The sequence below is a fragment of the Onychomys torridus genome, chromosome 21 (genome assembly GCF_903995425.1).
Source record: "Onychomys torridus chromosome 21, mOncTor1.1, whole genome shotgun sequence".
Lineage (NCBI taxonomy): Eukaryota > Metazoa > Chordata > Mammalia > Rodentia > Cricetidae > Onychomys > Onychomys torridus.
Genome location: NC_050463.1, coordinates 30,069,644 through 30,213,822, shown reverse-complemented (window position 1 = coordinate 30,213,822; position 144,179 = coordinate 30,069,644). Strand labels below are relative to the sequence as shown.

Genomic DNA, 144,179 nt, shown 5'->3' with positions numbered 1-144,179 from the left:
AGAATCAGGTGCCTAGAAAGAAGCGCACACTGGAAGACATCGCAGAATTCCAGTTACTGACTATGATGAAGATAAGGAGGATGAGGGAAGGGCAGAAGGTAGATGCTTCAGGGCAGAAGGAAGAACTGTTCAGGGAGACGGGGGGGGGGGGGCACAGAGGGCAGATCTGGGGGCTCAGAGAGAATTGGGGGGTGCTATGCCCAGCTCTGTGTTTGAGGTACTTGGGCAGGTACAACTCCTGATAAATGCTCGGGTGTGCTAGCCCAGGCCCAGGCTTTGGTATGCTAGAGAACCAGTCACAGGTCTGGGATTCCCTGACTGTGTGTAATCAGTGAGGATTCTGCTTAAGATGGAGCCGAGCTTCTTCCCTGCTCCCTGCAGACTCAGCTCCCGACCTCAGAAGCCAACTGTGGCTTTTATTGGGAGGATCTCTGATGTGGACTAAAGGTTTGTGCCACCCTCAAGTCCATATGTTAAAATTCTAACCCCCTCATGGGATGCTATCTATAGTAAGGGGAGGCTTTGAGGAGGTGGTTAGGCCATGAGGGAGTGAGCCTTTATGAATAAGATTAGTGCCTTTATAAATGAAATGACAGGGCTTGGAAAGATGGCTGACCCAGTAAATGCACCCACTGCCAAGCCTGATGATCTGAGTCCAACCCCAGAACTCACGGGGAAAGAAGAAAAACAACTCTTGCAAGTTGTCCACTGCCATCCACACGTACACCATGTTGTACATGCACATGCCTCCCCGACACTCCTTCCCAGTTTCCACTGCCAAATAAATATGTGTAACAAAAAAATTTTAAAGAAGCAAAAATTATTTGAAAATAAGTGAATAAAAGAAACACTATAAAACTGGGCATGGCGGCACACACTTGTGATCTCAGCATCCGAGAGGCTGAGGCAGGAAGATGGTGAGTTTGAGGTCAGCTAGGACTACAAAGCCAGACCTTATCTCAGGAATACAAATATAACAAGAGATACCAACCTCTACTGTTGGGGACATAGCAAAAAAATGTTGACTACACTCTCCATCTGCCTTGAATACACCTGCTCTTCGACCTGTGGGGAATAGTGATGCTGTTTAAGTCCCCAGTCTGTGGTATTTTTGTTTTAGCATCTCAGACTGACTAAGCTTTCTGCTGACTCATCTATCACCTGAAGACTATGTTCCTGAAAAGCCAGAGAAAACTCTACCACATCTCAGGCATGGAGAGGCAGGAGGTGTGGGTCAGCCAGGCTGGGCTGTGTCTTTCTGCCTGAGTCACATGGAATGTATTTTGTGTCTTGTTACTCTGAAGCGGCTCCAAGGGACAGGCAGAGTGGGTGGAGGCTGAGTCATGTGAGCCACTTCCGCAGATGGTGGAGGATCATGAGTCACACCACAGCTCCAATGCTTAATCAGAAGCAGCTTAGAAACCTGTAGAGACCATGTCCACAGACAGGTCTGGGGTGTCAAGCCTGCTGACAGCTGGCCCTTAAACAATGACAGATGTGACTGTCATTGGATGGGGTATTTACAGTTCAGACATTCACCTGTATTTTCTACCCAGGTCTTAGATTATCGTATCTTTTATGTGTGTGGTTATCAGTGATTGACTGCATCTGCCCCTGGGCTGGGGATGCAGGCACTGGGCTAGTCTTCGCTCATCAATCTTTCCGTGGTGTTAAGTCTGTTTGAAATGAACAACTGAATGAGAAAGTGAATGAATCTCTCCACTTGGGGTTGAAGTTTAATATACAATCTGCAAGTGTGTATGTATGTGTGTGTGTGTGTGTGTGTGTGTGTGTGTGTGTGTGTGTGTTTGTCTATGTGTAATCTCAATATACATCAATGTATACACATTCTATTTTGTATGCACAGTAACTGGAAAAATAAGGATATGTAGTACATAAATAATAGAGCTTGCTTCCCAAAGATGGAGACTGAGGACAGTGGTCTGGAATGATAGTCCTTATCATCCTTCTTGCCCCCGCACCCCCGTTCCCCTCACCCATATATAATTTTCATTTTCTAAGTAGCCCGTGCTGTCTTCAAACTCACGATGTAGCTGAGGATGACCTTGAACTTCTGATTCTCCCATCTCTTCCGCCCGAGTGCTGGAGTTACAGGTATGCACCAGCATGCCCACTTGATGCAGTGTTGGGGATTGAATCCAGGACTTCCTACTTGCTAGCCATGTGCTCTACCACTGAGTGACGCTTCTGGCTCCCATCCTGTTCTCTCTCCACCCAGGAAAATAGAGAGCACAGTTTGTGCCTATCTGTACAGGCTTGATTTTGCATCCCATGTGCCAATTCTCTGTTGAGTAGATCCACACTTAGGTTTGGAGGTGTTGCTTGGCCTGTCTCCTGGGTGCCACATCAGAGGTATTTGCAGTATAGCCAGGTGGGATCTGCACTTAGAAGCAGACAAGACTGGGGTGGTGGTGGCAGAATTGAGTGTGTGCTGAAAGAACTGCAATGATTGGGAACCGCAGTGAAGCCTATGATAGGGGACAGATCAGAGTTTATTAGAGCCAGGACTGTGGGTGCGTGCCAGACAGTCCTGGTCAACAGGTTAGGATCTCCATAGTGAGGAGACTCTTGTCATCCTTGGCTCCAATGACAGCTGTTTGATCTCACTGATGGCATACATCCAGAACCTTGCTATCCTACCCTCTCCCTTCCTGAAGACCTAAGCAAACCTTTAACTTCCCAACCCTTTGGCCAAGGAGGCTTCAGGCAGGACACTAGGTATGTTGGAAGAGTTTTGACCTGGAGGTCAGAAAACCACGGTGTGGGCTTGCCTTTACAAGTTCATCTCTTGAATTTTGCAGCCCCTGAACTCTGAGTCCCTACACAGCAAACTGTAGCCAAACATAGGATGTAAAAAACCGCAACCTAATTTAAAAGTAAAAATTTGTAATAAATAACTGAGTCTCAGCCAGTCTAAAGAGCTAAGCATCAGCCAATCACAGGATGCTGACTAGATGGTCTGCAGCACAGAGGGGAACCTGTCCTCAGCTACAGGTTGCATATTGCTCATTACTTAGTGTGAGGCTACATAATAGGAGGTGGGGTTCTTAGAATATCTGGTCAATCTATGCATTACAGAGGTCCATCTCTGTCCCTGGCCCTCATTATGCCTGCTCTTCTTTTTCATGGCTTCCACATCTTGAATCATGCCTGTGGAACTTCTTGAGTTGGGAAGATCTTTCTACCTCACCTTCTGTCCATCCTCAGAGATAAAGGACGTTTGCTTTGTATCATCAAAGACTTAGCCTGAGTGGGTTCCTTGCCGATCACTTGTGGCAGGCAGTAAGCAAAACTATCTCCATCCTTCTCCACTATCAAATGACTGCAGGGCTAATCGTTGCTGTGATTGGTTTAATAAACAAGCCATTTGGCCAATATCCAGGCAGGATAAAGTTGGGTGAAAAAAGCAAACTGAGGCTGGGAAGGAGAAAGGGGGAATCAGGAGTCACCAGCCAGACACAGAGGAAGCAAGATAAGGATGTCATACTGAGAAAAGGTATCAAGCCATGTGGCTAAACATAGATAAGAATTAGGGTTAATTTAAGTGTAAGACCTAGTTGGTAATAAGCCTGAGCTACTGGCTGAGCATTTATAATTAATATAAGCCTCTGTGTGGTGATTTGGGAAACAGCTGCTGGGTATTTGGGAGTTGCTGGCAGGATAGAAACTTCCACCTACACAGGGTACTGAAATTTTGCCCAAACCTTTAGTTTCCAGTCCTTCAGTATTTTAATTCAGTATTTCTTGCATGACAGAAGGGTCTGGAAAGTAGTGTTTTGCATCTGTTCTCAAGTGGCTGTGGAATACTTCTCTTTTAAGCCTCCTGGCCCATGTAGGATGCCACCATCTGCCTTTCCCAGTCTTTCTCAGAAGCTTCTGAGGGAAGGTAATGGGGAAGGGCTTACAAATGAGTCCTTCAAGATTTGGCAAGAGAAACTCTCCAGAAGGAAATAGAGCAAGTTCTCTACTTTTCAATCATACTTGCACATGCTCGTGCATTAAATAAATGTCAACCCATGCCTCACACCACAGTTGAAGTTGACTCACAGATATTAAAATGATCAAACATCTAGAAGAAAACACAGGCAGGAGGAAATCCTAGGCAAAGACTTTAAAATATACACTACTGAAAGCACAGTGCATAAAATTAATCACTGGTAAATTTGACATTAAAATGAAAACCTCTGCCTTTTAAGAGACACCATTTGTGAATGAGAGGACATGCCATAGGATGAGACAGAATGTGTACAAAGTAGAGATTGGATAAAGGACTGGTATAATAGAATTGTAAACAGAATACAGACATTATTCAAAACACAACAACAAGAAAACACACATCAGTAATAACAACAAAAACTGTAAGTGCAAAATGATCAAGAAACTTGAATAGACACCTTATGAACTGGGAGGCGAGCACAAGAAGAGAAGTCCAGCCAGGTAGTGGTAGCACACGCCTTTAATCCCAGCACTCAGGAGGCAGAGGCAGGAGGATCTCTGTGAGATGGAGGCCAGCCTGGTCTACAGAGTGAGTTCCAGGACAGCTAGAGTTGTTACCCAGAGAAACCCTGTCTCTAAAAGACCCCCCCCAAAAAAAGAAAAAGTTAATCACTAGGTACCTGCTTGCACAGACCAGTGCTTGTACATGCTAGGCAAGAGAGACTCTGACACCACACTGGCTGCTCAGCCCCCAAGTTAGAAATTTCCTAACTAAACTAGTGAAAATATTTTAATTAGTCTACAGATCACTAGGCTTCATCCTGACATTTCCACACACATGTCAGGTGCTCAGCTCGTTGTGAGAACATTTTAAAAAATGTGGAATATTGTATTGGTAATATTTTATTTGTGCTGAAATGTGATTTTTATTTGTATGTTAATAAATAAAGTTACCTGGGGGTCAGAGCGAATCGCAAGCCATAGCAGAAGTCTGTCAGTGGTAGCGCATGCCCTGAATCCCAATCACATGACAGGCAGAGTCTCTGTGTGTTCGAGGACACCACCAGCATGGAGACACATGCCTTTAATCTCAATACCAACCACAGAAGACCTGGAGGTCTGCATAGACAGACAGTGATGAGGAGGTCACGTGGTTGGGTTTACAACCAATGAGAAGGCAGAACAGAAAGTCAATAAAAAGACAGATACACAGGAAGTAGGCCTCTTTTTCTCAGTGGAAGGACGGCAGTGGCAACAGGTGGTAAGAAGGTGGTTTTAGTCTCAGCTCTTAGCTACTGCTCTGACCTCTTGGGCTTTTAACTCTGCAGTTGGCTCTGTGTTTCTTATTTAGTAAGACCGTTACACCTACAATATTGTGAAGGCAGGAATTTAATATTGGGATTAGAGAACTGGGGAGAATAAAAATTAATGAACTAATGTCTAACTTACAAAAGAGAAAAGGGGGGTTAGAGCACACCCCACTATGGACAGAGAACAGGAGTGAAACCAGTAACACACACACCGGGAGACACAGCTGGTCCTATCAGTTGATGAGTGAAATGGCAGAATCTCTACCAAGATTTGTCAAGGAAGAAAAGAGTGGCCACAAATAATATGAGAAAAAAACACAGACTTTAAGAAGTACTGACAAATTTATGTGACTAGATTAAATAAATTAAGATAAAATAGACAACAGCTCAGAGATAATGGAAATAAGATATTGTTCAAGGATAAACATAAAACTCATATATATTTGAATATATTAATCACCTAATAAATTAGAAAAAAATCATCATCCGGTAGCTTAATAAGTTAGTCAAACTCCATCCTTCCCCTGAGAAATTCCATAACCAGATATGCCTTTTAAAAGTATGAATACTCATCTGGTGTGATGGTGCATACCTTTAATCCAGCACCTGGGAAGTAGAATGAGGTGGATCTCTGTCTCAACAATATGAAAATAAAAATAAATAATATCAAAATTAAATAAAAACAAAGAGTACAAAAGTCTTAAACAAAATATTAGATAAAGAAATGTATTCATGTGTAAAAGAAAACTCTCACAACTGAGTTCAGACCACGATTGTAGAGGTGAATTGCTATTGGAGAATTAATGTGACTCACTGCATGAGCAAATGAAAAAGTTATTTCAGTTAGATGTAGAAAATGAACTTGCTATGATCCAGCCCCATTCACAATAAAAATTATTGGCTCCCTAGACGTAGAAGGAAACGCCCTTAGACTAACAAATGGCATTCATGCCTAGCTCTAGCCAACTTCAGACTTTATGAAGAAATAGTAGACACATTCCTATTACAATCAGAGGAGAGATGAGAACTGCAGGTCCTGGCCAGGGCAGCAAGACAAGAAAAATAAGGACCAAGAGTGGATGGAAGGAGAATGGGGTCCTTACTTTTGTGGATAAAACAACTCCATGATAGAATCTGACAATACAAGTTACCAGACAGTAAAGGGGTTTTCTTAGCTCAAGAACAACATATGGATACATACACACACACACACACACACACACACACACACACACACACACACACACACAGAGAGAGAGAGTATTTACATATTGTTTTATTCACCACCAGCACTGAGTAGAAGAGATATTGTTCAGGAGGAGCTACACCTTACCAACTAGTCTATTACTCACGTCACGACAATTGCTGCATCAAACCTCAGCCAGTGAAATTCCTTTCTTATTAACATGGTTCTGGCTGTTGGAAATTCAGAAATTCAGTTCCTTTCCTCCCATCTTATGGCTCTACCTTCTCCTAAGCACCTTGGAGTCGCCTACATTCAGCTGGCAGACAGGGAGGGGTCTCGGAGTGTCATGTTTATTTCTCTGTTCACCTAGACACCAGGAAAGCTGAGATCTCTACCCCTACCTGAGCGGTCATTTGTAGTACACTTCGCACGGTCGAAAAGACTTGTAGACTTGTGCTGGATAGTGAACCACTGTCCCTTACAAACTGCATACACAGTGGGATTGTTTCTTTAGGGGTAAGGGAAACAGGATCTTGCTCTGCCTAAACAGGTATGACTACATAGCCCAAGCTGGTCTAGAACTTCAAGCAATCTCTCTGCCTCACCTCCTGAGTGCTGTATCAGCACATATGTCAAAACAGAAAATACTTAATTTTATTGATTAATTTAATTTAATAGGTAATACATCTAGCAAAGATAATACAAAGCATACATGTATAATTGATTTTCTTGGTGGGCTGAGCATGGTGGTGCAAGCCTGTAGTTCAGTACTAGGGTGGTGGATACATGTGGATCAGGAGTTGAAGGTCATCTTTGGCTGCATGATGAGTTTGCGGCCAGCCTGTGCTGTCTGTAGTGGGTGGCTGTTTGAGCCATGCTCTGAAGCCCCACCCCTAGTGAAGTGGCAGGTGGCTGTTACTCCTGCCTATGACCTTGAGGCACATGCCCCTGGGGCATGGCCTCTGGGGGACCCTTAAGACCTGGGATGCACGTATGCTTTCTCGCTCTGTAGACCAGGCTGGCCTCGAACTCACAAAGGTCCACATGGTTCTGCCTCCTGAGTGCTGGGATTAAAGGCGTGCGCCGCCATCACCCGGCAGAAAGAATGTTTTTAAGCAAGGCACAGAGAGCCCAAATTTTAGAGAACATGGATGTTGGTATGGACCAGGACAGAGCTTGCCAGAGAACCTCGTTGGACCGTGCCTCACCCTTCCAGGATCCTGCAACAAATTCCTTTATTCTGATTTGTGAGTTAACTCCTCTGCCCCCCCCCCAATAAATTCCTTTGATCATTAAATTGACTTCATGGATTAATCCCAAGAGAGTCCCTTTCTAAAAAAAAAAAAACAAACAAAACCAACCAACCAAAAACAAAAACAAAAACAAAAAACCAGTTCACATCAAACCAAGCCAAACAGCAGCAACAATAAAACTGTTTTTATGAGCTAGCAACATACGGTAACTGCCTGGCTTACACGAGGCCCAGGGTGTGATCTCCCACTATCACATTCAAATATATAAGTCATTGAAAGGCATAGAAGTTAAGAGATACATCACAGGTGGAGAAAATAAAACAATCGACAGTGTAAATGATCTCCTAACTGGTCCGCATGGCCTATGACATTCTAACTAAAACCACCTTCTATTTTATGGAACCTGAGAAACCAGTGGTAGGGTCAAGCTGGATGAACCCAGGAGGGATGACTGTGCAGGTGCTTGGAAGAGGGATGGGGGTGGTGGCCAAACCAAGACTTGCAGAAGCAATTACAGAAGTGTTGTGGAGGCTCGGGGACAGGTATGTAGTCATGTGGGCATGACGTATTTAGAAGTGTCATTGCAAGTCAGCGTGAAAGGACATATTTGGTTATTTGAATGGAGAAAATTAAAACTCATTTTCTGCCCCACTAAAAGGTAATTTCTAGATGAATTAAAAACCCAAATGTAAAAAAAAAAAAAAATAGGAGCTAGAAATGTGTCAGATTATTTATATCACATTGAGACAGGAGATAATTTTAAAACCTTTTTAGATTTATTTACTTTTTATTTTATGTGTATAAGTGTCTTCTTGCATGTGTGTATGTGTACCATGTGCATGTCTGGTGCCCAAGGAGGCTATGGAAGGCTTTAGATTCCCCGACACTGTGATTACAGAGGTTTTTTAATTACCATGTTGCTGGGAACCAAACCTGAGTCTTCTGCAAGAGCAGCCAGTGCTCTCAACTGCTGAGCCATCTCTCCAGCCCAGGAAAGAAAATTTTTAAGCAAGACACAGAGAGCCCAAATTTCAGAGAACAAATGAGGATTTTGACTGTATTGAAACTTAGCATTTATTTTTTTCCTGAAAAACTCAAAATCAAAGCAAAACACATACCACATATTGAGAAAAAAAATACTTAACCCATAAACCCTGCCTAAAAGAACTAATATCCAGAATACATGGGAAAGAATAGCACAACTAAACAAAAGATGAACAGAAGAGGCACCCAATTGGAGAAATGTCTCTTTTTGTTTACCTGAATGCAAAATAAGACCACTGGGAAAGGCTCTTCATGCAATAATGTCTAATTTCTGAGCCTACCAAGTATGGGTACGGATTTTAAAGGTCAGCTCGGGGTGGTGGTGGAGGTCAATTATTTTTATAATGTTCCACAACGCTGGAGCTATATACATTTCTTGTACCAATTCCACTTTCAGGGAAGGAGCCCAAAGGAACTCTACCTGGGCCCAAAGAGGAACAAAGAAGTTCCCAGATAAACCTGGAACCACCCCCGTGTTCATGAGCAGGGAAATGGATGAATTAACTGCAACTCATTTGTGATATCTGCATTCGTGAGAGTTAAAGCCAATTGTCTATACTTCTTATCAACATGGAGGAGTCCGATAAACACGATGCTGAATGCAAGAAACTCACGGCTTTTCCTTTTTCCCCACAGCTGTGTCTTCCCCAGCAACTGGGCTGTAAATGGTGTTGGCAAACTTTCCCAACAAAGGCCAGATGGTTAATATACCAGGTGTTTCAGGCCACACACAACCTCTAGCTGCCTCTTTCTTCCTCCCTTCTTTTCTCCCCCTCTTTTAACATATAAAAACCTTTCCATGGTGCCTCTCCATGTTGACCGGTTGTCATTATTTTCTGCCCCCCCCTTCTATTCTCTGTTTAGATTCAATTCTGTTCTTGTCAAGCTTCCCACCAAGGCTGAATTCCAAGCTCATCTCCTTTCCCTTTATAGGCCAGGCTGTGATGAGGCTTGTTGAAGAGGTGGGGCGGAATCTGCTTAGACACATCCCATCTCTTTGCATATCAATTCTTGCTCCCCTCTTCCGGGCTCTAAATGCGCATAGCTTATTCTCTGCCCTACTCACCAAGACCTTGGGAGGGTAAGCAACTTCTGAGCTTAGCCCCTTCCGGGTGGGGATAAAAGGTTGTCCCTGGCTTCATGCTGGGTCTGAGTGGTTTTGGCCAGTGTTGGTGGTACTGGTGATATGGTATCAGCCTTTCATGGCTACTCTGCAGCTGAGTCCAAGCTCCGCTGAATGGCTCTCTCTCTCTCACTCTCTCTCTCTCTCTCTCTCTCTCTCTCTCTCTCTCTGTGTGTGTGTGTGTGTGTGTATGTATGTATGTATGTATGTATGTATGTGCTAGCGCGCATGTCCTCAGCCCCATCAGAGCTGAGCATACCAACACTTGTCACGTGACTCCTGTTCTCTGCTGGCCTCAGTGCTTCTTCCATTGCATAGATCCTGGACCTTCTTAGAGTGTTTATGGATTCTCTGAGGACAGGGTTGGGCTCTTCACCTTCCTCCAAGAAACATTCCCTCCATCTCTGTTGCCTGAGGTCTGTGGCACAAAAGACCATGTCACCAGGCCTCTATGAGAGGTAGACACTGATTTCCAAGGCAAAGTGAACAACCGCCTCACCCAACACACACACACACACACACACACACACACACACACACACACACACCAAGGGAACTTGTCACGTGTCCTTTCCCTTCCTGTCCTGGGGAAAGATCTGCATCACACTTCCGTTCTGAGGTCCCATGCCTGGGGTTCCTCTCCACCCTCTCCAGCAACAGCTTCAATAGTATTTTGTGTCTGTGGCTCAGTGAACATTGGCATATCCTAACCCAGAGTCACTAGCTTCCCATAGACCCTCCAGGAAGAAAGGAATCCTGGATAGTTCCCTGATTAGACTGTAAGAGTGCCCCACACTGTAGAGCAAGTTTCTCTGGTCCCACCTGGCCCTGAGGTCCAGACAAATCTCTCCCACCCATAGTCTAGCTGGTCTTACGTGCCGGCTTCTAAACCCCCTTTAACAGATTCTCAATGCCTTTTGCTCAGCTTTGGCCAATGACTATAATCCTGGGACACAAGGAAAAAATCCCACGGGGCATCCTGTTTCACTCTCTCATCCCTCACGAACTCATCCTTGTGTGTCTGACCTTGGCTCCGGCACTGTTAGGTAGCTCAGCAAGTCTAGGGAGTCACCGCAGTGCAGCAGAAAAGGAACTCCCAGATTCAGCTCTGACCTTGACGCCTGGTCTCTTGACAGACAGCATGTGAAGATGACAGGAATCAACACTTGAAAGAGCTGGCGTGTTGTCTTTTCTAAGTGTTTCAGATTCTTATTAATGTCGGAAAAGTGGCATCCCCACCTCAGTTCTTCAACTGGAGGATGAGAGATCCTATTCCACAGACAGAATCTGAAGCTTGATGGAGATGGCTTGCAATACACCGGTAGTGTATAGCCTGGCACATAGCAAAGCTATTCCTTTCCGTCTTCACAGCATCTTGACGTGAGTGGCCACATCTTAGGATTGCAGAGTCTATCAACAGTGGGTGGGAGCTACCATCTCTGGAAAGAATTGTCCAAGGCAGAGCAGAGCTAGGGAAGGAGCTAGAGGAGCAAAGACCACTTAATCCCAGAGAAGGCATCAGTGGTCTATGGTGCCTTCCCTTCTAGTAGGGCAAGTCCTGGGCAGGGAGGCCCAGGGCTTGGATTCTGTGATGAACCTTTGAATGAGATCAGTAAGGGACTGAGGTGCTCAGCTACTGCTACATCATAAGAGAGTTGGGCTGGGTGATACCAGCTGGCCAGGGACCCCTGCTGGATCCCCTCTGATGTCTGCTCCCCTCTTCCTCATGGCAGTTTTTCATCCACCTTTCACACTGATGATAAGTTTTTTCTTCATGCCCACAAAGATGACAAGGTTTTTGTCATTCTGTGACACAGCTTGGCTTATTCATTTCTTCCTATGTATTTCTCCGCCCTGCCTGGCCAATGGTGATGATGTGACATCTCCATGGAAACAGATGTTGATCTCACAGTTGCTTAGAGATACGCTGCAGGATGATGTAATCCAAGCTCTGGTTTCCTGGTGGGGGGGGGGGGGGGGCGGGAGGGTTGGCATTGGTTGCTATGTCTGTACTACTGGGGCCAGGATGAGTAGGAGGATTCATCCCTTCCTTGCCTCGGCCCTTTTTATATAAGAGTGAAAAGCAAAAGGAAGAACCGGAATTTACTTACTTGGGAAGCATGGCATGAGAGAGAGAGAGAGAGAGAGAGAGAGAGAGAGAGAGAGAGAGAGAGAGAGAGGTTAGGAATCAGAGAACTGGGTTTGAAGCAGGAACAAGATGGGGAAGGTGACATGTTTCTCTATAGGACCACAAGGGTGGAGATGTCATGGAAACGGTCCAGTGGGGGAGCTGCAGCCAAACATGAAGACTCTGCTCCTTCCTCCTCCATCTGCAACCATCAGGACAACCACTATGGGGCAAACGCTGCTCCCCACAGAGCCCCCATCATGTTTGGGAGGCCTAGGGTAAGGGTTCAGATACAATATCCAAGGGTACCCGACATTCTAAACCAGGTCACCAGACTGTTAAGACTGTGAATTGCAGCAGCTTTAGTAATACTCGCCTGAAACAGGTCTAAACCACAATCCTCCATGCATATTTCTTTCTTAAATTGGTCTGCCACCTGACTGCCTTTCACATGAGGAGTTTGTATTCCAGATGATTTTGGTAGGGTGATCCAATGGAAATCACAAGAGTTCTGCTATGGTTTGAATGTGGTGTGTCCCCTAGCATGCTTTATGAGTTGAAAGCTTGAGGCCATCTTGGGGAATGGCATGGAAACATTATAGAAGAGGCAGGACCTGGTGGAAGGCTCTTTTGTCACTGAGGGGTGCTATCCTCAGGGGAATGTGGGAGTCCTGGAGTGAATTCTCACTAGAGCCAGCTGTTATGGAGACCTGCATCTGATCTCTAAGTTGTCAGTGTTGCTGTTTGGTGGTGTCATTGTTTTCCCTTACGTACATGTTCTTGTCACCTACCACGACATTCCCACCATGGCCAAGGAATCATGATGTCATGCCCTAAGACCTCCAGAACCGTGAGCTCAACCAACCTCTTTGCTTATAAAGATAGACCGTTCGTTACAGGAACAGAAAGAAACTTACGTAGAACCTTTCAAGTGGAAATAGATGTTGAAGAAAAAGTTGTAGCAATGAGATTTGAGGGAGACTAGATTTTTCACTAGCTTTGAAGATGGAAGGAGATATTTGAGAAGGAACATGGGATGCCACTAGAAGATGGAGGAGGTGAGAAAATGGACTCTACCCTAGGGTGTCCAGATGAAAACGTACCCTGTAGGACATCCAGGCTGGCTTCTGATCAAGGACTTCTAAGGCAATAAATAGATTTGTGTTATTTTATTCTAATAAGAGATTATAGTGTCTTGTTAAGACTGGAGTGAGACAGTAATATAACAGATACTACATGCCTGTGGGAAGCTCATGGCCATGCTGCCCAATGGCTGGCCAGGGGAGGGGTCTTTCTGCCTGCCTCAGGCAGATCTGGCCCCACCACCAAAGAAAACAAGAAGTGGTCCTTCCCCCTTTCCTCCTGTACTTCATTCTTCAAAGTAAAGCAAAGCCCAGCCCTCCCCCTATGCAGAGAAGCCTGGCATTCCCATTAGCAGAAATGATGGGGGAGCTTTTCTGTGTCCCACAAGATGGTAGGTGGAGCCATCTTGGACTTTGAAATACTCTTGCTTGTTGACCATGCCCCCAACCAACAGGGTGACCTTGGTCAACTCCCAGAACTCTGTAGTACCTAGGGAGTAGGTCTAAGCCCATTCCATCTCCTCTAGGAAGCCTTCCTCAGCCAATGTTGCCCACATTTAGCCCTTCTGGCTACAAAGCTTTTACAGAGTGGCTTTCTGATCAGCTACATGAAGAAGTTGAATGAATACCTCCCTCTTCACAGACTGTTTCATGGCTCTAGGCCCCAAATAGGAGGTACACAGAGGCAGGTCCAGTGGTCATCAGCCGGTATGTTCACCAACCAGGGGGGCAGATCTCAATCACAGCCTGACATAGCTTGCTACCCGCAGGCTTCCACTCCCTGCTAAGTGCAATGGCATTTTTGGCTTCATGCTTTTAAGTTGCCTTAGACTTCTTTCCTGGGATTGTTGGAGCACCTGCTGCAGTCTCTGTCAACTTAAGAAATTTAAAGTCCAACGACTTGGGCTGGAGAGATGGTTTAGCCTTAAGAGCATCTGATGCTCTTCCAGAGGACCCGGGTTCCATTCCCACCACCCATGTTGGGTGGGTGGCTCGTAGCTGCCAGTAACTCCAGCTCTAGGGCACTCGATGTTACTTTCTGGCCTTCGCTGGCACTGCATGCATGTGTGCACACCTGCTCCCCATATACATAATTAAAAATAAAAATTTAAAGTGTGTGCATGCATTCCCATACATGTAATTTTTTTTATCATAAAAATAAATCTTTAAAGTCCAGTGACTCAGGGGATTTGACCTTGAGTAGGCCTATCTGGACCCTTCTCTGATCTCAGTCTGGAGATCTATTAAAAGCTTTATTCTAGTGGGTATACCTGGCTTCCAGCTGCTGGTCTAGTGACCATGCAAATCCTCTGGACTTTGATAGCCTGCTGAGCTCACTGCCTTCCTGGACTCTCTCTGATTAGCGAGTCCTATGTGACTGACATCTCCTTTATAGACATCTATTGACCTGCCTGCTTTTGGTCAAGATGTCCACTCAACATGCCTTAAAAAGGATCCCTCTGTACCTTTTGTATTTCTTCCTGGACAGATATCTCATCCAAGTTAAAAACATGTTTATTCTCTAGCTGCATCTTCACACTGGTTCTCAGCCTCCCTCTGAATCATCCTTATTGATCAAGTACTGAGATCTCAAATTGAGCCAGCCATGAAATTGTACATTTCCTTGAGGAAATGGTGTCTGAGAGGCTGGATGGATCTGTTTCTTCTGGAACCATGTTCCAGTCTTCTCTGGCCTTCCAAACAAAGAGAAAGACCACCATGTTTGTCCTCGTGCAGAGAAACCCACAGTCTCTTCTACTCTGCTCCCTGCTCTGGGCAGAGTTTTGAAGAGTATTGAGATGGCATCTGCAATATGCAAAAAGAGAACAGCAGAGCAGTACGGTGGCCTGCAGGGATGGCAAGTGCCTGCCGACCGAAAGATGCACATATCCCAAGAAGACTATGACCAGCAAGCGGTCTCCATTTTCAAGCCACTCTGGGTGTCACAGGTTGGGGACCACTTGCTAATTCATTTATGACATCCCTGGGGACCAAGCGATGCCTCCATCTGGGGATTGGAAAAGATGGATAGCTGGAAGGGCCATTTCTCTGTGTCCAGAGACAGGTCTTCATGCTGGCTGGGCTGTTGCTGAAGCATTGTCCATGTAGTAGGTCATGATGCCATTGGTGAAGTTTGCTCCAGTCTGGAACCTTCTAGGTAATTTGGCACAAGACCATGCGTACATGCATCAGGCATCATTTTTTTTTTTAAATATAAATTCTACCCTGTCACATTCTAAAGAGATTTTCTGTTTGTTGGCCCAAAGAGCGGCATTACTTATAGATTATAAATAATTTCTTTCTGAAGTATTGAGACTTTCTGTTTTCCTTAGGAATATATTTTCTAATTTTAATGCTATTTTCTGGGAGGCAGGTCTTAAGCAGGAATATTTATTTTGGTCCCTCAAAGCTGTTCTGGTTTGCCTTAATGGCTTTCCTTCCAAACTTGTCATATTTCAATGACCCCTATTCTTTTTTTTAATTGATGAATATTTTTTCATTTATTTTACATCCCAACTGCAGTTTCCCTTCCTTCCTCTCCTCTCATTCCCTCCACACCCCACCACTCCTTTGCCCCCTTCCCCACCCATCTACTCTTCCTCCATCTCCATTCAGAACAGGGCAGGCCTCTCATGGAGGTCAACAAAGCATGGCACATCAATTTGAGGCAGGACCAAGCTCCTCCCCCTACATCAAGGATGGCCCAGAAAATCCAGCATGGGGAATAGGTTCTGCAAAGCCAGGTCAAGCACCAGGGACAGGCTCTGATCCCACTGCTAAGAGCCCCACAAACAGACCATGCTACACAACTGAATGACCCCTATTCTTAAAGAATGTTTTTCCATGATTTCTTGGGCTTAAGTTCTTAGGTGTTTCACCTTTCAGGATAACTAGGAGAGGTCATAGAACACACTTTCTCTAAGTTAAATCTCAACTGTGACAGTGTCTACCTCAGTGCCCTTTCTAACATGCAGACTGCTGATTCTGCTGGAAACCTCCTGGATGAATATTCTAGTGAGGCAGGGGACCTGGAATCCATGTTTTCCATAAGGTAACCAGTGATGCTTGTACACTGTGGCATCTAAGAACCACCACACAGGAAGAGGAGCAAGGAACACAGCCTTTTCCCATTCCCCACATGGCTGCCTTTTCTTATACATCTCAATTCACAGGTCGGTACTGCAAGAATGGATCCTAGCATTGGGTCTCTACCCTGCCCTTGTGGCTGTGTATGGGTTTCAGTCACTTTCATGCCACATGGAATTCTGATGGCCCTTCTGAAAGTGAGCTGCACTATACATCTATATATGTGCATAGATAGACAGACAGACAGATAGATAGACAGGTAAACATAAAAAATGATGACATTTTAATTGCATACTGGAAACATCAAATAAAGCCTCCAAAGGCTACAAAATGCTAGTCTGCAAGATCCAGATTTCCCAGGCCTTGTCTGGCTGCCCCGGGATAGAGTGAGGAAATGCTTCTCTAGCATACCCATAGCCTGTTGGTTGGAATCCCCTAGATCCTGCTACAGCACCAGCCAGAAAGAGGCAGTTTGTAGGCACACAGAGGAGGAGAAGCACCAGGTACTGAGAATGGATGGTTTTTGACCTAACAACTGATTTATGGTAGGGAAAACAGAGGTCTCTGGGAGTCCAGCCTAACTGGGGGTGTGGGTCAGGGGCTGTAAGAGACTTGTATCTCTCGCTCACTCCTTTCATCCCAGTCTTGACCAAACACATGCTATCGCCCATGTATCGCTCTATACCCAAAGGTCTGTGGCTATAGTATTTGCCCTCGGACATGCAGGATGGCAACTGCTTTTTTCCCACATTGCCCATGCTCTTCTTAGTGATGACTATGGAGCAGTCTGTGTTTCCCACCTCACGAGGTGGGGACATCAGCTGTGTGGCTTGTTCCAGGTGTGACTGGGCAGGAAACAGGGTTGAGTTCATCTCAGGCTATTTCACCCCATGCCTAACTCAGTGTTTTGTGTGTTCTACAGCGCACCAGCCCACGGCTCATCTGTTCCGTTCACACTCAATTGAAGAGGGTAGGGCAGGCTTCTCCACTGCAGTTTAATCGAGATGATGTGGCTGCATGTGAGTCTTCCAGACACTAGCTGGCAGAGAAGAACATGCTGATTCCTTGACAGGCTCTGGTTTTGTTCTAGTCCAACAAATGGCTTAGCTCCCTAGAACTTGTACCCCACAATCCACCTGCAAGTAAGTCTTTAAAGGCAATAATGCGATAGAGCCAAGAGATGTTCTTGCTCTAAACACAAGTGGATTAGGTTTTGTGATTATTCAATTTTAGAGGGCCTCTTTAGAGTGGAGGAAAAGGAAGGAAGGAAGGAAGGAAGGAAGGAAGGAAGGAAGGAAGGAAGGAAGGAAGGAAGGAGGAAGGAAGGAGGAAGGAAGAAGGAAGGAAGGGAGAAGGAAGGAAAGGAAGGTAGGAAGGAAGGAAAGAAAGAAGGAAGGAAGGTAGGAAGGAAGGAAGAAAACTACTTCTGCAAATTTTATGGAAAACACAGGACTATGCAATTAAGGGACCCTGAAGATTGTATCTCAGCACTGTGCTCTCAATGTGCCTCTGCTTGCAACATGTTAGGGATGATGGAGGATATGCCAAACATGGGTCACGGGTCCCTTCTGTTTGCAGCTTGTCTGGCACATACATAGGCAAAACTAGAGCACCCTCTCCTCGAATCTGAAGACAGCAGTCATCCTGTGGCCCTTGAAGCCCTTTATAAATGTCAAGCTAATTATCAGATGATTAGATAATAGTCACCATGTGGACCATCTGGGAGAGACATGCCTCTGCTACCAAGATACGCTGAAGATGCCAAGTGTCATGTTTGAAAAGATGGAGAAGTGCATACTTCAAGCCTGGAAGGTGAAAAGCTGCTGGTGGGTGGGAGCTAGATTACTAAGAGGGGAGGGATGGAGGGTGTGTGTGGGGGGAGGCAAGGCTCTTTCCCAGAGAGCAGCAGTTGGACACACCACAAACACACTTTTTAGTTCTTTAATTTAGCACTCAAAACAACTTTGTGGGGACCAATTAGTAATCAGCAGATAAACAGTGAGGCTGACATGCCTTGCTAATGGGAGGTGCTAGTGCCTGCTTATGAACCTAGACCCTATTGGCTCCTGTTTCCTACTCCTAACTGCCAGGAAGCCCTGTTTTTCCAGGGATTTTTTTTCTTTTTCTTTTTTTTAACAATACATGAGAGGGCTCATAAAAGAGTCATGGATGAGATCTCACTCAACCTCACCTCACATCTCCAGACCTGGGCCAAAAGCATCCTAGTCTTTCCATGAGTATGGGAAATCCCGTATGGGACTTTGCACCACTAACTGTCCATTCCTAGAGAGGGGCTGCGTAGGTCTGTGGTTTGCTAGTGTGCTCTGTGCAACCCTAGGAAGTACATGGAGCATTCTCAGAAAGAAGTGAGGAAGAAAGGCACCTTGTGGCCAGGTGGTGGAAGGCGTACAGCTCCCAGCCACACCCCCACACCCAAATTCAACCAGAGAAGCTCCCCCCACCTTTAGACAGCACCACACTGGGGCTTCCTGATAAACATTTTGTTTGAATGCAGGGACTAGCATCGGTATAATGTCCACAGGTCTACCCAGGTCCTTCTAGCACTGCCTTAGCGCACTGGCGAGTTGGGAGGATTATGCAAAGTGACACTCAAGAGCCCACAGGCCCTTCTCCACTGCTGAGCAATCTCTCCAACCTCTGATACTTAGCACAGCTGGATCAAACTTAGGAACCCCTCCTCAGAGCAACAGGGTGACATGCTTAAGATGGAATGCATGAGGTTATACAGGAAACCAAATAGATTGAAATACACAAGACACACACACACACACACACACACACACACACACACACACACACACACACAATTTTATAACTCCAAATCCGAGATGCTGCAATACAAGTGTGTGTGAACACACAAGGTGTAACAACTTCCCTCATTCCAGAGAAGAGAGCTGAAACAGGAGTGTGAAGTGTTTTCAACAAGTCCACTAGGCTATGAAAGAGGACTTTCATTTCTATGGGTGACAAATCACAGGTGCTCCTGGAACATCTGAGCTCCATTCCATATATCCATAAATGCAGCTGACGTTCGGAGCAAGATCAGTGAAACAAAGGATGCAACTTCTTCCCATCCAAGTTCCCAGACCCCATGAATTCCATCCACCAGCACCCCCCCCCCCCAAATCTATCAGCACAGAGTATGTTAGCCATTTGAACCGTTGTCAATCACTGTCATTGCTAGGATCTTCTGCAGGCACAATGTTGGTGATCTGACTCCCCACTCCACACTTTCAGCCCCAGGTCCTGGGAACTAGTGGGATAGGACAAGTCTCCATCTCTGTTCTCACAGGATTTTGGCCAACGTGCCTCTGGCCTGTATCCTAACTCTCTACTAAGGAAAGTTGTAGAAGGAAGCCTGCATGTTTCCCTCCCAGGCCTGTGGAGACTGTCCATCACTCCAGAACCAGACCTTGGTCCTGATGTGGTCTGTTCTCCTGATGCCCTTCATCCTCCAAGAGAGACCGTCCAGATGCATGAGGGGCCCTCCATGTCAGAACAGCCAATGGATATGTGACACAGGCACTGGATGAGGTAGCAGGCAGAGCTTCTGAGGGCCATTGGGAGAGGAGTGGTTATGGCTTCCTGTCTCTAATGTTGTACTTCAGATTGGTTCACAGAATGCCACAGAGGCTACCAGACAGAGTGGTACTTTCTCCAGTGCTTAAAGTAGGGTAGGGTGGGGAAGAGCAAGGCTTAGTGTGCCTTCCCTACCTCTCAGCAAGTAAATGTAGTCCTTTTTTCACGTCTCAGAGTCCCACTAGTAGTGCCGAATCACCTCTAGGTGCCATGCTGCTTACTAGGCTCTTGACTCAGGCTAAAAGACAGGTAGGGATCAGATGACCCCCCCCCCCCACCACCACCACAAACACAAAAGCCAAGAATGTCCAGTTGGGACATCAGAGGATATGCAGCCCATCATTTCTGTGCCCAAATAAGGAGAACAAAGCTGGCTGCTAGGGTTCAAGTCAGAACACATTCCTGAAGCCCTTGTACCTTGTTCTCTGGCCAGACCTGAGGTGAGCCTTGGATTCTCTGGTGGGATGGTTCTACCTATGAGTGCTCCCCTACTCCTTTTCCCTCTTCATAGTATGGTGGATCTGGTGGCCCTTCCCATGCAGAGTGACAAGCCTTTCTGACCTGGTGCTGGAGGCGTCAAGGACTCTGACCTTGCTTGACTTCATCCCTGATCCAGCACCATCCAATGCCGTGTATGGAAATGGACCACCATCAAGGTAGGCTTTGCTTTTGTACTGTGTGGGTTGTGGTGTAACCATGTGACCAGTGCGAGCTTCCTGCTGTACCAAGCTCTTTGATCTTGCTTTACATTTCTTAGACTCAAGACACCCCACATAAGCCTCTGCTTTGGGTCTTCTCTCTCCAAGTCTATTCTCAGAATGACTTTAAGGTACTGACCAGGTGTTGCATTTGACCCTGTCCTGCACCAATCAGGTGTTGCATTTGAACCAGCCCTGCACCAAGCAGATATTGCATTTGACCCTATCCTGAAGGAAGCCTACAAGACTTTTTATTGCCACTCCATGAGCCCTCCTCAGGCAAAATACTTGGCCAAAGACTCTGGAAATGGGCAGTGAACAGTTTGTCCACAACCCTGTCCCAGCCTCTGGGTAAGGTTGACGCTGAAGTACAAGCCTCTAGCTGTAAAAGCATTTGAAGCTTCTTCCATCTGAGAACAGACATGACCCTCTCAGCTTGGAGCAGCCCCAGGCTCCAGGCTTACCCAGAGATCTAGACCCGAAGTTAGAAGAACAACACCCCACACTTCAGGGACTGGGCAAGGGATCTCCAGCCACACTGTTCTGACATGTGTGGTACTAGGGAGAAGCAAGGCAGGGTGTGACTTAATCCTCTGGGACTCTGAGGTACAGGAAATGTGGGTACTCAGTCTTGTTCTTTGAGGGGCCTTCTATAAAGCTGACTTCCAAGGTGTTCAGAAACTGTTTCCTGATTTTATTAGGCACCAGCTGTGTGCAGTGTACTTTCTACTGTCTGAGTATCAATGTTCTTAAGACACTTCTAACATGGTGAACTGGCGGGGCGGTGGGGAAGGGATAAGGCCAGAGGTCTTTCCAAGGGTGTGCCTCGACTTAACACTTGTGGCTCAGTTCCTGACACTGTGATCTGTCACTGTCCTCAGCCCAGACAGTGGTACAGCAACAGCTCCTACAGGAACATAGACTAATAGATTCAGGGCTTCTGCAGGAACACTGGTCTCAGGCTTCTGTGCTCACTTGTAGAGGGATTCACTTCTGCCTCATGGAGGTTTGGAGGCTAGGATGGGTCTCCACCGAGATGGCTGGGAGAGAGTAGTTCCAATATGGGGGAGGTAGATGGAATGAGTTTGTGTTCAGCGTTCCTGACAAAAACCACATGGCATCTGTGTCTCTGCAGAGTGCCCCACAGTCCACTCACAGTCCTTCTGCTGCTGCCTAGAGGCCTTCAGATGGGCAAGCAGAGTCTAACAGCAACACCTGAGAGTCAGAGCCATCAATCACCACCAGGCATGCTACTTCAGCCCGGTATCTTGAGTCACTACTTGGAAGCAGGCATGGAATTGGGCCTCAGTGACCCCAGATGCACTCAACACATAGAAGGGCAGGAACTACCTGTCCATGCATCCAAATAACCTCTGTGTCAGGTATGGTGCTGAGCACTTGGCAACATTCTAAGACCTCCCCTACAGAGCTCCGTCACCCTCATTTTATAAGTGGGAAACTGAGGCACGGTAAAACATGTGACTGGCTCACTTTACGTGGATAAAAGAATGTTGCAGAGACAGTGAGGGGAAGGATCTGGAGAGGAGAAAAGTTGTATGGTGGCTGGAGTTTAGAATTGGGCCATGGCAACTGTTGTATAAATGATACAGGACTTGAGGGTGAGGAGCATGAACAGCTTCTAGATGCTGGAGAAGGCAAGCAGACAGAGTCTGGGAGCCATGAGGCTTATGGTTTTAGCTTAGTGAGACTGAGTTTGGCTTCTGACTTCAGAACTACCAAGTATTGCTTGCGTTGTTTTAAACCAGGGGCCATGTATGTCAGTACCAGCATCCTGGAATCTAATACTCAAGGCACAATGTCCCCCCCAAGGCCACAGAGTTGGAGGGACTGAAATGGAAAGAGAACCCGTGACCTTCTGTTTCTAAAAAATGTTTCTGAGTGATGCTTCTATTTCTTTAAAATTCCTAACTCCCCGTGTAGCCATATCTGGAAATAGGCTTTTTAGGAAGAATTCGTGTTAAGTGAGGCCCTAAGGCGAGGGCTAGATCTCATATGACTAGTGCCCACAGAATTAAAGTTACCCGAGAGCCTTTTCCTTCCTATACTGTGTGGACACTAGCACAAGGGCAGCAATCTGCAGGCGAGGAAAGGGATTTACTCTAGAAAGTGCTGGCATTTGACCCGGGATTCCCAGCTTTCAGAACCATGAGGCCGAAATTCTTACTGTTCAAACCATTCAGTCTACGGTGTTTTATTACAGCAGCCTGAGTGAATGGAAACAGATGTTAAGAAACATCTCATGAGAGTTCAGAACCTGAAACCAAAGTGACATTGCCTGGTGGGGTAGGAAAGATGCCCCCCCCCCAATTCCAGCACACAGGAGAGGAAGTACGCACAACGTTCCAGCCACGGCCAAGAGATGATTTACAACTGGTAGCTGCTAGGAAAAGGAAAATCAGGCTTCTTCAATGTTGTGATCCCGGGTATACCAACCACATTTCAGGGCAGGCTCCAGGCTCAGGAGTTGACCCTCTGCATTTTTTTAAGTGCTTTTCCCCTTTCCTTCCTTTTTTTGGGGGTGGGTGGGTGGGTGGGTGGGTGGGTATGGAGAGAAAGAACATGAAGTTGGGTGGGTGGGGATCTGGAAGGAGTTGGGAGGTGGGAAAGAATGATAAAAATAGATTGAAATTCTCAAAGAATGAATAAAGAGAAAAATAATAACAAAAAAGAAGGAAGGAAGCAGACAGAGGGGGAAGGAGGGAAGGAAGGAAGGGAGGAAATAAATAATGAAAGAAAGAAAGAAGGAAGGAAAGAAGAGTCCCAGCCCCAGCCAGCTAGAGGGGCAGATGCTGAGCATCACTGTGAGGCCCGGGAGGGCTGCTCTACCCAAGTCCCAGCTGTGCTGCTCACAACTGCCAGCGTCCCCACTGCTTCCTCCCGGAGGAACCACACCTACTTCGAAGCTCCTGTTCCCACGGGAACTAGGACCAGTGTGGACCCCTGTGACCGAAGCTGGCTCAGACTCTAGCTGACAGCAGGCTAGACTGTCATGCCGCTCCTGGGAGTAACTGGGGAGAAGGGGACCTTCTTTGACACCTGCAAGAGGTAAGGCCTTCCCTCTGCTGTCACCGACCAGATTGTGTGCTCATGAGTAACTTAGTCACCCTTACCCTCAGTCTCTCCATTCATAAAAATGGGATGACAACATCTATTTCCTAGGGATCTGTCCAGCGCCAGAAAGAGAATGGCTCATTCTGACTCCATCTCCCAGCCCCCGGCCCTGGCAGATGTTTCCTGAGACCCACCTCTTCTACTCTGGGTCAGTTTCCCCCACACTAAAACAGCGGATGGACGCTGTTGCTCAGTTAGCTCCACCCCCTACTCCTATTAAAACAGCCAGGGACCCTGTGGGATGCTACGCCCACATTCAGGTCTGTCCTCTTAGTGCAGTGGTTCTCAACCTTCCTAATGCTGTGACCCCTTGAATACAGTTCCTCACGTTGGGCTGACCCCTCAACCATAAAATTATTTCATTGCTACTTCATAACTGTTATTTTGCTACTGCTATGAACTGTAATGTAAATAGCTGATATGCAACATATCTGATATGCGACTCCCTGTGAAAGGGTCATTCAATTCCCAAGAGGGTCGTGACCCATAGGTTGAGAACTGCTGTCCTAGTTCCATTTCTCTAGAAATATCCTCACAGACAAACCTAGGAGGCATATGCAAATGCAGTCAGGTTGACAATGAAAACTATACATTCTGTATATACACACATATGTGTACATACAAACAGACAGATGTATGTGTGCGTGTATGTACATCCTTCCCTTCCCTCTTTTTTTATTTTCCTCAAGACAGGGTTTCTCTTTGGAGTTTTGGTGCCTGTCCTGGATCTCACTCTTTTGCCCAGGCTGGCCTCGAATTCCTAGAGATCCATCTGCCTGCCTCTGCCTTTCAAGTGCTGGGACTAAAGGTGTGCGCCAACACTGCCCTGCTCACCCTTTCCTCTTTATTACTGTAGTTACATACCCTGACACAAGTTTCTGCTGTTGAGTGGAATATTCTGGAGCATCATTTAGGTTCATTTGTTGCGAAGTCTTCAAGCCTAATAAGCCTTGAAATCAAGCCATGTGATTCCTCCAACTTTGTTCTGTTTTTGAAGACAGTTATGGCTCTTCAAATTTCTTTGCTTTTCTGCATAAAAGTTCAGCACCATCTTGTCAATATTTATAAAAAATTTGCAGAGAATTTTGCAAACACTCCAAATTTATTGGAACTATATCAAATCCACATGTCAGTTTGGGGTGAACTGACATCTTAACATTGGATCTTTTGACTCCATTTTTTAAAATGTCTTTCAGAAGTATTTTTAATTTTCACCATATGTATATTGTATATATTGCAAAAGTTATGCTAATTATGTGAAGTGTTGAGTGTTTGGTCTCCCTTCTCAGTCTGGCTGGGGTGGTGGTGGTGGTCTGTCAACTCTATTTCTTTTTACCTCCCTCCCTCCCTCCCTCCCTCCCTCCCTCCCTTCCTCCCTCCCTCCCTTTTTCCTTCTTTCCTTCCTTCCTTCCCTTCTCTTTTCATGTTTTTGAGACCATGTCTCACCGTAAGTCCAAGCTTGCCTCAAGCTTTTCACAATCCTTCTGGCTCAGTCTCCTGAGTACTGGGATTACAGATGTGTTCCACCATGCCCAGCTTCACTCTGTTTTTAGTCTATTGTTTTTGTTGACTTTTGCCCTTTCCTTTCCGACTTCTGCCCTTCTTCCTGTCTGGAGTTGGGTTTGTTCTTCTAGTTCAGTCCTCTAAGGTGGAAAATGAGTCATTTATTTTACATATGTCTTCTTTGTACCATATTTAAAGTTACCCATGCCCCTCAGAGCACTGTCTTAAATGTCTCACACAAAGCTAAATCCTTTGTGGGCTTTGTTTTCACCCACTTTAAATTATTTTCCAGTTTCCTGTTACCTCCTCTTTGACCCATTGGTTATTTAGAAGTGTCGTTTTAAACTTCCCAAATATTTGGGGATTTTTCAGATACTTTCTGGCTTTGGTTCCTAGTTTAATTCTGCTGTGGTCAGAGAACATATTTGGTGTTATTTAAATTCCTTTAAATGTGTTACTTTTTTCTTTTTTTAAGCCCCGGATATGGTCTATTTTGGTGATTGTTTCCATGTGCTCTTAAAAATATGGGTATCCCACTGCTGCTGTTTGTGGAATGTTTTAGAAGCATCCCTCAGATTAAGCTGGTCTCTAGACCTTCAGTGTCTCTGGAGAGTCTTTTTGACCAATTGTTGAATTTGTTATTTCCAGAGAACCATGGTGGCTGTTAAGCCCAATGTGGAGTTTCTAGTCCCTTTTAGCTATATCAGACTTTGCTTCTGATAGTTTGAAGCTCTGGCTTTAGTATACACATGGGCAGGATTGCTATCCTATTTGGAGAATGACCCTACCATCCCTGTCATCCTCTGTCACCAGCAATATACTTTCTCCTGCAGTTTATTTTGCTTGACATTAATGTGAGTGCTCCAACTTACTTTCGAATGGTTTCACACCATATTTTTTTTATCAATTTAGTTTGATCTCTGCCTTTAGATTAAGAGACAGAATTTAATTTTGTCTCTTAAAAGAACCCAATCTGCGGTTTGGTGGGGTAAAATGCTTGCTGCTGTTTACATGCCCAGCATCCAAGTAAAGAGCCAAGTATGGCTGCATACCTCTGCAACCCTGGCATTGGGGTGGTGTGGAGCAGAGACAGGTAGATTCCAGGAACTTCCTGACTGGCCACTCTAGCCAATGAGTAAGTTCCAGGTTCCGTGAAGAGACCATGTTTCAAAAGGGGTGGGCTGGGGGGGGGGCTACCTAACAAAATCCCCAAAGCTAGGCACAGGAAGAGAGAGTCCTTTCCAGTTCTTGGTCATGGGGGGTCAAAGCAACTTCTAGAATTAGAATATCATCTGCTGCAGTTGCCCGTGGTTGGGTCAGAACTTGAAAGTAAGACTGCGTCGCTGAAGACGCCACACACTTCAGACATTGGACTTGGAGGGATCCATCTGGAAATGTCCCAGAAGCCTCCTCCTTGAGGACTGCTTCTCATAGTTCTAGAAGGAGCTGCTTAAGATTCCAAGAGGGAAAAGCAACCAGTCCAGCTGTAATGCAATGAACCACAACAGCTAGAATGGCAAGCTATCCTCAAAGGTGTGTTAGTGGCACTTATATCTTGGGGTAACCAACAGCTGTCTAATTGGACTTAAGGTCCAACTCAGTAGGAGGGGATTTATGCCTGGTACTATAAATCTAGCCAATTACTCATGGATGTTAAGGCCGTGAGCCCTAAGGAAGTATTTATTACTGCCATTTTCCTTAAGCCAATATTCTTTCTAACTGTATTCTAAATACTTATCCTTAAACCCACAGAGAAGTAGCTCTCACCTCTCAACAAAGAAAGTTCTTTTGGCCACACCACAGATGGATTCCCTTACAGAAAGCCACAACTGGTCAAAATTCAGATAAAAACTTGCTGTGGGGTCACCAACCTCAATGCATCTACGACACAAACCCTCTTCCCAAGGCTTCATGAACATTTCAGAAGGAGGGTCAGGCTGAAAGATCTTAAGGGCCAGAGAACCAGATGTCTGCTGTGAGACAGTGTCTTTTGTATATGTCAGGGAAGCTGTACCTATGAAATCTCACAATACGGTTGCTTAAACAAGAGCTGCACATTGACAACACCACTTTGACATGCCAAAGTAGGTGGGGGAATCTCACGAGATCTTACCCCTAGAAGAAGAGCTGTAGGCAGTTAATGACTGCCAAGAGAAGGAGAATCAGCGCGCGCACACACACACACACACACACACACACACACACACACACACACACTCGCTTTGGAGACCAGGCTGGCCTCGAACTCAGAGATCTGCCCGGCTCTGCACCACCACCGCCCGGCTGATCCATTTCTTAAATTCACTTTTTTTTTTTTCAGATTGAGTGTTTGTTATTATTCTCCTTTATCCCCACTATTGGGTTATTTAATTTAGACTTTACTTTCATTTGTTGCCCTAAGTTTTAGAATATCTTCAGTAGCCATACTTGTGCTTCACGTAAACTATGGGGCTCTCATCACAACACTGTCCTGACTTCTACATCCTTTGGACCAGTACTCTCTTAGGTTTTCCTCCTGTGTGCGCCGTAAGACCCAAGACACAGACACTCTCTCAACCTTTACAGCAGTTTAAGACTTGCCTCCCCGTTGGCCATGTCTGTGTTCCTTACCTCCTTTTGCTATTCTTGGCTTCTGCTTGTTATCATAAATTTTGTCCTCAAGAACTTTTTATTATTTCTTAGAGTATCAGTCTGCTGGCACCAGGTCCCTCAGTTTTAATTTTTAACAGAAACAGCTTCTGCTGGACATTTGTGATGGAAAAGTCTCATCACACGGAGTGGGAATCTGGGTGGGCAGTCCCCACCCCCTCCCACATCCTCTTTTGGAATTTTATAGATGTCATTCTGCGGTCTTCTGGCTTAGACTTTGCAGACAAGTTGGTGTGCTCTGTCTTGTCTTTTTTTTTTTCTGTGTTCTTTGTCACTTTTCTATTTTCAAAATTTTATTTTTTATATTGATTTCAATTCTTTAAATATAATGTGGTCGATTTTTCTCCCTCTTCTTTCCCTTGCTCCTTTTCCTCTTTATCCTTCAATACCTTGTTTTTTTCTATCATTTTTTACAGTTCTTAGATTGATAGATCTGTAAGGTTTGGTATCTGTTAGTAATTTTTTAATTATTCATATAGAAATACATATATAAGTTATTAATGTGGGGTGTGTGTGTGAGAGAGAGAGAGAAAGAGAGAGAGAGAGAGAGAGAGAGAGAGAGAGAGAGAGAGAGAAAGAAAGAACACAACTTTGTGGAGTCTGTTCTCTCCTGTCACCTTTACAGATGTATCAAGCTCAGGGCATCAGGCTTGGGCAGCAAGCTCTTGGCCCCCAGTCAACATTTTTTTTTCCAAGACAGGGTTTCTCTGTGTAGCTTTGGCACCTTTCCTGGAACTCACTCTGTAGCCCAGGCTGGCCTCGAACTCACAGAGATCCGCCTGCCTCTGCCTCCCGAGTGCTGGGATTAAAGGCCTGTGCCACCACCACCTCGCTGTCAACATGTTTTAGAATGCTAGCACTGCTTACTCTTGCTCTTCACCTTGTCATTCTACGTTTGGCTTTTGGACATTGTCTCCACTAGTCGTCAATGCTGTTCTGTTTTCCTCTTTGCTTTTCAGTTTGAGTAATTTCTATTGCTCTGTCTTGGTTCACCGTTTCCTCTGCTGTATCAAGGCTGCTGATGAGACTTTGGATGTCATTCTCTTTGTTTTCCATTTCTAGTCTCTCTACCTGCCAGCCACCCGACCTCCACTCCTTGCAGTTTGTATCTCCTTTCTAGAATTACCACCTGGAACACATATTTTACCACTTTTTTATGCTAAAAGTTTTAACTCATTAGCCACAGTTAAATTTCTTATCTGACAGTTTAAACATCTGTTTCATATTTAAGTTTAGTTCTATTGATGGGTCTGTCTATTTTTCTGTCATCTATCATCTCTCTTTTAATCTACCTATCTATCTATATATCTATCTGTCATCTATCTCTTTCTATCATTATCTTTCTGCCTACCTACTAGCTATCTATCTATCCATCCATCCATCCATTTATCTATCATGTTTTTTTTTTCTTGCTTTATAACTGTGTTGCTGCTGCTGCTGCTGCTGAGAGCTGAACATCTTATGTAGGACACTGTGGATTGAAGTAAATACTGGGATTGGCCAGGCCTCCTTATCTTTCACTGGACCTTCTTTATGGAGGATTGAACAGTCTCATCAGGAGTCAAGATGTATTTGGACTTTGTTGTTTCTATGGTTACCCCCTGTGCACCATGGATTTAATTTTTCTCACATTGCCTTATTGGTCAGAAGGCTTTTCTTAATGTCAGTTTTATCTTACCTTTAGGGCTTTTCTTTGGCTCATAGACCAAGAAAATTATTCTTGTTTTTGTTTGTTTGTTTGTTTGTTTTGGTCTTTTTTCAATCCTCTTTCTAAATAGATTGCTATTGCTCGTTACTCAATGGATTTTAGATGGGTGTTAGTGCTTGGGAAAAGAGGGACAGCCTGGCTGCTGTGTTTTGGCTTCAGTCTCGAACAGAGATCTGGCCCTCTGTGGAGATATTTCTCTCCTTCATGTGCAGATCTCTATCTTCATGTGCTTTCAATTCTCAGCCAGGGATGGAGGATTTTTCTTGTTCTCTCCCTCCAGCTGCAGCAGGTGTTCAACCATGCTTTCAAGATTTAGTATATAGAGAGGAGATAGATGGCTCAGCAGTTAAGAGCACTGACTGATGTTCCAGAGGACCCAGGTTCAATTCCCAGGCCTTCCGGTGCCTGATCACTTCAGGATTATTAAAAAAAAAAAAAAAGATTTAGGGTATATTACCTTTCCCCAGTGGCTTTTTTCCCCAAAGGGTCTTTTTAGAGTTGCTTTAGTGCTCTCTCTCTCTCTCTCTCTCTCTCTCTCTCTCTCTCTCTCTCTCTCTCTCTCCTAGATCTGTACCAGGAGAGAGGCTGGTGTGGGTCTTACCTTCCCTATTAGTTTTTGTGAGCACTTAAGGTGGCTCACGGACAAGAGACAGCTGGGAATCAAGTCTGGGTCCTCTCCAGCCCTTCTTTTCTAATTAAAACAAGGATTTGGGGGCTCGGCAGTTAAGAGCCCTTGCTCAGTTGCCAACCTCCATGGCGGCTCACAACCATCTGCAACTCCAGTTCCAGGGGATCTGATACTCTCTTCTGACATCCATGGATAACCAAGCATGCACATGGTGCACACACATACATGCAGACATGGGAAACACTCACACACATAAAATAATTCCAAAAAAATAAAATAAAATAAAATAAGGGGTTTTCTTTTAATGGCTACAGAATATCCCATTATATGGGCATATTATTTATTTGGAAACATACCACAGCCGCTCCCTCTTGATGGCCATTTAGATTGGTTACTGGCCTCGGCACTGTTTACAAACAGCATTGAGTCTTTTCCCTTATGTATAGAGATTATCTGTGGCATACAAGTCTGCCCACGCAGACCTACGCACATGTGAGTTTGTATTATAGTCATTGCCAAACTAGGGGCTGCCCCCATTTCAATTCTCTTCCACAGCGCAGGAGAAGCGGCCTGTTCTTGCACTTTTGTAAGAGTAGAGTGTCTTCCTCCATGGAACCGATGATAGAGCCGAAATGGTATCTCAGTGTGGATTTCATTGGCATTTCTCTCACTAAGAGTTAAACCAGGAGTCCTGACACAGGTTAAAGAAACACTTGCATTTACCTTTTGCTTCTGCAGAAGATAGAGGGGCCTAGGATGTATTTACAGAGTTTAGGGAAGACCCTCCCCAGCATCAAGCCTTCTCCAACCTTCTGCCTTCTCTAGATTCAGACAAGAAGGTTGGGGTTACTGTGTGAAGCTTTCATGTCTGTCAAATATTTCTGTTACATTTATTTATTTGCAGAGTTGGATTTTTATCAAGTAATTTTGAAAATTTGAATGTAAATTTAAGCATAGGCATTAAGGGAGAGAGATGGTTGGAAAAGGGAGATCACATCTCTAAGATATGGGTATGGGCAGAGAGAGAGATATAGAGATATAAAGATAGACAGACAGACAGATAGATGGATAGAGAGATTCACCACTATTACATTTTTTTTTTTTTTTTTTTATAAAAAGGCCCAGACAAATTACTGATTGGAGCAATGTCATTTTGAATCACTTTGAAGGCTGATCAGGGATGAAGTCCTCTGTTATGTTGCTTCCCTCTGTAGGGGGTCCGTCCCTTAGTGACCAGAGGGGTGCGCATTTCTGATTGAGATGGGTGAGGTTTCAGGGACTGAGTTGAGAGACTTTTCAGGGGAAGATGAAACATGGGCTTCCTCACGGTTCAGTCTGAGCTTCCTGGACATTCCAGTTCAAGGTACATCTCCAGGGTGTGGTGGAAGCCGAGTTAGTGTTTTCCTGTAAGGGGGCTGCCCCTGGCTGACTAGGGCACACTTCTAGAGGATGGCTCCAGAGAATGCAGAGGACCCTTTGCTTTGAGAAGTGGGAGTTCTGTTTTTATTTTATTTGTTCCACAAGGAAAGTAAGAATCTGTGACTAACGTGGCAGTGGAGGAGATAAGGGACCAGCATCATCTCCTAGAGCAGAGACAGAGTGCCAGGACAGGAAGTCAGGGCATGCACATAAATCTGAAGGGGAGAGTCAAGCTCCCTGCCACACAGGGCTTGAACCAATTGAATTTTATTCTTCAGGGGCAGTTGGAGCCCCATTAATCTGTGGGTTACAAAATAAACGCTAACTGCCCAGTTTGCAGAGCCAACTGACCAGCCTCCCACCTCTCCCTTGTCTGAAAATCTCCCCAGACTGAGGCTGGTGGGAAGGCACGGTGGCCCCAGCTCAGCGTCTGCCTCCCTAGTCCTGGACCCTCACATCTCTCAAGGCATTGAGTTTCAAGCCCAGTGGTGTCTGCCCCTTGATTATCTTTTCTGCTCAAAGATCACATCATAACTGCTGGTTCTGTTCAAACCCCTGCCTGCCTCTGTGTACTCAAGTCACCGATGGCCACAGAACATCCAGAAACTGCCCAGCAACTGCCCATACCATGTGTCTTTCAACTTCTGAGGAGCTGTGGTCCCTCAGGGTTCCACACTTCCAGAGGAAAGAGGGAAGAGGATGGTGGTGGTCCTCGAGGGATGAAAACAGCAGCTTTGGATGCTCTAGGTTAGGCACAGTGAATTAGTCAATGTTCTGTTGCTGCGAAGAGACACCAGGACCATGGCAATTCATTTTTTTTTCCTTCGAGACAGGGTTTCTCTATGTAGTTTTGGTGCCTATCCTGGATCTCACTTTGTTGATGAGCTGGCCTCGAACTCACAGAGATCCGTCTGGCTCTGGCTCTCGAGTACTGGGATTAAAGGCATGCACCACCACTGTCTGGCAAACCATGGCAACTCTTATGAAGGAAAGCATTTAATTGGGGTTTGCTTACAGTTTCAGAGGGTTAGTCCATTATTATCACGGTAGAGAGCGTGGCAGCATGCAGGTAGACATGGTGCTGGAGAAGTATCTGAGAGTTCTACATCCAGATCCAAAGGAAGCACGAAGAGAGAGAGACCCTGGGCCTGGCCTGAGCCATTGAAACCTCATAGCCCACCCCCATTGACACATTCCCTCCAATAAGGCCACACCTACTCCAACAAGGCCATTCCTCCTAATCCTTTCAAATAATGACACTCCCTGGTGAGACCAAGCATTCAAATCTATGAGCCTGTGGGGGCCATTCCTGCTCAAACCACCACACACAGCTAACTAACTCCAGTTGTTTCCCATGACTCCATAAACAATCTTATTCTTCACAGCTTTCCTTTCAAAGCAACACTGTAGCTCTTCCCATTTCAGAGAGGAAGAAACAGAGGACCCAACTTCACACACAAGCATCCCTCTGAGAGGCAATCAGAGCACAGTGGAAAGAGAGTCAGTATGCCTGATCCAGACACACCACACACAGGTCTGAGGCATTGCCCTATGCTGCTTTCATGGGAAGAGAAAGTAAGGCAAGCGTGGGAGAAGCCCCAGTAGGGACCCGTGTTTGTTCATGTGGCTGGCTGAGAGATTCCCCAGGAACATTAACGATGAAGGGATCAGAGGCTGACAGGCTCAGAGAAAGAAGATGCTCAGCAGAGGGCTGCAGAGACTTTCCCACAACCCATTTTGGCTTTTGATCAAAGGTCGCTTTGAGTAGGAAAGTGGTTCTCTTGGGTGATTCCAGGGTTCAGCTTTCCCATACTTGTGCCAAGCCTCTTACTGGTGCCTTGCATAATGGGACATTTCCAGGAGCCTGGGCTCTAGGCTGGTCCATTGTGTCCTTCTGCCTCACTCTCCTCATTAGTGAAGAAGGATGCTACACTCACAGAGAAGATTGGCATGGTGGGCAGGTAGCCAGGCCAGCAGCCTTGGAGATGGGGTTTGCTTGGTTCCTGGTTCTCCTTGTCAGGGGTTCCTTCTGTCAGAGACCCCTTTCATTCCTCGTAAAGCCAAAGCACTTGAACTCTGTTTGTGAGAGATGCTCCCTACATCCCTAGCATAGTAAGAACCCAGCAAACAGGGGTTGGGGATTTAGCTCAGTGGTAGAGTGCTTGCCTAGCAAATGCAAGGTCCTGGGTTTGATCCTCAGCTAAAAAACAAACAAACAAACAAACAAAAAAAACAAAAAACCAGCAAACAGCCTTGTGACTCCGGCCCTGCCAGCATCTGCAGCCTGTGAAGCAATAACCTATAAAGCAAAGCTCTGGTTCTGCGGCCCATGCTGCCATCTGGAGGTCATGGGAAAGGAAATAAAAATAGCTGAAGATGAAGAAAACCAAACTTATTGATCACACTACTAGATGTAGCGTAATCATCTAGGCATGGGCCTGACATGTGACGTGATTTACCCCCACTTAATGATTAGGTTCAGTCTGTCACTAAATAAAGTGACACTGCTATGTACATCATTGGAGGCATCACGGTTGACACTTCGTCTGTGTTACCCTATCAGATGGAGATTTATCCTCTCCACTACTGAGATACAGCACCACAAAGCCAGAGATGCTAAATACCTTCCCAGGACCACATGGACTGATCTAGGATGGGAAGCAAAATTCACACTAGTCTTACTCCATTGTGCCTGCCCCAGAGAAGCTTTGGCGTTCTCTACATCAGTGGTTCTCAACCTGTGGGTTGTGACCCCCTGGGGCTGAATGACCCTTTAACAGGGATCACCTAAGACCATTGGAAAACACTGATATTTACATTACCATTCACACAGCAACAAAATTACAGTGATGAAGTAGACACAAGAATAATTTTAAGGATGGGGGGTCACCACAACATGAGGAATTGTTATTAAAGGGTCACAGCATCAGGGAACCACTGCTCTACAGGCTCTGGGCTTAGGGAGGCATCTGGCAGGAGGGACAGGTATGGTCAAAAAGGGAGACCCAAATGAAATCAAATGTGTGATCCAGAAAGCATCCCTGCCTGTCTGGGCTTCATGCTGCACGGATACCAATAGCAGGATCGTAGCCCGGCAGTCCTTAAAGCTATCCACACATGGTCCAAACAAGCACTGGCATCCACAGCCCCACAACAGTGCAGATTCAAAAGGCAAGTGACGGAATAAACACAGCGGTTCCGGGACAGGTGGTGACGGAAATGTTTGTTTCTGCCCCTTCGTGCATTGTGCCTTTTCTATTTCTCTCCGTGCATCGACCTACCATTTAAAAACATGTACGCTATCACAAGAGGAAGGACCTTTAGATGTTGCCTGGCTCGTAGCTGGCAACTGGAAATGTATTCAGTGACAGAAGGAGAGAAATCCATTCCAGGGAAACTGAGGCGCTGAGAGGAAAGGAGATTATTACAAAGCCACACATTGAAGCATGAAGTTGGCCCTGAAATTCAAGTCTGTGGACACCAGCTTGTTCTCTCTTTGCTTTGCTGAGTGGCACCTGGAGCTACAACAGGGCTGAGCAAGTGAAGGGAAGGCCGTGTGCCAGACGACAACTGGGGAGTAAGCGAGGACTTGCTATTCTCTGGCTGGGTCTACTCCTTGATTTTTATACCTGTCCCCCTCCCATATTCCTCTGGGAGATGATTGTGATGGAACCAGTTATCCCCCTTGCTGTGGGTTTTTTCTAGTCCTGCCTGGGCCTGCAGCTGCTCAGACCCAAGTAAACACACAGAGACTTACATTACTTATAAACTGTATGGCTGTGGCAGGCTTCTTGCTATCTAGTTCTTATATTTTAAATGAACCCATTTCTATTAATCTATACCTTGCCATGTGGCTTGTGGCTTATCAGTACTTTTACAACTTGCTTCTCATGGCGGTGGCTGGGAGCATCTCTTGATTCAGCCTTCCACTTTCCAGAATTCTCTCCTCTCTGCTTATCCTGCCAATACTATACTTCCTGCCTGGCTACTGGCCAATCAGCATTTTATTTATCAATCAATTGGAGCAACACATTCACAGCATACAGAAAGACATCCCCAGCAGTGGGGGACATCTTGGGTTGTAAGAGGGTGACAATCTACTATTCAGCTAGCATGGATCCCACAGTGTTGAAAAGACCAGGTGAGGCTGTTTGATATTGTCTTATGTAGTTCTCATATTAACCTTAAGAGGTAATATCTCCCCAGACATATACTTTAAAGAGTACATTTTCTATAAGAGGCTTTAGGTTCATGATAAAATTAAGCAGAAAGTATAGACTTCCTCCCCATGCCCCCACAGCCTCCCTCAACATCAGCATCTCCCATCAGAATGGTCCTTTTGATGCAACAGATGGACTAACATTGATACCTCATTATCCTCCAAAGCCCATACATTCTGTTGTAGGGCATCCTGGGTATTAGAGTCGCAAGACAAGCAATTGTGTGTTTTAATGTTTACTTACAGAGGAGGGCAGCTGGGTCCAGAAGTTAGGATGATGGTCATACAGTGGGAGGTGGCAGGGATCCCAGCCTGGATCTGCAGGATTTTATTCCCAGCTTTGTGGCTTCCTGATGAAGGTCCACCGTGTGTCAGGCATGGGCTGGCTGCTGGATGGAGCTGCCATCTTGGAGGGCCACAGTCTTGTGGGGTCACCTAATTTGCCTATCTTTTGTAGTAAGTGATCTCCTGTTAGTTAACCCACACTCACTGGGCTTTCTCACATGGAGCATGGGCTGGCAGGCAAACAGAATCAATGGACAGGTTGGTGCTGGAAACATTCCCTCAGTGACTCAGGACTCCTGATCTGATATAATACTATTGGTGGATGTCTATTATCATTGAATAGGGTCCCTGCCCCATAAGAAGGCACATCCCTTGGCTGCCTCACCCTCATCTCCAAATACCTGGAAGACTCAGACCATAGGGTAAGTGTCCTTTCTTGCTCCTCTAGGACATTTCTGGGTTCTTCTGGTCAAGCTCTGCCTCCTAGTGGGCCATCTAGCCATTCAGGTCTGTAAAGCTCAGCCTGTGTATACTGGCCTGCAGGTAGCCAGCCCAGACTTTCCTTTTTTTTTTTTTTTTTTTTTTACATTTGTGCAGACTAGTGGAAAGAGTGTGGCTTTGTAGCAGTTATCCATGCTTCACCCCTTTAGCTCATGGCTTTGGGCACAACCCTGTGTCCTTAGTTGATAATTGTGGTGTAAGTCCATGAAGAGTGCTTAGGGAGTCAGAGAATACAGCATCATTCCTATCACTTCACAGGTGTGTTCAGCAGCTGGAAGCCCTCATTCCCAAGCAAGATGCTCTAACTCTGAAGTACCTCCCATCTAGAAAGTATGCCAGATGGGACTGCCTGACAAAAGCCAGGGTGTCTCAAAGCCCAGTTCTCTTGTTTACCAGCCCGACAAACAGCGATCAGTTTTGTTTCTGTTAGAGGTGTTACAACTCCATCATTCACAAAGCAGATCTCCAGTCCCTACTAGATTTCCACTGCAGACACCAGATGTCACTATCAGTCTTCCCACGAGGTACCTTCATCTTCCCCTCCTATAATCCAGTAGGCAGTACTTCACTTGCTATTTCTAGCCCAGTGGGGAACTATGATCCTCTCCTGGGGTACAGCAGTGCCTTGGGGTAGTGTAACACAAGTTGCTAGTCTTACTAATAATAAAAAAAAAAAAAAAAAAAAAAAACAGAGCCAGATATTGGGGTGAAAGCTGAAAGATCAGAGAAACAGAATAAGTCACGGCCAACCTCACCTTACCCACTCTTGAGCCTCCAGAGTGAGAGTTCCTGTTTCCTCACACCTTATATACCTTTCTGTGTCCTGCCATATAACTTCCTGAGATTAAAGGCATGTGTCACCACTGCCTGGTTCTGTTTCTCTCATGTAGCCCAGTGTGGCCTTGAACTCACAGAGATCCAGATGGATCTCTGGCTCCCGAGTGATAGGATTAAAGGTGTGTGTCCTTCCCAAGCAGACATGGGATCTCAAGTGCTGGGATTAAAGGTGTGTGCCACCACATCTGGTTCTGTTCCCAGTGTGGCCTTGAATTTACAGAGATCCAGAAGATCTCTACCTCCCGAGTGATAGGATTAAAGGTGTGTGCCACCACGCCTGACCTCTATGTCTAATTTGGTGGCTGGCTCTCTTCTCTGATCCCCAGACAAGTTTTATTGGGGTGCACAAATATCAACACAGAGTGGTTAAATGCAAAATTCTGGGCTTCCATCAGCACCCCAGGTCTATCATGAGACTCTGTAGAGCAGGCCCAGGACACTCTTCACAAAACTCTCCAGTGACGTGGTTTGAATGTCACTGTACCTAGAGAATGGCTGCCTCATGGTCTGTCTTTCGAAGGAGAGTCTGAGTCAGGGCTGGGAGAATTGGAAAGGGAAGAATTACTGCCCCAAATTCTTTATAGGCAAAGGCACTGCTGGCTGGGTGTGGAAATGCACACTCCAGATGCACACATATCAGTTTAAAGACCAGCTCAGCAATTACTTGCAAGCTCACCTGGAGTTACTTCTCTGCATTTTTAGTGTTTTTTTCCCCCAATGTTAGAATGGATTGCAATCTCTAGTTCAAATATTTATAAACAAAATATAAATTCATGAGAGACATCCAAAAAACATTGCCTCCCAACTCAAAATCTGCCTTAGATGTCAGACTTGGACACACTAGAGCTGTACCCTGAGTATGTCTTTCTCCACTGTTGCAAAACTCACTTTTATCACTAGAGGGAGCCAGTGAGACAATGCAAAGCTTAGAGTAATACATAACCAGGTCCCATCTCCAGTGAGTGTCCCCAGTACCCAGCAGGGAGCCTCCTGGGCTCCAACTTCAATTCTTTAAAGAAGTTAACTGCTTTTTTACTTTTGGTAATTGTGTGTGCCTATCAATTAGATCCCCCTATTCAAGTTGAAGGTGTGACACTCTGTTCATTCCTAACAGAGACTCTGACAAATTCATAGCAGGTATTTTTGAAATGGCAGAACACTAGCTCTTACCTTTAGAAGGTGTGATGCTAAACATGATTTCATGACAGAAAATGGCCACACATTGCCGGAAGCTATGGCAACTCTAAATTTGTATCATCAACTGGAGCCAATGACCACTTCCTTCTGGGAGGTCTCTGATGAGTTGCCACTATACAAGATCTCTGCAGTGGTCCAGGGATAGGCTAACCCCAATTATGTCTGCTGTTCTGGCATCTGGGGATAAAGGGAAACCTTGACATGCAGTATCTGCAGTCAATAGCCTGGTTCCATTGTTCTGCTCCACAGCCATATGGAGATGGGTATGGACAGATATGAGGACATAGGTGAAACCCAGTGTTACTGTACTGGGCTTCGGGCTACTGCTAACTGCTAAGAACTCTGTTTTATAAGCATGGGAGAGACTTGGGGAACAAGGGTAGGGTTTGGGGGCCACGCCAAACTAATTAAAGAAACTGATTAAAGCCAGACTAAGGCTTACATCAGCTCCGCAGGACTGTGAGTTAAGGCTTTTGGTTTAACCATGGCTGGGACTGGACTCCTAGCTGCCTCCTTGCCTTCAGGGCAGAGCAGGGGGGCTGGACAGTAATTGTAGGTATAGCCACTAGATGTCACTGTCCCACCAGCATCTGTCCAGGGAACTGTGCTGGCTGATGGCCAGCAGCTTCAGGTAGGTGGAAGTGGTTTTTCATTTTCATGCTCATAAATATCCAAGGCAGAGAAGCATCTTCTCCCATACTGTAGGGAGAGAGCACTGTTTGGCTTACTGCCCCAGACAGTATGAGTCTCAGGCTGTTGTGGTGCCAGGGGGTATTTTTTGTGGCTTAATGGCTGCCCTCAATGCTGATTGCTGGTTAGATTATTAGGAACTGGCTCCTTGACACTGTCATTTGGAAGAAATCCTAGAGATCTTTGAGTCGGAGTTTTAATTTTTGGAGAAGAGGCCCATAAGGAGAAAGCCTTTCCCCCAGGACATACAGCTGAATAGAGAAAGAACAGACTTAATCCTTAGGCTGAGAGGTTCAGCAGAAGACTGTCTAGTTCACCATGTTCCCTGTTTTACACCATGCTCCATCAACTACGCTCTTACCATTCATGGAGAAATCATTGTATGCTGTGTTCTTTGTAGCTACACAGAACTGCATACTTGTATAGACCTAGGATACCCCGGCATGTGATAGAACCAGTCAGTGCATGTGTGAGGAGGCAGCTGAGCTGGGGAGCAGATCGTTTCCCTCTCTTTGGTCAAGAATGCTTTGCCAAGAACATATACTCTTTCTGCAGAAAAAGTGACAGAGGATTCACAGATAATGGGCAGTGTCACAGACAGCCCATTATCAAATGGAAGTGGTAGATACACGGTCAGGCCCAAGTAGGTCCTGAGGACACCTGCAAGTTCCATGAAGATGTTGCCAAAATGCCCGTGTTTTCTACTCCTGTTACAATGCCTTGTGCTCTAAAGCATGCACCTATAGCCTCATGGGGGTGTGCCCTATGGCCATTTGACTGAGGAAGAGAAGACTAGGGCTTAGTTTACTGATGGTTCTGTACACTGTGCGTGCACCACCCAGAAGTGGACAGCTGCAGCATTACAACCCCTCTCTGGGACAACCCTGAAAGACGCCATTAAAGGGAAATCTTCACAATGGGCAGAACTCTAGCCAGTACGTATGGTTGTGTATGTTGCTGTGGCAGCTCAGATGATACTGAGTATGGGGTCCTCACAGAGGCTCCTGGACCTTTGCTGGGGCAGGTTCCTTAGGAAGGTAGAACCAGTGGAAGCCGCAACGGTGACCACCAGGGGGCAATATGTCATCACATTCTGTTTGATCAAGGACCCGTCTCCCAACACTGAAGAAAGTTACTTTGGGATCTTTTTAGGGACTAGAGTGTTTGCAATAACGTTCTGGGTGCAGAGAATAAATAGGTATGTCAGTCTGGACTTGAAATCTACCTCTCAAAGGAAATCATTGTATCATCTCCCCTGTCTTCCCTTTCCCTCCGGAGTGGACACTACTGTAAAACCAAGGTGTGCTCACTACCTTGTGTGGGGTCGTTCTGTGGTCCAGAGTTATTCAGGGTTACATTTGGAGAGCACTTCATGGTCTCAGATGGAAGGAGACAAGAGTTCCATGGATGCGGGCCGCACAAGTCTCAGGAGAGCAACTGATGTGCCCAAACACATTTGTAGATGATGGCCGCAGGTCACGGTGTTAAAAGGTAGCCCACTGCTGCTCGTGGTTAGCGTTATTCCAGTCTTCCTTTCCCTTCTCTGCCTTCTACTGGGTTGCAAACCTGAGCTCCATTGCCCATTCTGCATTCTTTTCTGATGTGGCCAGACCCGCAGCCTCGCGCCACTGCCGCATTCATTATTGACCGATCTGCTGGGTTATTAAGCACTTTGGGCTTGACTGGGGGACCATTAATCAACAACCTTGTCAGAGTGATGGATTCTGGTAGGATTATTGCTTAATTAGCTTGTTTAGGGCAAGAAAACCAACCAGGACATTAGTTCTCTGCAAGCCAGAAGGAAAGGGGAAAGTGAGTAGGGGTGATAGGGACCTCGGAGCTCTCTTGGGTAGCAGCCTATGTCTTGAGCAGATTGGGGGTGGGGCCTCTGACCAGAGCAAAACCTTCTGCTGGAATTCACCAGACATTTCTGCCCCCTCTGGCTACCAGAGCTCGGAGAGACACCCCACTGGGTGGCATAGAAGAGCAGTGGTTCCTGGTGTCACTCAAGGACCACATCCATTCCTGGGGAAGCTTTAAAAATTCAGACTCCCAGGCCTGGGTTTGAGTTTTCTCCATTGGAGTCTTTGAAGATTTTTTGTTTTGTTCTGAAGACAAGTTACTCCAGATGGGTTTTGTTCACAACGCTGCCGTGTGGAAGCCTTGGCCTTGAAGGTTTAAGAGTTACTGAAGTCTGGTGAGTGATGAGCAGGTCCACATTTCTTTCCACCAGCCATGCATTTCGGTGGGGGTGGGCTTTACCTGCGGCATCCCTACCAGCTTCCGGGAATGTCAGTCTCCCTCCCCATGCTCCTCTTTGGTTTCCTGTCTCTCTCTGGAGTGGGTAGCCATCCCAGCCTTGGCCTGGAAGTTCCAACCCCCATTGAGGCTTTGGTAATGGTCACGCCCACAAGGCGGGGCTGAGAGAGGAAGCTGAAGACCCAGGTTCGGGAGGAGAGGCTTCTCTTGGTTCCGGACCCTGGACACTGCAGGTAGACCGAGGAGAGTTCTCCAGAGAACACTGCCAGACTGCGCCATACCTTTGCCAGACCCTGCAACCTATCCCTTCATTTGTAAGTTACCCCACAAAACAAACTTCCCTTTGAACTACGCTTGTGCGGGTGACTATCTCCTGGTGCCTGGGACATTTTACACCCCTCTTTATAGTCTTTCCTGGCTGGAAGCCTGAGAATGGCTTTGCAGAGAGAATTCCAGATACATCTGCAGGCCCACCATCAATAAGCCTGTGTGGTGCTTGGAAGGCAGAAGAGGAAGCCTCATTACCCATGGAAGCTGAGTCCCCCAAAGTGGCTGTAATTGCACACTCAGTGTTTTAGTTTGTTTGGTTTTGGGGGGAGTAGGGGAGTGGTGGGGACTCCTTCAGCTTCACTTCTTCCTAAAACAGCAATGAAGCCAAACTATGTTCTCAGCATCTCCAGGTCCATGGAAGATAAAGGCGGTCGTCACGTGAGCACCTGGAGTCCTTAGCGCATCACACTGCCCTTGTGTGGGCTCTTTCTTGACCCTTGCTGAGGGATGCAAAGAACCCTGAGAAGGGACAGCAAGGGAGCATGCTAGCTGGTCTGTCCTGTGCTGAAGGACTGGGGGAAAGGATCTCCAAACCCTAGACAGGAAGAGTCTATGTGTCATGTCATGGCCACTATAGCCCCCACTGAGTCTTCTGGAACTCTCTGTGAGCCAGCATTTCAATCAACTGACCAAATAACCTCTCCTCTTATGTCTTGTTGCTTTAATGAGATTAAAGCCTGGCTCCCGAACAGAGCCTCAGGAGGGAGAAACTTGGTCTGAATTGTTGTGGATACCAGTCTAGTCAATGCCAAAGAGGTCAACCCCAGGGCTGCTCACTGTTGACCCTATGGCTGCCAAACAAACTGCTCTTTCTTGGTTCTTTAAACCCGAGCAGACTCAGAAGGGGCACAGGATAACAGGAGGCCAAGGCAGCCAAGAGCACAGGCATGCTGGATTTCCACATAGATATTCAGAAAAAGTCACCTTTGACCGTCTTCAGGGATGGCTGCTTCCATCTTTTGGGTTTTCCCTTTGCAGCAGAGCTTATGTTGACCCATGGGTCCAATATTTTTGCATGCAAAAAGATCTTATGGAACCGGGCAATCCAGTCCATTAGCTATTTCCTTCTAAATTCCATTCAGGGGACATGAAATGACCAAGAACACCCTTCAGTGTGTGCATTAGTTGGCTAGGCCTGTTTGTTTGTGCACTGGATGTGGTCACTTTCAGATGGTGACCTTGTTCTTGGCACGAACATGTGCGTGACGGAGCCATCCTGCTCATGCCATCTGTTTCCTCATGGGGTCTTCTCACAAGGTCACACTTGGGAAGGCTGTCATCTCCCTGTCCTTTCCAGACACTTGCTGTTCCTATTGTGGTTTTAAACCCAAAATGTCTCCCCAAGGCTCATGTGTGAGCAGGGGGCGCTAGTTTTGGAGGATTGTGGGACCCTCAGGGGGTGGGGATGCAGCTGATAGGTATAGGTCTCCAGACGTGGGTTTTGAAGTCTATATAGCCTGGCTCCTGGTTCTGGTCCGTTTCTACTTCCTAGTCCACTATGGTGTGAGGGACCTGTGCCACATGCTCTCATCACTATGAACATTGCTATCCCGTTCCCACCATAGTAGACTAAAATCTCATGATACAGTATGTCAAGATAAACCTTTCTTCCTGGAAGAAACCAATACAATCCCTCACTGAGAGATGCTTCCAGAGTTGAGCTCTTACACTGCGTATACCACAGAGTAGGGTCTCCCCTGGTAATTTTCTGAAATGGCCATGATTCAATGACCCTTTTGAGATAGCCAAGGACCACACGACGAACGAGGAGGAGGAAGGCGGCTCCTTTGCTGGCTAGACTGTCCTTTCCCTCAGCTGTACTTTTAAGACCAGACCTAAGATTCTTCTTTCACACCCAGAATCCTTTGTGGAAATTTTATTTTATTTTGCCATTCAGCTGTAAAACAACTATGATGCAGATACAAAAGAATGTCATTACCAGTAAATGACACTGAATAGACTGTTCCTGGGTCACCAACGTCACTTGGGGGGTGAATACATTGGGTCAGTCTGGCTTTTCCAAGAGATGGATTCCGAGAGTTGGTAGCGTAGGCTCCTTTCCTCCTTTACCACAGCGGATACTTCCTGCTTTGTTTTCCTGGAAGTGCCTACCGATGTCAGAAAGTGCTCTGATGACCTAAGGGCCTTGGGTTTACTGGAGCCTGACTCAGCTAGCAACTCAGCCGGAGATCTTGAAAGGCATCTTTGACTTCCACTTCCAAGATCAGGTTTAGCTGCAGACCTTCTACAGGAGGTCCGCACAGCGCCATGGAGGAGGAAGCCAGTTCCTTGAGTGACCACCAGGAGCTTGTCCTAGAGAAAGACATAGATGCTCATAGGCAAAAGATCCAAGGGGAATAAAGAATCGGTTCCTTTCTTCAAGTAACTACGGATGCCCAGCCCCATTCTCACTGTGTGGACCAGCAGAGCAAGCCTGGGCATTTCCTACTGTGAGAGTGACTGGCTCCCTCACCGGCTCCCCCCAGTAGATAGGGATGCTCTTTTCCTTAAAACCCTCAGAAGCCGCTTCCCATCTGTTCTACTCTGCCTGCAGCTAGACTCTAAACCACAGCTCCCATGGCTCCTTGCATGCCTGCAATGCTATGACAGAATCTTGGAGTCAGCCCGGATTTGTCCTCCTTGGGGCAGACCGGAAAGGCAGCTCTGCCCTCTGTGTGCTCCAGTCTGCTGGCTGTGGACTTCTGCAGAAGAATGGCTCCTCCCAAGTGGATGTGGCTCAGATTAAGGGACAGCCCTGCACAGATATTTCCCTGCAACTATAATGTGTCCCCCTCCATGGCAGTTAGGAGACCCAGTTTTCCTTCCCAGCTCGTCTCGTCTTTCAAGACCTAAGCGCTTGACTTTCAGGCTTTTCCCGACTTCTTAGATGTATTTTCTAGTAAGAATTTAATTTAGCACGTATAATTTGAAAACTCAATCATTACTACAAGCCACGAAGGAAAAAAGGCAGATGGCGGTGTCTCTTCCTGTCCTCGCTTCTCTTCAGTCTTGCTTTGGAAGCCTTACTCTACGTTTCTAAATCCTCAGCTCAGTCAGTGGCTCCCTCACGGGTCAATTTTAAATGCCCATCGATTTCTGTGATGGAAGATGGAGCTGGGTGTTCCTCGTCCACTTTTATATCTCTATCTCCTCTTCATTCTTCTAATATATTTATATTCCACTTTTTGTTAAATCAATATTTAATTTCTACTTTATTACAATTATATATGGACTGTTCACCTCTGAGTGAAGAAATACTCTTGGATCACATTTCTGTTCTTCTGTAACTTTTTGTTCTTACAGGAGTTATTAATTGCCTCATTATTTTTTTGTCTGTATAGTCTGTCATTATCTTAATAATTCTTCCTAAAGTCTCCAGCAGACTTTCCAAGCTTTCTGCATGATAAAGCCATCCAAGGAACTATTCTGGTTTTCTCTACCCTCAGTTCACCCCTCTGCTCCTCCAGGGACTGCTTGCCCGCCCTCTGTGCTGTGTCTGATTCCCCTAACTGTATTTTTCTACCGATGGAGCTCACGAGTCTGGATTCCCACCCCCACCCTCCAATATGCTCTTTGAGGGTGCATGTTCATGTCTCAGCTGAGTACATTTCTCTTGCAAAGCCAGCTCGGAAAGCTGGATGATGATCTTCTAGGGTAACTGGGAACCACTGTATTTATGTTTTCTTAGTGGGATCTGGAGTTCTCATGTTACCAGTGGCAAATCCAGACTCCCAACTCTTAATATGACCTACATGGGAGAGTTTGGTCCAAGTTTCTGATGGTCCCATCTGTTGTGTTACCAGTTTTCAACCCAAAGTCTCAGAGGTTAGGAGAGATGGATTTATTGGGGTGGAAGCCACTCTGAAGAATAGTTGATAGCAATCAGCAAGATCAAGGTCATTGCTGCCTATTTTTCACTGTCACAGAGATTAAAGATTGCTGTACAGTGCAAACTGGTACAAACACTAACTCTGTTAGAAGGTACTCTCCTGCCGTATTGTCAGGACATCAACATGGATGCAGATGGCATTAGCTAGATGAGCTCTCAGCAAGATGTGATTCACAATGTCCTGACCCTCTAGACTCTTGAAATCAGTTGAGATCAACATGGCCTCGCCTGTCTCAAGGCACTGCTAGCATTTCTGAACTTGATAATTTAACCTAAACACCACCCTCAATGTGGCAGTGGAGACCCATGCCTTCTTCAAAACAAACAGGTTGGAGGGGAGAAGAGAAGAGCTGTTCAGCCTGGCTTGTGCTTACTTAAAACCTAAGCTAAGGCAGAAAAGAGCAGGGGGGCTGAAGATGAGGCAGAAATAGAGGAAAACATGATTCTAACAATGGTAGTACAAGCCAACCCACTCAGCAAGTCTAGGGTACATGAAAGGCTTCCTGTATAGATTATAGAATGTGACCCAGAAACAGAATGGCCTGGCAACAAGGTTCCATTACGTTCTTCTCTGGGAAAGAAACTCCCGTACTAGACATGACAAATCCTTTGCTTATTCCAGCAACAATATGGCTGAATAAACAAGACCTGAACAGTGACAATACCAATAGACATACTAACATTGGGGGGGGAGGATTTTACAGGGTCCCATACCTACACAAAAAAACCTACAGGCTACCAATGACTTCTGGGAAAGGGAGAGTTATTCCCTCCCAGTGATGAGCCCCCTAATTGTTTATCCTTGAAGTCATACACTACACAAGCAACACTCAACAGATTTGGCGGGCTGTAGTTATCTATTGGTACATTTATATATGCATAGATATATGTAATTATAATAAAAGAAGAAGCCATCAATTTGAGAAGGAATGAAGAGGAGGACATGGGAGGGGTTCAAGGGAGGAAAGTGAAGTGGGGGAGTGACGTAATTATATTTTAATTAAAATAAAACTTAAAAATGAAAGCATGACTTCTGTTGCAACCTGGGAAATGGTGACTGAATGATTCCCTTTTCCCACACTTTACTTTGTGCTCAGGTAGCAACAATGAAGACACATGTAGGTTTAGTATCTAGCAGGGGATGTAGTCACCAAGCAAATAACTAAACATGTATTAGCCAACTACAAACAGACTGAAGTTCCTTAACCTGATGGAGGGTATCTATTAAGAACTCAAAGGTAAATGGGACATCCACATCACACTCCCTTCTCCTAAGCTCAGGGATCATCTCGGAAGAGAGGGCAGAAAGAATGCAGAAGCTGGAGAGGGCGGGGGATTGCTATAAAACACTGTTTTCCAGACACGACAGGGGAGGAGCTCACAGAAGTGGTGACGGTATGCTTCAGACCAGCACAAGGTCAAGGTAGATAAAATCCCAGCATGAAGTGGGAGGTGGTCACAAAATCTCACCCCTAGCTAAGGAGCTAGAGGGACTCTCAGATTGCTGAGAGAGGAAGAGTGTGCCTTCTTCAGAGATATGGCCCCTGAGAGGCTACTCGGGTTCCGAAGATGGTCCTACACCCGGGTACATAATATAGATAGCATTAAGTAGACTCAGTGGGTTTTAAAAAAAGAACACATTAACTTAGAAGTGGAAAGTGGCTTGGGGAGGCATGAGAGGAATTATAGGGGAGGCAATGGGGGATAGATTTGATCAAAACACATATATGTTTTCACATATGTATGCATATATGAAATTCTCAAATAATAAAAAGGGAAAACACCATAGGAAAGTAGGAAAATGATAGACCTCGCTTTTAAATCCCCCTTACTATTAACTAGCTTTGGAACCCCGAGTAAACTTCATAATTGTAAAATGGGGACAATATCATACAGTATTTGTTGTAACATTAAAAATACTACATTCCTACTCCCCTTAAAAGAAAAAAAACAAAAAAACAAAACAAAACAAAAAAAACAAAACAAAAAAAACCTTCAAATTTAGCATCATATGGAACAGTCAAAGACTAGGCTTCTTTGCCAAGATCAGGAATATAAGGATGCCTGAGGTTTTGTTTGTTCATTTGTTTGTTTTTAATTTCTGTTCACAATTGTGGTAGAATTCAGGATAATAAATCAACAGGGGCGGGGGGGACCAAGCAACTAAACCAAAACCCAAACCCAAAGTTATAAAGGGATACAATTTGGAACGTAAAACATGAAACTACTTTCAGATATGATTTTATATCTTTAAAATCCAAAGGGATCTCTTTAAAAACAAGGCTAATGAATGGGTTTAGATAGTTGTAATATGTAAGATCAGTATATAAAACTCAACACATTGCTAAATCTAGCAATGGATAGATGAGAAGGGGGGCAAGAAAGCAATTTCATTCACAGTAGCATCAAAAAGAATATAAAAACCCAGGAGACAGTTTACCACAGGCATGCAGACCTTCCATACTGAAAACAGGAAGGCATCTCTAAGAGAAACCAAAGATGGAAAAATTAAGGTGTGTTCTTGCCTCAGTTCAAAAACTTACATTGTGAATACGACATTTCCCAATTAATTTAATACTTAATGTGATCCCTATCACCCCCATACCCCCAGGATAGGACGGGGAATATAGACTAAATCCTTACAGTATGATTAGTTGATATTCAGAGAGAGCAAGAGGCAAGAGGCACTAGTCTTTTTAGCATTGGGTTCAGAGAAAACCAGACATCCACACGTGAAAGAATAAAGCTAGACTCCTGCTATACACAGACAAAAAAATTACCTCAAGATAGTTCAAAAGCCTAAATGACCAAATATAAATTGTAAAAAATAGTTACAAGAGAGTCAGGAGCAAACATTTGTGATTCAAGGCTAGACAGTGACCCTTGAGATCTACCATCCAAAATATAAATGACTAAAGGACAACAGACATGGTAGACCTCATCAAGCCTAGACACTTGTGGACTTCAAATGATACCACCCAAAACTGAAGAGACAAAAACAAAACAAAACCCCGACAAAAATACAAAGCAGGGAGGATCTGGTAGAGGGGAAGTATGATACAATATATTACATGAAAACAATTTTAATTAAAAACTAAATAAAAATTAAAGTCAAACAATTGAAAAGGCAACCTTAAAGAAGAGGGGGGAAATTGACAAAAACATATATGATAAGGGACTAGTAACTAAAATATGAAAATAATGCTTACAACTCGGTGGCAGAAGATATTAATATATAACTCAATTTCAAAATGCAGAAAGGATTTGAATAGAATTCTCTGAAGAAAACATACAATCAGCCCATAATCAATGGGAAAGAGACTCAGCATCATTTGATATCAAGAAAGTGCCGATCAAACCCACAGTGAGGTACCAGTTCAAACCCACGGAGACAGACAACACCAAATGCTGCTTAAACTCCCAGTCACTGCTGGTGGGATGATAGGAAAGGCAAGCCGCTCTTCGGACTGTCACACAGAGTTGTCATGTGATCCTTAAGGCCCATCCCTAGCTATATAGTCAAGTGAAGTGAAAAATACGTCCACCTCAAAGCTCACCTACAAACATTCACCATATGATAACTAATGATAGTCATCACAAAGTCGAAATAACTTCCACATCTACCAGTTGTTGAGTGATGGATCAAATATGGTGTAGCATCAAAGAAATTCTACTTAGAACTAAAATAGAATGAAGACTCAAGGCATACTTCAATGTAGTGGACCTGAAAAGATTACGCTAAGTGAAAGACGCAATTATGAAGGGCTATGAAGGGCTGCTCATTTCATGATTCCACTTATATGAATCACCTGGAATAGGCAAATCTACAGAAACATAATGTGGATTAGTGCTTTCCTAAGACTAAAGGTTGGATGGAACTGGGGAGTGACTGCTGGGGAAGTATTACATTTCTTTATATAGAGTTGAAAACTGCTCTAAAATTACATTATTGGAATGGTCGTGCAGGCCTGCAATTGCACCCAAGACGCACATGCAACATGTTTGGTTTTGGTTTTGTGATAGTGTCTCATCATGTAGCTCTGGAGGTCTGGAACTCACTATGTAGCCTAGGCTGGATAGGAAGTGGGTCCTCTCCCCTCTGCTTCCTGAACTAAAGGTTTCTAGGCGTGTACTGCCATACCCAGCTTGAACTGCGTATTTTAAGTGGGTAAACTTTATACTGTGGGTTGCATTTCAACAAACCTCACTAAAAATAAAGGAAGAAATTGGCAACAAGAAAACTACGTGTTGAGCTTTATAACTGGGGAAATGGTATGTGAGAAATTTTATGGGAGTTGCCTGTTGGGCTATAGCAAGAAAGAGCAGGAGTTGGGTTACTAATAACCAGGGCAGAGCAGACAATAAGGTCTGAGATCCAAGGCTGGGAATAACAGAATAGAAGGCAATGGTATTAACCATGTTTGGTGGACACTGACAAAGGAACATGGTGTGGTCAGACAGATGAGCTGGGGCTGATGGCCCATAAATCCAGGGACTGATGTTAAGGACCCTAGAATTACCTTATTTATCAAAGGGGAGATATATTGAAGGATTTTTAACTTGGGGAACACAGTAAATGGGTTTGAATTTTTAAGAGCATAACTCTGGCTTCAGGAAATTGATTTGAATGATATTAATAGATATACAAAAATAAGATCAAAAGCCAATGCAAAACTCAGGGAGACAGATAATTTCTAAGAAATCCAAATTGAAGTAGCTTGCGGAGAGAGTAGGAAGTGAGGATGTGGAGACAATTAGTTCCTTTTTGAAGTTTGGCTGTAATAGGAGAGGGGTGGTAGTAGTTGGAAGGGATTATGAGGTGGGAGAAATTCAAAAGATACATGTGCTTGAATGAGGCTTAGAAAACCTGAGAGAGAGTGGGCAGGGGAAAGAGTTTAGTATTCAGAAGATAGTGGAGAACACTCATTCAATTAGGCTCCTGCAAAGGTGATGCTAATGAGTTACAGAACACCCCCAGAGGGAGACGCTGTGTGATAGAACACGGGAGGGGGGGGGCGCGGAGGAGGAGGGGCAGGTGGATTTGTACCAAAGCAGGAAGAGCTTCTTCATCTTCCTGCCTCCAATTCCTCAGTGCAACTCATGAGCCATGTGTGAAAGGGTATGTGCAATATTGCGATGTCAGAGTGTGGCTATGAACAAGGAAGAGGGAACACTCTCAGGGTAATAACAGGCATTAATGCAAGAGATAAATACATATGAATCTCACATTACACTCCCTCCTTGTACAATCTTCAGAACAGGAAAGTAGAAAAATTAGTGAAAAGAGAATTGGGACTCCAAAAGAGACAAGACGGAGAGAATTCAGTGGCTTTAAAAGTTCAAGGATGTGGACCCCGTGTGCCAAATTAACTTCAAGATACAATTAAAAAGTCATTCTTTATATTAAATCCATGCAGATTGTGATAGGCACAATAAAATTGGAAATGATCTATTTTTTAAAAGAAGTGAAAGGGGAATTCAATGCATGAGTAAAATTGACTCTTGTCAATTTGTAATCACTAGTAACCATCCGATGTTCATCAGGAAGTATTGATGCTCAAATATTATATCTTTATGCAGAAAACCTCTCTCCCAGTTTCAAGGCACACACATGCTTCATAGATTAGACAAAGACTATTTCCAGAAGTAACAAAATCTCAGAGGGTATGCGGGTGAATTTTGATTATCGACTTGATGGGAGTAAGAAACATCTATGGGATTAGTGGGGTGCACCTTGGGGCGTGTCTGTGAGGGTGTTTCCAGAGAGGACTGACTGAGTGGGTAGGACATGTTCTTAATGTGTTGGGGAGGTACCATCCTACGAACTAGGTCCCATACTGAATAAAAATGGGAAAGAGGAAAGCTAGTTGAGTATGAGAGCTCATCTTTCTCCACTTCCTGACTGTGGATGCAAAGCACAAGTCACCCCAAGTTCCTACTATCATACCTTTCCTACCATGACATACTATGCCCTTTCAAACAGAAATGAAGCCTTTCTTCTGTTAACTGCTGCTGTCCAGAATTTTGTCACAGCCACAGGTAACTAGCAGAAAGGGCCCTGATCACAATATTGTTTCATAGAGAACCACCAATAATAATTAAATAAGAGAGACTTTGGTTCAGGCAACAGAAGTGTCTTCAAGGACATCAAGGTCTGGTATATGTAGTCTTTTTTTCTACAGTGGTCTAGGGAGTAGAGTTTCTATGGATGCATGATAGAAATTTCTAGGGACCTAGATGCTTGTCTCTAAATAAGGAATCTGTAGGCTTGAAGATTCCCAGAAAGTGGGAGCATGAAGTCTCAAAGGTCTTCAGAATTCTAGAACACTCACTCAGCCAGAATTTCTGCTATAGCAGGATTGGGCAATGTGATGATAGACCGTCTATAACTCTAGTTTGTTCCATAAAAGTCAAAGAGGAGGGTTGGGGATTTAGCTCAGTGGTAGAGCGCTCGCCTAGCAACCACAAGGCCCTGGGTTCGATCCTCAGCTTAAAAAAAAAAAAAAAAAAGAAAAAGAAAAAGAAAAGTCAAAGAGGAAATGGCAATGTGCTTGCTGTTGAGCACAGACTAGAAGTATAAATGTTGATGACCACACTATCCACTGCTGTCCAAAGCCAGTGAGGCAATGATAGAGTTGGGGTGGCCAGCTCTCCTCTCCCCCAAGGTCAACTGTTCCTGTTGCTCTGCAGTGTTCTATTTCCACCATTTCTAGTCCCTGTCTGGAATGAGTCATCACCCTTTCTCTTCGGAACATTAATTAAATGTTGTAAATCTCTCATTCACGACTTTCAGGGCTGTTCTCTTTATGAATGGGTTTAGATGAAATCTGAGCGTTTGGCCTTGAAACTCAGGAGCCATGAGCAGCGGGGCCTTGGCTCATAAAATAAGCTATCTGGTGTCTCTGAGAGGCTGTGTCTAGGGAGTCTTCTGTGTCATTCTTAGAGACAGAGGGGCAATGTTCAGAGGAAGAAGAAAGGACTTTAATGCTGCCATGTCTTACCTGGTCCAGAGGGCTCTGCCGGATTCCTCACCTCAGCCATACATGACCAGGTTCATCCACTGAGAGATAAGCATCATCATTAGAATGAATATTCTTTCTCTCCCCTCCCTCATCTCTGGTGTGGGTCTTCACATATGCAGATTCATGTGCATGTAAACTATGTGAGTTTCCTTACTTTTTTGAAATGAGTCTCTCATTGAACCTAGAGTTTACTAACTGGGCTAGGCTAGTTGGCCAGCAAGCTTCTCGGATCCTCCTGCTTCCACTTCTCCAGGGCTCTGGGATGGTAGGCATGGACCACTCTGCCTGGCTTCTTATGTGGGTGCTAGGCTTCTAAACTCAGGTCCTCATGCTTGTGTGGTAAGTACTTAGTGACTGAGACCCAGCCCTGTGTAACCAATTCTTAAAGCTGGTTCATTTAATGTGGAGCTGGGCAAATATATACCCCCTCCATTGGAAAATCTCAGTTCAATATCAAGGCATTTTCCCAGCTAACTCCATCCTCAGTGTTCTGACACATCTTCCCCCATACTGTCTAGGTAGCTCCTCTACAATCCTCCACTCTACCAACTGAGCAATTGAAGGACATATATTATTTTCTAAATAGCCCGGCAGAGAGAAGTGTATGGGGGTTGACCAGCTGGCTGGTTAGATGGCTCTAAAATTCAGGCTTAATGTACAGTGAGCTTGGTGGATTGTTCTTTACTTCTCCCTTGGATTTATGATTCCCACATAATCCTTGGCTTTATTAAGCTATTGGAAAAAAATAAAATCTCTCTGCCAAGATCCTAAAGCAGCCTGGCAGCCTGCAATATATAAAGGCAGTAATTGGAGGCAGCTCTGCCCCCCCCCCCCCCAGCTGGCTGGCCTTTGACAGACTATTCAATACTCTGGGGGAGAAAAATGCCCCTTGGAACTTGATCAGTTGAATGTAGCCTGGGACTGTGCCTGGTTCTGGGAGGGGAAGGTGCCTCACCTCCATTTCTGTCAGGTAGACTCCTCTGCCATCCTTAGAGAGGTTGCGGAATGCCTCTAGGATAGAGGAAGAAAGGTTTTGACTGGCTGAGAGGGCATCGTTTAAGTCTCCACTGTCCCCAGAATGAGCTCTCCTTTTTGGTCCAGCTCTATGCTGTGGGGTGGCTTAGGGTTCTCCCCTTTGGACAGTTGTGATTGTTCCCACCTCTCCTCTTCCAGACACCACATACCTTGTTTCCTTCCACTTTGTCTTGTGGGGGATGTACAGGCTGATTCTTTGTTTGTTTGTTTTTGCTTTTTTCGAGACAAGGTTTCTCTGTAGCTTTGCGCCTTTCCTGGAACTCACTCAGTAGACCAGGCTGGCCTCAAACTCACAGAGATCTGCTTGCCTCTGCCTCCCGAGTGCTGGGATTAAAGGCATGTGCCACCACCGCCCGGTTTGTTTGTTTTTGAAACAAGGTTTCTCTGTGTCCTATAACTCACTTTGTAGACCAGGCTAGCCTTGAACTCAGAGATCCACCTGCCTCTGCCTCCCAGAGTACTGGGATCAAAAGTGTGTTCATTCACAACCAGTGGGCTGATTTTTTTTTTTTTTTTCTTTTAAGACAAAGTTTCTCTGTGTAGCCCTGGCGGTCCTGGAACTCTCTCTGTAGAACAGGCTGGCCTCAAACTCACAGAGATCTACCTGCCTCTGCCTCCCAAGTAGTGGCATTAAAGGCGTGAGTCACCATGCCCAATGGGCTGATTTTTTTTTTTAATGGGCACAGTTAGGGATCTCCCAATCTCTTTCAGGCTTCGCTTTCACCTTTTCAAGGTTCTATTCATTCAGTCTTCATTCAGAGCCTTGGACTTTTCAGAAGTACCCCATGGCTGTGGAGGTAGCAGGATTTAGGGGTATTTCTATACCCCACTCTACCATTCCCTCATTCCCAGCAGCTCTTTTGAGCTACACTGTAGCTTGGGACTTCACACAAGGTTTCACTTAAAACAAAAACTATTCTGCTAAAAACTGTAGAACCCTCTGGCCTCCATCTTTGGAGTTCTATAGCCTGAAGAGAGACCTTCTGTTCCCATGTAGTCACTGGGGTGAAATCCTTTCGCTAGAGACTGAAATCCTTCACTGTATAACTAAAGAGTCGATTTAGTTCTAAACATAGACTGGAGAGGGGACAGGGTGACTTCAATGGACCTTGTTCCTGAGACAGAGCCTGACTAGGGTGAGGAGGCAAAAAGAGATTTGGGATGTAGGGACAGAAAAGAGTGTGGAGGGAGGGATGGGTTCATGGATAATGACACTGTTATTGCTTATCCGAGGCTGGTACCCTCTGGAATTTCTAGATCCTCATGCCTGAGAATTAAAAACAGCAACAACAAAATGGATAGACATGTGGAAAAGAGCAAAGGCAGAGGCACTTTATCAAGAAGGAATATAATAAGCCTGCAATGGTCAGTGTTCATTGACAAACTTGACAAAGTCTGGAGTCAGCAGGAGAAATGGGCCCCTGGGCATGCCTGTGGAGGAGTATCTTGACTGTATTAATTGAGGTAGGAAGGCCACCATGGGTGGCACCATCCCCTGGCTGGGATCCTGGGCTGTGTAAGGAAAGGAAGCTGCACAGCAGCATGCATTCATCGCGTCCTTCCGGGTTGTTGATGTAATATAACCAGTGGCTTCAAATTCTGGCTACCTTGTCTCCCCTGACTGTAACCTTCAACTATGAAGCAGAAAACAAGGAAACAAATGAAACAACCTCTTTTTCCTCAAGTTGCTTCGGTTGGAGTATTTTATCATAGCAACGGTGAAAAAAAGTAAGACAACTTCCAAGAGAGGAAGTAGGCCAGAACTTGAGGAAAGGTTGGAAGCTCAATGGCACGGTGTGAGGAGGGTCATAACCCTTTCTGTATCATCAAGCATAGCACCAGTTACTGCACAACTTTGCATACTGTGGGTTTTTTGTCCTTTTTTCCTGTTGAGAAAGCACTGCCTATCCCATGTTGGCCTTGGCTGGGGGGTTCCAGTCTTCCTCTAAACCAGCTGGTTTCTTTCACATGTTAATCTCACAGCAGCAGTGTGAGGGTTTAGCAGACCTTGTTTCCTGCCCTATCCCTTTCCACAATACTACTTGCAGTCCCACTGGCTGGGTGGGCTCTTAGATCCCATGAGTCTCAGGTAAGACGCCAGCCTGCCTACTCCTAAGTCTTCACCCAGGTCCTGTGGCACCTGTGTTTTTCCGGCCATCTATTGAGTTCATTGGTCACTGTGAAGGTCTACAGAATGCCCCTAGGGTTACTTACTTGCCATGGTTTCCAGTCGGATCAGGAAGCAGACAAGGCTGGGGAAGCTGACGAGGCCAGATTTATCACTGTAGCGGAGTATCATGAGACTCAGCAGCTCATTGCTGATGAAGACTCCTGAAAGGAAGTCTGCAATGGGAAAATTAAGTGGGTGAGCTGAGAGGGGACTGAAGATGGGGTGGGCCTCATGAGGCTCGATGAACCTGTTAAGACAGTCCAGCAGCCTTCTACCCCCACATGCCCTACTCAGTCCTGTGTGTCAGCGAGCTTCCACCTCACTTGGGGTCTTGCCTTTTTCTCTTGATCATTGGCTGTTGGGCCTTAGTGTCACAAGCCTGCAGCTTGGCCAGAGACCAACTCAAGAGACTGACTATTCCTGTGAAGACACACCTTCTCCTCCAATAATTAGATAATCCCCATGTAGTGTGGAGTTGGCAGGACGACCTAAGGGGTGAAGTCCAGCCCCACCTCTGCCAGGTTTCTGTTTGCTAGTGATCCTATTAAACCGTCTTCCAGCTATATATCATGACTCTCTGTAAGCCCTGTGTATGGGTGCTACTAATGTAGGCAGGTGTGGTCTCCCTGCAAGGGGGAGATTCGGTTCTACGGTGCTCATCCAAGAAAAGGCTGGGGCACAGGAGGGAGACCACAGCTCAGCAGGTCACCTCGGCTGGGCAGGAGATAGGCAAGCCTCTTGTCCTCTTTCTTTGACCTTATCACTTTGCCTCTCTAGTGATAAGCTCCAGGGAGACACCAACCACACAGCTGACAAGTGCGGCGTGGTCAACCGTTGTTGCTCTCATGAGCAGGCAGACCCCTGAAAGCTGAGGCACTCATGCAGCGGTGAGTGTGGTGGCCCATGGGCCTGATGTAGTTAGAGACGCATATGATTTCTGCCGGAAAGCTGATAAGAGAGGAACCAAATGCCTTCAGAAGGGGCTTGAGTTGCCCTGATAGCTACCTGCCCAGCCTCTGAGAGCTTCTGAGTTGAACTGCAAGGGCAAGTGGCCTCTATTTCACTCCCTTGTTTTAATCTGTGGTTGAAAGGCTGCTCTGATGACTCCAACTTTAACTGGCTCTCCAGTGGTTCTCCAGCTGTAACCCCATGGGGCCCCATGTGGCCCCATGTCAGCCACAGACGGTAAGCCTTAGAACTTGCTAGAAATGGAGGGAAGGCTCAGTCTTCCTCCTTCTAGCAAGCCTAGCAGGGCGCTGTGGGGCAGCTCAGCTCTGAGCATCTGGGCCTTCTGCTCTGCTGCAGACCTTTGACACCGGGGTGCAGCTGCTGACAGTCATAATGAAGCGCGGGGAGCTATGCTCAAATGGAGGGTTAAAGGGAGGAGCTATGCTCAAATGGAGGGTAAGGGGAGGAGCTATGCTCAAATGGAGGGTTAAGGGGAGGAGCTATGCTCAAAAGGAGAGTAACAGTTTCTACCACTTTTCATACCAGGAGCATGGGAAGAAGAATCACAGAGGCATTCTTTCTGGAGTTCACCCGGGGGGAACATGAGTCTACGGCTTATTAAGGAAGGTGGCCATTTCCTTACATAACCTTTATGTGTTGTGTCTTCCCCACAGGTACAGTGGAAGCAATGACTCCTGCCCTTCCCCGCTCCCAGCCCAGTGGAGACAGTGAAACGAGACGGTGTGAACAGTTCTTGGTGAACTATGAAGCGCTTAGGCACCCTGAAGTATTGTTAGCATTAGCCCAGGACGGAAACTGTGGGCCTGCTTGAAGCCAGTGCACGCCATTTGGCTTAATTTAGCTTTGAACCTTATGTGAAGAGAGAGAAGAAAGATTCCCGGGCTTGCTGTGGGTTATTTAACCCCGACAGCCCAGACAGTGAGTTGGAAGCTTCTGGAAGATGAGCTCCATTCCTTGGAGGCTATCAATCATGTGGGTCCTCCCTGACTCAGTCAGAGCTGTGCTGGAGAGAAAAGGTGGCTGAGGAAATGGATGGGGACAGGACTGTCCGGGCTGCAGTTGGGGCGCTCATATCTGAGTCGGCGTGCTGGAAATGGATCCAGGTCAACATAGATGGGGAGGACACATAAGCTAGAGCTTTCTATTCTCCCAGCTGCCCCACCTCTCCTCACCAGCCTTGCTTATGGCATGCTGGGAATATGGGCTTCCCTCATGCCCCATAGCCTGCAGTCATCCAGGCTCTTGAGCCTCGTGTTTACCTGTACTCTCTATGACCTTCCACAGATCTGAGCTCAGGAGAACTCCAGGGCTCCTCTGGATGTTCTGGAAAACATGCTGATGGGGAGGAAAGAAGCAAGAAGCCAGTGAGGACTCAGAGGATGTAGATGGGAGAGGTTCTGAAAATCTATTCTCCACCCCAGAGGAGGCCATACTAAAGTGTGCAAGGAGCCAGCGTACATAGAGGTGGAGGAGGGGATGGGGCAAATGGGCACAGCCACAACCCTTACATCCATCAGTCTGGTCACAGCTGGGCCTGAAACTCCCCTCCTGCAACCAGCTGTCCTTTCCTCTTCTCACTCCAGACACCCGGGACATTTGGCTATCTCTAGGAAAGCACAAGGTTTCTCTCTAGTCCATTGGTTTTCAACCTTCCTAACGCTGCGGCCCTTTAACACAGTTCTTCATGTGGTAGTGACCCCCAACCATAAAATTATTTTTCACTGCTATTTCATAACTGCAATTTTGCTGTTATGGGTTGTAATGTAAATGCTTTTGGAGACAGAGGGTTGCGACCCACAGGTTGAGAACCAAGAGTTTCTGGCCAGTCATGGCTAAGAGCATAGATGTAACAGATGATCTGCCCGGGCTGAAGTTCCAGCTCAACTATCAAGTTACCTGGTCTTTCTAGGCCTCGGTTTCCTCTTATCCAGTATAGGGCTAGTTACAGTGCCTGCCTGCCTACCTCCAAGGTTTGCTACAAGAAGTCAAGGAGCAAACGTCTCTAAAGTAAAAATCTATAAAGTGATTGTCATTCACTAATACCTAAGTGTGCGTGCTCATGTATGAATCCTCTCCCTTGTACATTAGTGAGTGCTGTCTAGAAGATACCAACAGCGGATTAGACCGGTGTCCTGGCCCAAGCATGGCCGCAGAAAGCAGACTGTAGCTGCCACTGTTAGACCAACTGCTCTTGCATTGACTGGAGATTTTTCTTCTCTACCTAGTTAGTGCTCACTGTAATCCTGCTCCATGGTGTACTTCCTAGATGAGGAAATTGACCCTCATGCAGGTAAAGTCCTGGTCTTGGATTAAGTGGGCAGCTGCCCAGGACTGAGCACAGAGTGCCTGACTGTGGTCAGTACCCTGCTGGCTCATGAGAGCTTTTCCATGTCCAAGTCGCAATACCAAGTATGCAAGTAGGTTTGAAGACAGACTTCATGTGATTTCCATTACATTGTCTCATTCATTTAGTAGCTGATTAGCTAGGTCATCTATTGAGCAATTCTGAACACTGCTGTGTCACACACACTTAGAGGTCTCTGGGGAAAGATGAACATGAGGAAGACCCTGTCCTGGAGGACCCATCATTGTAAGGTAGGAGGAACCTGTTGTTGTGGAATATTAGTTGAAGATGTGTTACATTTGTATATACTTTGGGGCATTTGTTTAATGATGCAAAGATGTGTTGCATTTGTTTACCTCTGTGAGGCTGTGTTACTGTGCCTGTCTAAAACACCTGATGATCTAGTAAAGAGCTGAATGACTAATAGGAAGGCAAGAAAAAGGTGGGGCTGGCAGGCAGAGGGAATAAATAGGAGAAGAGGGAGGTGCGAAAAAGGAGAAGGATAGGAGGATGCTGGGGGGCCAGCCACCCAGCTGAACACAGAAGAAGAAGAAAAGATATACAGAAATAGAGAAAGGTAAAATCCCAGAGGCAAAAGGTAGATGGGATAATTAAAGTTAAGAAAAGTTGGCTAGAAACAAGCCAAGGCCAGACCAGGCATTTATACGTAATATGTCTCTGTGTATTTATTTGGGAGCTGGGTGGCAGGTCTCCAAAGAGCAAAAGAGAAAAGAATAAAAAACAAACAACTACAGCTTGTCAACCATTCTAGTGTCTGGTGAGAAGTCCAATGGCCCCCTGTCAGGGATCAGATGATGCATCTTGGCATAGTCACACAGGGATATTTGATTTAGTCTTTTAAAATGTTCACAGATAGTGACATGATTAGACGTATGATATATTGGTGCCCTCTATTTTTTTTTAAAAAGCAGCTTGTATGCATGTATATGTTTATATGATTGATGTATTGCCTTGTTGATTTATGCACTCATTTGTTTATTTGATGTAGGGCTTCTCTATGTAGTCAAAGCTGGCTTCAAACTCATAATCTTCCTGCCACAGCTTCCTGAGTGCTGGGATTACAGCCTGGCCAGATTATACTTTTATTTAGTGTGTATAAATGTGCCTATTTTGGACACACTCTGGAACATATTAACTGGGTCTTAATACTTTCCCTTTGGCAAGATCATGTTTTCTTATTTGAGTTTGTTTTTTTCTCGTCTATATTTTCTATTGTCAATAGGCACTGGTTTTAAAATAAAGTTCTTTTTAACTACAAAATTTTAATGTAGACAATGTGGTTTGACCTACAGGTATCAGCTAGATGAGGAGTCAAAAAAGACAGTAATCAGGTCATAGGGACTGGCAAGAGAGACTTGACAGGGAAGGCATGTCCGAAGCTGCCTGTATTCTTAGGATGGATGAGCAATGGCCAGCCTTAGGGTATGGAGATGGGAGAGAGGAAGGGCAAGCCAGAGGAACAAAGGCATGGGGCTAATGGGGGAGGGGCAAGCATCTTAGAGTTGGGTTTCAGAGGAAGTAGGATGTGTGAAAAATGACATCTTCTGGATTTAAAGTTAGAGGCTCAACTCAGGAGATCTGTGTGCTACTTATGTTGCATGCAGACTTTGTCCTGAGGACCATGGGAGGCCATAGGCCAACCACATCTCTGTTGGTAGGTCTTCCCACAGAGGCACTGGGATTGGAAGAGATGGGTTCAGACTAACGAATGTTTCCCTATATATCAGGGCTTCTAGGCACTGTCCATGGTAAACTCTTTCTCCAGCCTCCTAGAACATTCCTCATCCTGCCTCTCTGTTAGCACTTCAGCTCTCGGTGGCATGTATGTCTCCCTAAACCAAATGTGAGCTGATGCTTCCCATCCTTTCAGACCCCAGTGCAGGACACCTGATCAATATTTGCTCAGCTAGATTAAATAAGAGCATTGGTCATGTTGTAGAGAGTGTGACCATACCTGGCAGTGGATAAGGCGACTCCATAGTCTGGCAAACTCGTCCTGATCCAGCCGCCCATTCACCTTCAGCTGGAGGAGGAGTTAAATGCCACGCGGTCCAGAGGGCAATGGGGAAGGGGAGTTGCTCGTCCTTCTAACAAAGCCAGAGCAGCTTTGTCCTTCAGCTGTCTAACCCAGCCCCATGTTGGCCCCATGCCAGCTGGCTCCCACTCTATCCAAAGGTGACCTGCTTTAGATTTGTTTTACAAAATAAAAATGTACTGTGACAAGGAAGGCTCCCTGGGAAAGAGGCATCAGTTTTGGTTATAGCCAGCAGAAGAGAGGGACCCCCACCCCTGCCGTGACATGGCCTTCCCCAGTTGGGCTGGGTTCCCTGGCAGGGAAGGGTGGGGAGGAAGGGGCAGGGGCCTTGCAATGCAGAAGTAGTGTGGATAGGTAAATGTGCCATCCCTGGGCCACATGTGTGGCTGGGAGGCTTCCCCGGCTACCCCTTATAGCAGGCAACTAATGCAGGAAAGATAATTGAGCTTTGAGAGCACCCTACCCTAGCACTGAACCCCAGGGGAGGCCCTATTTGGAGTTCCACAGTACAACACAGTGCATGGGTCTTTTCTATCCCTTTCTTTTCTTCCCCTAGCTGGGTGCCCTGGCCATGGGGCTGCAAGGGCCATTTGGATTCCTCTGTGCCTCTGAGTAACTCCAGACCACAGCCGGCTAGGACAGGACTGATTTATGATTCCATCAAGAAGACTTCTTGTTCTACAATGGCTAGCTTCACATTCACAATCGAGCCTTGTTAACAATGTGAGAGGGGTGATCTGTCTCTCTCTCGGGAGACAGCCACAGCCTGGGGAGGAGCTGCCAGGCTTGAGATCCATCCTACATGGCCAGTGTCTCTCCAGCCTGGATAGAGGTTGGATAAAGGAGAAAGGCCCCTTGGAGAGGGTGTTAAGATGAGAGTTAAGAAATTAAAAGTGGATTCCTGGTCCTGTTCCTCATGGCCACGGAACTAGGCTAGCCACCAAATTGCCTCAAGGCCACTGTCTACTCATGCAAAAAACACCATGTGAGCCACAAGGGGGTGCCACTGCTGTGCACTGTAGACGAAGGAGGTTTGAGAGTTTTCAGGGGTTATCTTTTTAAACTGGTGGCCTTCTGAGTAAGGAATCCAAGCAGTGATGATTTCTCCAGTGTTGAAGGAAAGGGCTAAGGGGAAAAGAGTTCCAGTTGGAGGATTGTACAGGCTGAGGTTAGAACACAGACTGTGGAAGCTAAAACTTTCATTTCAAATCCATGCATAGCTTTCAGCTAGCTGTGTAAGCTGGGCAAAAATACTTGACCTCTGTGTCTTTCACTGTTCGAAGGGATAATAGCTGTTGAACCACAGGGGATGTTACAAGTATTACAAATGCACTTCCTTAGGATTCCCAGAAGTTTGGTCAATAGCTACTGCTATGGCTGCTATGATGAGCTAAGTTCTAGAGTAAGTTGGGAGAAAAGGCACAGGATCCATGTGCTGATCTATAGTTAGAACCCCAGGGAAGCCCTCAGGGCAGGTGGGTTCCTAGGGCAGCAGGAGGGGGTGCCTGCAAAGGATACATCCATCAGAGCCACGATGCTTTGGCACTGGTCCAAGGAGAAAGTGTCCCTTGGAGACCCTGTGGAAAGAGAAGGACTGAAGGTCCACTGAGGGTGCCAACATGGGAAACAGGGCCAGAGCCAGCAGACCTCTGAACTGACATACCTATCAGGAACTCCTGGTTGAGAAGTTTCTGAAGTTGGGTGGCATCAATGTCCAGCTCCTGGTCCAAAACACAGGAGAAAGATGGGTGTGAGATGGGTATCAGGAGCCAAAGGATAAATCCCACCCAACTCTGTAGTAGCTCTCTGATATATAAGCCTTTCCTTTCCATAGCATGTCTACTCACTCTTTGCCCTGGGCCTGTCCTGGGTTCTGGCCATGTTGCTAACCCCCTCCTTGATACCCATCATGATGGTTGGTCCTGACACTGGGCTCCTGGTGTGGGCTCTGTCACACTGCTTCCCTCCATTTATTACTGGACAGAAAGCATGCTTCTTCCTCCTCTTCTCACAGTGGGTGGCACAGGCAGATCGCCTTCAGGAGGCCATCTCAGGATGACCAGTGCAGCCCTTTAGGTGTGTTCTCCACTTCCAGAAGGACTGTGAGAAGATGTGATAACATGGTGTATGCCTGCGTGTGGTAATAGGAGCTAAGCATACTCAAAAGCCAGGCTACTAGAAGGTGCTATCATGGAGCACATCAAGTAGTCTTCCAGGTACGGAGGCTTTCCTTAGATTAAAAGCAGAAAGCAGCTTAGGTGGTGGGTAAAGAGGTTGTTTTCTAGGCCTCATCTCAGGAGGAGGTCATGGTACTAACCCTCCTCTGCAGACAGGCACTGGGCAGCCTGGTGGGCAGTGTCTTTGATGATAGTTTTACAGAGAAGCATGGCTGCTGTACTTGGGGGATCTGGCACTGGAGTAAGGTTTCTCAGCAGGTAGACTTGGAGAGGGGCATTCCGTGGCTCACAAGGTGCTTCCTCCGGGTCTCCTGAGACCAGCTCCTTACAGATAACTGGCCTCACGTCCCCCTTCCCCCCCAACACTGTCCCTTTCTCCTCTTAGGGTTCGAAGTATCACCTGCCCTGAAAGCAGGAGCAGCCCCATATCCTGTCATTGTAAGGACCTACAGTGAGAAGCACAGGCCTCTAAGATGCCAGTGTCTCATGCTGGTTCTCAGAATACTCTTCTAACCTCAAATAGTTTGCAAATATCAGGGAAGTTGTCTCTATGTGCTCAACATCAACCGAGTTTTTCTTCCAAAGAATCTTGCTCAGAAGTTGATATGCTAAGGAGGGACTTGCCTTCATGGAATTGCCCACTAACCAACAAGTTGAACAGAACATGGACAATATCTGCTTCTGTTTCCATATTACCCACCAAGGGCACACTTGGAAAAGGACTCCATATTCTGTCAGACACCAGGAGCATTTGAGGAACTGATGGCCAGGATGGCCATGGTGGTTACTCAGACAAGGTCCCTAAGAATTGTATATATGAATTATGGGACCATCAAAGGTTGGGGCTGTGGTACTTCCAAAGCTTAGCGAACTAGGTACTTGAGGGATGTCCTGGGAGTTTGGGAAATACTTGCTGATTGAATTCATTAAGGATGGTGGTTAGATTTGCTCCATCTAATCCTAGGGCCCAAATGCATGATTCCTTTCTGACAAGCCTGGTTATACCACCCCCACTACCATGGCTAACAAAAGCAACTCGTGGCAATGGATGCCGATAAATGACTGTACTAATAGACCTGGTTAAACCGGTGGGAGATATCAGGAGGGAAGAGACAGAGAGCACATGAGAAATGGCTTTGCTTAAAATTTCTTGAGTGGTCACAACCTCTGAGCATAGCTTGCATGTTGTACAGGATGCTGTCCAGAATGCCTTGCTCAAGGATGCCTGCCTAAGAGGTGACCTAGGCACAAAACTGTATTAGTATCTTATTCTAATTCTGACCAATGTCCAGTACCAGCAACAGTCACTGTAGGGAGCCGAACATTTGGCTGTCTCTTGGAAAAGTCCTGATTAGGGAGCCTGTGCCATCCTGTCATATGACAAAATTATATTTTTATTTTAGAAGTACAGGTACATGGACTTGTGTGAAAAATGTGCCACCTGCCCTGGAGAAGCTTGGTCTCAGGCATCCTAATCAGGTCCTGCTGGTCACCTCCAAGCAGCTAATCCAAGTTTGGGTGTCTGCTCCAGGGGATCTAATCTGTCTTAATTCAACCTGACAGAAATGATTGAGCACCTCCTCTGGTCCAAGGACAGTGATCGGTAGTTGGGGACAAGGAATGCATATCAAGTTGTCTCTGCCTTTGGGGATTCAGATGGGACAATGGTCTTCAGGGTCAGTCTTGTTTCAACAAGAGCTGGCCTGAATTTTGGGCTAATGCTGATAGACTTCCTTTTGCAGCACTCACCCCTCACTCCAGCTACTCTTCATCTGTGCCGCCCCCTCTTTTGCCTGTGGGTCCAACCTGCACCTAAGATACCACTATGCCATTAGCCCTCTGAGTACAGAAGCATGGAATGGAATCCTTCCTTTCTCAGCCTCTGCCTGGCCTACAGTACACAAAATCATCTATATCACTTTCTGCTTCCCACACCGACACCGTTATTAATGGTAAAAAGGCCCATCCCACGGAACCATTGGCAGCTCTTTTATCCTGAGGAGTCAAGGAGTTCTTTATAACAGTTTATTAAACCATTAGGAAAGCCCCATGTGCACATAGGTGGCTTTGGCAGGAAGAGAGCTGTTGGGGCTTTCTGAGCTGGCCAGCTCTCGGGAGGAACAATGCCAGGTTTGATGGGGGTGTGGGGTGATGGCTGAGCCAGAGAAAGAAAGATTTCAAGGGTTGCTGCCAACTGCTTGTCTAAAGGCTTAAGCCACAATATATCCCTTACACACAGCCCATAATTATCTTCCTGCTTCTTAATCTCTCTGTTCCAATGGGATTCCACCCACATTGGGATATTACTTGTCTCTAGAGCTTGGCAGCCAGAGCATCTGTGGACGGTACAGGCATAGAAAGTGGCTGATAAGATCAAGTCCTCTTCACCCTGTGCATTCTGACAAGTGACTGGAGAAGTCTCTGTCCCTGAATTCCCTCCTTCCCCCACCTCAAAAGTAAGGTCCATGGGTGTAGATAACATACCTGATCCACATATCTGTAGAAAATGCTTTTTGGGGATCCAGTTTCTGAAAGACTTCCCTGGATCAAAGGGAAAATAGTTATGTCAAATTTCTGAGGAAGAGGCCACTTATGTGGTACAGCTTTGTTTTCGTAAGAGCTGGCCTGGTTGAAGGGTATAATCACCAGAATCTAAGATAGAAGCTTCACCTGGTGGTTATAGAGGTGCGGTGGGGGAAAATCAAACTTTAAGGGGATTTGAAAACTTAAGTTTGTTAGAAGAAAGAAACTTAAATCCAGTCTTGTCTTTTGGGGTTGGCCTTCTCTTACACCCTACTCCTTAGAGCTACCAGAAGGCTGTCATAGCATCTCTGTTTTTCCTGGTCAACAGCAAGGCCAGAGAAAGAGAAAAAAGCTCTTAGGGGAGATGTGATGTAGCTAACAAAGACAGCAAACAGAACTTGCACACCTACCTTAAGGGCTCTGAGGTTGAAACTGCTGTTCGGATTCCTAGAAAACCAGGGGAACAGTGTGACAAAAATGACCCGCACTGTATTCCCAGGAGTCTACCTGTGGAGGGCACCCAAAGGCACCTAACATCTTCAGCAAGGGTGAGTAGAAGGTAGCTATGGCAATAGATACACAATGATCATATGGCCATTTAAGGTGGACATGGTCTGGTTTGCTAGCTACCAACTTGTGCATCCTGAGATGCACATGGGCAGTGACGTCTACTGCCAGGATGCAGAAGACCTTTGACTCATTCTCTGTCTTGAACTGGCAGCGATGGCCACCCTTACACATTCACTGTTAAGATCTCTCTGACTATAGTAACTTCTGCCTCAGGCTCCAAGGGACAGGACTTGTTGATCCCAGTCTTGACCCATGATTTAATATTCAAGACCCTGTAGAATCAGAGTCTTTTTCAGGTCACTCTGGCTTTCTGGTCTACCCCATATTCTGGCCATGTTTCAGACAAGTGAATATAATACACAGTATGATCTTCCCATGCATATGACTAACAATGCTTATTCAGCAAGCTCTGCTACATCCCTGCTTCTCAACTTTCTTTCTTTCTACATGCATGGCCTTCTCTTGAAGTTACCAATGTCTATTTACATTGAAGGACCAGCTCAAGTGCCATTTCCTCTGAGAAGCCTTTCCCAGTCCCTAAGGCCAGAAGCAGTCCTTCCACTCTGTCCTTTCATGCAGTTTTACATTGCTGTTGGGGTCAAGTTATAGGTTCACCGGCTTTCTCATTCCCCACCACAGTGAGTGTCTCAAAAGAGCAAGACTCACATTGTGTCCTTGGCACACCATGTTCTACATATGACACACAGAGCACCTACTGCTCCTAAAGACATACTGGAGTAGAATGAAACACTCAGGACCCCAGCGCTTCGGTACCTGTCCTTGTCTGGCATTTTGAGGAATATTCGGAGCAGGAACTCAACTTCTTTTCGGTGTGCCGAGGGGACAATTACATAGGTCCCAGGGCTCAGGCAGAAAGACTTGGTGAAATTGCACTTGGATACATAGTCTATGCCCTGGGCAGCACTTCTAAATGGGGAGAAAAAGGCAGGTGGCAGTCTTTCCTGGAACTGCTGGAACTAGAAGAAACAAGATTCTTGTGAGAAAGACCTCTCCATACATGAAACCTGGCACCCAGGACCATTTGCTACCTTCTAGACCCTTCTCTGCTCACCCAACCCAGTATTACAAGTCCTGGAAAGTGAGACAGTGGTGGCTCAGACCCAACAGTAAACAAACGAACAACAACAACAACAAAACCCCAATAATATCTTATCTACCAGGTGTGTCCCACCTGTAGTCTGTGGGGCTCAGGATAGCCAGGGATGTGACCCAACACATTTATCGATGATAAAAAAAAAAAAAAATCATGTTGCAAGGTCAAACGGTTGGACTTGGCAGATTCCAGACCCCACAGTGGATGCATAAATATTTGACAGGTAACTTTATCTCACTAATCTACCAGCATCCTGGGGTTCTACTTTTCTTTCTTATTTACATGCAAAGAAGACATGGAAGTCAGTGACCGTGTTCCCGTGGTGAATTCCTTCTGGGGTCCTCACAGCTATGTCTCCTCTAAACCTTTAATCACATGCGCTGGGCTGCCACAGGACTGCAGGGTTGAATTTTCCTCTCTCCCTTGCTTTCATCTCTACAGCAGAGCCTCAGGACTCCTTCTCATTGGAAAATAATGGGTCTCAATCATTTCCCTTTTATTTCACATTTTCTTACAGATAAAACAATAAATATAACGCGATTCCTATTACCAGATGTCACATACATATTATATAATAAAAACCCCTTACTAAACAAATTTTCCTACTACATGTGAGCATGGTGATTCCATTTAGAATGGCTATACAGCATGAAATGGTTATTGATGGGCTCTGCCTTGGGGGAACAATAGGGGGAATGTGGAAGTTCCTTTCGGGGGGATAGGGCTAAGACTAGGCAGGAGGTGGGCCACTGCCTCAGGTGTACAGCAGAGGGCAGGTGGGACCTCCAAAGCAGTTTTGCTGCTCTCAACAGCAGCCCTTGTAAGTTTGGGGACCTGGTTTTCTTAGGTGCTTTGACAGAAGTAATGGTAGGGCCAGTTCTTTTCCCAAAGGGCAGCTCTGACCTCTGGCACTGGGTATGAATGTGTGTAGAGAGGTGTGTGAGCAGCCTTCCTCCTACAAGCTAGGTTAGGATGGCCTTGGTTACCTGCTGCCCTTCCTTCTGCCCCATACTTTTGCAGCCCTGTTCAGAGTGGCCTTGCCCAATGGCAGGGAGAAGTATGACTAGAGAGTGATAGGAGACCTTGGTGTAGTGTACAGAGGAGCCTGCTTCACGCAAATTCATGGCCAGGGAGGTACAGAGCTGGCCCCATTATTCTAGCGGTGGAGCGTGTACCATTTTCTCACTCAAGTCCTCACTGTATTTTGTTTTCTCCATCTCAGGGAAGTGGAACTCCGATCCATTCCATTCACTCGAGAGCTTCCCACAGAACCCTATGCTCTCCTATGGCTAGGGTACCTAGGACCACAGGTAGATCCTAAGCCCCAGCTTTGTGGCTGGGCCATGGCTAAGGGTCAGACCTCTTTCCTGCCACCTTTCTGTCTGTATTTCTGGGTCTCCCTGCTCTGGGAGATGCTACTCTAGACACTGTCTACTTCTTGGGACCTTGTAACAGCCTTGGGCTGGGGCATTGTTACCATTTGCTGTCTATGGCCACATCTTGACCCCAGTCCATGCATTGTACCTTCCTCTTGGCAACAGCGGAAGGTTACTACAGACTTCACAGTCATGGCAGGCTCTGTGCCTGTGAGGTTGGGCCCTCAGAAGTCCATTGTCCCTTTCCATCCTTCCTTATAGCCTTCAGATCTTGTCAGGTCATTGGATAAAAAAAGATATCCACTTGTTTATTTGAGAAGAGATAGAGGGTATGTCCTGAAGCTCTATATAGCCAGAAAGAGCTAGATGTGGGGACTAATTTAATAGTCTAAATTAAATTTAGACTCCCTAGGTGCCCCTTACTCCTGCCATCTTCTTAAATACCCAGGAACCCACTGGGCCAAGCTTCTCTATGAGGACCAAATGCTTCAGGATGCTTTCACAGTTGCAGCCCCTCTCGGATATTAAAGAGAGACTCCTAATGGGGTCCAACCCATATACCAAGACAACAAATCCTGTCCTAGTCTGTTGACCTGTTTGGAGATGCTGACAGCTGATTCAAGAATCAGCAAATTTGTGGACTTGGGGCACATGGAGTCCCCAGTGTTGGAAAGAGGCACAACAGTTTACCAAGGGACAGCATCAGAGGTGTGGGAAGTCAGTGAGGACAGCAGTGGGCCATACCTGGGAGTCTACCTGTGGGAGAGAGGAAAAAAGGGCTTCAGGAAGACACAACAGAAAGACGACTGGGTCTCTCATCCTAGTGCACGGCATATACTACTTCTCATGTGGCCAGCCTGTCTGGTGCATGGGGTTTGTGTCAGGAGTGGGGATAGATAGAGTCTTTGTTTGTGCGGAGTTGTAGAAAAGGAAACCTAGACTGTTGTAGGGAGCAGCAAAGGGTAGGAAACTGAAGGAGGAGGAGGAGGAGGAGGAGGAGGAGGAGGAGGAGGAGGAGGAGGAGGAAGATATCCGAGAGGAGGCAGCATCCCCTTTATGTCTTAGAGCAAGATATGGTTATTGTTCAGAGTTATGATGATAATATAGAAGGAAGAGGACGCCAACAGGACCGCAGATAAGACGCAATCTCAGTCAAGTGCAGATTTCCCAAAGCCAAGTGCAAATCCCTCAATATGGAGGGCACCAATGAGAAGACAAGTTTGATCCCCCCCCCCGCGACTGTGAACATGACAGGTGTTTGTTCTGTGGATACTCCCCTCCCCTTATAGGGAATGTATGTGCACATATGGATGGTGGGACACACCAAGGACAGAGTTCCGTCTTTACACCCCTCTACAATTTTCAAAGTCCTTCTGTATGATCCACTGGCTATTCACCACAGTCCTTTGAACAGATGCTTGGGTCCTGTTCCACATGTGTGGAAACGGAGGCTGGGCAGGCAAGAGGCAGAGCAGGGAACAGGGCAAGCTGTGTTGCTTCCTTAGCAAGGAAGTCCCCCTTTCGCATCCAGCACAGTCCTTCCCAGGTAGCATGGGTTTTGATTCCTTTGCACTGGGAGCTGGGGTGCTGCTACACATGCATACTAACCCCTTTCTGGGTGTGATCAGGCCCATAGATACTGGGAGGGAGGACCATTGAGATCACAGGAAGCCTGAGGAGGCCTCTGGTCTGAGTGCACTTTTGGTGAGTGTCAGTTGAGAGATAATGCATCTCTGTGCAAAGGGGAGAAGGGAGCTGGGGAGAATTTTAAAGATGGAGTTGATTACAACCTCAGGATAGCTCCTGAGCCATGAACTTGTATGTCCTGGCTTGTGGGAGGACCTTTGGGGAGTGGGGATGAAATAGCATGGACTCTTGTCCCTTTTCTCTGTCCTGACTTTTGCCCGCCTGTTCACACACCGCTGGTATCCAGTTGATGTAATACAGCATTCTGTGCCCACAGCTGCCGGAGAGGCTCACACTAAGCTTGGAACCCTATTTCAGCTGTATTAGCATTATAATCGCTCAGCCCTGGGGACTCTCATAAGCCTGGATGCTGGCAAACTAATTATTTCTGGCTGGAATGCAAAACGAACCAAAGTATCTTTTTTTTTTTAAGATTAAAAAATTTATGTATATGAGTGTTTGTCAGCAGATATGGGTATGTACCAAGTGCATGCCCAGTGTCCAAGAAGGAAGGAGGCATTGAAAACCCTAGAACTGGAGTTATAGACAGTTGTGAACTACCATATGGATACTAGGAACCCAACCTAGGTCCTCTACAAGAGCAGCAATCACTCTTAACCACTGAGCAACCTCTCCAGTTCCCCAAGAATCTTAAGAGATCTAGACTGGCTTTTAGCATTTAACTCAGTCAGGATCCTGGAAGGACCATTGAGATCACAGGAAGCCTGAGGAGGCCTCTGGTCTGAGTGCACTTTTGGTGAGTGTCAGTTGAGAGATAATGCATCTCTGTGCAAAGGGGAGAAGGGAGCTGGGGAGAATTTTAAAGATGGAGTTGATTACAACCTCAGGATAGCTCCTGAGCCATGAACTTGTATGTCCATTGGTTGTATGTGGGATCATCTAGAAAATGGAGCTGAACAAGAAGACTTTACATCTAGACACCAGCCTACAGACTGCCCTATAAGGCTACTTTAAGGCCAAGAGATTAGTTGTAAACAACACCTGCTTCTTCCTACCTTTTTTGTTTAACTATTCAATAGTCGGGTATCGGCATGAGCAGGTATGTGTATATAGTGAGGTGGCTGAAATGGAGGTGAAAGGGACACATGAGTGGAAACACACCCAGGTCATAAAAGCTCTCCTTCTGCATCCGAGGCCTGGAGACAGGAAGTATTTGGCTTTTTTAGCTACTGCAGTGGAAACCCATAGGCTTCCTCCCACCAAAGAGGAGGCAGGAGCTGGGTGGAGAATCAAATGACATTTGTCTACTATTGTACCCTTAAAGGATGCTCTTTGGTAGTCTTGGCAGGCCTGGGGCAACTTAAGTATTGTACTGAATCCCAACAATCTCTTCTGTAGGAACTTGGACTCTTAAAGAATTAAGTAAAAGAGTTAGGAAGAAGCAAGAGTTCTGAACTATGGTAAGAGTGGAGTCCAGCAGGCTCTCCTTGCAAGGCCGGAACTCCTGTTTTCTCTTGCTGCTCTGGGTACCACGAGAAAAGCAAGTATGTAAGCCCTGCTGAGAAGACTGGGCCTGGGCTGGCAGGTACTGAGATCAGACTTTACCCATCACCCCCAGCTGTTGGAAAGATGATTCTTCTTCTCTGAGTTCTGGATTTCGTATCTATGAAAGTGGGGATAGCCATGGTTTTGAGACACTAAATGAGAACACGCTTGTGACTCTGCAGTGCCATATCCATGAGACTGTCTCACAAGCAAGAGACACAGCTGTGAGCAGGGCAGTTCTCCATGAGCAGAGGAGGCAGGAAACTTGTCTGGCTATATATAAATGGGCTGAGGCCCACGTGTTTGAAATTTACTTTGTCTCAGTGAGCAATTGTAGTTGTTGGGGAGGCTAATCCCATCTCTAGTGTGTCAACAGACTTCTGAGCTCTGTGGCACTCCTTAAAGGTGACAGGTGTGTCTGACTGAGGGCTTGAAGAGCATCTGGTGCCCAGTCTCAGTGTCACCATTAACGCTGGCATGCCATTTCACACCCCTTGCACTAGTTTCTTCGACTCTAATGTGAGGAGATATACTATCAACATCACAGGGATTCATAGTCTTATTTGTACAATGAGGCTGTGGGATGTGAGAAGCACTCACTCAACCTTTGGAATGTTTTGAATTTCTTGGGAGAAGAGACAGCTGAGCCATTAGACTTTCTTTGTAACTTTTTTCTTTGAAACGAATTCCTTAGTTATCTGTCTCGTGTGTGTGTGTGTGTGTGTGTGTGTGTGTGTGTGTGTGTGTGTTTAATTTTATTCAATGATTTAAATTTAATCAATGATTTTCAAAAATGACACAAGAAGGCAGCCTCTGAGGACCTTGTTAAAATGCAGATCATTTTAGACTGCCCCTAAAATTCTGATTCAGGGAGTTTGGGACTGGCTCAAGGATCTGCACAATTCTAGAAGCTGGTCTCCTATATGAGCACTTGAGATACTGGCATTCGATTCTAAAGCATACCCGAAAAGCTGTACCATAGAAGTGGCACAGGTAAGGGGTATATGCCATTTAAAAGATGGGCAAGAGGCTGGAGGGATGGCTTGGGGTTGAGAAAAAAATGCTGCTCCTGCAGAGTTCTGTTCCTAGCAGCTGGACAGTACAGCTCACAACTGCCTATAACTCTAGCTCCAGAGGGCTCCAACCCTCTTCTAGACTCCATGGGCATCTGCACTCACATATGCACACACCCACACATAGCTACATATTTAAGAGGATAAAAATTTTAAAAAAAAATAGTCAAGTCTGATTCTCCTTTAGTTTAAATTTTTCTTAAAACCTTAGAGCTGGACACATAAATGCTACAGAGCCTTTGAGCTTTTACTACTGAATCTTCCAGCTTGGCCAGCATCTCTATCTAGCTCCAAATGTACATAGTGTCTCCAAAGAACAAGTCCCCAAAAAGATGGAACAGATCGCATACCTTGAACACCTGGAACTGTAACGGAAATATCTCCTCTTCTGTGTTCAGGCTCTGGGACGTGATGGTAAAGGCCACAACAACATTGTTGCCAACCGTGGGCTCTTGAACACCAAAGAGATACTGAGTATCCCTCGCGTGTCCTCCTAGAAGAGAATGAACCATTGCTAGAGCTCAGAAACACCACAGGGCTCCCAGTGCAGCACGTTATAGACTTGGGTTTTAAAACTGGAAAGCTAAGGCCTTGGTCCACCAGAGCCACAAGTCAGTAGTTGTGAAACGGGTTCTTTAAATTCTGAGCCTCAGTCTCTTTCTCTTAAAAACAGAGAGGGGGATATTATCCCTACTTGAGCAAAAATGTCTCCTAAACTATAAATTCAGCCCCGTGTGTGTGTGTGTGTGTGTGTGTGTGTGTGTGTGTGTGTGTGTGTGTACACGTTTGTGGAGGCCAGAGGCCAATCTCAAGTTTCATTTCTCAGGTTCTGCCCACTGTTATATTTTGTTTGGTTGGTTTTATTTTGTGAGACAGGGTCTCTCAGTGGCCTAGGACTTTCCAGCAGCAGGGTAGGCTGGCTGGCTAGTGAGCCCCAGGAACCTACCTTTCTTTACCTTCCCCAGTACTGGGATTATAAGAGCCCACCATCATGGCCAGCTCTGAGCGCTATTTAGAAGTACAATTACAGAGTCTCCAAGTATGCATGGACTTATTGTTCTGGCAATAACCATGAGAGCCTTGAATGGCATCAATCACCAAGCACCGGTAAAGATAGCAGGAAAAAGGTGGTAGGATGGTGGTCTACAGTGCTTTTATACCCAAGCATGCTTAGTCAAGCCAGAGCCAAGAGGAGAGCTCACATGAAAACTACCAGACTCAAATGCGTAACGCAGCAGGGCAGTCAGGATCTAGATGAGCGGACATTCTTCGGAAGGTATGGGTCACAACTAGAGAGCTCTGGAGGATGAGTAGGGACACAGAAGATGATCACGGTCATGGCCTTGCTTTGATGATGATTAAAATGCATTTAGCAGCATAGAGCAGGCACTCAATTGCTGACTTCCTTCTCTTCCTTGTAAGGTATTGCTGTAAATGGTCTTGCTGTATAAATCTGGTTAGTTCACTAATGCACGTTATAGTCAAGGAAAAGGGCTTTTGTGGTGTGGTCAGGCAGGCACTGCTTCGGGAGATGAGTAAGTAAGAATGACTCAGCAGTTCCATTTAGTCTGCTCAGCCTCCTTGGTGATAAGGCTTTCTGAGTATAGTGATCAAAAGAGCCTGGAGATGAAGAGTGAATCCTACTTGAAGGTCTGGCTGGGGTCCTTCAAGAAGACCTTTCTGGACAGGTAAGCGTAAACATACATAGCCTCTTTTATGGAGGATGTACTAGCTCAGACCCTATACCACAGGAAACAGTTCCAATCATTGGCATCACAAAGGGAACATGATGGACAGTGAAGGGTACCTGCCGTCGCTAACTCATGAGCTGGACAGGACTATTTACCTTGTCTGGCTGGTGATTCTGTGGGCTCAAGGGGGCAAGCAAGGATTACTATTAATACTCTTTACCGCTATGGAGGCTGAGGACAGAGAAAACTGATATTCCCGGGCACAAAGCTAGTGTGTAGACATGACGATGGTTTAACCAGGCTCTGAATTCCTTTCCCATGCTCTTTCTGCAGCCTTCCCTCCTGTCTTGGGTGTTTACTGGAGAGCAGAGAGCCAGCTCTACACCCTAGATGTGGGTGGAGCTGAGTAGCAGGACCTGCAGGGTGTGGAAGCCAGGAGAGGTCATTACCTGGCCCACCCCTACTAGCAGCCACTGTCCTCCTTTGCTTTCTTCATCAGGCTAGTGGTCTAACCAGAGGGAAGAGTCAGAGATAAGTCAGGGCTGACCACCTGTCATGTTTCCCGAGATCACTTGGTTCTTAAACATCATTTGGCGCCATCTCTCATTGGGTGTGACTCCATGATCTGGGGTTATGGGGATTTGGTTACAGATGAACAGGCATGAGAAGTTCTCTTGGAAATCTTGACATGACATCCTGTGGAAAACAGACACATGGCCCAAGTCACCTCTGGCTGTGTCCCCAGGTTTGGCTTCCTATCACTTCTGTGCCTCTCCAGTCAGCAGAAGTGCCTAGGTGTTGACTTACCATAGGCCTACCCAAAGACCAAAGTCTATCTCTGGCACATTCGGTGTCATGCCCTGGGAATCTCCTCCCATGCTTGGCAGGGCAGTGGTAGAGACAAGTCTGGGAATTGTGTCACCTGGAAAAACTACTTAACCAACCCAATAGTCCAACTGAATCCTTTTAGGATCAGTGGAACAGAGGCCAGGCTCTCTCCATACTTGGCCCATTACCCTATCAGCAATCTTGCCTTTCCTGATTGCAAATCCATTGCCAATGTCTCTAAGAAAACCCATGGATGCCACAGCAAAATCCTAGCCTTGTGCGGGGATCAAAATAGAGATATTGGGGAAGATTTGCCTTTCTAATTGACACTTGTCTCTCTGATTCTTAGTAACCACAGACCTAGGCTTTCTTTATTTCACACATGGTAAATTCCTTCTTTTTTAATTATTTAAATTTGTTTTCATACAGTGTATTTTGACCATGTTCTTACCTCTCCTCCAACTCCTCCCTACTGCCCTACCCACCCGACATCATGTCCTTTCTCTTTCTCAAGAAAAGAACAAAACAAAAAATGAAAATCAAAAAAGACAAACTAAAAAAAAAAAAACAAACAAAACCAAAACCAAGCATGCTAAAAACTAGAGTCTGTTGATCTACTAATTCTTGTCAAGTGGCTGCACTGGAGCATGTTTGATATGCCCAGAGACACTCCACTGCAAAAAACAAATATTCCCTTTCCTGGCAGGTATTAATTGCAAAAGGTTTCTTGGTTAAGGGTGGGACTTTGTGTCCACTTCCTCTTCTCAGTGTTGGGAGTTTGTCTGGTTTGAACCTGTACTGGGCTTGTGTATGCTGTCTTAGCTGTACTTTCTCAAGTTCATTTCCTTTCTCCTATTCTCCAGGGAGCAGCTGAGGTCCCAGCCAGGCTTATTTTATAGATGTGTCCTGCTGTTTCTCTTTGTTTTCATATATACATGCTATATCTCACCAAATTATGTCACCAAGTAAACCAGAGAACTCTCCAAGAAATGGTCATCTTCTAGAAGATGTGCACATAAGGCATGGCATGTGTTTTCAAGTTACTGAGTCTAGCTAAGGACAGTAATATCCCATCCAGGGCCAGGCTGGAAGATTCCCTTCCAGTTACACTTTTGGGTGTCTTTCCAAAGCAAACTGGAACTGCTGAGTCCCTACTTGATAGAAACCAGAGGTGACAATCAGGCTTCCAACTCCAAACCTCTGAGAAATGACCTTTTTACTGTCAAGATATCCAGGAGATCCCAGTGTCTCATTTCCACGATAACCTTCCCACCAAGGAGAGAGGGCATCACCACCTGCCGTTCAAAGCTGTTGTGCCTTGGTACAGAAAATAGGTTCCCTCTAAGGAGGTCTTTTCACCACTGATTTCCAACCTCACGAAAGTTTAAGGGAAGCCATTGAGATGGAGGGCTTGGGAAATGAATACTTCAAACATCCTTAATGAAGGATAAGTACCAAAACTCGCCATCATCCTTGTTTTCATACAGCTGGCTTTTCCGAGGGTCATGGGTTTCCTCCCACTCCTGGGACCTGAGGATGGAGAGAAAGACCACAGAGTAAGACCTCTCCCACACCATTGCAAGAGGTCCATGGTGACCTCAAGTCACCTGCCAACTTTTGTGAAACTCTAGAATACCCGACATCTGTCCTTTAGGATCTGGCTTTTCCCACTCAATATGCTAGTCTCTAGTTCTGTCCATTTTTTTTTTTTCATGCTAAAAGCATGTTTTTACTTTTCTTTCCAGCCGAATAAAGCTCCATTGTGTCTGTAGACCATATTTCGTTCACCAACTTACCTGTTGGGGGCTGCCTGGGCCGATTCCATCAATTAACAATGGGGAAGGGGAGGGAGAACATGAGAGGGTAATAAAGTGGGGGGGGGATGACCAAAATACATCGTATACATGTATAAAGACACCACGATTTATACAATTAATATATACTAATAAAAACTACCTGTCTTTAGCCTCCTTCTTCTTCTACTTCCTCCTATTACCGAGCTTGAACACAAGAGCCTTTTGCTGTCTCTACTTCCTGACAGTCACCAAATATTACTCATTTATTGACTCTACTTCCTAGGCCCATCTCACAGATGCCTTGGTCCCACTCCTCTGTTTGTTACCCTAGTTCAGCCTACCTTTCCAACCCTCAAGGACGTGCCATTGATCTCCCTGCACATAGTCCTGCCCACTTTTCCTACCCCTTCTCCACACAGCCTCCGAAACAAGCCCTCCAAAGCAGGCGCTTGATCATGTCACTTCCCTGCTTAAAACTTGCTGGTGGCATCCGGTTACTGCCAGGGCAGAGTTCAGACTCCTTAAGAAAACTGTGGCCTCTGCCAACCTCTCCAGGTTTAGCTGGGCTGCTCCTGCTCCACCCCCACCTCTGAAGATCCTCTTCCAGCAATCATTGATTTCCTTAAAGAGGGTAGCCCCTCCCCCCTCCCCACACACTCCTCTTGGCTTTCATCACAGTGATGCTCCTGCATCAGGAACACTCCGATCCCTGCTAGCCTGCTACCTCTCATGACTCTTTTCACCTAAGGGATACTCTTCATGAGAAGCCTGACTAATGCTCACATGCTCCTACTGAGACCTGGCCCTTCCTTTGGGCTCCCGTACACCTAGTCCTCTGTGTAGCTATGCCTCCATTGCTTTGTCTTTCTCTTTTTAGGCTCCAGATGCCCAGAAAGCAGTGGCTTTGCTTTCCACAATACTATCACAGGCACCTAACACATACCGTGACCCGTACTCCACGCAATGACTTTTGTCTTTTTTGCTTAGTTAGCTATACTACAGAGATGATGCATTCCAGAAGCAAGTTCTGGGGTGTGATGGGAAAGAGACCCTTCTAGGCAAAAGACAACAGCTGTTTCTCATTCAGCTTGTGCTTTGAAGGAGAGGCAAGCTCCCGGTTCCAGGCCCCAGAGGCCTAATAGTATAATGAGATCTTTCCTATAGAGGAGCCTGTATTGAGAGCCCGGGTCACCTTTGTGTCAGGACAGAGACCACCACCCAGGCTTCCGGCGGCTGGCTGGAGCAGTCAGATGTGTTATTGTAAAATGGCAATTTTATAATTAAGCGATAATTACATTTTCTGCAGTGTGTAAGGGAAAATAAATGTAGTGTAAATCAATACGCTATTGATTCATGCAAGTTTGCCTTTAAGTGTGTGCGACTGAAATTTCAATTATGGCTGAGATTAAACCATCCGGTTCTCGCCATCCGTCTCCATTCCTAAGGAGTAGGGAAGAAATCGACCACCTGCATAGAGACAGTGATTATGCGGTCCCCACCACTTCCTTCCAGCCTGGTTCTGGCGAGAGGGGGCTGACACTCAGCCAAGGGACTTGATCCTATAGGGTTGAAACTGCTCTGTACACACACTCCTGTTTGGGGCCTCCATCCATGCTTATTCCTGTAGGGTTTGAATCCAAGATTCAGGCTCCTTTCTCCCTATCCTTGCTTCCTCTGCCATAGCCCAGCAGTTTCCTGGCTAGGGAAAGGGGCCCTGCCTCACTTCTTTCTGAGGCATACCCTATGCCTCTGTCACAGGGACACCTCCTGTTCATTGCCATCTGTCACACTTTCCCTAATATGTCTACCCACAGGACCTTTTCCTTCTCGGAACTCCAATGTCCCTTGTGGCCTGCATTGGTCACAGAAGACACAAGGGAAATATTAACCATTTTGAGTCGATTGTCTGCCCTCACCTTAGGGAACCTGTTGTCAATGCTCTGACTTATTCTAGATCTACCTGCCAATCAAAATATCCTCTGGGCCACATTCAACAGTTTGGTGTTCTGGGCATGGAGAACCGGGACAGCCAGAGGTTACTCAGATTTACTTCAGACAAAGTAAAGGATAATCCAGGTTGGGTGGCTGGCACAGGTGTGTAATCTTAGCCCCTCCAGAGGTTGAGGCGAATGGGTGGCAAGTTCAAGGCCAGCTTGGGTGACAGAGTGAATGAAGCCTAGACCAAGCGGTAGAGCAAGACCCTGCCTCGAACAGATAATCAAGAGGGTCGAGAGTGTAGTGAAGTGGTTAAGAGCTTGCCTGGCGTGCACGAGCCCGATGCTTAATCCCCAGGATGGAGGAAGGAAGAAAAAGATAAGTAGGAATAGAGGCAAGAGCAGAGGAGAAAGAGCACACAAGGAAGGCATTGTACAGGTTGGGGAAGCTCACGGGCGCATGTTTCCCAAGGTCATTTCCCTTCTCCTCTCTCCAGGGAGCATCAAAGGTTCCAGCCACACTTGTTCTATAGACCTGTCCTGATGTTTCTCTCCTTTCCTTTACCCATCCATCCATCCTTCCTTCCATCCTTCCTTCCTTCCTTCCTTCCTTCCTTCCTTCCTTCCTCCCTCCCTCCCTCCCTCCCTCCCTTCCTTCCCCTCCTTCCTTCCTTTCTCCTTCTCTTCCCCCTCCACCATACATTCACACTATTTGCTAAGTGCCCATCCATGAGGCCAGGGACACACCAGCTCCAGGGCCCACAACGACTCAAGGGGGTTTGTCTCAGCTTAGCCCAGGGAGTCCCACTGGGGTGTTGGTGGCTTGTCCAGTCACACTGGCTGTCTGCATGCGACTTCCAGAGCTGTTGTGAAAATCAACCCTATTGATTTTCACTACTTGTTGGGTCTTGTTCTGTTTGTCTGACACACTGCATTTCCTTTCTGATCATGCTCCCATCCCCAACTGGCAATGAAGCTGCAGTCACTGTGCTCTGATGCCTTTTAACAAGTCTGCACAGATCCTCAGTGGAATGGAACAGACCCAGCCCCCCTGGCCATCAAGAGAAGCAAATAAAGTATTGCTGACCCTCTGGCCTTCTCGCTTTCAGTCACCAAGGCACTGGGGTCTGAGGTGGGAGGAAGAAAATCCAATGGGAGGAACAAAAGACAGACAAACACTGAATCTTCTCTCTCACATGTGGAAACAAGATATTTAATTGTTCATGGCAGGCAGTCGGGTGCCAGAGGTCAGGCTACAGCAGCTGAGAATGACCATTCCAGCACCTGGATGAAGTTGCTGAGTACCGAGATGCTCATCAGGGTGTTGGAGACCTAGCTACTCAGCAACCCCCATCATGAGGCAGGTGTACTGCAGGCACGTGGGTCCACAGAGTCCAGGTCAAGTGCCAATTGAGCATCTGAGTCTGCTCGGTAAAGAGACTACCCAGATCATGGTCTCAGTTCCTCAGCTCTACCTGGCATGGAGCCGACCCCACTCTGATCCTGTGGGCATCATCAGCATCTGAATCCAAAGAATACCTTCCAAGAAGGATGCTTTTATTTTCTACTTATCTTTTCCCAAGGGGGAAGCATGGTTCCCATCCTGCCTCTTTACTCTCTTTGTTAATCTTGGGTATGTGAGATCTAAGAGACGTCTGGGAGACAGACACTAGGTCTTCCCATTTGTGTGTGTGTGTGTGTGTGTGTGTGTGTGTGTGTGTGTGTGTGTGTGTGTGTATCACAGCACCTACCTCACCCAGTGCACATTTTATCACATGCACATAGTAGGTGTCTAATAAGTGCCTGGAAAATGATTCCTGGGAGTGTAAGTACACCCACAGCCATAACCAGTGATGTACTGGCCAGGCCCATAGTGAAGACTGCAGTGGGCTGGCCAGACCCTGCCCAAGTGCTCAGTGAAGAATCAACATCTGCCCATGTTTTCAGTACTCATACCCATCTCTCCAGCGTCCTTTCCATTCTGTGTTGCCCCAGGGGTTCCAAAGGCGGATGATTTCTTCCCAGCCCCTCTGGTACTGAATCTGTAAGGAGGAACAGAAAAAACAACCATCAGGGCTCTCTGGCAAAAGTCAGCAGAGACCTGAAGTATGAATGCAGCTCCTTTTTTTTTTTTTTTTTTTTTTGCCTCCCAGGACTAATTTAACTTCTGACCTCATTTGGCTGCAGCCAGGAGAAAAATGAAAAGAAGAAAAAAATCAATGTCTCTCTTGCCGCCTGCATGGAGCTGGAATGAGAGAGGGAGTGGGGGGGGTGGATGAAAATGACCCTTGTTTTGCTCAGCCCCCAGCAGGTGCAGGGGTAGCTTCATCATGTTGGGTGCTGTCTCCTGGAGCAGGGTGAACTCAGGTTTAACCGCAGACACCTAGCATGGGCTGCTGCATTTGGCTTTAGGGGAGATAGCTTTGTGGTCCCCTGCCTTGCCTAATCCCTCTCACAGAAGGTATCTCCACCCCACCATACAGCCTGCATCCGTGCTAAAAGCCTTCCAAAGGCTGCAGTACAGTCTCGTGAGGAGGCTGATATGAGCAACCCAAGGGCATCCCTGGAGCTGGGATAGCCAAGGCTAGCCTTCCTCATTATCCATCTTGTCCCTGACCAGACACCCCAGTCTATGAGAAGGTGGACTCTAATAGCATGAACCACCCTTCTCCATCCCCACCTCCAACATGTAGGGTTTCACTTGTGCCGTGGCGTTAGAAGGCAGGGGCTGTGGGGATGTTACAACAGATAGCAACAAACCAGCCAGCCCACACTTCCGGGAGCCAGGAGCCCTCAGCCTGGAGAGAGGGACTGAAGCATGATTGAGTTGTAGTGGGGCTATTGATCCATGTTAATGCTGTCTAAGGAGATGGAAGGTCTAGGGAAGGAGGGAGCTGCCCGCTGACTCCATGGCAAAGGCGGCTGAGAAATTCAACAGCCTCTCACTGGACAAGGAGAAACTGTACCGAGGCCCCAGCTAAGTTATTCTCAGGTCTCTGGGGTGGGCATTTCTACAATCCTTGTCTTGCAGAGGAAATAACAGAACCAGAGAGGTAAATAAACTTTCCCAAGACCACCGAGTAAGCAAGCGGCAGGCCGAGGGGAAATTCCCATTCCAGCTGCTGTCAATTCCCTAGGCCTCGCTCTAAATTTTGCAATCAGATACAGAAAAAGACTCCTTGATGTGGCTGTGAACTTGGCCTCAGATATAACCCTTGAGTCACCTTGCTTAGGCCCACGTGATCACTCACAGATACGCTCTGAAGAGCGGCATGGTACAGAGCCTGGACCTTGACTTAGAAAAGGTCTTTTGCTTGTTTCTTTCCAGGTCTGCCCAGTCTCTCACCAGCATTCACTGGAAGGCTTGCAGTTCCTCCAGAGGGCATAGGCTCCTGGCACAAGCCCAGGCTCTCATCCTCTCTGACCTGCCCCAAGCCTCCACTCAGGTGCCAGCGTTTGCTGGGTACCCACAAAGCAGGGTCACGTTGTGAGCCACAGAGCTTCATGAGCGCCCCCTTTTGTGCCCAGTGGAGTCAGGGGCTCAAGTTGGGCCTAGGGAGGAGAAGTAGCCAGTGATTCAGGAGGGCTGAAAGCAGAGCTAAATGAGGCATGCAGATAAACACTCACCCCTTGGCCCAGGGGAGTTGCCAGCAGAGCTAGGTGCATAATAAAAAATGCCAATTTCATTTATCTTCCTGTCTATGTCCTGCCTGGAGGGAGGATGAGCAGATTAAAAAGCATACTACATTTACAGGCTGGTTTAAGCTTAGCACTTGTGGCTCAGAGTTATAGCCTTCTCGTTCTGGAGGGGGAGGAAGCTTCTAGCAAAGTCAAACCCCTGAGCTCTTGTGTCCTTTATGACCCTGCCCAGTTGGTACCTATGTAGTCGGTGGCCAGGGATGCAGAGGTCACATTCAAAGCTAAGACTATGGGTAGGGATACAAATGAGGTGGCTCATGGCTTCACTGCTCCCAACAACTCTCTTGACCTTGGTCAGCCTACTCAGCAAAGGTGTCCCTGGACAAGAGGTAGCCCAGGTTATCTGTCCAAAATAGCAGCTTAGATGTATTTTACTGAATGAATGCTAGTTCCGTTGGCTATAAATAGCTCTACTCCAGAAAGAGTGGTTTCGTTGTTAATGGTTGATTAAAACCAAGTAGCACTATAGAAGGTGCTCTCAGAGCCTTTAAACTGTGAATGTACATTCCATCTGCAAGAGGCAGAAATGAGGAGATGCATTCTCCAAATGTATTCACTTCCACAGAACACCTCCTGAAGGTATCTTCTGTGATGTGACACCTGCTTGGAAAAGCAGGGGAGAATTATACAGGCCATATGGCTTTGATCATCTGTCATCCAAGGTCAGGTGCTCTGCTCAGACCTCTCTCTCATCCCATGCTCACCACAGGTAACACTGATTACGACTCTCTTTCTCCAACTCTGCAAGCACTATCAAAGTCTTGTCCATCTAGACACCCAGACGGCATGGTTAAGTGACCACAGCTGCCAGGTGAGATAAAATCCATTTGCAATCCTGAGACTTGTCCACATCTGGGAGAGTGGGGCTATAGGAAATGGAGTGTCTACACATGGCCAGTGTGATGATAGTACCACTGGCTTCACTGACAATCCCTGGAAGAGGTCAGAAGAGTAGAACAGAGGGTCTGGTGCACAGTTCGGAGGACTGGAGTCTGCAGCCATTATGACCTTGCTCATAGAAATGACTTCTAGGACTCTGTCATATATTCTGTGATAGGGGAATAACAATGTCATCTTCTTAGGACAAGGGAAAATGCATTCATTCATGCATGCAATTGCATTCATCTATTCAACAAGCATTTATTAGACACCTACTGTCTTCAAGTATATTGATGCCGATTTACCATTTTGGAGGCAGACGGGACAGAATAAGGCCCCCCATGCTGTGAACTATGACTTGACAGAATGGGGTAACCAGCTTTAAGTTGGTGAATGGGAGAGACAGATTGGCACAGAAGAGTTAAGACAGGTTGAGAAGGCCACAGAAGGCACTTGGCACTCAGCATTCCTTAGTTTACAGGCACCTGTGAGAGATCTGTCCTGGAGTTTGGAACTCTCTCTTCGGATATGGAAGCTGTGCTTGACCTCAAGAGTAGTGGGAAATACAGTTACAGGGAACACTTGTAGGGACCCCTGGGAGGTCAGGAAATGCTGTCACTGCACAGCTGTTTGCTGACTGCAGGCACAAACGGGGGTGGGGGGAGACAGGTGCCAGGGAGCTATGCCACAGGTAGTCATCTTGATGACTTTCAGACAGGTCCTTCTCCCACCAGCTCACAGCATCTTCATTTCAGAATGGAGGAAGCTGGACTTACCTAGTGCTTTCCAAATGGATCACACTTGATCCAGGAACCACACACATTTTCACTCACTTGTAGTGAGTTCTATAGACTGCCCTCCTCCTTGTGGAGTCAAGTTGCACCTGAGCAGCTGGAAGCAGCCACGAAGTGCACTTCACTTCCCAGCCTCCTTTGGGTCACTGTATGGCTGGGGGATTAAATGTTGAGAGGAAAGACAGAGCAGCAATGAAGGGTAAGGTTTTCAGCTCTCAGCTATTGCTCTGACCTCTTGGCTTTTAACTCTGCAACTGGCTCTGTGTTTCTTATTTAACAAGATGGTTATATCTACACTAATGGGCTGTGGAGTGTGTATGGGTGTGTGTGTGTGTGGGGGTGGGTGGGTCTCTTTCTCATTCTTGTCCACTATGGGGAGTAAAGGGTGACCCTTGGCCTCTTTCTTTTCCCAAGCTGGGAAACAAGGGTACCATGTATTTTGAACTTACAGATAGAATCCCATGTTCTGGATGTCAGAGTTACCCAGTATGGTGGTTTGAAGGAGAATGGCCTCCCACAGGCTCATATATTTGAATGACTGGTCCCCAGTTAGTGGAACTATTTGGGAAGGATTGGGAGGTGTGGCCTTGTTAGAAAAAGTGTGCCAGTGGTGGTGGGCTTTGAGGTTATAAAAGCCTCTTTCTTTCTTTCTTTCTTTCTTTCTTTCTTTCTTTCTTTCTTTCTTTCTTTCTTTCTCTCTCTCTCTCTCTCTCTCTCTCTCTCTCTCTCTCTCTCTCTCTCTCTCACACACACACACACACACACACACACACACCACACATACCCCACCCCCTCTTGCTCTATCTGTGGGTCAGGATGTAAAGCTCTCAGCTACTGCTCTAGCACCATGACTGTCTGATTCCCACTATGGCGATTATGGTCTAACTCTCCAAAACTATAAGCCAGCCCCAGTTAAATACTTTCTTTTATAAGAATTGCCTTGGAAGCTGGGCAGTGGTGGCTTACACCTTTAATCTCAGCACTCTGTGAGTTCGAGGCCAGCCTGGACTACAGAGTGAGTTCCAGGACAGGCTCCAAAGCTACACAGAAAAACCCTGTCTCAAAAACCCAATGTGGTCACGGTATCTCTTCACAGCAATGGAACAGTGATTAAGACACCCACTGACCCAGGATCACCTGCTTACCTGAGAGAGAAGCAAATGCTATCTTGTTTACACACATGCAGTTTAGAGGGCCTTTGCTCTATCCGTTTAGTTTGGATGTCACAAATGACATGAGTTCCAAGGTAAAGAGTTCCTCAGAGTCAATGGGGCGATGCATTCTACCCCTCTTTGGAGTCAATCCCCTATGTAACTAGATACCCACCTCTGTGATCACTTCACAGAGAGCAAAGACATAGGGGAAAAGGTCTTGTGTGGGGGAGGACCCTAGGCACTGTAACGTTGGAAAAAGGATTGAGACTGTTGGAGATGGGAGTTATAGTAGAGCGAGAGAAATAAACACTCCTATCAGCTACTGGGCTTGCAGTAGTCATCTGCCTCCGGTTTAGAGGATCCCGGGGATAGACGCCAGGCTAGCAGTTCAGCCTTACCTGCTCAGCTCCAGTCACTGTGTAGGCATGCTGGCTCACCAGTCCATTCTCCATCACCTCTGACTCATCTGTCAGCTGCAGAAGAGAAGAACAGAGTTCTTTGGAGACACAGAAAAATACATTCAGGCAGCAGCTGAGCCAGTGGGCTACCCCACCCCCCTAGCAGGAAGTGTGTGTGTGTGTGTGTGTGTGTGTGTGTGTGTGTGTGTGTGTAAAACCCTTCCTAGGAGCGTGAGGCTACTGGGTGGGAGGTCCCAAAGTTTCATGCCCAGGAGCTATTTTCCCCACTGACTATGAAACTCACAGGGTTCTGAGGACATGGGCTGCTTGCTCCACTGACCATTTGTCATGAGCAAGACATAGCATAACACATGTCATCAGCAGGGTCTTCTATCCCCAACAACATCCCCCACCACCAAAGGAGCAGTATGACTTGGCCAATGTTAAGAGTACAGGAAGTGTGGTGGAGACAGGGAGCCAGGCATCTTAGAATAGACTGAAATAATTTGAAGGTCATGCAAACAATGAGACCTGCTACCTCTATGGCTGGTGAGAACCAGGGCTTTTTATAAATATAAAGAAAACACAACGGAGCTACCCATAGGTATAGTCGTCTTTTCCGACACCTTGAAAGCCTTCTGGTCACCCTGGCCCACATGCTGCTCTTGGTCATAAGGAAGCAGTATGTGAGAATTTGGGGTGGGGGAAAGTGAATTCCAATAGTGCACAGCACCCCCTAGCCACCTGACTCTGAAACTTCAGTTAATCTCCCTGAGCTCATTTCCTCTTCAATGACATGATTTTGGAATCCCTGTCTCCTCCCTAGCTAGGGACTCTGGATGGATACCCCCAGGTGAAGAGAGACTTCTTGGGCACCAAGGAAGCCCCCATCTACTCACCCCCTTTGGGGTGGCACAGGCCACCATGGAGCCTGCCTTGACTGCGGTCTTCACTGCCATCAGAAGGTCAGAAGGGGAGGAGTGCAGGTTGACAATGGTGACCACACCTCCCGTGAGGTCCACCAGGGCGTCAGGAAGGTAGCCATAGTGTATCTGGGAATAGGAGCCAAGCAGCCTGGGAGGGGGAGGTCAGGTTAGCCCTGAAGCAGGAGATCACACATGAACCCTGTGTGTGTTCCCTAGGTGAGAGACCTCTCCATCCACAGGGGACCACACCACGCCCCCAGGAGGAGGGAAGACCAGGGCGAGCCAGCCCCTAGAAAACATGGAGTGCTGTTTTGAAGAGAATCTTTGTCGCGGTCTCCTTGGTCTGTAGACACAGTACGCATGGACATGTGCAGGGCCACCCTGAGTACACGCTCCAAGATGAACAAGACCTCATCCCCGCCCTCAAAGAACTCACAATTAACACCCACCCCCAAGTTCAGCCTGGCAATGAGCAGCCTTTGTTTTCCACTCTGGGAAAACTGACCCAGCTCTCTTATTTATAATGCCACCCATCTCCCTAGAAATTAGGAGGGAGAAAGGCTTTAGTGGAGGTGGCATAGGAAGAGATGAGTCTGGGCATCCATACCCTCAGACCTGTATTCTAGAGACCTCTCCTACCCCCAGAGTCTCTGGCCTTCTGCGCCCGCACCTCAGAAATACCAGGCCCCACTGTCTCAACTTTGCTGTCTTCTGATTTTGCTTCAAACCTCAGCGTTTGAGCCCTGCTCATCACCTCCTGGCTGCGTGATGGCACAAATTGACTTAGCCTCTCTGATCCTGTTTTGGGACCCCATCACACATCATCGAGGCTCCATCCTTGGCTCCTCCCACAAGCTTTCAATATCCTGGAAGGAGACCGAGCTTTCTCAGGTACCCTTTGCCTGTTCGAGGAGAGGACATTTACATATGCCTCACTGAGTTAAGTGAATGCCGGCAGCATAGAGAAGCCTCTGGCCATGACCAGCATCATGAGGCACCATGGTCTGCGTGTCCCCTTCTCCCTGCTCCAGATCGGCCTGTCCTCCACACCAGTGCTTGGCACAAGATATAATCTCTTTAGCAAGGGTTGTCAATGCTCACAAACCAAGCCTTTTGACCTCATGAACTATCTATTTCCTACAAGAAACAAGTAAGTAACCATGGGAACGGAAGACAGACAGTTCCCAGTATAGGGCCCTCGACTCCGAGTTAAGGTTCAGGTGAGTCAAGAGAGTGCCAGGGTTATTCCAGGGAAGGGAAATCAAGTTGAACAGGCTCCCAGAGTCAGGAGAACAATGGTTCTTAACCTTCCTAATGCTATGACTTCAATACAGTTCTTCATGTTGTGGTGACCCCCAACCATAAGATCATTTTCGTTGCCACTTCCTGACATTTTGCTACTGTTATGAATCATAATGTGAATATCTGATATGCAGCCCCTGTGAAAGGGTCATTTGATACCCTCCCCCCTCCCTGGGATTGTGACCCATGGTTTGAGAACCACTGCAGTAGAGTATGGTGGACCTAGGCAGGTAGACAGTAGGGCTGGGGGAAGCCTGTGACCTCTGGGAGAAAGGACACTGGAATAGTCACAATAATACCACTAAAGCTGGGGTCATAGAGCCAGACTCTCAGTGGGGTGAACTGTAGGTTCCTCAACTATAGCCATGGCAAGACTTGAAGGTGGAGGTGGAGGTGGAGTTTCTCTGTTGTTAAAGGCCATTAATGAACCCATACAGGCTTGTCTGTTAACCATTTTAAAGGTAGAGCTGTTGGTGTCTTTGGAAGATCATCAGTTTTTCTGCCCTGTTCTTGTATAATATGGATGGCTGGTGACCACTCATTAGAATAATACCTTCTAATATTTCTCTCAGAAACATGTGCTAGTTTATTATTTATTTCTGAGGTTGGAGGGATGTTAATCTGAGTATTCCATTGTTGTAACAGGTCTCGACCCCACAGGTTCATGGCTATGTTAGCCACATATGGTTTTAATCTGCCCCTCTGTCCTTCTGGGCCTATACATTTGAGCCATCTTGCACTCTGTTTTAGAATCTTTATCTCTGTGCATCTGCCCCCTACCGGCAAGCAGATGGAGAGCCTTTCACAGGTGATGGTCAGGGGCCCTGCCTTGACTCTTTGCTTCTTTTGCTATTGTAAAATCAAATGGGAGTCTGGGCCTGGGTCCATTCTCACCTCTGCCTGTAACAAGGTACTTGGCCTTGGAGATGACCCTTCTCCATGGTGTTATTGGAGTTTCCACTAGACACAGCGGGATGGACTGGGATCACACTGGGGCCCTCAGACACTCTTTTCTTATCCGATTTCTACCTTGGCTGCTCTCCTCCTAGATCCACAAAGAATTCCAGCAAACACATGTTAGCAAATATGGGTTAAGCGGCCACTGTGTCCCAGGCACACATGCTCAGAAAAACCTCTTACTACAGAAACCTAAGGATACACAGACCAAAACGGTAAATCAATGGGGACACTTGTGTGACATTTACCCGAATTTGTTTAAAATGAGTGCTGATCTTATCGCCTTCCTGGCCTCCCTGTGACCTCAGGTTCTGAAGGGCTGTACATTCTTTATCCCCAGTGTTTGCTCAGTCAATGACACAGGCTCTCTTTGATCAGAGTTACGCCCAGTGAGGTCTGAAGACGTGACTCCTATCACAGGTTTTTACAGCAAAGCTAACAAGGGCCATTCCAAAGTCTGTTAGTGTTTTGCTGCGCCAATCTTTCATGCCTGTACCAAGGGTCCCTCCCGGCTCTGAGCAGGACCCATGAAGGTGGTTGCTGCAGGAAAGCAACTGGGGACTTTGATCTCTCTACATAGATGTACCCCATCTCAATGGCTCTGGGCTTCCTCTGAGGTCTGTTGCCCACATGACCCCGCTGTCACCACGAGGACACCACACACAATAGAAGGGCTCCCTGTCCACTATGCCACAGCCAGCATCCCTCCTCATGTCGCCCAGACCCTTCTCTCAAGTGTCTGTCCTCGGTGCCTACAAAGCCTGTCCCAGGAGCGTTGGATGTTTTGACAGATCCAGGCTTAGGGATCTTGCTGATGCTCCAGGAACACATCAGCAGTTCTTAGTCCCAGTTGCTGACAGGAAGCGGGGGAGAGGGAGAGAGGGAGAGAGGGAGAGAGGGAGAGAGGGAGAGAGGGAGGGAGGGAGAGAGAGAGAGAGAGAGAGAGAGAGAGAGAGAGAGAGAGAGAGAGAGAGAAAAGAGTGCCCACCACATCTGTCACTACGCCTCGTCGCATGAACCCAGGAATTCTGAGCGAGCCTTGTGCTTGAACCTCGTCTTGAGGAGATGACTATCTCCATGCTCTGACAAAATAGAAGCATCCAGATGGCTAAGCCTGATAGGAGGCCGAGATGCTGCATTTCTTACCCACAGGGATGCCGCCACAGCAGATATGCAGCCTGCCAGATCTTGTCCCCATCTCTTCAATCTCCAAACACAGTTTGCTCTGCCTGACACTTGCCCGATCTGATTAATTTACTTCCAGACTCCCCAGCATGGAGAGAAGTGGGAACTAGGAGTCCACATGTTCACTGGGCTGCTTCTAGGCCCTCACAGGGCCAGTGGCCTCTGCCAAAGACAGCCGCACTCTCCACAATTGTGAGTGTCTGGCAGCAAACAAGACAGATCTCTTTCTATAGAACTGACAAGGTCAAGAACTGGTAGAAAGAAGCTGGGGGCAGGGGGGAAGCTCTTGGTCCTAGCTTGGTCTTGACCACTCTGTGACCTTCTTGGGCCTTAGTATCCTCATCCCTCACAGGAGGGATTGCACAATGTTCACAGAGGCCCCTTGCAGCTTGAGCGCTGAAATGCTGGCATTCGCTTCTGCATGTGGCAACTCTCCTCTTTGGGTGGGTGGGTCGGGGCAAAGCTTTTAAATAGCTTTACTAGTTTGAAACACTTTATCCCCAGCTAGATTTCTTTAGGCAGGAGGATGTGGGATTTGGGCCTAGTCTCCCATTTCTTTTCAAGCTGAATGATTGCTTTAGGTCAGCTGTTAACAAAATGGGGTCAAAGTCATCATTTCCGTCCTCAAGCTTTCTAATTCTCCCAGGCTCCCTCTTTTTACATAAGGGGGGAAAATGAGGCCCAGAAGTGATAAGGGTGGGATCTAGCCTGGGAAGATAATGGCGATGTTTGTGTAAGTAGCTTGGGAGTGAATTAACCTCCCAGAACGCCTGCTCTGGTTCAACAGCCCTGGCTGTTATCTCGACTTCTTCCTCCAATGCGGACGCACAGCTCTTCCCCAAACCAAAGAAGGGGGAAACAACTTTAGTTTTTCCACAAATTGCCAATTAAAAAGGGAAGAAAGAATGCACACAAAGAGGTCTGGAGGAACCTCTTCATCTAGATTGTGAACCCAGCCAGGCTGCAGCCCTGCTATGTGAAGTCCCAGGCCGGTGACTAAGGGATTCAGGGGCTTGTACCTGTTGTCTTCCAGTAGCTCAGAGGCTCAACTTCTTCATGTAGGCCTTTCTCCTGTTCCTTTTCTCCCCCAAGGATGTGGACTGCATCACGGTCTCTTTCCTGTGAGCTGTGACTCCCCACCCCACCTCTCTGAGGTACTGTTCTCTGTGTCTCTGTCCGAGCATCATCCTGAGGGAAACAGTCTCATCCACAGCTCTTGCCCACAGGGCTCTACAGCCACTGAACCCTGGCCATGGTTGAGAAGGCCAAGGGGGACTCAGTGTAAGCCTGGGCAGCTAGACTGCCAGTCTCTGCAACTGGAACCTCATAAGGAGCAGGAGATAGGGTAGAAGGAGCAGACTGAGGCCTGAGGGAGAGAGAAAGAGGAAGGCCCGGAGGCCAAGCTATGAGGGGCCAGGAGTATCCTGAGGGAGGGGCAGTTAGTGAAGTAAGCAGAGATGAGGCAGGGAGTCAGGTAGGCCGCTGCAATCCTTCTTCCCATCAACCATTTTAGGATGTTTAATACGTAACATTTCCTTCTTCTGTGTTCTTGTAAAATGCACACTGTGGTAGCTTAATGTCCATATCTATAAGTGGCTTCATATATAGATATAGATATAGATATAGATATAGATATAGATATAGATATAGATATAGATATAGATATAGGTATATATTTTGGTTTTTCAAGACAGGGTTTCCCTGTGTAGCTTTGAGCCTTTCCTGGAACTCACTTGGTAGCCCAGGCTGGCCTCGAACTCACAGAGATCTGCCTGCCTCTCCCTCCTGAGTGCTGGGATGAAAGGTGTGCACCACTACCGCCCATCATGGCTTCATATTTTCCTGCTCAGTGTTTCTTGCCCCATTCACTTAGAGCCTACCCTCCAAGGGTCAGCCTGGGGATAGATTGTGTATGTGGCTTCCAACTGCTGTGGTGTTGTCCATGGAGCACATCCACCCCATGGTACCTGTGCATCATGGCCATGGATACATCACACCACATCCACAGTGCTATTGGGAACAGCCCAGGCCTGTCCTCTTAGAGCCCTTCTAGAGAGCATCCTCATGGGGTGTGACATAATCTAAGAGTAGTCAAGTGGCCCTTAGAAGGTTGTCTCAGGGCGTGTTCATCACGGCTGTTTCTTAGACTATTTGCACACTGGCAGCCACTTGGCCTTACCTAGCTTTGACTTTTGCAGTCTGAGAGCATAGATGGATATTGTCTTACTTCTCAAAATTTGCATATTTTTCTTTTTTTTTTTTTTTTTTTTGGTTGTAGAAATCCTGAACCTCTCGCAGGCATTGTAAGAGTCTTTAGAACAGTGCCTTGCTCTACATAGATGTGTGCATGCATATCTTTATACGTATTCGCTTGGGCCAGACTGCTCTAGTGTCTGAGGCAGTGCCAAAGACGGTGCCTGGCATATGGTAAAATGTTCAGCGGGCATCTGTTGAATAAGCAACCCCAAAAGCTTAAGGAAAACAAGCGAGCTGGGGTGCATGCAAATTCTGAGCTTGTCGGAACCACAAGGTGGTCCCTGAACATCCTGTGTGGACCACAAGAGAGGGAGAAAATCCTGCTCATCTGCCGTTCCCCTACACAAACGAGATCTCATGGCAGCCACTCAGGACCCTCAGTTCCTGGACCACAGTCTGAGGTGTTTCACTCAAGCCTCTGTCTGTCTGTCTCCCTCTCACGGGCCTCTACCCACAAGTCTCCCCTCTCTCTGTAGCATCCTACCCATCCTTCCATCCTCACTAAAAATCCGTGTCTCCCAGCAGCCTTAGCTTGCCTCTCTGTAGGCCAGGAAGTCAGGATCATTTCCTCATCCATACCACATCAGACTGTGCGCAGGGTTATAGCCAGCCCTGTCCTTGGGAATCTGCAGCCTTCACACCCACTATAAAACCAACCATGCAATGAAAAGGTTGGAAATACATTTTGTCAGTAACGGGCCTGTGCAAGCATTCCTTGTCATTATTTCCTAAATAATACAGTATAATGACTATTTGGCATAGGGTTTATATTGTGTTAGGTATTATATGTAACATATGTATAGATGTTTTAGAGCATGCAGGAAGTGTGTAGCTTATATGTAAATACAATTTCACTTCATATAAGAGTCTTCAATATCATGGCTTCTGTAGCCACAGGATTCTTGAACCATGCTCCTTCAGATACCAAGGACAACTATATTTCATCTCGATTCTTATATTTGTCTAATCATTCATGTTATGTGGATCTAGAGCTGTCTAGTCCACAGCTCACTATATGTCTGTGGGTCCCTCCTGTTGGACCAAACCTGGAATTTGGTGATTGTTTACAGAGATTGTTGCACCAGCTGACAAGGACTCTGATGTTCAAATGGACAGTGTTTGCTTCTTTGTTTTAAGACAAGGTCTCACTATGCAGACCAAGCTGGTTACAAAGATCCACCTGCCTCAGCTTCCCCATGCTGGGATCAAAGGTGTAGTCTACCACACCCAGGACACTGCTTGCATTCCGAACAGATACTGAGAGAGCTTCAGGGCCAGCTGGCAGGAAGCATCTGTGAGGGCAAGACACTGGGCAAGCGAAGCCAGCACAGAAACTTGACAGAGAGGTTTGCCCACACTTACTTGGCATAGGCTTTCTCCATCAGGCAGGGCCAAAATTCCTGGTTGCCTCTGCGAGGGTGCACAAAGAGGAAGTTCTTGCCTATGACAGGCAATCGGTCATCAACCACTACTTCCACCCAGTGGCCACACTGCCAGAACTGGAAAAATAAAAAAAGACAAGGATATGTCTCACTAGAGCTGGGGCAGGAGAGAGTTGACCTAAGCCAAAACATTTTTGTAACTTGACCTCCATGACCCAGTAGCAAACTCAATCCAGAGCAGTATCACAGCCCAAAGGGCATAGGCATGTCATCTCCAAGGGCAAGAGGAATAAAGGAGGCACCAATCAAGACAACTAACTCAGGGAAATCAAGGCAAGGAAGAAGGATGCGTGGTCTCTACTTCGGCTTTTCGATGAACTACAGCCTTATTTTGATAAATCCTTTGTGAGCTTCAGATCGACACAGGAAAGTCCAGATCTTTCTTGCGCACACAGGGCGGCAGGGGAAGCATATGTTAAATAACAAGAAGTGTGGCAGGTGCAGAGCTGTGGCAGGGCAGGACAACTGACCTGGAGCTGAGGGCTGCGGGAAGGAAGCATGACAGGCATATTGCAGATGCATCTCAAATGATGAAGACAGAGTGGGCCAAGGCCTGGAGGCAGGATAATGTGGCTGGCTCAGGAGGAGTGAGCAGTGACAGCCTGACTCTGGACCTTCTGTCCTCGTGTCACACTGGCCTTGCTATTACAACGGAGAAGTGGAACAGGCTGGCGCTCTTACTGCTAAGAGCACAAATGAGCCAGATGTTCCTCTCCAAAGCAGACTGCTTTCATCTTTAGTATTCAACTCCAAATGGTTCACCCGGGGACAAACATTCATTTAAAAAGAACCCTCTAAGTTTCTTTGTTGGTTTCCATTGATCTGGATGGAGCAGTATGACCTCTAGTTTGGGCCTGAACCGAATGAAGGTAAGTCTCTTCCAGGTGAGCTTGCTAAAGTGGGGTGGATGTGAGTGCTCATCTATCCCACCCTTTCCACAGCTGGAGGCCTCAGGGTTCTCACTCCCACCTGAGGATGCACTATCAGAGCAGAGATGGAGAAAGAGACTGAGATGTCAGTGGAAACAAGGTAAAGATGTTTTCATGGTCATGAATGAGCCAGGGCACTCTAGCTGGCTTGGACACAACAGGATGAAATGTTTCTCTTGAAGCAACCATTAAGCTGTGTAAGCAGTGAAGTTTAGGAAACAGGGATACTATTGAGAACCATCAAGAAAAGCTAATCACGGTTCCCAGAGGGCAGACAAGAAGGTCATTTAAACTTTAGACTTAGTTGGGTAAACATAGAGAGAATAATGTCCAGTGAGTAGAACTATGCCTGAATTTTGGTTTAATCTATTATCTAATAACAGTTATTAGGCTAGATACTTACTTAACCTTGACTCCATTTCCAGTCTGTCAAATGATGGTATCATGAAAGAACCACTTAGGAGGCTAAAAATGAGACCAGATGAGACAGGGAGAGGGACAGAGTGGTTTTGAGCCACTGTGATTTGTGGCATTGTATGGCTGCTTTGTTCAGCAACCAGGGTGGTGTCATGACAAGTGAGTTTGCCCTGGGACAAGGGAACTGCTATGTCCAATTTTGTCTTAGAAATCATTCTCATCTCGTTCTCTCACTAGCAAGACTTATCCAATGTGCTTTCTGTATGCAAGGAGAATACCAGATAAGATTGCTGTTGCTGGAGTTCAAGAATACACATACACACACATACATACATACATACATACATACACACACACACACACACACACACACAGCATATGTATATGATTATATAAACCAGGAGCTTTCATTTTAAGTATATGTATTTAAATAATCATTGATACATAGGCATAACTAAAGACAAAAAAATAAACTGACTGATGGCCAGGAATGTGACCATGTCCTATGTCCTGGGTGAAGAGGACAGACATATGCACAGTGTTCAAAACCCTTCAAGAACCATGCAGGTGCCATTCTGCCAATGTCATGTGCCTGACAGGGAAATCAGAATTTTTCTGGGCAAAGCATCTGAGGTGCCCTGGGCACTGTGTGTTTTCTAGAAGTAGAGTCCCAATTCACAGTGGTGGGAAGAGAGTGACACAAATCAGCACTGTAGCTGACCCTGGGGAGTTTTTACAACATTTGTTTGTTGGTTTACATGTGTGTGTGTGTGTGTGTGTGTGTGTGTGTGTGTGTGTGTGTGTGTACACCACAGCATGTGTGTTGGAGGTCAAAGGACAACTTGTAGGAGTCAGCTTTCTCCTTTCACCATGTGGGAGCTGGAACTTGAACACAGGACACCAGACTTAGGTAAGTCTGATAAGTGCAGAGTCATCTTATCAATCAAAGGTACTGGGGTAATTGGTTGGCTTTCTTGGTTACATAGAAGGGCAGAGTGTGTTCTGCTGGGTCTCTGGTTATCTTAACCACCTAAGGCATGGCCCAGCAATGCTAGCAGTCCTGTGGTGAGCCTATGCTCAGTTCTGGGTGTTCTCTGGTGCCTCCTAGTGTGGTCTTTGGATCACTGTCAGTACCAACATCACTAGGGAGTCTGTCAGAAGTATTGCCTAGTTGGACTCTGGGAAGTGAAGAACAGGATTTAAAAAAAGAAAGGACTACCAATGATGGAATGAAAACTAGCAACAGAAGGAGGCTAGTCTTTAGGCCGAATGTCTCTTTGACCTTCAGGAAAGTGTGTGTACTTTACATGTGTGTGTGCGCATGCGCGCAGGTGTCCATAGAGGCCAGAAGATGGTATCAGTTCCTCAAGAGCTAGGGTTGTGGGCAGTTGAAGCCATTCAATGTAGATGCTAGGAACTGACCTCAGGTCCTCTGTAGGAGCAGTATGTGCTGTCAACTGCTGAGCCATCTCTGCAGCTCCCCAAGAGTAGTTTTTAAATGGTACACATCTGAATGTACTCTAGAGAAATTTCTGAACTCCAGGGAGAGATAGCCACATAGAGACCTGAAGTTTGACAGCACATATTACATGTAAAGTTGGCTGACACTGGACTTTTCTACAACAATGGAAATAACAAGACCATGGGACATTGGGAAATTCTGAGGTTAAGGAACATGACAGGATAACCCAGATCAAGCCAAGATGTTCTTCCGTGAGATCGGATAAATTCTCACATAGCTTGAGACAATTACACAAGGAATTACTTCTATCTGATGAAGTTAAATAGAACACAATCTCAAGGTAAGAGGAAACATGGCTGGAGGAGACTGTCAAGAAATGAGTGTTGAATGTTTCTTACCAAAAAACTTACCTATAACAGTTAAAGTGAGACCAGTAAATAAAAAACAAAGGCTTACGAGGGTGTGTCTGTGTGCCTGATGTGGCATGTGTGGAGATCAGAAAACAACCTGGTAGAATGGGTTTTCTCCTTCTACCATGTAGAGCTTGGGTCTTGAATGTAGGTCATCAGGCTTGGTTGGCCCAAACCTGTTGCAACATCTTGCTGGCCCACAGATAACAAGACATTAGATGAACTATCAGAGAATCTCAGGAGCAGCTTTAAGGCATTATATTGGGAACACTCTTTCTAGTAAAGCCTAAATATTGATAAGTAACTCCAGTTATCTGTGGGTATAAGGACAAAGGTTTAAATTGTGGTCAGGGATCTGCTGATTTAGTAAAGTGGTGGTTGTAGGTTCTCCTCTGAGATAAATGACTTCATTAGCTGGTTCTCATATATGCATGCAGCATTAAACAGAAGGAACAGGTATGTTTAGGTATACATGTATGTATGTACATATACTTATAGGCATACAATGAAAAAAAAAAGGCCATGAGTTTGACAGAGAGCAAGGAGGGGTATATGGGAGAGTTTGGAGGGAAGAAAGGAAAGGAAGAAATGTAATTACATTGTTATTTCAAAAATAGAAATGAAAAAGAAATAACTCCAGGAGAAAGAAGTAATGCAAACTAATGAATAGCTGCTGGATGCCCTAGAAGAGCTAAAGAAATCATATTTTAATAAGAGGTGGGTTGAGGTAAATTAGCTATTGTCTATTATACTTTCTTTTGTGTCCACTTGGCTGAATGTTTGATTAGCAAACATTACTCAAATGATTTCAAATAACCAAGGGTGTAGTAGTTCACTTTACAAAGCTAGTATAACTCAGACGGGATTAAAAAATATTACATAATGCAGAAAATAATGTCAGACATGACATAGGCACAGAAATTCTAATGAAGCCCTTAATAAACTGAAGCTGGTGGCATCAGCAGGTAAGGCCCTTACGAAAATCAAGAGGAGGGAAGAGTTTGACTCTTGACACTCTGATTCAAAGGATGTGACAAGGCAAAAGGACAAAAATAATGACTAAGGGTATTAAAAGAGGATAAACAGGGCCGGGCGGTGGTGGCACACGCCTTTAATCCCAGCACTCAGGAGGCAGAGCCAGACAGATCTCTGTGAGTTCGAGGGCAGCCTGGTCTACAGAGTGAGATCCAAGAAAGGCACCAAAACTACACAGAGAAACCCTGTCTTGAAAAAACAAAACAAAAAAAGAGAAGAGAAACAATTGCAGGTGCATGAAGATCAGGTCATTAGGTAACTAAGGTTATCCGGATTCAACCATCGGAAGCAGGACTAGAGAGAGAACTTGATAAGGTGTCCTGAGAGTTTACTATGGAATCGGTGGGGGAGGAAAGCCCAAAGAACTTCACATTGGCTCTACAGTTGTAAAATATCTGAGGATAAATTTACGCAGAAGGACACAACACCAATACAAAAACATAACTGTAACATTTTATGGGCAGGCATAAAATCAGTTCTGAATAAATAGAAAGATATACCCTGTTTCTGGAAAGGAATAATTAAAACAATAAAAATGTAATTTTTCCAAATTAATACATAAATTGCATGCTGTTCCATTCTACATCACAGTGGCTTTTCTGTTTAATTAGACAAAATTATTTTAAAATTCCCATGGAAGAGAAATGTGCAAGGATTACCGGGGTATTTGAGAAAAGAAGGATGAAAAATGAAGAACACATTTGTTCCAGATGCTACAATTTCCTATAATGCTCTTGTCACTAATATCATGGCGTGGTACAGGAATAAGAGGCAAGGACTCCATGGTCATGACCTTTAGGTTCTAGGTCAATGGTTCTTTCACTATTTGTCATGTACCCCTCAAAATATGCCCAAAGGAGCTGGGCGATGGTGGCGAATGCCTTTAATCCCAACACTTGTGAGGTGGATCTTTGTGAGTTCGAGGCTAGCCTGGTCTACAGAGCGAGATCCAGGAAAGGAGCAAAGCTACACAGAGAAACCCTGTCTCAAATAACAAAAAACAAAAAACAAACAAACAAAAAAAACCGACCAAAGGACTTCTTAACATCCTGTTCCTACCATTTCTATCTCCATGCAAACATCTCCCTCCTCCTCATCTCTATGTATGGCTGGGCCATAAATGGAAGGCAGAACGCTGTTTTGGAGGAGGAAGGGTAACTGGCATTCAGATGTCACTCCCAGGTCATGAGAATGTTCGTGGCTCACAAGAGTTCCCCATCACAGAAGTAGTATACTTGTGGTGCACATACCCGGAACCGGAAAATCCCAGCATACTTGTGTGAATAGCTTTGGTCCATCAGGATCTTCCGCAGACACTGTGGGTTCTGGGTCAGGGAGCCCAGTGCTGCCAGGAACCAGCAGTCTCCTGGGAGAGGATAAAGCCATAATGGAAACTAGCTATACCCATAAATCCCACCCCCTGAATTTTACAGGTCATGGATACCAGAGTTAACAAATCTCCTTAATGAATACAGAGTGAATGTCAATTAGAGATCTTTGAGACCAGAACATTTTCAAGTTATTTTAAATTTTCAACTATTTTCCAAGCAAGATGGAGAAGAAATGGTAGTACCAGAATTGAAGGTATTGGGGGACAGGGTGTGGGGCCAGGTCTGGTGAGGAAGGCCAGGGAAACCCCAGATAGGCTTTGGCAATAGGGGGTTCAACTTACTCCCTGATACTTTTTCCTAGAGTTTCCCAGGGTTGACATCCATTAATTTTTTTCTTTAACCATTGAACAGAGCCAGCAATGGTACTTTATATAATTTCAGAAAACGCACCTGTATTTTTCTTTGCTAATATTTGCCCTGCCCCTTTCTATGCAGGGAACTCTAGCTGGTGCAGAAGTTTTCTCTGCTTCCCCTTAACAGATGAGTAGCCTTGACCTTCTCCACAAGTATTGATGTGAGTCCTTCTAAGTATGCTTCCCTCCTGTCTCAGCCTCACCCCCCACACCCCTGCCTCATTGTCAACACCATCAATTCTCTCTCATGCCAGGCACTGTGCTCAGAGCGGCAATCACAAAGAGACCCTTAGAGGGGGCCTTTCTCCAGTTAGGGGAAACTCTAATGGGCAGATTAACAGGCTGGTAGTTGGCTAGGCGTCTATGTACTTGGCTTAAGACTATGATTTCCCATTCAACGGCCAAGTCAAAAGGCTGGGATGGGATGGGAGCTGTAGAGTTCTTACCCGCTTTTCCTTGCTGGATGTCAAATCTGCTTGCACCTTCCAGGATGAAGTGAGGCTGATCCTCTGATAAGTCCTTGCAAAAAAAGACAATGAAATGCTGTGAGCTTCTCTCATTCTTTTTTGCCTCAATGTGGTACCCACAGCATCATTAACTTTGCCTTTGAGAGACAGAGGTTAATTATTAAGTAGATGCTTGCAGTATGAATTTGGAAACTTTCCTTTGTTCTTCAGGTTTTATGGCCTTTGGGAAAGCAAGTGTCAAAGGGGTGTGTATGGGGCTGAGAAGGCAGGCAATAAACACACAAAGAAACTGCACAAGGAGACTTCATAAATAAGGTCTGAAGATCTTTATATCAAATAGTCAGCCTGCCTGCTCCCAACAAGCCTGTGTTTTATTAGATGGTTATAAACAAATAAAAGTGAATAGGATCCATTCGTCAGAGGAGACTTGGAGAAATACCAGGACTACACTTTATCTGAGTAAAGCTTTTCCTGGGAAATGGCGGTCTTAGTTAGGGCTTCTGTTGCTGCTACGAAACACCATGACCAAAAAGGAAGTTGGGGAGGAAAGGGTTTATTTGGCTTACATTTCCACATTGCTCTCCATCATTGGAGGAAGTCAGGGCAAGAACTCAAAACAGGGGAAGATCCTGGAGGCAGGAGCTGATGCAGAAGCCATAGAAGGGAGCTGCTGACTGGCTTGCTTCCCCTGGCTGGGTCAGGTTCTTATAGAACCCAGGACTACTACTAGCCCAGGGATGGCACCACCTACCATGGACTGGGTCTTCCCACACTGATCACTAATTGAGAAAATGCCCCACAGCTGGATCTCATGGTGCCATTTCCTCAACGGAGGCTCCTTCTGCTCTGATGACTCCAGCTTATGTCAAGTGGATACAAAACCAGCCAGTCCAACAGCATACCTCAGAAATCATCTTGGCCATTCCCACTTCTAGATTGGCCAGTCCACTCACATGCCACAAAGGACACAAGCTTTGAATTACCCAGATCTTTGCCCACCCCTCACCTATGCACAGACTGAGTCTGGGAAACCTCCATCTATCCCTGGCATCTAGCCCACACCCACTTCCCTGCCACAGAAGAGGATTGCTACAGTGTCAAAGAGGACGACATCTGGGTGAATTTGGAGGACTCTCAGCAGATGTGATTATTATAAAATCCCTAAGGGGGATCTCCAGACACTTTTAGGACACACTGGAGTAAAACTATGCTCCTACTCCAGGGCCCACCCGCCCCTCAATTTGTTTCCTTTAAGGAGGCCATGGGGTTTTTGTCTGTAACCTCTCTGTGAGGCTCTTCCACTGTATATGTGGGAATCATCTGGTAACTAACTCTTCCTCTATTGTATCCTTTCATATTGAAACATAAGTCCCCAGAGAGCAGGGCCCTAGCAGCCACAGAAGGACAAAGACTGTTGTTAATTGTTTTTTGTTCTTTTGGGGGTCTATTTCTGTATACCCAATCTTTCCTTCTTACTCCATGGCTTGCTGTGTAGCTGGGGGGATGACCCCCGATGTCCTCCTCCTTTTCTCTTGTTCCTTCTCCCTTCTTCCCAGAGTTCTCCTTCTATTTATTCTCTCTGCCTGCCAGCCCTGCCTACCCTTTCTCTTGCTTTGCTATTGGCCATTCAGCTCTTTATTAGACCATCAGGTGTTTTAGGGAGGCAGAGTAACACAGCTTCACAGAGTTAAACAAATGCAACATAAAAGAATGCAGCACATCTTTGCATCATTAAACAAATGTTCTACAGTACAAACAAATGTAACACACCTCAAAGTAATAGTCTATAACCTACACTATGAATAACCGTCCCCACCTGTCATGTGCTACCAGAGTTTCCTAATGAGAACACGGCGTGGGGACAAGCAAAGGTGTACCCACCTGCATTTTCTCAAGCAAGAACATCTTCCTACCAGCCTTCACTTGCTTTCTTGGCAGTGAATTGACCCTATTAGATGCCAGGAGAAACACAGTTTGTCTCTCCAATAGGCCCTCTGCTATAACCAGGTCCATGGTATACTTGGAAATCTCCCCAATTCACACAAGCAGGAAAAACTGCTCTAAGGGGCCATGGTCCTGTGCACTGGCTGTGGATTTGGTTTTAAAACAATGCGGGTACACTCCATTGACCATGGATTGTCTTTTTCTACTGGGAAAAGGAGCTAGAGGTCTCAAAGGAGGTGCTATCTGAATGAAGACACTCAATTTTGATGCTCCAGTCATAGGACTTGAGAAAGGTGAAAGCCCAGGGAGAGAGTTCAGTGGCAAAGTCCTTGCCTTTCAAGCAAGGACGATGACCTGAGTTTGGTCCCTAGACTCTATATTAAAGGCCTGCTCAATGCAAGGGAAAGCATGCTTTGGTACCTGAAACCTAGCCACCTAGATGGGTCAGGGATCTTGGAGGAGAAGCTCCAACTGCTACCTTACTAAACCGGCATAAGCCCTAACTACATTCTGAATATTTGTCCTTCTACACACAGATCAGTATAGTTATCACTCGCCATCCAAGAAACTTCTCTTTGCAAAAGATGGAGACCATTACAGAAAATCAGAACTGGTCAAAAATGCAGCAAACAAGAGATCCTGTGGTGCCCAGTCTCAGTGGATACATCTACAACACAATTCGGATAAATCTCAGTGGATAAATCTACAACCCAAGACTCAGGGATCATTGAGGAAGAGGGGGCAGAGGAACAGGAAGTAGTTTGCTGTGAGATTGTGTCTCCCAGAATGCCAGATCCCATCTCCTCAATATGGCTGCCCAAACATGAGCTGAACAGTGGCGGTACCAATAGATATGCTAACATGGCAGGGGAAAGCCCGTGTGGTCTCAACCCTAGACAGAGAACTACAGACAGCCCAGGGAGGCTGAGACCAGGAGAAATAGTCTTCCCCAGAGAACAGCCCCCAAATTAGTTTTTCAATACCGAATGTCAGCCCTGAAATCATATACATATAAGTAACATTATATGGACTGATCAGGTTGCATTTATATTTTAGGAGTGGTGTGTGTGTGTGTGTGTGTGTGTGTGTGTGTGTGTGTGTGTGTGTGTGTGTGTGTGTGTGTGTGTGTGTGTGTGTGTGTGTGTGTGTGAGAGAGAGAGAGAGAGAGAGAGAGAGAGAGAGAGAGAGAGAGAGAGAGTTTTTGTCTGTAACAACATTAAAGAAAAAGAGGTCATAGAGCAAGGGGAAGAGGTACAGGGGAAGGATTACAAAGAGGAAATTGAAGGGGGTAATGATTTAATTATACTTTCAAAATTTATAAAAATAATAGAAGTATATATGTATAAATACACACACACACACACACACACACACACACACACACACACACGCCAGGAGTGGTGTAGTACACTTATAATCCCAGCACTAGGGAAGCAGAGACAGGCAGATTCCTGAGGCTTGCCCACCAACTAGCCTAACCTACTTGCCAAATTTCAGGCAAGTAGAGAGACCTCATTTTAAAAATCAAGGTGGATGGTACTTTCAGAAAGATGACAGCTGAAATGGCCCTTTAACTTCCATGTGCACATCTCTACCTGTGACCCAAACACATGCATGCACACATGCATACACACAGAACAGGAGAAGGTGGAGACCATGGAGGGTTGGACCAGGAGCACAGCCAATCCTGTAGTTAACTTTATCCACTGCTCAGCTCTTCAGCAGCTGCCCTGTTGACTTTGTGTCTTGCACAAGAGGGTGTTGTATTTGGAAGGTCCTTGCAGACAGACTGCATATGGAATCTTGCCCTGACATTTCTCCCCAGGTGTCCTGAGGATGGACCTTGAACACTTTCTTCTTTGCTGTAGCTCAATTTCCTCATGTGTAACATGGCGTCATAAATGTAGAAACAGCTGAGAGAATCAAACTCTGAAGGAGGGCAAGGCTGCCATTTATAAACCCCCCACTAAGCTGTAGATGTCTTCCTCCTAAGCTATGCCCTGCAGGCTCGAACCAGACTCACAAAACAGGATGAGCCCTTCCATTTGCAAACAAGGAAGGATGTGGAACACTTCAACACAGCATCTGACAGAGTGTGTGTTCAATAATTATTGATTCCTTTCTCTTGTGTGACAGCCACAAAATTAAAATGGCTGTGCTCATAGCCTCAAATGCATTCATTATGAAACAAGACAGAATCAAACATAAATTAAGCAGTCAATGCATAGATAATAGAAAGAAAGGGACGAAAATGGAGGGAGGAAGTGATAAAGAAAACAACCTGTAAGTTATAAAATAAGCCAGAAACATAGCAAGGACAATCAGGTCAATAAATTGTTCTGCTCTGGATAGTGACTTTACATAGAACTGACCTTTGCTAAGTATGGTAGAGAAACCCAGGCACAATTAGAAATAAAAATGGCTTTTAGAAATATAAAAGCACAGCAGAAAATTTTATGTTGATCAATTAAAAATACTAATAACTTTCTGAAAAAATTAACGACAAAATGACTTAAATTAGTAAATAACACCCCAAGTCAATAATCTTGGTCATTATTTTTAAGATTTCAAAGACTATCACCCTAGTATACCTATCTAGGTAATTTTCCTGTTGAATTCTCTCAAACTTTCAGGAGGTAAACAAGTCCTGTATCATTTACAGTTTCAGTTAAGGAAAAAAAAAAAAAAAGAATTGTATTGCCAATTAAGAAGCCAGTGGATTCTTATGTATTACCTGAGAGTAAATACACACACACACACACACACACACACACACACACACACACACACACAAATGTATACATATGCACACACGTATGCAGGCACACACATGCTGACATCACAAGCCAGACTGACTTAGACTAATTTATTATCATCAAGTTCTGCAGGAATGAAAAGTGCAAGGATATTTTCATTTCAGGATCTCGAATAACACACAAAAAAGCACTTACATGGGCCAAAAGAAGGAAAAATTTATACTCTTTTGCTAAATGCTATGAAGGCATTTGATAAACACACAACCTTTTACCAAAATAATGGAAGTTATAAGCATAAAACAAAAAGTTACTAGTTATGCACAGAATAGACCTGAAGTCAATTGTGAACACCGTTTGTAAGCATATGGTGAAATTGACTGTCACTGGTGGGCACAGTATCTTGAAGCCTGTCCCCCGAGTGTCTGCCCTATGCCGGGCTTTAGAACCTCTGCCCTCATCAGAGAGGTGTGATGATCTTCAGAAGCCTTTCATGTTGGACATCTGGCTTCCTCGAGAAAAAGGCCCATACAGAACATGTGTAACCATGGCTGAGACGTAAGCTCTGGGGCTGGGAAAGTCCTAGATTAGCAGGCGGACTTGGCAAACCAGGGCAGTGGGGAGGTTATTGTGATAAGATCCTAGAAGAGATCTGTGCTCAATTATACCTCCAGATGGTGACTCAGACTCAGCTGGAAACCTGGTAGACCTGCAGGCTGTGGAGCCCTGCCTTCCACACCTGTGAATCAGTAGGTCAGCCAGAGGTAGCATTCGAGACTGACAGTTATCCTGGGGTGACTCTGAGCCCCAGCCAGGGCAAGAGACCAGGCTCAGAGAAGTTTAGTGGTATGTTCCAGGTCAGCTTGCCTCCATGAGTCTCTCTTTCCCTCTCCACATTGCAGTAGCTAGAGTTTTTCCCAGCTTGGAGTATTTGATTCTGTGAGCTAGACAGAGCCTTGGAGGGCTTAAGTATGCCAAAGGAAGCTGTAGTATAGATAATTTGATATGTCAGCTTAACTGGATCCCAGGGAGTCATTTATTTGGTAAATATTTTATCTGGGTGTGTCTGTCAAAGAAGGGGTGGGTGGATTGACATTTGAATTTGCGGACTCAGTAAGGAAGGCAGTCTACTCTCTCTAGTGTGGGTAGGAACCTCCAATACTATCCAACTCATCAGGTACCTGAAAAAGAATTGCCTGCTCTCAGCCTGAGCTCACCAAATGGTCTCCTGGTCCCAGACTAGGAAAGCACACCTGTGATTTACCTGGCTCTCAGGCCACTGACTTAAGACTTGCTCATGTCTCTAGGTCGCAGACTACATATCATGGTATTACTTACTCAGCCTCCAGAACTACAAGAGCCAATACCTTTCTTCTAGTAAATACATCAACAGGTTATAGAGAGGTATATCAATAGGGATAATATATGAGTACATGTTATCAATATGGGTGTTCATAAATCATTAACAACATATAATTACACATCAGTGCTATATAGATACGCATCTACACACCCATATATTATAGGGTTAGGTGTTTTGTTAGGTGTTTTGAAAATCTGAATAATGCATAAGCCATCAATAATCATCAGACTAAGTAACTGTCAAATTACAGAATCATAGTAACTTAAGTCTAGGCTGTAGGTCCTTTTTTCCAGGCCAAGCTTAGGTTACTCTCTGTTATATTAGGAGTATCAGAAACCCATGTAATGCACATTTTGGTAAATATCATCTGCAGTGTCAACACAGAAGCCATTGTTCTTGGTCATCTCTGGGGATATCACGCCAGTATGAAAACATCTGCCTCACAGTATTTTTTTTTTTTTTTTTTGCAGACTGCTTATGAATTTCCCACATAAAGTGCTGGTCTTGGGTAAGAAAACACAAGTATTAGTTACCTTTGCACAGCCATGACTAAAATACCTGGGGAAAACATAGAAGAGGAAGGTTTTATTTTAGAACACCATTTGGGGGTTGGTTCATGGATGCCCTTAGTTGTAACACCATGTAGTGAGATGGTGTGTTGGAGGAGGCTGTTCACAGCATAGTAGATAGGAAACAGGGAATAGTTAAGGGATGTGAGACCAGGTATAAGTTTCAAAGGCATGCCCACCAATGACCTTCTTCCTCCTACTAACCTCCACCCCCTAATGTTTCCAGAATCATCCAAAATGCTGCCGTCACCTGGAGATTAAGCATTCTGTACCCAAGCCTATGGGAGCATTTCATATTCAATCAGTAACAATCAGACCCATCATCTTGTCAATCAGCCCTTCCAGATGGTGACTGGGCTTTTGCTTGGACAGGTGGCAATATAATTCCTTTCCTGTTTTTTTTTTTTTTTTTTTTGAGAGAATTCTGCTGTGTTGTCATCAAAGTTTTTTTTTTTTTTTTTGGCATGTTAGCAATTGGCTGTTGGCACAGTTACTTCCAGTACCTTCTGTTAACAGTTAGGTGATAGAACATCTTTCCAATTTACCCTACATTCAGATCTCCCTCTTTTTTCCCCCTCTTCTTTTATGAACAATACATTTTGGTGAGTCACTTCTAGTGAGTGAATGATTCCATCAGAAACTATTCTGACTACATGAAGATATTTCCTGGGCAGGCAAATTCATCACTATGGAGTGACTACAGCCTGGGTCTACAATAAAGCTGTGAACTGAGCTCCAAGTACCTATTCGGGAGTATGCTTTAGGCATACCGACCCATTCTTTGGTAGAGGAGTAGATTATTTTTTCCCTCAATAGGGTCAAAGATGACATTCCAATTCCTTGGTCTACTGCAGTGGTGACAATGTGACAATCTGCCATCTTCAGTTCTGTGCTGTTCACTATGATAGCTATAGTTATACACGTTGGTTTAGACCAGCAGTTATCAACCTGTGGGTTGAAACCCCTTTGGAGGTCACATATCAGATATTTATGATTCATAACAGTAGCAAAATTACAGATTATGAAGTAACAATGAAATAATTTTATGGTTGGGGGTCACCACAACATGAGGAATTGTATTAAAGGGTCACAGCATTAGGAAGGTTGAGAACCATTGATTTGGGCTTAAACATTAAAATTTCCTACTCCCAATCACAATGATCACGTTTAAATGACTCAGTAGATACATTTGACTAGTGCCCATGGCAGCGAATGGAGCAGAGTGAGCACCTCCATCACTGCTGAAAGGGCTATAGGATACTGATGATATATTTAGTGAGTGTAATATCATCCACCTTACAGGACCTGATAGTAATTAAATGACAAATTGCATGTAAGCACTTAGTATAATACCTCAACTATGTACACACTCAGTAAGTGGGATTTATTACTATTATCCACAGAATAAAAATTCTCCTAAAAGGCAGCCATCTAAGTACCAAGTTTAATTTAGAGAATGCATTACATGCACCCCATGTTTAATTCTTGGCATTATCTCTTACTGAGAGCAGAGGTTATAGGAAAGATTAAGAATGATGAATCCTCAAATTCCCTCCCTACAAGGTCACAGGCTACTGCAGAACCCAAGCTGCAGTGAGGAGAGGGCCTGGGCATTCCTTAAAGAGAAACAGAATGGCTGAGCAGTGGTGGTGGTGATGGCGCATGCTTTTAATCCTAGTACTCGGGAGGCAGAGCCAGGCAGAGCTCTGTGAGTTCGAGGTGTGATGCTTAATCTTGACTGTTAATCTGATGGGATTTGGACCACCTGGGAAACAAACCTGTGGGCATATCTGTGAGGGATTTTCTAGATTTTGTTCATTGAAGTGGGAAGACCCTCGATGTGGGTGGAGCCATTAAGTGGGCTGGGGTTCTGGGCTAAACATAAAGGGAAAGGCTTCTGAACATCAGCATCATGTCTGCTTCCTGACTGTGGACACAATGCAATCAGCCACCTGCCACCATGCCTTCCTGGCCATGATGGACAATACCCTTAACCTGTCAGTCAGAGGCAGCTCTTTCTTCCTGAAGCTGCTTCTGTCAGGTATTTTGGACCATCAACAAGAAAAGTAACTAATAGAGTAGGCTACAAAGGGAGACAGAAAAAGAGTTATTGGGACATGAAACAACTTTTTTGTGATAGGCCCAGAAAACTTAACCTGGGTCTCAGGCCTCTGACTTGTAGGTTATTGATGAATCTACTGAGCTAGGATGGATAGATACTCCAGGAAGAATAGCATCCATGGTGGTTTAGCAGTTGCCTAGAGTATGGCATTTCTCCGTTGTCTAGAATGGGCTAGAATATGGAGATGGGCTATGGAGCCTCAGAGCATGTGAACCAAGCAGACCCATGGAGAAGCAACAAGCAAGCTGTAGGTGGGGGAGGCTGGACTGTGAAAGAGACAGGATACAGAACACAAGGAGAAATGTACTTTGCACATCCATTCCCAGCAGCCACTTAGCCCCTCATAGTGTTCTCTGACCTACATTTCTCCTTGGAAACATTTGCTGATTTTGTCTGAGGGTTGAAACTGGAATTCTTGGACTGTGAAAGCTCAAGAACACTGAGGGATCAGAGAAACAATAGTTAGCATTTACTAAGCATTGCATTCAGTTCCTTCTTAAAATAATCCTATGTAGTATGATACAGACCCAGTTTTCATCCCTACAGTTTTTCATCTATGAAATGAAACAAAGAGATTGTCTAAGAACAGAGACTGACTTTATGGAAGGGTTGGTTCCTGGTTGAGGTTGGAGATGCTAATGGTGCATAAAATATCTGTGGCAACCAACAGCCAAGGATATAACATGTAACATGAGTTCAGAATGACACCTTATAGGGGACAATATTTTGTGAGGCCAGGCATTTAGGTCTTAAATTGTCTAGTTGTATGGCTAGACTGATCATTCTATGCTGTTCCTGTTTTTATCTGCAGAATTGGACTCATGATAGTTCCTCGTGATATTTTAAAAATCATTCAAAGAGCTTAAAACCATAACACTATGTGCATCTTGACCTTATATTATGAGGTCTGGGCCAGGTTGGCTATGCCTCTTCTTTCAAGACTATGCATAGTCAGGCTGCAGTCGTCAGAGATGCCACAGTAGTGAAGAGGTATGTACCTGGGTTTTCTCTTTGCTAGCCTATGGAGGAAATTGGTCAACAAAAAGCTAGTTTTTGTACATACGAGCTTGAAACCCCAACAAGTCATTTGTAGACAGTCACCAACTCTCATTTATTTATTCTTCCAAATCCTAACAAGCCCCTAGTAGACATGCAAGTTTGTGCACATGAAAATACAGCATGTGGCCTTGGGAGTCTTGCTATAACTCTGGGCCCTTCTCTCCCTAACCATGTCATCTCAGTCAAGCATATCATCTTTCTGAACCTGTTTTCTTTCTTGTAACATTAAAAACATAAAGGCTGCAAGTGAGATAGCTACATGGAAAGCTTTTGAAAGTACTACGTAAACAAGTATTGCTAAATTTGGAAAGCAACACACTAAGAAATACGATATTTGAGAAATACTGTATTATGAAATGAACACGAACTATTAGTAGAATATGGGTAAGTCCCTGGGTGTAAAGCCTGATGGGAGAATGAACATGGCTCCTAGCTGCCTCAACTTTGGATTTCTGGTCTGATTGTGTTTGGGTCATTTCATTTGCCTCAGTTTCTCCTTGATCCCCCAAAACATCATAAGTTTCGATGTTGATGGGATTAGATAATGAGGTACACTCCATCCTTTTCTTTCTTTCTTTCTTTCTTTCTTTCTTTCTTTCTTTCTTTCTTTCTTTCCTTCCTTCCTTCCTTCCTTTCTTCCTTCCTTCCTTCCCTTCTTCTTCTTCTTCTTCTTCTTCTTCTTCTTCTTCTTCTTCTTCTTCTTCTTCTTTTTGCTTAATACCATTTTTTTTTATTAAGGAATTTTTTTTATTCATTTTACATACCAATCTCAGATTCCCCTGTCCTCCCTCCTCCACCCCTTCTGCCTTCCTCCACAACCCACCCCTCATTCCATCCTCCAACAAGACAAGGTCTCCCATGGGGAGTCAGCAGAGCCTGGTACATTCAGTAGAGGCAGGTCCAAGCCCTCCCCCTGCATCAAAGCTATGCAAGGTGCCCCATCATAGTTAGTAGGAGCTCTCTTCCCTTTCTAAGCAGGAATGTTATTAAATTCTCAACACTATAAGGTCTCATGTAGACTGCTCAGCACCTTGTGATGGAAACAAAAATACTTTATGAATGAATCTCATCTTTTCAAAACAACAGAGGAGGAAAAATGACCCTTCAGAATTTCTTTAGAGTTGTGTACCTCCTTAGGCGGCAAAGACAATGGTAGAGAGCTGTAACTAAGGACCTGTTGCCAAGGGCTCATTGGATCGACCACACAAGATTTATTAGTGCACCCAGCTTTCTTGAACTAGCACTGAACCCCACCTGGTTTCCACTGGCCCTTTCCTTTCACAGAGATATAACTGTTAGGGCTCAGGCAAGAAGCTTTCTCTTCAGAGCTCAGTGTCTTGAGTTCTCTTTCTCATGTGCAGAAGCAAATACATAGCCTTGGACAAAATAGACACTGTGGCATCTCCCAAGTCTCTCAACCTCTTCCCAGCATCACCAGAAAACACTGGTGCTAGTCTGGTGTTACCCAAAGTGCCTAGTACAATGCTTGTCAGGTAAGCAGTGCTTGAGAACTGTTCTCAGAATCCACTCACAGACTTTGTATTCATTTTCCTCGTTTCAGGCTGCCCTGGCAGATTTGGAGGTCTCAGGAGGAAGCATCAGACATCCCAAAGCATTTCCTGTTTAGCTCCTTTGCATTCATAAGAGTCCCGATGAGATCATGAGAAACTTCAGTCCACTGAAATGTTTCCCACAGAGTTTCATGTTCTGAGATTGAGATAGTTCTCAAAAAAAAAAAAAAAAAAAAGCACCTTACTGCAAGGTAGTTAGTGGCCATCTGCTGAGGTGGGGGAAGTCAGGGTGATTCAAATGCTGCCCTGAACTACCACTCTGATGTCGCAGGGGATGTCTGAAGTCCTTTTACAAGGCTAAGAATGTTATTATAAAAGAGAGGCAAAGCAATTATTTTAATTCATCCTCTAGTCTAAATGACTGACATGATATATTCCTTTTGAGTAAATCCTAGTAGGTAAGAAGAAAGGAACATAAAGACACTGACACCTGAAGAGAATAAAGGGTGACAACCTGATAGATGGGCTCAATTAAAGAGGTGGGGAGACCCCAGGGACCAACTAGCCCAGTCTCCCAATCCACGACATGCCATTTTTCTAGTCACAGGACTGAGATGTTTTAATCTGCGGATGAGGTCATTGTTAGAACCGAGTTAGAAGCAGTGGTCCAGGCTTCGGATCTGAGCACAGAGCCTTCCCATCCCTTGGACTGGAGAGAAGACTGCCACAGAGAAACCAGATGAATCTTATTTCCTTTCCAGTTTGGTTTGCGGCTGGACTGCCCTCCTTTCCCTAGGAGACACCATGGCCCACAGCTCCTGGATTCAAGGAGCTTGCTGTGTTCCCAGATAGGGCTCACTCACCTGTGGTCGCTTCCATTCCAGTTTTGAAAGGTGTTTACCCTTGAGCAGCTTCTGGCCTATGGAAGATGCCTCAGCGGGGAATGTATCATCTGTAAACAGCTGACCCCGGCTCAGGCACCGATCCTGTAAAGTCCTGAAGTCCTGATTCTTGAATTTGACCACCGAGGTCTCTGTTAGAGGCTCTGGGTTATGCGCCATGACTATTTCTAGGGAGATGTCTGGAATCCTTTCTTTCTGGTGAGGAAAAGAAATAATGATTAGTACCAGAATATTTTGATGCCCCCACTTTCATAAAATCTGAGGCTCAGATCTCTGCTGTCCCTGGCATAGAGCCCTGGGGCAGGCAGGCCCCAACTAAAATTCATCATCCCTACACTTCCTGGTTACATTCAACTTGGTATACTGAATTAGCATCTCAGTGCGTTCTTGTGTGCACCAGAGATGATGAGGGGATTTGTTCCTTCAACGAACATTTATTGAGCACTGACCTTGTGCCAGGCTCTCTTCTTAATGTTGGCAATCCAAAGATAAATACACCATGATCTTTATCCCCTATGGGCTCATTATCAAGTGGGAAAGATAGATTAGACATTTCAACAACCAGCTATCTTTCAACAGACACTACTCAATTTAAAATCTGTGCAAAGTCTGTGGCCATAAAGAGAAAGCGCCAGAACTCTTGGACAGCCTGGGAGGACATATCTGTAGGTGGGGACATTTGAATCAGCCCTTGACGGAAGAAGAATTTACCCGATGGAGAAATGGTGGGTAATGCTTTAAGTGTCTGTAGCTGCCCTGAGTAGCAAGTGCACCACAGAGGCCTTGGAAGCTGGCTTGTGAAGTCACAGGGTATGGGAGAACAGGAAGTGACTTGGAGGGTTTAGTGGGGTTGGGATTGGAATAGTTAAATATTGGGGGAAAATAACTAGAAGAGCAGATTGGGAAGTCAAATTAAGAGTTTTTTCATTTGTTTTTGTTTTGTTTGTTTGGGGTTTGGACAACCACCTGTAAGCGCGCGTGCATGTGTATGTGTGTGTGTGTATGTGTGTGTGTGTGTGTGTGTGTGTGTGTGTGTGTGTGTGTGTGTGTGTGTGATGTGCCCTGATCATATCTGTAGATAGGATTCTTGTCCACAAAGCCATACAGGTGTAACGGATGGAATCCAACAACATGTACATCCCATTCTCCCATTCACCATCTGTGAAGCTAGTCTGAATCACAGTCCAAAATTTACCAAATTAGTGGGGCATGAAAACCCCCTGTAGGTCTTAAGTCCTGCTATTGAAGCTTCTTTGGCAAAGATCTATTTAGGTGGTACATAAAGTCTCGGTGTCCATTATTTCCCACCCACTACTGCTTCACAGTGAAGAAATGAAGCGAGAAAGAATAAGAGAACACGGAGAACTAACTTATAAGGGAATAATATGAGCTGACAGCCAAGACTTGTGAATCCTAGAAAAACATATGCAAACTTAAAATAACTTGGCAATTATCTTGCAGTTACTTGGTAGTGGTATGTGGCAAATTACTGAGATAGTGCAAGCTCACAGGCAGCATATCACCAGTTAAGTGTCATTGTATGAGCACATTCAGAGGGAAACTGTACTTATAATTTCTCCCAAATAAGAGATGAATAATTTACATTGGCATTATTAGACTGAGCCCTATAAAACTGGCATTGTTATGGATCAAAAATACTTAAATAGAGTCAGATCCATACAGTTTAACCTAAGGTAAAATAATGGTTAAAAAGAGACCATTTGATTTGTCTTCAGTTAGCATTATATACGTATCAGTTTGATTTTATTTTGGGGGACAAAAACAAACCAGACTATGCTGTACACTTCACCATCTGCAATGGGATTTATCCAGAGAGCCCACAACAAATTAAATAGTAGTGGCAGAGCCGGAGTAACTGCAAGCTATCATTCAAGAGCAGGAAAACAGTGGGAGAAAATGCTTGTCGATTCAAGACAATGGCAATGACAGCTGGTAATGAAGAGTTAGGAAATTGTGGGTTTGCCAACTCTGTGCATGCTCAGGGACCAGGGAACCAACACAGTATTACCCAGCTCCTGCCCCTCCATCAAATACTGAATTGGAGTATGTGAAAGAACTCTAGCAATGACCTAATTTTAGCTTATGAAAACCACACTATAGTTACCCTTAATGACACAATTATGGGATTGCTAGTAAGGAGCCCATAATTGCATGTAAAAATTAAAGTTTAAAAGATCTTGTTTCATTTATTTGTCAGAATCATTCAAAGGTCTTCTATGTGGGGAATGAGTCCCTGGCCCATTCTAGAGAGCTCCCATTGCCCACTATTGGGTAGTGAGTTGGCTAGACGTTAGGCATGCCCACTGAAGAGTCACTGTCTAGATTTGTAACATGGAGATAACTTGACATACCGAAAAGGGTCATTCTGAGACTCAGAAGAAACTATGCCTGTAGAATGCATAACACCATCACTGGTAAGCAGAAAGTGGTCAATGGGTAACGGCATTCATACAATGGCCATTATCATTTGAGTATAAATGGGTTACGCAGTGGCCTGACATCATCAAAGGCAAGAACTTCCTGTATTCAAGGGTAGGCTAGGATCAGAGGGGCCTGAAGGATGGGGGTAAGAAGGTGATCATACCTCTCTTGCTCTTCGTCCTCCACTGTCCGCTCATTCACTGGGCTGTCTAGGCCCAGGAGGGCAGGGAAAATGCTCGAAAGTTTAGCGGCAGATGTTGTCTGCTGCCGGAAGAGGTAGGCTACTCCGGGGGAAGGAGCTTTTTCTTTTCAATCCTGTTTATTTAAAACAGCATTTTGATTAATTCTTTGGGAGTTACATACATACTCACCACCCATCTTCTCTCAGATCCACCTCTATCTCCCTACTCACTCAATTTTCCTGCCCTTGGTGTCTTTACTTTTTAAACCCACTAAGTCCAATCTGTGCTGCCCAAGTCCACTTGGGCGTAGGGCCATCTGCTGCAGCATGGTTGACTGACCAGAGGTTCCATCCTTAATGGAAACCGCTTCTCCCTTTCCCAGATGCTATTACCAATGGTGCCTCGGTCAGGGGTGGGACTTCACGTCCACCTCTGAGGGAGAATCTTGATAGGTAACAGAAAAGACAGACAGGCAGGTTCCTTCAGCTGACAGAGACATACTTGTGCCCACACACACAAGCAGCACACGTGCCTCACACCTACCATGTCTTCTCCTTTCTGGACTGTTCATCTGCAGAATTGGACTGCAGGATGTCACTATTATGTGTCCCAGGAAGGACCGATCAGTTTTCCCACCTGTCACTTTGGAGGAGGCTTTGGGGTCTCGTTCCAGTCCTCTCTTCCCTACTTGCCTCACGTTGTAAGGGAAACAGAAACAGGTGAAGACTCGGCTGCACTAACTTGAGAAAGAGAAACGTAAGAGAGGAAAGCCCCGCCTGATGCTCCGGCTGACGTCCGGCTGGCTGCCGGATCTCTCTTGGGGTACACCAATTAAAAAAGGCATAGGCAGGTATGACAATGATAGAATGGATAGAAACTGAGAAATCAGGGAAGTGAATGAGTCAGACTTTGGGAAGAGTGGGGGAGGGGAGCTATGAAACCTCCCCTTCTGCTGACCTTTGCATCTGGGAAACAGACTGAATCCAGACTTTCTACACTCCTCTACTGAGGGGAAAACTGTCTTAATTTGGGCTGCATAACGAAACACCAGTGGCTGGGCCCTCTGTGGGGCATTTGCCCACCAACCCCACAGCTCCCCAGAGTTTTCTTGAGTGTGAGCAGCAGGAAATATTAGATAGAAGGGTTTATAGTGTAAAGATAAACAGATAGAAAATAAAGGATAGCCCCGAGAGGGCCTGGAACCTATTCCAATGGGCCCTGACTGTCTCTGTCCCAGGGTATTTATAGAGATGCCAAGGGGTGGAGCAAAAGACCTCCTCCCCCAGCACAGCCAAGTGCAGACCATCTCAGACACCTGCACTCAGGCCCGAGGTCCTTATCATCCTTTCTATGCGGATCTGCTAGGTAAAGCCACAAGGAACCTGAAAACGGGCTCCCACAGCCCTCTAGCAACAGATTTTATTGATTCCATCTGGAGGCTTGAAAGGAGGCCTCATTCTGTGTTCTCACTTCCTCTATATACACGGCCACAGTCCTTTGTATTCGGCCTGTATTCTTGACATAAACTAGTCCCTGATGCTGTCTGTCACCTCTAGAGGCAGTCATACCAGGGGCTGGCTAGGTTTCCTTCATACCAGTGTGGGTAGGGGTGAGGGAACTCGGATCCATCTGCAGCAGTGGGTCACTCAGTCCAGTGTGACCCAACATGTCCTGATTACATAGGCTAAGAAGTTTGCAGATCCAAGGGAATTGGGGAATTAGGAATAATTAGGACCAGGGGGTAGAGGGGAATGGCTGTCAGTGGAAATCAGGCAGCACCTAACAGTACTGAGTAGACAAATATTTGAATGAATGGAAAGATGGAAAGGCCTCTTTAACAGAGTGGCACTGATACTTGTTGATACATGCAACAACATGAACACATCTCAAATATCCTTATGCTGAGTGAAACCAGTCAAAAGGAATATATACCATACAAGTACATTTAGCTAATGCCATTGTGACAGAAAACGTCCAGTGGTCACCCATAAACCGAGGGAGAAGAATGAAGGCATTACAACTTTTGAGGGTGACACTGATACTCATCTTGAGTGTGGTGAGGACATCGCATGCATGGACACCTTCCAGTTCCATCAACGTTTGTACTTTAAATATGTACAGTTATGTGTTAGTTGTATCTAAAGTTGCTCAAAATTAGGTGCTGTACATAACTTCTTATATATTATATTGCTGTGGATGATTAACTGATAAATAAAACATGGACTGGCCAGTAGCCAGGCAGGAAGTATAGGTGGGACTAGCAGAGAGGAGAATTGGGGGAACAGGAAGGCTGAGAGCGAGACGCTTCTAGCCAGTGTCATGAGTACCAACATGTAATATACTGGTAAGCCACGAGCCGTGTGGCAAGGTATAGATCTATAGAAATGGGTTAATTTAAGATATAAGAAATAGATAGCTAGAAGCCTGAGCCATTTGGCCAAACAGTTTAAATAATATAAGAGTCTGTGTGTTTATTTTATAAGTGGGCTGCAGGACTGCCGGGGCTTGGTGGGAAGAGCTCTCCAGCTAATATTTATAATATTCACCATTCATTTTCCTTCCCATCTCACACAGTATCCTACACCTTATACAGCCATCTCTCCATGGATATTGGAAGTTCTCTCCGCTTTAATGAAAAGTTATGCCATAAATATGCCATAGAAATACCTTATGCTAATGTCTCCAGGTTGGAACTGCTGGAGTGGAAGCTTTGAGTGTAGAGTATGTACACGTGCAGTCGAAGTCAGCTACACTATTTTCCAAGGAAGAGTCTCCACTGCTGTATATCCTGAGTGATTCTGGGTATTGGCAAGTTTCTCATTAGTATCTGGCTAGTGTGAGCAAATAGCAACTCCTTGTGGTCTTAATTTGTTCTCCTGATTAGTGGTAAGATTGAGCATTTTTCAATATGTTCCTTCTCCATTCATGCTCCCTCCCTTGAGAAATGAATATTCATATCTGATGCACATTTATCTACTGGCTTGTCCTTCTCTCATTGATTTGTAGGACTTCTTTATCTTCTTGGGATATTCATCTTTGATCGGGTATATATGTTGCAAGTATCTTCACCCAGCTTGTGGCTTTATCTTCTTTCACAGTGTCATTTGAAGAACACAACTATATTCTAATTTACATAAACATATTAAAATATCAGTTTAAATTTTATGTGGAGCCAAACGCTAACAGTTGTGGGTATTTATAAGAAACTGTGTGAGCTTTTTTCCTTTTTTGTTTGTTTAAAGTTGATTTTTAATTAACACTACAATTTTTTCTGATTTAAGGATTTTTCTAGCTCTATGGCAACTTTAACAAGTCTGATAGAAAAAAAATTAAAATAGACTCACAAGAAACATTTTGAGAATTTAATAAATAATGCTGGAGGAAGTGTGTGTGTGTGTGTGTGTGTGTGTGTGTGTGTGTGTGTGTGTGTGTGATGTTCCCGTCTTCAAAAACAATTTTTTGATAAAAATCTCATATTACTCTGCACATGTAAGGTGGTAGGTAACAGCAGGATAGCTTGGGCAGACTGTGCATCCTGCCAGATGGGAGCACTCTGAGGCAGAATGCAGCACAGTAAACAGAATTCATCGGTCACATTTTGACCCAGAGATGCAATAAGGGGTCCGGTTTACCTGGGAATCATTGTACTGGAATGGTCATTAAATTATGTTCCTTGCCCCATCCTGCTCAGCATTTCTACCTCAGTCACCATCTAAAAGTGTTGAGATTCAAATGAAGATCCTTTGCAACTTTCCCCATCATGTTTAATAATGGAAATCAAGGAGAACCACAACCCAAGAGCTGACAGAATCAAAGCTCTAAAAGACCTCAGAACTAAGAGGATGAAGTATGAACTAGACCACCACAAAACTGTCTTTGCATATGAAGACGAACTGTGCACACTAAAGAGAGCAGGGTCAAAGTTAGCATGATGTAAAAAATCAATCAATCAATCAATAGTTAGCATGACTTCATTTTGAAAATACTCTGGGCATTTGACCATGCTCCGATAAGTATATGGGCAACACAAATTGGACTTGGTGTATTTTTCTTCTTTTGGGGAGGATGGGGTGGGGTGGGGGGGACACACAGGTGGAGGATGGACCTGGGAGGACTGGGAAGCAAGTGTGATTGGGGTGCATTGTATGAAATTCCCAAATAATCATAAAAATATTATGTTGGGGGAAAAAGAAAAAGAAAATACTCTGTATATCTGACTTCCTGCTTAAAATGGAGCAAAACTATGTGTGGGGTCAGAACAGCTTCAAAGACAATGTGTTGCTCAAGATGGAATGGCTGTAGTCTTGTATATCAAGCTGTTCTTGGCTTACTGGAGCATTGAATGTGTGGCTTCAGTACTAGGGGCTACATTCCAAGGGGCCCAGTGCTGCTCTCTCTCTGTTGTGTGGAATTTGGCCAGGGAGGCCAGTACTCCACTTGCAGGCAGGCTTTTTGATATGTTGTTAGTTATACACATCTGGAGCAGTGGGTGACTTTACTGAATTTGTACAAACAAGATATACAGACTGGAGGCAGTCCAGTCAAGCAGACAAGGAGTCTAGAGACCATGATCAGTATCTAAGTAAGTTTACTGGGAAGGAGGGCACAGAAATGTCATTGTTCCCAGCCCCTGTATCCTGGGAAGGCAGAAGTTTGACTGTCTCTGGACCCTAAACAGCTGCTGGGTTCTTGTCCTCTCTGGCCTGAGACAGCCGTTGTTGGAATCATCTGGCCACATCATGTAAGCCAGGCTAATAAGCCTCATTTTAATATATATTCTTTCTCTTGGTTCTGTTACCCTAGAGAACTCTGATTAACAACAGGAATCACTAGGCACATGTGGCCCTTGAGTTCTTAGTTATAATGCAAGTGACTGACTTTTAATCTGACCCCATTCTATTTCATTTACATTTAAATTGCGTTTAACTGTACCCGATCTCTGTGCAACTAGTGGCTGCCTTACTGGGAAAAAACCCGATCATGACACGAAGTGCCATGGAACAAGGAGGAACATGACAGCATTCCGGTCGGACTTATCAAGCGAGGAGGATGACTGCAAAAGGATGCAGAAGAGTCTTTGCAGCCTGCAGATCTCTTTCAACGTTGGCCCGCCGGGCGCTCTCCACTCAATTCCTTTTCTCCAGCATCCAATTTTCCTACCTCCGACTCACTCAGTCACTTTCTTCCAATGACAGGCCCAGGAAAGCAGCTACCCCCCACCCCCACAGGCCTGACAGTGACAGGTGCCTGAGCTGTCCTGGTGTCCCTGCCTACAGGAAGTACTTGGACTATTCAAGCCATAAAGGATGAGTTCATTTGCATTTTTTTCCCAAGTCAGCTAAGAAACAGGAAGGAGTGTTCAATTGCTGCTGGCCCGGGAGTGATGCACACAGCCCTCTCCTGGCCGGTGTTTTTTAGAACAATGGAAATAAATCTGATGTAATGTAGCAGAACACGACAAGGGACGGCTTTCCCCTTAACAAAGACTCATTTGAAATGGTGCCCAAACCCTGCGCGAGGAGCGATCTATTTCCCACAACAGTGTTACAGCAGAACCCATTACTAATTCCACAACTCAAATTAAAACTAACAGAGCTTGAAGGCTGGGGCTGACACTCTCTCTGCTGACAAGGAACAAGGAAGGGTGGGGGAAGGGAGCCTGCTCACTCTCATGTGTATGTGTTTAATTACACTGTTTAACACACGGAGAATAATTTAGTCACCGGAGTGGAGAAAATAAGGCACTTAACTGCTCTCTGGCGGAAAAACACCCGGTGCAAGCCACTTTTAGCTATATGCCACCTTGACGCACCTCGGAGCTTTAGGGAGAGGGAAAGAGGGAGAGATGGAGGGAAGAAGAGAGAGGGAGATCTGGGAACAGAGGAAGACAGGGGAAGAGTAAGGAGGGGAGGAAGGGAGGAAGAGAGGAATTGGATGCAAAGACAAGTGGAGAGAGAAGAAGCCAGGGGCAGTGAAATTGGAGGAAAGAAAGAAGCCCTTGTACATAGGCTTAGCTGCTATTAGTGGAAGGCACAGAACTGTTCTCCAGGAGAGCTTGAGGGACATGGTGCCAGTGTGAGAACTGGGCATTGATGACAGGTCTTGAAGATGGGGCTACACTCCTAGGTGAGTGTTGATCCTGAGTTTTGTTCATGCTTCCGACACTCAGGGAGTTTCCAGCCATTTGTAGTCTAAAAGCCACGGATGGGGATTACATCCACCAGAAAGGCAGGTCTCAGAGGAAGACTCTCGTAGCTTCTTTTCCTGCTGCTGTGTAAATACTTTGACAAAAGCAACCTAAGAGAGAAGGGGACTGGCTGCTTTAGCTCATAGCTCAAGGTACTGTCTATCACATCAGGTAACTCAAGGTAGCAGGAGGCTGGAATAGAAGGGTACATGCCTGTACTCAGTTTGCCTCCTCCACTTTATACAGTGTAGGATTCCCCTGCTAGGGAATGGTGCCACCCACAGTTAAAATGGGCTTTCCTATATCAATTAATGTGATCAAGATAATCCCTCACAGGTCTGCCCAGGATCTTATCTCTTAGTTTACTACAGATCCAGTTAAGCTGACAAGTCAGAGTTATTGTCACAAAGATTGTAGTGTGTTCCACTTTCCAGAGGAGGAAACTGAGGCTCAAAGTCAAGTGGGAGAAGTTGGGTGACACTTAGGGGCTTCTGCACTATCCCTGACTTCAGAGCTGGAAATCTGGCCTGCAGTAACACATGGTGCCTGTCCATTCTCCTTCTGCTTGATCAGGGCTCAAAGGGATGGGAGGAAGCAAGCGTCTGCCATCCTCCAAGACAATCTCTAATCCACCAACTGGCCACGGGGGTGGGAGATGAAAGAAGTCTTTCTCCATGCTCAGGTTTAGAAGCAGTGGAGCATCTCAGCTCTATAGCAGGTGTCAGAGAAGTGAGTGCTCAGAATAGAACTACCCATTGACTGCCAGTGACTGGGTGTAGCCTCAATGCTGGCTGCCAAGGAGAACAACAGCTTGGCGTGAGAGCACATAGTATGGAAGATACTTTCTGTGGGTCAGCAGACACGGCAGCCACACCACTCTCTTTCCCACTGCCCTGGCATGTGAATGTAGCCTCTCACCCTCCCAGCCTCCCATCTTCACAAGCCTCAGGAAGCTCATAGATCTTAACTGATGGGAACGTCTCAGGAAATCCCACTGACATTAAGAACAGAAAGGATCTATGTAAATCCTCTGATCTCAGCTAGCCTCAATTTTTCCCTTTGGAAGATTAAGTAAGTTGGACTTTCTCTTCTAAGTTTCTTTTCCCCCCCCTCTTTTTAAATGTATGCTCTGTGTTTCTGGTGTTAAGAATATATAGCATATGGGCTCTTCTGTACCTTAAATATTACCAGGCAGTAAGGTTGAGATCCTTTTTACTGTGCTTAAGTTTGTGTCCCAACACCCACAAGGAAAGGACATTTGTCTTGGTGTCTCTCCTCTCCCCAAAGGTCTCTGATAAGTATCACTCCATTAAGAAACATACCTAGAAAGCTTGTGGGCAGACTGCTAGCTGTATTCCACTAACAGGGTGGAATATTCTTGCTGCATGCTACAGCTGGATGCATCTCAGAAACACTGTATAATATTTGCTATGTTCCTAGATCTCTGGGCATAGATTTTTTTTTCTTCACCTATGAAGAAAGCTTGTGCTTCACACTCAAACTTAGCTCATTCCAGTTTTCTCTTAAGCACATCAGGAAGTCTTAGGAAGTTGGTGCTGGGCATGTACTAAGCTAAAATACAGGTTCATGATAAGTGAGCTTCTGTGTTAGAACCAAGGTCCCTTGGAAGAAAGACCTAGACTCCCCTCCTGATGATCACTTCCCAAAGGCCAAATCAGACAACACCAGGTTCAGAGTCTTTCTTCCCTTTCCGAAAGAAAAAAAATAGAGAAGTTAAGGTCACCTTTAGATAATCCATTTATTCTTGAAAGATCACCTTTGGGCTTTTTCTTTTAGTCTTTGATTGACATGAGACAAAGAACAGATGGATGAGAGGGGTAGATAAAGGCAGGGAGAACACACAGGAACAAGAACAGCATGGAGACTGAGGCAGAAAGGGGCCAGAGACAGAAAGGAAGTCAGAGATAGCCACTTGGTGGGAAAGGGACTATGGAGAAGAGACCTAAGGCATGCAGTGTCAAGATGCAAGGAGAGACAGAATGTACCTGGGGAAGACATTCTCTTATCATTCTAGTAGCTCACGGTGTTGAAGCTGTTAAATGCCAGGGTCCCCCATCTCTCCACAGTGAGCATTCATGTACAGCCAGAAAAAAATGCATTTGCTGTGACTCGTCTCTAGATGGAGCTCTTGAAGACAGTCCCTGCCCCTTTATTTCTGCTTCTAGCTTCAACATGGGAGAGGAGAAAGGTCAGTCGAGTTAAACAGTATGGATGCCTTCCCAGCTGGTTTGACACACTAACTTTTGACCTGGCTATCCTGGGCATCTGATGTCAATGTTAACCTTACAAATGTGTGTCAGAGCCCTAGACTGGAGGCCCAGCCCAACTCTAATGCTATCAGTGGCTTCTCCCAACATAATATGGGAGTGGTGGTGATGAAGAGGAGGAGTAAGTGGTACCAACAGCCAAGGAGCACTTTGACCACGGGGACCATTCCCATTTCCCGAGAAGTAATCTGGGTCACCTAATGATGGTCCCAGGTTCAAAAGCCAAGTTTCCAGGTAGATAAGGTCACATCTCGGGAGTCGGGGACAGGGTGTGGATCAATGGGAGGACCAATGTCTTCAGAAAACAAAACTTGTACATTAAATGTGCCAAAGAGCAGTCCAAAAGAGACTGGAATTAGAACACAAACCTGTGTATATAAATGAGTGCGGACGTATTAAGGAGTATGGGAGGCAGAGACAGGCAAGCTTGGAAGGGTGACGAAGCCTGTCAGGCATCTTAATGTCTTTCTCCACCCACTCACATTCCCCAGACTCTAGATTTCCAAGCGGGGCCAGGTAACTTGTGAGAAGAACTGTGTCTAAGAAGGAAAGACAGTAATAGGAAGAAAGGAATGGTTTGAGAGGCTGCAGATGCAAAGGTAGAGGGCTGGTATGGACAGGACAGCCCCTATGAATATGGACAGGCATTGAAGCCTCTCTCTGAGAAGAGGTGGTGATGTTGTCAAGACCTCTCCTGTTGCTTGAACCCCCTTTCAAAACCCCTGAGGTTGATCAGGAGTTACTGGGGGTCCTGTGCCCATCTGGAGAAAGCAATCTCACTGAGTGATCAGGTAGGATTCATACACAGGTCCAACAGAGACACTGGTACTAGAACAGGGCTAGCTCTGATATTATTCATGTATCCAGCAGCCCAACAGATCACCCGGACATCTGCGATATTATACAATATTCTTTTTGTGTATGACTCCACCAGATGGGCAGCTAGTGGGACAAACTTACTTTTTACCCTATACCAGTTCTTTTGAAAGTTGGATCCATTACTGGATATAAGCAATAAATATAGATTTGAACAAAAGATGACAATTAGACTGTCTCGGAGGCAATGCAGGAGCGGGAAGAATTGGTTCACAGCTGCTTTTGAACACATCGTGGTTACAGAAGGCTAGGAGGGCCTCCACACATCTCACATGCAACTGTCTTCATCCTTAAGATGAGGAACCAGGCCACACTGAACTCTCCCAGCTGTTTACTGGGAGATTCAGCTTTGCAGGTTGATGAATTTTCTACATATTGCTTGCTTTCTCATTACATTGAAGAATTCTTTTGCCAAAAAAAAATATGCAAAAGAAAAAAATAGAACATAGTAAAGTCCCTTGAGAATTCAGGGAACAAGGCAGAAGGGGATGAAGACCTGCCCACAACTGCCATGGTCAAAAGCAGCATTTCCTGTGGGCATTAAGTAGAGGAAGGGGTGGTGGGTCCTATGCCTTTCTTCTGGCCTCTGCATAGCCGTTATCTGGAGATTTGAATCATAGCCCACCAAGCAGAGGGAAGGTAGTAGGACACATTAGCCAGATGTTGGCATCAATCCTTTACACCAAGGAACTCTCCACTCGGGCTCTCAGAAGTCATGTCCGGTTTTTTCTCCAGTTCTTCTAGTTTCATCTATCTCCTGGGTGTCTTAGTTTCCTTCTTTCTTTCTTTCTCTCTTTCTCTCTCTCTCTCTCTCTCTCTCTTTCTTTCTTTCTTTCTCTCTCTCACCTTCCTCCCTTCTTTTCTTTCTTTCTTTCTTTCTTTCTTTTTTTCTTTCTTTCTTTCTTTCTTCCTTCCTCCTTTCCTCCCTGTTCCTCTCTCTTCCTTCATTCCTTTCCCCTCTCTATTCTTTCTTCCTCTCCTTCCTTTTTTCATTTCTTATTTTTTTGTTATTCGCTTGCTGTTTTTCACTCTATGTACTGTGTTCTAGGCAGAACTGTTCTAGAGGTAGAGATGGAGCTGGGCATTTGCTCAGTTGGTAGAGTGCTCGCCTACCATGCACAATGTCCTAGGTAAACTTAGCATGTTGGTGCTTTCTGTAATCCCAGCACTCAGGACATGCAGGAGGACCAGACATTCAAGGCCACCTTCAAGTACATAAAAAGAGTCTGAGCTACACAAGAGTCAGTCTCAAGGGGTGGGTAGCAGAGTCCTGAGCATGGCAGAGAAGCCACACTCTACTCTGGGCTTCTTAGAGCCCCAGGCTTTCTTCAGCCTGCCAGTGGCTTGCTGCATGTTATACCGTGTGAAGTTTCAGAACTTTGGTATGGCTTCTTACAAACATTCAAGACATGGGGTGGGCCAAACCATCTGAAACCCTCATGGTACTCTGAGGGGTGAAAGAGGTGTCTCCTAGAAAACACTTGTATATTACATTGTGCCAAGAAAATTGATAATTAGTAAAATACTAAAATGATTATTTGGTCCTTTTTGAACTTATATTTTGTCTCAGGTTCTTTCAGACTCTTTTGGGATTCTTAGTCTCTCTCTCTCCCTCTCTCTCCCTCCCTCCCTCCTTCTTTCTTCCCTACTTACTTTTTTGTTTACTTGTCTGATTTTTGTTTTGTTTTGTCTGGAGACAGCTGATGTAGCTCAGGCTGGCCTCAAAGATGGTGATCTGAATGAAGATGGCACATTTCATGCATGTGCCTACATGCCTAGTTTGAACAGTTAGTGTTAACTGGAATGTTGAGAAGAGCTTATAGCCACCAGGACGATGGGCCCCAGGTATGTCTATGGGGGATTATCTTGACTACCTTCACCGAAGTAAGAAGACCCACCCACTGTGGGTGAAACGATTCCCCAAGCAGAGGATCTAGACTGTACAAGAGTTGAAGAAGTAAGCTGAATACGAACACACATGAATTCACTGTTCTCATCTTTTGACTGTAGACATGATACGAATCGTCTCAAGTTCTTGCTGTGACTTCTTCCACCGTGATGGACCTTGAACTTGATCTGACATAAATCCTTTGCCACCACAAGTTGCCCTTGCCAGAGTATTTTCTCAAGCAATGAAAAAGAAACTTAGATGCTCAGCCTCTTGGTTTCCTTAATACCCCAGACGAGGAAGCACCTTTGCCAACTGCTCTGGGACTCGGGTGAGGTGTCAGACCTCAAAGACCAGACATAGGTTTCTCAGGGTGTTCCAGTGAACCAGATAACACAGCCAGGAGTTCAGGAGAGTGAGTCCATCTGGACAAGGAAAATGAGGGAGCCAGAATGTGCAGCACTTCTCCTCTTGTCTCTGTGCAGAGACAAGATGGACAGCCAGTCTGGAGCTAAGCATCTGGGCCATGTCTCTCTGTAAAGAGAGGCCAGATGGGTGACTTCCTATTGTTGCCCACCATTCTCTTACTACTTCCCATTTCCCGCACTCTTGCTTCCCTGGATGGTAGCTCCTAATGTGTTAGTACTGGAACACCTAATCACGGCCGGAAGCTATGTAACAGGGGGCTCAGGATAAAGTACCATCACTAACAAGGACGCAACTTTCTTGAGCAATAACCACATTCCATATACTGCTAAGTCCTTTGTCTCATCTAACCTCTCCATCTTGAGAAGAACGCACCATGGCTACCACATCTTAGTGAGGAGGAAAGGGGGACACTTCCAACAGATAAGGTAGTAAAGGATAGATACAAAGTGTGCCCTCAGTGCTGATGAGGAGGCCATTCCACTGTGCGCTGCCTCCCAGCACCTTCTCTTCTGAGGTGTTTGCCTAAGAGGGTCACTAAACATAACCAAGGAACCAGGGAGCAAAACAAAATGTGACAGAACTCTAAGCTCTGTCGTTGGCATCTAGCAAGAGCTTACCAGTCACCTTCTCCATCTACAAATTGGAAATACTGAACTCACACGGCTTACGATACTTGCCCATTACACAAGCAGCTCATTATTATAGTCTTGTCACTTCACATAGCAATCAACAAGCCCTCGTATCGTTACCACGCCTCCCCATAGAAAGCATTGGGGTCAAGCTAAGTCCACAGCAGGGAAATTCAAGAAAGTGTTCTGACTGAATATCCAGTCAATGCCTCTTGGGGGTAAACAGATCTCCACCTGTCACTTGTGACCCCATTCTAAGCACAAAGGGAAATACGCCTTTGTTCTAATCTGGGAAGCTTGGGGTTCACCTACCCAACAGTATCACATCTCAAAGACAGGATAACGTCAGCAACCATAGAGGCACTCATGTGACTATGACATGGTAGGAGGCTATGGAAGCCACCTGAACCAATGCAGTGGCAGTGACCTGCCTTTTGTGTTGAGCTAAGATTTTTTTTTTTCAACTTCTTTCTTGTAGCTCTTACATCGGATTATTAGACGACAGTGTCTAAGCTCCATACTTCCCTTTAATGGATATCTATTAAATATCTACTCTGCCAGATCTATGACTCAGTGGACACAGAAGTCACGCTTACCAGGCTAGACATATTGCTCAGTTGGTAAAATACTTGCTACACAAGCGTGAGGACCCAACTTTGATTCTCAGCACCTATGTAGAAAATTGGGCATGGTAGCACACACTTATCCCAGCAGAGATTAGAGACAGGCAGGTCCCTAGGGCTCACTGGCCAGTCAGTCTAGCAGGAGCATTGAGCCTTGGGTCCCAGTGACCCTGATTCACAAAACAAAGTAGATGACTCCTGGGGCGGCACCCAAGGTTGGTCTCTGGCCTCTATACACACACACACACACACACACACACACACACACACACACAAAGTAAATAAATAAGGTGGACAACATCTGAGACACCAAGGTTAACCTTTGAACTTCACTCACCTCAGCACTTATATGCATATATATCCACATAGACACATACACACACAAAGAGACAGATAAAAAAAGAAATCACGATTCCTGTCATTGGAGTGTTCCTGTGGTCAACAATGACCTCAGGGTTGTGGCCCTGAACGAACAGAAAGCAAAAATGACTAAGTGACTTAGACATTTGCTCTATGTGAACCTGGGCAAAATTGTGACAAGCTTCTCCGAAACCTGTGTTTGTCCCTAATACTACCTTTTTAAAATTGAAAATTTAGGTATTTTTGCATACAATATATTCTGATCACGATTTCCCCTCTCTCTGACTCTGTCCTCTGAAAACATCTATCTCCTTGGACCAGGTACACAGGAAAGGTATGTTTTTCAGAGGCCCTCCGTCCTTCATCATAGCCCTGGGGCAGGACCCAGACCCAGCATCATGAGGAAACACATAGGCTCACTGATGGCCAGAGGATTATCTAGGTCCGGAGCCTGAGAGGTCGCTGCTAGCACCTTACCTGTGTCCTCTGAAGGTGCATCCAATAGAGCAGCACTGTGGGCAGTATTCCTGCAGGAGGCCCACTGAGATGAATCAGTCGCACAGGTTGAGCAGCAGTGGTCTTGAGAATTGGAGAGTGGCAGAGGGGACAATGGAGGAGAGGGCTGTCCTTTTGGAGGAAATGCAGGAGAACTGGCGGTGCCAAGCAGGTTCTGCCTACCTCTCCCTCTCAGGTGCTTCCTTATATGGGTACAGCAGGTACCACAGCCCCACCTTAGTTAAACAGTAATTCCAGCCTTGGCCCCGGAGAGACAGAGACGGATGAACAGAGAGAGATGAATATGCTCTCAACAGTGAGGTCTCCAGATCTACCCCCCCCCAGTCACCTCCACCCCCGGCCTCCGACTCACTTTGGACACATTAGCTGCTGATTTCTCACCTTGGAGTTTCCTTGTTTTCAGGTATTTCCACGGCTTCATCTTTACTTTGCTTCTGGGACTTGGCGATTTTACAAAACCAGGGAAGCTGGTCTTCACGCCTCTTCCTCATCCCAGAAGCTCAAGTATCTTGTCTTCCCTGCCAGGCATGGTCACCCAGAGCAAGTCACATCTCATGTTCCTTCTGCTGAAGAACACATTTTCTCTTTACAAATAAATTTCAGAATACATTAACCTCTGGGCATGGTGAGACCTGCAGAATGGACTCTGCATCATCTCTGCCTAATGGAGTGTGGGGAAATAGATGAGGCCTGTGAAGCCCATGCCTCCTGGTTGAAAAACCCCGACACTATGGTTCAGCCTGGGTTATAGGAAGTGATGGAAAAATGGGCAACGCAGGACAAATGTAGAAATCACTAGAAACTAACGCGAACAGTCTGTTCCCAAACTGAGAGGGATGGGAAGACAGGAGATTGAGAACATGGAAGAATCTGACCCCTTGGGAGATGTGGCTTATACTGCCATGGAGATAGGGTAGTGGGTGGGTACACTGGAAGGGGAGGTCACTGGCTTGACTTAAAGTGAGTTTTGATCCATTCCTACAAGTTGTGTCAGATCTAGGGAAGACTCTTCCTTTAAGCCTTCGTTTACCAACCTGTGAAATGAACCCTGTTTGTTTATTGTGACAGACTATTAGAACTTGTACTATCAACATAACAAACAGCACACTTCCTGTAACTATGAATAAATATGCATAGATATGCATGTTTGTGGTGCGTGCCCCAAATACTTATACTGACTGAATATGTAGTCAAAAACATTTGAAAGCCATCGTATCAAAAAAAAAAAAAAAGTGAGAAAATACTTTAGAGAGCCCCACCCACACGATCCTATATTAAGATTGTGCCTCTAGGAAAATAATTGGGCTTTTTTTTTTTTTTTTCTGGCTTACTGATGATGGCTTTGTCTTCTCTCATCTCATGAAATATTTTTTCCTCCTAAAAGCAAGAGTCCTTGTTCCCTACAGGAGTCACTGGAGGACTGAGTTCAGAGGGAAATGTCTCCTGACGGAGTGTTCGATGCCGTCTCACTGACAGCTGGGCTGTAAGAATAAAGAACGGCAGTGGTGAGGGGCTGTGTGCTGATTTCTTGGTATTCTCCTTTCCCTTCCCTCTACACACCCTAGCAGCCAGCTCCCAGTGATCTGTGTTTCTAGAGAATTCTATCCTGAAACTATAAAGTAGACGACACTTCACCATAAAATCTTAACTGGACTTCCTGCTCCGGGGGAATGCGGCAGGCTCCACATTTCATACCTGCTGTCCAACACGGCCCATGGGTCCCCAAATGGGAGGCACAAAGGCCACCTGCTTCCTATATATGGTGAAACCATGCAACTGTGTCTTGGGGGTCTCCTGAAGCACCTCCCACCACTGTCATAATTTGTGTGGAACAGCCACACAGATCCTGTGGTGGCCCAAGCCTGGACTTCTGGGATTATTTCCCCAGTGCCAATCCTGGATGATGAAGGTATGTTTTCCACAGCCTGTGGCAACACCCACCTTCTCCCTACAGTAGCTTTGCTATCACTGCCGTGGTTGCTCCCACGCTTGTGCTTGTGACATCTCTTGCTCCATGTCCTGTAGAAGCAACAGAGGGCAGGTTTTGTTTTTTGTTTTTGTTTGTTTGTTTGTTTTCTTTTTTTCCCCCTAGTATTTGGAGCCAGGAGAAAACCGGAGACAGACTGGGATTAGGAGCCACACTCTGTACTTAGTACAGGTTTGTAACCTTGGGTCAGGTTACCTTCCCTAGAAAAGACTGCTTTCCCAAGAGCATCCTTACTTACCCATGTGAATAAACAATCCAGCCTCCAGCCAGGTCTCAGCATGCCTACACCTGAGTGTAAGGGGCATAGCCTTTCTTAGCTCCCTCTCCTGGCTTCTCCTTATCTTCTTCCTCTAGCCCTGAATTGGACTTTGCCTCTCTGCCCCTTTACCATATTTTAATGAGAAAGATATACATAATTGAGAGCCACGGGACAGCCATATAGTGTGACTTGATATGAGTGTTGTGATAGACACTAGCACTTTCAGTGAGGTTCCCAAACAGGCAAGACTCATTGAGCTAGGAGTCATGGGAGACCCCTCTCTTGAGTGGAGGATGCAGGACAGCTGCTGGAGAGATGGGCGTGGTGGAGTATGTGCCCACAAAGCAGGGCGGTAAGAAAGAAAAAATCCTGCACCCACTTGGTGACTTTTCTCCATATGAAGCCCAGGATACCAGCATCCAGGTTAGGAAACGGTATTATGGGGACTGGGCATGGTGATGTACACCTTTAATCCCACTATGTGGAAGGGCAGAGGTGGGTGGATCTCTGTGAGTTCAAGACCGGCCTGGTCTACATAGCTAGTTCCAGCACAGCCAGAACTATATATAACAGAGAGACCCTGTAAAAAAGAAAGAAAGAGAGAGAGAGAGAGAGAGAGAGAGAGAGAGAGAGAGGAGGAGAAGGAGAAGGAGAAGGAGAAGGAGGAGAAGGAGAAGGAGGAGAAGGAGGAGAAGGAGAAGAAGAAGAAGAAGAAGAAGAAGAAGAAGAAGAAGAAGAAGAAGAAGAAGAAGAAGAAGAAGAAGAAGAAAAGAGAAGAGAGAAGTGAAGAGAAGAGAAAAGAAAAAAGAAAAGAAAAGAAAAGAAAAAAGAAAAGGAGAGAATGAGCATTGTAGGTACCCAGAAGTCTGTTGGGCAGACTGATCCTTCAGGGCACCCAGGTAAAATGCTCTTGGTCTGGTTGGTTCTGATAAGCCCTATTCTGTTTTCCTTAATAAGAAAATAACAATGTTGATTTAGGGGATTAAAATTTTCTATGTAAAACTATGACAAAGGGCACCATTTGACAGGGTAAACAGGTTTCCAGAACACTTGCCACACAACTAACAGGATCATCTAACAAATTTCATGTGGGTAGAAATGACGAAGTGAAAAAAAAAATGTGAGCTGATTTTTGTTAGGGCAGAAACATATGAAGAGACAGAACTCAGCCTGCTGCATTTATGGCAGACCCAAGCCAGGCCCAGGTCTATTCCACTCTGATGTCTTACCATGCCTTGCAGGACAGGACCCAACAACAACCAAGAGTCTCATTTGCATGTCCAATGGAGCAGAAATGAGAGTATGCACAAATGAGTGGGTGGGGGGCAGAAGCATCTGGGACAGAAGGATCCAGAGGCGGTTTTCAAATGGCTTGACAACCTTTCCTTCCTTCCTTCCTTCCTTCCTTCCTTCCTTCCTTCCTTCCTTCCTTCCTTCCTTCCTTTCCTTCCTTCCTTCCTTCCTTCCCTCCCTCCCTCCCTCCCTCCCTCCCTCTCTCCCTCCCTCCCTCCCTTCCTTCCTTCCTTTCTTTCTACAGGCATCTATATAGAATTTAGAAATTCCCAGCATTCCAGTCTGCAGCTATACTTGTGGCATGCCAACTCAGGATTCACACCATATCACTCTGGCTTAGAGCCTTCTCTCTGTAGACACCTCCTCCATGTTTCTGGTGAGTCCCGGGGTGTCTTCTGGGTCTCCACAGAGCATGTTCTCTTACGTCTGGGGGACTAGAGGAGGCCTGCTTTGCCCCGAGTGAAGGTCTCTGAACCACTTACTGTCTCTAGCCCTAGTTCCTCCCCTTCCAAACGGCTTCTGAACTTTCTTCCCTACAATCACTGTTGCAGTGATGTGCCTGTGGGAGTGTAGGGTGCAATAAGACTCTCGACCTCCTAGCTGGAACTTGCTCCCAGTATTAGCACCTCTTTTTCTGAGTCTCTTACATACACACGTCCTTTCCTTGATATTTTAAACAAACTTAAGATTATAATACTGTTCTATACCCCACCCTTCCAACTTAAACCTCAGTCACAGACATGCTTTGATGCCACCGCCTAATCTTCAGAGCCACAGCTCCTAATGACTAAGTAGCATTTCAGTGCATGAATATTGTTTTGTAGTATATGTATATATGTATATATATAATATGTGTGTGTGTGTGTGTGTGTGTGTGTGTGTGTGTGTGTGTGTGTGTAAAAATGACATATAAATAAACCGTCTAGCTCCACCTACTTTCAAATGATTTTAAAAATTAGGAACTATGTTGGTCCACAGTTATGGGATGCATCTTCATCTCCCCTTGCCTTGTTGGGGGGACATGATATCCATATAAAACAAAGGAAAAGATGTAGGTGAAAGTTTCTGTCCTGCAAGCCACTCCCAAGTAACCACACAGAGGCTTAATATTAATTACAAATTCTGGGCAAATAGCTCAGGCTTCTTACTACCTAACTCTTACATTTAAATGAATCCATATGTCTTACCTATGCTCTGCTACATGGCTTGATACTTTGTATCACTCGGTGTGGCATGCCTATCTTGCTTCTCTCTGTGTCTGGTGGGGACTCCTGACTCCGCCCTCCTCCTTCCCAGCATTCTCAGTTTGGCTCTCCCACCTAACCTTATTCTGTTTTCAGCCATTTGCCAGTCAGCTTCTTTATTAAAACAATCACAGTGACATATAGTCACATAGTGTATAGGAATATTCCACAAAAAGAAGATGTTAATTTGAGAGAAAGTACAAGGGAGAATCCATGTATATAACAAATAAAACAGAAGAGGCTGTGAATTTGAGAAAGAACAAGAGAAAGTCACATAGCAAGGAAGGGAAAGGAAGAGAGAAAATGATACATTTTAATTTATTACAATTACATTATAAATTACACTATATTATAATTATTTGCTGTACGATTATATTATACTTTGATTACACTTAATTTTGAAACATTTATTGAAAACAGGAAAATATGTTCTGTCCTCAAGTCTGGTTACTGTCACACCGACTCCGTTCCTTAGAAACACTGACTTCCTCACGTGACCCTTCATCTGGTCCTCATACAAATGCCTCTGCCTCTCCAATGATGGACAGAGTGACACTTGAGATATTAACATCGCTTTCTCCCCACTAGCATCCCCCATAAAACCTATCTCCTATCTCCCCAAAACTCATCTTTGGGCATTGGCTTTTACACGCTTCAAGCTTCCTGGCCCACGTTTGGTGACACTAACTCATCTTGCATTTCTGAACATTTAAATCATTTTTGAATTTTATCCACTACAAATCCGCTTACATAACTCTTCCTAAATGGCGTTGATGGATTTCTTATGCTAGCCTCCAAAAGTGAAAGAGTTATGAACACTATAAATGGTTTTGATTTCTTTTTAAAATTAAATGTGTGTGTGTGTGTGTGTGTGTGTGTGTGTGTGTGTTTACATAGTATAATGCACGTGTGGAGGTCAGAGAAACCCTTTAAGAGTTTTTTCTCTCTCTTTTCCCCATGACAGTTCAAGGCAGCAAGTCCTTTTACCCACTGAGCCGTATCACTGACTCGAGATTTCTATAGGTTTCTATAGTCTTCAAAAGACTATAACCTTCTAGCACTGCACAAGGGCCATTCTCTTATCCTTTGGGTTTTTCTGATGTAGCTCTACGTGTGGTATATCCACACATATATATATATTCATGTTTCATGTGTGTGGGCAATGTGTGTGCAGGTGCACATACACGTATGTGTGTATGTGTGGTGTGTGTGTGTGTGTGTGTGTGTGTGTGTGTCCCCTGAAGTTGATATTGGGACTCTTCATCAACAGTTCTCCACTTTGTTCATTGAGGCAGGGTCATTAAGTTGAACTCAGTTTGCCAATGTGGCTATAGTAACCCACTGGCTTGCTCCGGGCATCCCTGTTAAATACTCATCTGGTATTTACATTTATGTGGATAATTTTAATTGGGGAATCTTAACTCCTATCCTCCTGCTTGGATGGAACCTAATTTAACCACTGAAGCATTTCTTCACCCTCACTTGGGGTATTTTGACATTATAAATTGTGCTTGTACTGGTTTCCCCAGGGAGGGAAGATGAGGCCCTGGACAGTGGAGAGAAAAGTGAACTACAACGTCAGAAGGAAGCTTCTAGTGCTCATACAGCCAACAGCCCTTCTTCAGTCTCATCTCCTCCATGCTCCCTGCTCCATGGCCAGGTCCCAGCATGTCATCTCCTCCCTGCTCCATGGCCAGTTCCCAGCCATGTCATCTCCTCCATGCTCCATGGCCAGTTCTCCACCATGCCATGTCCTCCGTGCTCCATGGCCAGTTCCCAGCCATGTCATCTCCTCCCTGCTCCATGGCCAGTTCCCGGCCATGTCATCTCCTCCCTGCTCCATGGCCAGTTCCCAGCATGTCATCTCCTCCCTGCTCCATGGCCAGTTCCCAGCCATGTCATCTCCTCCATGCTCCATGGCCAGTTCCCAGCATGTCATCTCCTCCCTGCTCCATGGCCAGTTCCCAGCATGTCATCTCCTCCCTGCTCCATGGCCAGTTCCCAGCCATGTCATCTCCTCCATGCTCCATGGCCAGTTACTAGCATGTCATCTCCTCCCTGCTCCATGGCCAGTTCCCGGCCATGTCATCTCCTCCCTGCTCCATGGCCAGTTCCCAGCATGTCATCTCCTCCCTGCTCCATGGCCAGTTCCCAGCATGTCATCTCCTCCATGCTCCATGGCCAGTTCCCAGCCATCATGGCCAGTTCCCAGCCATAGGAGGCCTTGTCAATCCCTGGGAGAGTCTTGTATTTCCATGTTCACACGGCTTTTGTTATGTAGCTCCTCTGTAGAAAATTTGTCACCACACTTCCCCTGCCCAGCCTAGCCCAGATCACCTTTCAAAGCATTGTCCAAACATTATGTCTCTTCTTAACCACCCATCAGGAGCAAATATTCAGTAAATATTAGCAATTGCTACTACTGTTATTACTTCTTCATGGTATTCTATGTAGGAGTCTTAGTTAAATATTTCCTATGGCATATATCATTTCATTAAATCTTCCTACCCCGATGAGAGAGGTACTATTACCCTCGTTTTACACACACACACACACACACACACACACACACACACACACACACACACCATTGTCCATTTTAAAGGTTAAGTCATCCCCTCCATGCTCCTGCCCCATGGCTAGTTCCCAGCATGTCAAGATCACACAGCTGTAAATAGTCAATCATGATTTGAACTCGGTCCACTTCTACTTCAAAGACAGTGGGATCCTCCCCTCTATGGAATTTCCTTCAGCTGTTCTTCTCACCTCCCTGTACCATGTAAGCATCCGCTCTCTCACAGAGGCCATTAAGCACTCATTCATTTCCTAACTAGTCTATAGCTACTTACAAGGCATGGATAATATATCTTCCAGATCTCAAGCTCCTAGCAGATCCATGGCCTTCCGTAGTAGGTACACCATAAATCTGTGTGGCATGAAGTGCAGTTCCTAAATCAAGTGGCCTCTTCAGGTGTTGGTGAGGTAGACCATTCATTCCTCTTTAGCTGTAACAATGATTTCACCTAGGCAAAGGAAGTGTGAGTTGCCGTTCTTAGTAGAGTCCAGAAGTGACCTGGAAGCCTGGGAAATACTACCTGAGGGCAGAGGGAGAGGGGAACTGATCTCCAGAGTGATGGAGCCTGTGGAGCCTCATGTTCTCCACGAAGTACAGGCATTGCCATGCTCTTAGACAGAGAGCATACCATAGATAAGATTTTCCATAAACGGTAAATCTTATATTATGTTTAACAGGACGTTGTAAGTTCTCCAGTTTTCAAGTCATTTTCGCTTGGCCTTGATACACATCTGCAGGAGCTGGAACAAGTTTGTTAACTCTTAGCCTGTGTCCTCGTCAGGTCTGATGGAACCACCAAGAGCTCAAAGTGGGTAAAGTGGAGGCCAGCTCCTCCTACATACAATGGCTGCTCTTTAGTAAAATATTTAGTATCAGGAGGGTGGAAATTTGGAGAACCAAGTTAGTAAAGAAGCTGGGACTCCTAGTGTAGAAACCAAGATCATTCCTGGGAAGGGTGAAAGCGGTAACCTAGGACAGGGAAGTAGACCCTGACAATGACCAGAGTAGGAAAGTCCTGAGTGAAAAGGGGGGCACACTTTGAGAATAAGTAAGTCAGTATGTCCTAAGAATTTCCTGAAGAGCTTATATTAACACCATATGTTTGTCTCTGGTGTTACCGTGTGCTGCTATACACATAAAGAGAAGAATCTAGTCAAATAGAAATGAGCTGGGTTGCTGACAGGGAGGCTATAGCAATGAATCATGTGAAAGAAAACAACTACTTCTCTCCTGTTGGTAGAACGGCCATGGTGCAGGGGCCCCAGAGGAACACGAGTCCTGCTTTTGCTGAAGGACTAAGGAGTTGATACCAGGAGGGGAGTGTATCTACACCAGAGCGGGGTGACTGGGAGCTTACATGTTTTAGCACCCATCAGGTTGTGTTCTGGTAGTTGCCACCCAGATTCATGAAAGCATGATCAGAAGAGGTCATCTCTGTACCTTGTCCTGGTAGCAGAAGCCCTGATTGGGAGAGAGTTGGGTAGATGTTTGGTCTGTTTTTTGTTTTGTTTTGTTTTTCCCCTGGTATAGCAGTATTTACAGAGAAAGTGATTTATAAACAATAGAGTTTATTTGGCTCAGGGTTCTCATAGGAAGTGCAATATCAAGACAACAGAATCTCTTGAGTCTACATGCTGTAGACTCCATGTAGATTCCATGGTAGAAAGCAGGAGGGCAGGACAGCCCAGCAATAGAGAGAGAGATGAAGTCACTTTTATAACTAACTAGTGTACTCTTACAACAGCTACCTTGATCCCATGGTAATAACACTAATACATTTATTAGACCCCTCACCTTCACACTACTACACTGAGAATTGATTGGTTCCTACCATTTGAAATTTATGGAACACATTGATATGACAGCTGTTTTTTTTCTTTTCTTTTCTTTCTTTTTTTTTTTTTTAGTTTGTCCTCTGAAAAGAGGCTCCCAGTCCCCACACAAAAGCCCTTCTTAGTTTCTTGTCCTGTTGCTCTCATAAAACATTCTGACAAAATCAACTTAAGGAGGTTAAGTCAGCTCCTAGCTCCTGAATACAATCCATCATATTAGAAGAGGTAGCAAGACCTTGACAGAGCTGGCCATCTCACATCCATAGTCAGGACCAGAGAGCCATCAGTGCACCCGTGCTCAGCTCACATTCTCTACTCTACGCAGTTCAGAATCCTCTGCCTAGGTAATCGCGCCACCCATAGTGGGCAGGTATGAACGCAATCGTGATAACCTCCATAGACATGTCCAAAAACCTACTTAATCTAGATGATCCCTCATTGAGATTCCCTTCCCAGGTGATCCTAGGTTGTGTTGAAATGATAATTAACATTAACCATGACAGGACCCTTTAAGAAAATGATCTTGGACAGCCAGAGTGGGCTGGTATAACTTCTCATGGCCTCTTAGGCCTGTCTCTGTGTTCCTAAGGAGTTTAAACAAGAAAACTAGCAAAAGGGATGCCTGTGCTCCTTTGGGGAGAGGGCAGAAAGAAAGGGCTGGTGGGACAGAGTTGTCTCAGTCTCTACCTAGGCTGGGGAAGACAGAAGATAGATAGCAATAGATAACCGAGTCCCCAGAAGATAAATGGATTTAAACAAAGAAGAGGGGGACTGCTGAAGCCTGAGCTAGAGCAGGGTCCACTTGGGGCTCTTTCTGGGGCTGCTTCCTGCTGATATTCACAACGATAACAAAAATAATTTCGTTAATATGAATGCTCCTGTCCTCACCAAGCAATTAAAGAAGTTAGAGGAGACATGTGCAGCTGGATATGAAGAAGACACAGACATGCCCCATGAGAGAACCTTAACCATGCTTACATATGCTCATTGTTTTCACACAGCGGTCAGACGAGTATTTGTATCACCTTGATAAGGGAACACTATCGGGTAAGTATTATACAAGCCCCTTAATATCTATTTTTGTCCATGTTAGAGCCATCTTACACCCCAAGAAGACAAGCACTAGACAATAGGCCAAGCATGAAGATAAGTACAGTGTGCTCAGTGGCAAACACTGCCTCTGAACAGAGCAATCAAGCTCTATTCATTTCTTTCTCAGCTCATTATGTTAACCTTTTATTATACAAAACTGTCAATTCCTTTGCACAATGACAAAAAAAATATTTGGAACAATTCATGTGATATGTTTACCACACCAGCTAGCAGGGGGAAAAATGAGCCCAAAGGAATTTGCTAAAGAATATTCTCAGCTTTAGATGTTCATCGACAAGTTCATCTTTTCAGGAATGAGCAGCTCCTGGTCCTTGAGTGAGCTTTTTGGAAATGCAGTATGCTCTAAGCAACACAGAAGCAGGAAGTTTTTTTCATTTTTTTAGGCACAGGAATCAAAAGTTTGCATGTTGGTAAACAGCACACAGGGGAAAAGGTGCCTGGCCATGAGCTCTGAGCAACAGGTCTCGAACTCCTGTGGGGAAGATTCACTTGGGGAGTTTGTGGGTCTCCAGACCTCATTCTCCAGATTCTGACTATGTTTGTGTTGTGGGGGTCAGAGAATCCACAGGCCTAGTTAGCATCTCTAAAGAACCTGTTTTAAGAATCCTTGTGCTCACCTTGCTTCTGACTAGTTAACCACATGCATATGTGGGCCCTTTGGGGGTCACAGGTATCTCTAGAACAGTGGTTCTCAACCTGTGGATTGTGCCCCTTTGGGGGATCAAAGGACGTTTTCACAGGGGTGGCCTAAGACCATCAGAAAACACAGATGTTTACATTACAGTTTGTAACAGTAGCAAAATAATAGTTATGAAGTAACAACAAAAACAGTTTTAGGGTTGGGGGTCACCACAACCTGAGGAGCTGTATTAAAAGGTCACAGCGGGTTGGGGATTTATGGGGATTTAGCTCAGTGGTAGAGTGCTTGCCTAGCAAGCACAAGGCCCTGGGTTCAGTCCTCAGCTCAAAAAAAAAAAAAAAAAGACAACAGGACAGAGTCAGTACATGATCAGTTCTGTGAAAGTTTTACTCAAAAAAAAAAAAAAGCCGGGCAGTGGTGGCGCACGCCTATAATCCCAGCACTCAGGAGGCAGAGGCAGGAGGATCTCTGTGAGTTTGAGGCCAGCCTGGTCTACAGAGGTAGTCCAGGATAGGCTCCAAAGCTACAGAGAAACCATCTCTGAAAAAAACAAAAAACAAACCAAACAAACAAACAAAAAAACCAACAAACAAAAGGTCACAGCATTAGGAAGGTTGAAAACCACTGCACTAGAGGGTCATCTGGCCTTCGGTAGACTGGGAGACAGGGCTATCCCCATGAGTACTGCCTAGAGGGTGACCTGGGGTGGTAAATTCAATGTCTGATCACCCAGGGGTTAGAGCAAACTTGTGGAGTAGATTTCAATGGACTACTGGCTTTCATTGCCTGTTGTTCTCCAGAGACAAATTTCTCAGTTCTGGCTGGGCCTTAGATCTCTGAGAGAATTTTTAAAGATGTTTATGCCTGAGCTGTGCCCTGGAGCAATCATCAGGATCAGACAGTGGAATGAGGATGCTCCTGTCAACAAGGGATATGCAATGAGTGTTAAGACCCACAGGCTCCTTCCTTTTTTCGCCCCGCCTTGTGGGTTCTTTCTTTCTGGCTCTGAAGGGCGGAGACTCTTCTGAGAATTCAGCATTGGAACCACACAGCCTGGCTGCCCACATGCATGGTGCTAACCATCCCACCAAACTGTGTTCTTTCTCAGGGCCCCTAAGCCCTCCTCTTCTCCTCTCTCATAGACAAGATGCCCTTCTCCAGCACGGAGCCCCTCAGGGAAGATGCTGGTTGGAGGAGCCCTCAAGGGAAGCTGTGCTTGTCTACGGCCCTTCCATCAGTCTGTAAGTGACATCTAGTGATCCAATGGTCTTAGTCAAGGCCTGTGAGGCAAATCTGAGGGAGTTCATGCACAGGCTTATGGGAAAGCAGAGCAGAATCAGTGCCCATGAGGGAATGAAAGCTAGCATATAGGATGGCTTGGATAGATGGGTGTGGAAGTCATCAGGGAGACTCTGGAAACAACTCCTTGGCATGGGCAATTCAGGCAGTTCCGAGGAACATGCCTACCCCGAGGCCAAAAGCAGGTCTGTTGAGTCCCCTATATAGAATGGTAATTTAATGTTGGCTGGCTTTGGGAGGGGTCTTGATCTTTGATGAGGTAGTTCTCTTTAGTTAATGGAAACGGAGGCAATACCCAGAGAAAGCTTCATGGGAAACTCATGTAAACACGTTGAGCAGATGGAGAACAAGATACCTCAATCTTTAATCACAACTTACCTGTCACCCACACCATTATCCACGACACTAGCTATGCCTCAAGGTTGTTGTTGTTGTTGTTGCTTAATTTTTGGGAAGCTTGCAATGTGAAACGAACAAGCTATCTTAGGGAAGTGGGTGCCCTTGAGAGGCAACCTGGGATTGTTGTAAAACATCTTGGGCTTGGATTGAAATGCTAGCACAGCCACTTCCTAAATTTAGGATTTTAGTCAAGTTGTTTAATACCTCTTTATCTCAGTTGACTTACCTTTAACATGGGGTCATAAATGAGTTCATTGCCAAGTCACTGAGGTCTGAAGTTTCTGGTATGGATAATATCTGGGACATAGGGTCTGTACCCCCGGTCTCTGCCCTGAGTGGGCTTTCCTGACCTGGTCTCTATTTTTGCATGTGACTACAGGACCTACTGAACCATTTCTCTTCTATTGTTACAATGTTCTGGTAGCTGAGAATCTGAGAGCATTGGTCACACGTCTACTGGGAACATTGTTCACATTTGGTCCTGGACTGGAATTGCAGATTTCCACATTTCTTACTGCAACATAAAGAAGTGCCTTGGCCTATTTTCCTTTAAAAAAAAAAAAAAAACAGGGAGCCTTGCAATATGAGAGAAGTATTATAATGTCACACAAAAATGCCAGTGACCTACCACCATCCTCCTGGGTCTGAGGAAACCCCCAAGTCAGTGTGGAGGACTAAAAGGGAGGGCTGTGTTTCACTCACAGGTCACCCCAATATTACCCGTTAGGAGGCTGATTAGTAACTAGCCTTGGAGGAATGCTGTGAGCACACTGAGCGCAAAGTAAAAATGGCACTCAAACCAGCACATCCACTATGATTCCAACTCTCCGTTATATTGGCTCGGAAAAATTCTAGAAGCACAAGGTGTCAAGATGTCACCGTAATTGCCTCTTCATAGGAAGACTGTGGTTGATCCCCATCTTGCCACCCCTTTCTTTACCCATCTCTGCAATTGTACATTTCCCCACAATGAGCAGGCGCACAAAAAAGGAAAAAGAAAGCAGGAAATATGTTCTCAGTGTGTGTGAGGGGGGGGACTCTCATGCCACCCCTCCCACAAGCTTCTCCCTAGACGGCGTTGCCACGCAGCAGCGAGGAATGCAAAGCTGGGCGTCCTTACCACTCGCCAGAGTTAAAGTGTCTGGGTGCAGAGACAGAAGCAAAATACACACTTGTGCTAATCGCTGCTCTGAGGCAGGAGGCCGGGTATTTTCTGGGGGCCACATTGTCAGTCGAGGGCTGCCCGCTGCGTGGGGTGGATTTCCCAGCCGCGCAGGATAATTTTATCACCGAGGACAACATTTGCAGTTCTGCATGAGTGGCTCCCCTGGTGTGATAAAGAGAGGAGGCGACTGCTCAGAGACCAGGGCTGAGACGAGAAAACGCCTGAGAAGTCTGGCACAAGATGTCACGGGGGAGTCGAAGCTGTGTTTAGCACAGGGAGGTACTGAGAGGCAGGGTGTCACAGAAGGAGGTTTAGTGGGTGCTATCTGTCTTTGCAACACAGTCAGTGTGGTAGCCCCCCCCCCCCCCACACACACACTTAAAGTTTCTCGATCCTTGTCTTGGGACTTTGGGAACAAGTACTACTTTTCTGGTTTCATGTGTCTTTCTTGTGCACATTCGTGTGGTATGTATGTATATGCGTGTATATAGAAACTAGGGGGTAATCTCAGTTGTTATTTTTCAAGAATTGTCCACCATTTGGGGAGGAGGGGGTTTCTTGTTGGCTTTGGGATTTACTGAATCAGCTAGGCTGGCTGATCAGTGAACCCTAAGACTCGGCCTGTCTCTGCCTCCCAGCACTGTGATTATACCCATATAGCGCCACACCCAGCTTCTTATGTGGGTTCAG

The 144,179-nt window shown here is 45.6% G+C and overlaps 1 protein-coding gene across 1 annotated transcript; it reads right to left on the bottom strand.

Annotated features, from left to right (window-relative positions):
- Nucleotides 1-52,730: 52,730 nt before the first annotated feature.
- Nucleotides 52,731-115,880, bottom strand: Capn13 (calpain 13). Its single transcript, XM_036171422.1, has 22 exons — nucleotides 115,869-115,880; nucleotides 113,225-113,458; nucleotides 101,020-101,092; nucleotides 100,080-100,195; nucleotides 94,497-94,633; nucleotides 87,408-87,582; nucleotides 86,509-86,583; nucleotides 81,541-81,626; nucleotides 77,310-77,384; nucleotides 75,577-75,722; nucleotides 73,686-73,828; nucleotides 69,815-69,826; nucleotides 67,355-67,557; nucleotides 66,421-66,457; nucleotides 65,972-66,028; nucleotides 62,974-63,031; nucleotides 62,829-62,887; nucleotides 61,230-61,298; nucleotides 58,170-58,245; nucleotides 55,986-56,114; nucleotides 53,692-53,747; nucleotides 52,731-52,774 (listed from the first exon to the last, which is right to left on the bottom strand). Exons 2-22 carry the CDS (start codon nucleotides 113,420-113,422, stop codon nucleotides 52,748-52,750), a joined length of 2,007 nt encoding a protein of 668 aa, XP_036027315.1. The 5' UTR covers nucleotides 113,423-113,458; nucleotides 115,869-115,880; the 3' UTR covers nucleotides 52,731-52,747.
- Nucleotides 115,881-144,179: the final 28,299 nt, after the last annotated feature.

Excerpts from the sequence above, each read along its gene's own strand:
- Capn13 (XM_036171422.1), bottom strand. The coding sequence starts at position 113,422 with ATGGCGCATAACCCAGAGCCTCTAACAGAGACCTCGGTGGTCAAATTC. Across the intron at positions 63,032-65,971 it reads TCTACAGATATGTGGATCAG|GAGCTGGACATTGATGCCAC; the intron begins GTATGTTATCTA and ends GTTTTGGACCAG. Across the intron at positions 56,115-58,169 it reads GAAGGTCATAGAGAGTACAG|ACTTCCTTTCAGGAGTCTTC; the intron begins GTAAACACGAGG and ends TTCCCATTGCAG.